We start from the raw sequence: 144,179 nt of genomic DNA on the forward strand, positions 1-144,179 counted from the left end.
CTATTACCCTAAAAGAGCACACATGTAATGCCTCCCAGAAAAAAGTTCCATGAAAAAATGGAAACTCCCGATTTTCACCCATTTTGCATCACATGCCACTCACTGCAAATGTCATCCCTCAGATGGAATTTGCCCGTGCTTACCCTAGAGTCTAGCACAGCCTTTCTCAACTTTTTGTCCCTGGAGGAACCCTTGAAATGTTTTTCAGTTCTCAGGGAACCCCTGCACAGTCAGGCTCAAATATAGGCCAGAAGGTACAAAATTACTATATTCGTTTCATGTGTAGGCCTGTAGATACACATTAACAGTGTTCTTAAACTAAAAATAAAGAATGAAACTTGCTTCTTTAATGTGAAGCCTGAATTTCAAATAAGTTTTTAAATAAATTGTGATCTCCCAGGGAATCCCCAGTGACCTCTTGTGGAACCCTAGGGTGCCATGGAACCTTGTTAAGAAACCCTGGTCTAGCATTTCTGAAAACTCCAAACCTCTCAAAACTGATCTCTGGTTTTGGAGTTTTAAGCCTAAAGCATCTGCAAGACTGAAGGAAGCCATTTTGTTCCTCGAAACGCCTCAACCCCCCCCACCCCCAATTAAAAGATCCAAACGTTCCAGGGAGTTGGCATGTCACCAGCTACACCATCTGTGGCCCTTAAATGGAGAAAAAAAAAAAGATCTGATGAATCCAAACCAAATGACCTTGACCAGCCTGGCTCTAGGTAGTGAAGCTTCCAAGGTTCAGAATGACTCCAGAGAATTATTTAAAGGATAACCCTTACCAGCCAGGACCTTCAGACTTTAGAGCTCAAGTAGTGAGGCCCTTCCCACAAGTGAGAATCATCTGCACCCCAAAACTGTATTGAAAATAAAAATAAAACAGTATGCTCTGTTACTGGAGATTTTTTTTAATCAGAAGATTATCCTGCCTTTCCTTTAGGAAAAAAAAGAATATAAAATGTGAGGTTTAATCTATTACCAGTTTTGTGCTCTGAGCACCTTATTTCAAATGTCAATCCTATCCACCCTTCAAACAGGATAGAATTTACCTGTGCGTGTGTGTACAGGTGTGTGGGGGGTGAGCATTCTACTTATTTCTAATCTATATTTTTCACCCTTTAAGGGCTTGGGGAGAGAATAATGGTAATACCACTGCAGTGGACAGAACTAGAAAATGTTATCTTTTTTGTAGTTGGGTGGTACAGTTAAGAAAGGTGTGTTACTCCTACAGGAGATTTAATAATTATTTTACTGCTTATTTTGGTAAAGGGAGTGAAAAAATCATTTGCCCTAATATAGTGCTGCTGAATTTAATGAGTGCAGTCTTGGGGGACACTGGGACTGCAGAAACAAAGGTCATCCCTGTACACATCTAATGCGTCACAAATTGACTACTCTTGTTTTAAATGGTTTGGATTCCATCCTTCCTTTCTGTCAATCCATTTCTAATTTTGATCATATTCTTACATTACTGTATTTGTAACTTACCCTGAGAAGCTGTACTTAGAAGGCTGAACAGGAAAAAACTGAAAACTCCTTGCATCATTAGGATTAACTTTCAACTTAATCTCTCCACTCTGAACATTACAGAGTAGAAGTTGATATGACAAAATTCAGTAAAATCCAATGAAATGTAGTATGCATGGGAAAAGTGGAAAAAAAATAAAAGCAGAAGTACAAAATTGGATTCTAGTTGGGCAGCAGAGTCTCAAAGAACTAACAGGACTGGTGGTGTTGGTCTTCTTCCCCAACCACCAACAAACTGATACACAACAGATTAAACTCAATGAAGTTTTTCCATTGTTGTGGATAAAATGAAAAGTATAAACTCTGATTGGTACTGCAAATTACCCACATTTCCTTAGCCACCACTGAGCTTAGAAGGATTTACTCCCAAGTAAACATGGGAAGGATTAAACAGCTAATCCAAAGGGTCATGGGTTCTCATGCGATTTGCATCTCTTATCGCAAAACATACATAAGATTTTAATTATAGTAATAAACACTAATACAAACTAAACTCAGAGAAAAAAAGTAAAAAGAGAGAATAAAAAGTGCACAGAAAGAAAAAGTAAAAGAGCAAAAAGGAAAGAGTGAAATAAAGAAAAAGAAAAATATATAAAGTGGCTTCCAATCTTCATTACAACAAGTATAAACAAGTTTGGTAGCTCTTCACCCGCATAAGGTTACAAACAGATCTCTCTTCTTCCCATTTCCTTGTTTTCTGTGGGAGGTGAATCACAAGAATAACACTTGGTTTGGGAAGTGAAGCTTTTCTCAGTCTTGGGATAATAATTTGGAGACAAACTTACTCAAATTTACAGCATAGTCATTGAAATAAATGGGATAAATTAGTTACGGGATTAATTTATATCCCATTGATTTGAATGGGGATATTCTAAGTCCGAATCCAAGTTTAAAGGTTAAGCTGCAGTGGCCCGCCCCAAAGCACAAAGCTCCACTTCTGTGTCAAACAGTGTGACGCTGCACTACAGGAATGAGGTATGGTAAGTACACTGTGCAATGTTGAGGAACCTAAGTGCATCCACCATGCAATAATCAAAACACCCCTTCCTCCAAATAGCAAGATCTGTTCCTTGTTCCCAGATGCTGCAATCAGGCACTGAAACCAATGTTTATCAAGCTGGCATGCTGGTGTTTATGCCCAGGCAAAGCCTTTCTAGTCACCCTTTCTTTTTACATGCTTTCCCACCAAACGCAAACAGGGCTTGGATATTACACATTCCTTCTGTCTGTTTGCAGAGGCTGTTCCTAGCCATGAGAGGAGATTATCACATTCCTGTCTTCTGTGCTGAAATTTTCCAGTAAAAAGGGGATGGGGGTGCAGGACAGGGCATAGAGGAGAAATAACTCTCCCTTCCGTAGAAGATAATATTTGATTTATTTGTTGCTCTATCTGTAACTTAGGAAGGGATCCCCAAGATGATGAGCAGAAACATTCTGCATTCTTAGACCACCGGTTCCCTTTCAGTGTGATGTAAAAAGATTTGCTTCTGAAATTTCATTAAAAGGAGAAAAGAATTCTAGTAAAATTCTCATGAGTCAACTGTGAAGTTGCTGTACTCTACAATCATATCCCCTGGTCTGTACAACATCTCTGTCTTCCCACACTTTCAGTGAGTTTTAGGGAAGATTCACAAGGGAATTCAGTTGGTTTTTCCAGATTGGGGTGTGTGTGCTGCAAGAGGCTTTGGAATGTTGAAAAAACATTTAACAGAAAGTAACACCAGCAGTAATGTCTAATACACCCCTACGAGAAATCAGAAATCAGTTCTCAAGCAACCTGGGATTAAGGTAGAAAAACAAAGAGAAAAACGTGGGGAGAAAAATAACTTCTGAGAAATGGCAAGGCAGCATCATCAAGAACTTCATTTCTGTTTGAGATACTTTGCAAGCTCAAAGAATGGACATAAATAAATAAAGTAAATCATGGAAGATAGGGCCACGGATGGCCAGAATATATATATTTAGATGCAGTTCACCAATTACAGTAATACAGAGGCTGGATAGGACTTTAACCTGGGTTGGAAACAAAATGCAAGATGAAACCTATGATGAAGATGGTGAGCAGCAAACTGCTTCTGTTCATTATTATCTTACTATGCCCCTTTGCTATGCTTTATGAGCTACAGACTAGGGTAATCAGGGTATACAGACCCTAACTGTTATACATACACACACAGAGAGACGTACATAAAAACTAGATATAACTTGCCAGCTGCACAAAGATTTGATTAAAGGCAAATACTTCACAGGCTGATAAATGATTCACAAAAGGACAGAAGAGGAGGGAACTCTATTAAGCTTTACTTTTGGTTCAGAGTTGGAAATCCTTGTTATATCAACAGCTCTAATAACAGACTTTGACCCACCTCATGCCTGCTGCTGACATAGTGCATAAAAGGCATGTTAAAGAATATTTCATTCATTCATTCATTCATTTATCTAATTTGTCCCCGCCCATCTCCTCCCATCGGGGGACTCTGGGCGGTTTACAACAATCGATTAAAAACAGCCTTCTCTTCCTCCTGCTCAATTTATTAATTTTCACCCAATTAGTATTTCTCGCTCTTAACAAAGAACAGTGAGAAAACTGGCTTTTGCCTTTGTTTTTTATTCCCAATACTTGTTAGTAAATAGAATTGTTCCAGGCTTGCCTCATTTTTAAAAATTATACCTGGAAGTAAAAGTGGCCAGGATTCCGGGCACATCAGTATTCTAAAGTCAAAATTAAATCTAAAAAATTTAAATCAGAGGTAAATCCTTGTTTTCCAGATGTTACTAGATGAAAGTTTCTTTTGTTCTTCATCACTGATTTGCTGGCTGAGGCTGATGAGACTTGGACTCCAGCAACATTGGAAGGACCAGGATTATACCCCCCATTCCAATCAATGGCATTAACAATTAAATTTCATCCCTAGGAAGTCTAGGAACTCTTGATTTGTGCTGCAATTACTCGTTCTTAGCATTTAGCTAATAGCATTTTGCACCTAATGTTCCCATCATCCTCATGGCAGATCAGCATGAATGAGTAACAGGGGCTCTTGTTACTTTACAGCAAGAAAATCCATCCTCTCTGCAATAATTTCTGAAAGGCAAGAAAAGGAGGGTAAATATGCTTTAAATAAATTAAGCACAGGGCTGCAACTACCTGCCATTTTTATTTTCAGGGGCTTTTAAGGTTCTGAAACATTCTTTGAAATCAGGCAAGGCCTGGAACAATAGAACAAGTCAAGATGCTGGAGGATTAAGCCTTATGTACCTAAGAGAGGTTGGTTCATGTCTGCTAAGTATGGCAGAACAGCTGGGACCAATCGAAGCAAATACTTGTAGCTCAGGGTTGGACTGTGGAGTCCTTGGTGCTCAGAGCCTTGTTTTCTTGCAGATGTTTCCTAGTCTGGCAATGAAACATCTGCAAGAAAACAACAAGGCTCAGAGAGCACCAAGGACTCCACAGAACAGCTGGGGTTGCAGTAAGATTTAACTGCAACCTGGTCGGATTCTGTACAGAAAGTGAGATGAGATACCATAAGCCATGTTTATATGCTATGTCTGAATGAGACATCCCTCAATTTAAAAAAAATCAGAGGTGGTGTGATTACGGTTGGCACTATTGCAGAGGAAGAAGGGAAACACATCTATTTCCCCACCTCCTGTGTTTGCCTCTATACCTCTAGGAGTTGCTAGAGAGACCCTGGGTGTTTATCTCTGTCCACAAGGCAAAATCTTCTCCAATTAATTGTTCAGACAACATGGCTAACTAGGCGGAGTACCTCTAGCTGGGTTTGTACATACACAGTGGTTGATAAACCACCCAGGATGGATGCACATAGCATGAGGGGGAGATGGGCGGTGAATAAATTTATAAATAAATAAATAAAAATAAAATGCTGCACTAAAATACCTAGTTTGTCGGTTCCTATGTTGTGCAATTCCAGTTACTGTGTAGAAAGTTATTCTTGACATAGTAGTTCAAGAATCTCTCCAAAATGCTCATAAAAACTCCATGACATATAGTTTTTGTTTTCAGAAAATGTTGGATATAAAGGATTGGTGCCTCTTTGTTATTCTGGTGAGGGAGGAGAGCATAAGGAAATGTTATTTCATATTTCATATATTTCATTTCCCTTACTCAGGAAGAATCTCTAAGAAATAACATTCAATGCTGCATGTCAAGCCTGATGATCTCACATTCATTAGCAAACTAAACACACATGCAATTAGTGTGTGATTTGCTGATGGAAGTGCTTCCCAGGCAGAAAATATCATGCAAAAAGCAACCCAAGGATTGATTCTGACATGGACTCCTAAGCTACAGGGCATAATTCAGTTTGAGATATTGGCCGCGTCATGCCTCCCCCCGCCCCCCAATAATTGCTCAGATTTTTAAAGTAAACCAATGTTAGCACATATCTCAGATCTACCAGTGATGCTACCAGGGCTCCCACTGTCCTAGTTTCCAAAAAGGGGTGGAATTGCAACTCCAACATATCTGGAGGATGCCAAGTATGGAAAAGTTGATATAGCATGTATCAAAACTGAAATAAATCTATGGAGTTGCAGCTGGTGTTTCATTTCAAGCCAAGCTTTCTGTCATTACCAGTTCATTTTCTAATTTTCACCTGAACATTTAACATTTTGTAGCTGCTAAATATTCTTAGACCTTAGGTTGTTTTTATTATTGGATTTTCTGCGCTCCATAGGACTCTTCCAAGCATGTGGAATCCTCGGTTGTGTTTCTCAGTGGCTCTGCTTTGGTTTCAAAATCAGTGGTGCTCTGGATCTCAGCTTGCTGTTGGAGTGATTTACATTACTCTCCATCCATTGAATGCTCATCTTCCATTTCACCCTGCTCTAGTTATACACATAGGCATCCAGTGGAAGTCACAATGATGTCATGTACACCATGACATCATCATGACAGGAATTGTGTGTGCTGTGTGCATTTGTGTGATGATGGGCCTGACGCCCTCGCCCCCAACAGGTACTTGTAGGCACCACATTTTCTCTTTCTGACTCTGAGTTGGCTTTGCCTAGTTGGCTTTGACTTGAGTATAACTGCAAGTAGCATGTATTGTCTTTGCAGTCCAAAACTTTGTGGTCACAAGCTTACAGTATTTGTTGGGTCTTAGTTCAATTTTCAGCACAGTGTTTTAAGACAGATGGCTTTCTACCAGCACTACTGAGCAGAAGCAGTTTTATACCTCTTGCATTCAGTTAACATACAGGGTAGATTTGCACAACACATTAAACCTGGGTTAATAAACTTTATGTGTCCACATAATCCACTATGCCCAAACAAATATATTATGGCTTAATATGATGGCCTGGTTCATGCAACATGCTAAGACAATAGTTTTCTCCCATCATGCTGAAGCACAAGTGATCCAACTCTGCTTTAATCTAGACTAGCCCATTGTGTGATTCAGCCACAGCATTGCTGCAACAGCCTATCAAGAATTCAAGATATTAAGCAAGCTGATAGTCAGGCTAAGAATTTAGTTATTCCTTCAGTCTCAATTACCCCTTGTAATCTCACAGATAGCCATTTGCAACTAAGAGAATGCCCTGTTAAGTAACTAAGAGATTGATTTTCCCCAAAACAATAATGCCACTTGTGGCATACCATAGGAAGGATTCTGTTTTGTTGCCTATCTGGAATGCACAAAAAAGACCAAAGACGACCTTGGGGATGGCAAGGCAAACAGCCTCAGGACTTGTGGCAAATATCTGTCTGTCTGTCTGTCTGTCTATCATCTACCTACTGTTGGTTTGGCTATTTGTGAAAGGTAAAAGGTCCCCTGTGCAAGCACAGAGTCATGTCTTACTCTTTGGGGGGATGCTGCTTTCGCAACGTTGTCTTGGCAGACTATAGCGGGGTGGTTTGCCTTTGCCTTCCCCAGTGGTCACCTTCCCCAGCAAGCTGGGTACTCATTTTACCGACCTCGGAAGGATGGAAGGCTGAGTTGACCTGAGCTGGCTACCCAAGAATCCAGCTTCTGCTGGGATCAAACTCTGGTCATGGGGAGAGTTTTCAGTTGCAATACTGACCCTTCCAAGGTCAGTAAAATGAGGACCCAGCTTGCTGGGGAAGGTGACGGCAAACCACCCTGCTCTATATCTGCCGAGAAAACGTTGTGAAAGCGGCGTCCCCCCAAAGGGTCAGACATGACTCAGTGCTTGCACAGGGGACCTTTCACCTTTTGGCTATCTAAAGAGGTCTAAAAAAGCTACTGCTTTACGGCATTTGACTTATACAGTAAGTAGCTAGGCATGTTGATTAAATAATTATGCCTTTCTACATTGACTACTAATCTAAACTGATTTAAAACTCATTTATCAAGGATCACCCATCCTAGATCAGAATGGTTGATTTTGCAAAGTGTGCTGTGAATTCATGCTAGAGATGTTAAGTCAGAAACAACAGTTCTTGCAGTTATCTAGTTAGGAGGGAAGAAAGTTCCACCAAATTCCAGATTCCTTTTCAGCAAGCATGCAAAGTTTTAGCTTCAGGAATTCTTGAATATATGAGAGAGACACACCCATTCATCCATTTAACATTGCAGTCCCAGTGCATATTTGAGAATAAGGCCAGTTGAACTCAAAAGGAGTCATGTATGAGGAAGCCTGCATCAATAAAGTTACATGTCTGTTACAGTATATCTTCACGTCCCTGTTGTGGTTCCATCAAACATCTTGGAGGGTTTCTTAATGATCAGCCAGATTACATATCAAGGGCTTTTCCAGATAATGGTTGTGTTTGCATAGGCTATCTCAAAAAGGTCCAGTTAACGAGCACACATTTTGCAAACCCCCTGCCACTGCAAGGCTTTTATTAAAACTTGTTTGAATGCAGGGTGGTCATTATCTTGGATTTACAAAAACTAGGGGTCTGAAAGGAAAGCTTGACATAGTTTCAATTGCCAGTTTCTATAAGCTCCAGATGGTGATGGTTTGGGTTTGAATTATACAGGAAATCTAAGATTCTAGTTAAAGAGCCATGTTTAGTATGGCCAGAGACTGGCTTAGCATGTCACATGAATGCAATATTCTTTTATTATTTTTTAATAGCAGAAAGTGATCCAAATGGAGTGTCTTCGGATTCCCAGTTTGCTCTGGTAATTAAACCGATTATGTATTTATTGCCCTTTATTTCTTGAATTTCCGACCTGCCTTTGAAAATCTGGAATGCAAAGCAACCTTAAAATTAAGATCCACATTCTAAAGCACAGGTTTTTAAAAATTACATTTATCTTTATGCAAATACTGTAATTTAAACATCTACAGTCCAAAGAGCAGTTAAAAACAGACACGACCATATTAAAAGCTCACGTTAAAACGTCCCCCAAGGTTAACGGGAAACAGTGTATTTTGCTGCCCGGTGAGAACGGAGGCTGAAGCCCGCCCTTCCGCTTGGAAGCCACCAGGAACGGGCCCTCTCCAGACCTGGCAAGCGGTCTTTCTCCCACAGCCAGGCCCTAAATCCCGGGGGAGTTTAAAGATTAAACCCAACACTTTAAACAGTCTGGCAAACGAAGTGTGGCTACCGACGCAGACTCGCGTAATCACCATAGCGCGCCCCGGTTGAAGCACCTGAGTCGCTGAATCGGGGCCGTCCAATCCAGTTGGCGCATTTGCCCTTTTCTCCCCTCACCTCACCCCTAGTTCTCCTCCCTTCCATTATTAAGGTTCACCAGTTCTGGGCTGTAAAAAACCCCGCTGGCCACGAGGAAGCGGCAAAACGGTAACGCTTTCCCGCCATCTCGTGGCCGTCCGGTTTTTTCGACCCAGACTCAGCAGTTCTACCCCTACGGGTCCCAGCCGCGGGAGCCTCATCCCCGCGTCTTAAAGAGCCCCGCTTGGCCACCTCTGTCGAGCCGGCGTCCTCGCCCGTTCTTCACTTTTATGAGCTATTTTGAGGGCGCTCCTCGCCTCACGCTCGGCTGGTTCAAAACGCATGAACGCACCCGCTCGCTTGGTTTGCGCGCCAGCTCAAATGCCTCCAACTCTCCCGCGGGGCGGGGGGGTTCAGTTGTCCTGGGAGAGGACAGGGAAGGTCCGGATCAGAGCAAGTTTGGGCAACTGCTGCCCTCTTTGGGTTTGTTTACTTCAAGAAAACTCAAGAAAAAAACCCGGAGTGAAGAGGCGGCGGAGGGAGGCAGGTAGATTTCCTGAGGGGGTGTCCCTGGTTCATGGCCCTTTCCAGCTAAGGAAGAGTTAAGAAGGCGCAGCTTCCCTTTCTGGCAAAGCAGGTATCTGAGCCCCACAGCTCCGCCCCGTTGTTGCTGCAAACCACTCAGGTGCTTCCGTCCTCTAATCACCCGCGCCCTTTCCCACCCCCAAGGCGCTGCATATAAGTCCGCGCCCAACTTCCTCCGCTGTTGGCGTTCTGCTGATTTCCAGCTGCCCGGTTCTTCCAGCTGCCTCCCGAGCTCCCCGCGACGATGATGAAACCCGTCCGGAACACGTCCACCGTCCGCAGCTTTAGCAGCCGGTCCTACACGCCCGGCCCTGTCAGTAGCTCTCGAATCAGCACGTCTTACGCGTCCTCCAGCTTCGGGGGCAGTAGGTATGGCGGAGGCGGCAGCTTCCGCGGGACCTCCGCGGGCAGCCTGGGTGGTATTACGGCTGTCAGCGTGAACAAGAGCCTGCTGGCCCCGCTCAACTTGGAGATCGACCCCGCCATCCAGCAAGTGAGGACCAAGGAGAAGGAGGAGATCAAGCTCCTCAACAACAAGTTTGCCAACTTGATTGATAAGGTGCGTTTCCCGGTTCGCAGCTTGGCGGTCAGGCTCCGCAGAGTCGGTTCTGAAAAGAGGCTAAGGGGGATGGTTTCTGCCGCAACAGACGGTTTTGCCCAGATGGGCCTTAGAAGCTTGTAAGTTAAGCTTTGGGAAAAGAGGGAGGGAAGAGTGGGACATGAAGTGCAGGTGCCTGCATGCAGAGAGGTAGCCGAGGAAATAGAGTATTGTTCAGTGAAGAGATGGCATCTGTGAGCAAGGGATGTGCACCAGGTCCAGGTAGTCAAAGAAAATAGTGAGAGGCTGCTCTCTGCACCTGGGAGGCTGGCGATGGGGTTAGAAACTGGAGGCCAGAGGTAATTCTTGTCCTCATAACTTCCTCTGCAGAGAGAATCAAACCTGTTAAGTCAGTGTGGGCACAGTGAGCAGAAAGCTCCTCCTATGGGTGTGAAGGTTAAAGAACATAAAGAAGATTTTCCCATTCCATGTTTGAAAAGAGGAGAGAAGGTGGTATTCTACTCCCACTTTTGTATCTTTGGGCAACCACATGGAATTCCCATCTCCGCTCCCTTTTTGCAGAAACTATGCACAAAGTTTACGATTGACTTGGCTTATGAGACAGAGTTCGTACATTGCATTAAACTTCAAGTTTGTTTTGTTCTGGCTTAGTGTGTTGTGCCAACCTAGTGATTGTGATTTACCCAGCAAACTGTAGATTGATAAAAGTATGGCTTAGAGAATACCAATCCCAAATGTGTTTGAGTCTGAGGCCTGATGTAGTACTTTGTACTTCTAAGCTTACTTAAAGTAGTAGAGAGGGAGATTGCTAGACTGAGCATGGATCCAGTCCAAACCCTCATGTTTTTGGTGAGGAAAGCTATTCTCTGGATGTTTGCATTATTGGGGGGATACACTTTTCTAGCATTCTTATCCTATAATGAGTAAAGAATAGGACAGTGGTTAACCTGTTTCTACCCGTTGTCTTTCTAAAGATGCTATGCTTATAGTTATTGAGGACAAGATGAATTGTGAAGAGGAACTGTGTGTGTATACCCATGCAGAGGTGATGTACACTTTCAGAGGTAGCTAACCCTATGCATCCCTTCCTCCACAAGGTTATGGTCTCTGGCCTGCAAAAATCTGGATGGTCACTAGGCAGTGCTGAAGATTAGCTTTCTGTATGTCTTTGCTGCCATCTAATAGTCATTTAGAACTTTGCAGCCTGGGTAGGATAGCCCTAGTTAGGTAAGTGAAGCTGGAGTGCCACTGTACCTATGCTTGCTAAAGGTCACTGAACTAATGTGTGCAAGACTAGCCTTTTTGTGACGTGGATGCTGGTGGGAAGGACCCCCTGAAGTCCAGAGAGAAATGATTTGAACAGGCTTTCTATTTAGTACGTACTTCAGCTAACATCAGGGTGGTCTTAACAGTTAAGCCATAGTCAAGGCCATTGGAGGAGAATGAGGGGAGGAACATTGCACCTGCCCGGGAAGAATGGCTGCAGGAAGGTGGGTCAGGATCCTGCAGTGCGTTCCCAGTTTCTTAATAATAACTGGAAAATGGGAGCTGAATGTGTGCAATGTATGCCTGTTAAAGAAGGATGGGAAATCAGAGTACCCCAATTTGAAAGGAATGTGCAGTACAAGTTCTAGAGATCGGTACAAATTGGAAAGTTCTCAGGTGGGTGGCTTTCTGCAGAGTTCCCCACATGTTGCCTACCCACTGCTTTCATGGGTGGGTTCTTTCCAAAGCTTGCACTGCCTACTTTGAACACATATTCCTTAAGAATACCCAAAGAATTCCAGATATACCCTTGATTGGAAGCCCCAATGAACTTTCTCAAACTTGGAAACTGGATGCATTAAGAGATCAGTTGACTATATGTGTGAAACCAGCAATTCATCTTATTTTGGCTGGCAATAAATCACACAGACATGGTGCTGCAGCTTCAGGTGCTTCCTGAACAACCTCTTATCCCTTAGGCAGCATGTAATGAGGTGATAGCTACCACAACCCCTGCTCTTGGGTTATTGCCAGAATGCTCCCTCACCAGAGATCTGGAATCTTCTGGAGATAAAATCTTCTCTCTGCACTTTCCTGAGTGACTGCAGCATTGTCACCATGCCGCTGTAAAGGAATGGGACTGAGCTGGTTGCTTCTAAGAAGTGCACTTTGTAATACACAAATTCCTGGTGTTCAAATCATCTTGCGTTTCTGAAAGCAGCTTTGTACCCTTCTCTCCAGCCAGAATTCCTCCTAAAACTTTCTGGTAGTTAAGAGACCATCTGAAAAAAAGAGACCAGAAATGTGATTGAGGGGAAGGAAAAGCATGGTGGTGGCATTTGGCTGACCACCTCAATGAGTAGAAAGTGTGGTTTTCTGAGAACTGGTCTAGCTCCCACTGTTCTCAGCCTGTTCCTCCTCACATTCTCTCACTGTTTCCCCGTTCCTGAGATTGCCACTGTTCCCCTTCCCTAAGGCAAAATGGTTCCTCCAAACCTGTTTATGCTCTATAATATATGTCCCAGTCTTTCATTAGATTGTGAGCTCCTCACAAGACTGTTGAGTTGCAGTTACTCCATAACTAAAGCATCTTCCTCTTCAGTAATCTTCAAAATTGCTAAGTATGTTCTGCCATTAAAAACAGGTTTTGAGTTTAAGTCTTGGCTAGCCATGCTTCAAATGAAATGCTGCCTCTCCACCATCAGTGCTGCTTCTGCCTTTGTGATGGTCCAGATAAGAGATGATGATTCAAGGAAGGGTGAAAGACTTTTTAAGGTTCACCCCCAGAGCCTACCTCTGCCTCAAGGAGGTTTGTTGGGATGTCTGCTTCAGCAGCCCCACCATCACAGAAACTGTTTTTGACCTTTGAGTGACATGCTGGGGCTGTATTCCCAAAAGTTAATTAAGTATTGTTCCGGTGATAGTGGTTCTCAGGTATGTAATCACTTAAATATATTTCTAGACCGGAGGTGCACTGCCAAGACCTTGGGTGTGGCCCCCAGGGTGCCTTTGAATTGTAATTTGTAATGAGCAGAGGGGGAAAATGTTACTGAAGGCCCGAGAGAAGTAGTCAAATTCAAATTAAATTAGATGTAGTGCAGCACCTGGCTGTGGGCCACTGAAAGATGGAGTGTAACCTTGACCCAGAAAAGAGCCATACACGCTTCCCCTTACATTTCTGGAAAAAATCTTTGTTTGCTGTCCTTTTACTCAGCAGGCTTAATCCACAGGGAACCTGGGAACTCTAAGTCTGCAGGAGCAGCACAATAAAACTCTAAACTGAGATAATAAAGTTTGCTCATGCAAGTAGCTATGTAGGAGGGAGCATTTTCAAAATCAGTTTTGCTGATTTCCCCAACCTGGGACTCTCTAGAATGATTGGACTATGATTTTCATCTTCCTCAGCTAATGGGAATGACACAATGGAGGAGTATCACACTGAGAAAGTATTATTATTATCATCATCATCAGGATAAGCAGGGGAGTATATGATGTAAAATGTTTTTCCTGAGTCTTTTGCCATGTTTGATTTTAAAATGAAATTACTGAGTTATTTTTGTTATATCTATGACTTCATTATCCAACCTGAGCAAGAGCTGCTAAAGAAATCAACTTTTTTGTTGTTGTTGTTGTTGTTTTCTTTTTACTTTAATACCTGGCTTTCCAGTTGTTTAAAATAAATCAGATCTTTTGGGGCCATGGGCCATACTTGACTTCTATGTTGACGCAGTGGATCACATTCCAGAAAGTAGGAGGGACAGGGATAGAACTAAATTTAATTAAGTTAAATTAAAATCAGATAAATTAAATAGTATGATTACTGCTTGTGTATTTAATGTTCTGTTTATGTTAAACTTTACAATCTAGTGGAAACTTTCAGAACTATCCTGGGGGGCGGAGGGCAGTCACACTAAAGGCTACCCATAACTGTAGGGTTTCAGATTGTATCCTTTTGGTTTAAAATAAAAACAGCATAAACCTAAGTGCAGAAAGTGACTTGTAGCAGATCTGTTCTCTCAACCACCACAGATTCCATCTGGGGATCCAGGAAGTATCACAAAGAAATAAATCATGCAGAGAGCCAACAGGCATACTCCTTAGTATGCATATCTTTTGTTCTCAGATGTTTCTAGTAATTGAATAGTACTTAAAATGCACTAAGAGTGGCCTTGTGACATCCTAGAAGGCCCCAGGGCAGAGTTAGGGAAGACCTGCTGAATCCATTTCTTTATAGCAGAAACTACAGCTTTGCAAGGATGATGGCCTATCTTAATGCTAGTAGAATGCCAGTTTGGCTTCTAATGAAAAGGATAAATGGGATTGCAGAACAGATGCAGAGCTCCATGGGTGCTGCTTAAGCACCAGGAATCATTCCTATTCTGTTCTCCCTCCCCTCTCAGGTTCGCTTCCTGGAGCAGCAGAACAAGATGCTGGACACCAAATGGAGCCTCTTGCAGAATCAAAAGACAACACGGAGCAACATGGACAGTATGTTTGAGACCTACATCAGCAGCTTGCGCCGGCAGCTGGATGGCTTGGGTCAGGAGAGGGCGAGGCTGGATGCTGAATTGGCAAACATGCAAGGCCTTGTGGAAGACTTCAAGAACAAGTGAGTGGGGAAGGGGAACTGGAGTGGCGTGGTCTTCCTGGTGCATTGCTCAGGGTGTGCTAGGGCTAGACGAAGCTGCCTTACTGCCCATCCTATGGTCAGACCTATGGAAATTCTACATTGACCCTGCAGTCTGCTGTGATAGCTTAGTTTACCAAAACTCTTTTTAAATCCCTGCCGCACCTTTAAATTGCTAAAGGCTGCTGGTGGCTTGGGGTTTTGTTTTGTGTTTTGCTTTGTTTGCTATCCTTGTGTTTCATCAAACAATCGTAGCTCCAGTCTCAGTCATGATTGGTGCCAACCAGGTATCCTGTACCCATTTACTTGGAGTAATATAATAATATAGAGCTCTGTGGACAGACTTGGGAAGATAATGGTGTTTAGTGTTTATCAGACCACATGTAAACAAAGGAATTGTACCAGATGGCTGGGCAAGGGTTATTTCCAGAAAAGGGAAGTGATAAGCCAAAACACAAATAGGATCTCTAGCATCTTTGAAGTCCTCAAGGAAGTTGATGGGAGGAGGGCACGCTAGTAGAATTGCTCAGTATGTGGCAGCACACCCTCATCACACATCTGGGTGTCTGTTTTGTACCAAGCAAGATCTGCTGTTACGACAGAGCAATACTGGGAGAATGACCTAACTTGCCTTGCAAGTGTCTACTTTTAATTGAGGCTGGGACATGAGGGCAGCCTGCATTGGCAGCTTCTCATTCTTCCCAGCTGCCTCTTGAACAACTTTACAAGGTGCTTCCCTGGTGGGGTGGAGCTGCAGCTCCAGGGACAGATGTTGGCTAGAATGCCAGGTTGGAGGAGACTGTTTGACAATGCAGGGAATGGGATATTGTCTTAAGGATTTCCAGCTTTCCAACTACTTCAGACATCAGGAGCCTGACAGGAAAGTGGTGCCTGGAAACTCAAGGGAGTCTCCTTCTGAACAAAGAGGAAGAGTGTGGCAGTAACCTGTGATCTTTATCTTTCCAGAGTCACTGTGCCTGAGGTTTTTTTAGAGATTTTTTTTATCCCTTTATTATTTCTATAAATAACTCAAGGCAGGGAGCGTACCTAGTACTCCTTCCTCCTCCTATTTTCCCCACAACAACCACCCTGGAACACCTCCCACTCAGTTGGGCTGAGTGGGAGTGACTGGCCCAAAGTCACCCAGCTGGCTTTCATGCAGAATTATTACAGCTCTCCTTAAGGCGTTTTCAAAATACCGTAAATGTTACACCTGTATTCTCTTGGTTGTATCCCTTGTAGACAGTGGGAAAGCCGGCAGGAAGTCAGAAGTCGTGATCACGTGCTGTCCTTGCTTAATGACCCACATGGTCCTTGAAGTCCTTGCTTAATGACCCCACACAAATTGCCGTTGCTAAGCGGTGTGGTCACATGGTGCCGTGCTTCATGACTGTGTCGCTTAGCAATGGAGTTCCCAGCCCCAATTGCCGTCGTAACCCAAGGACTACCTATTAATGCACACCCACTTCAGTTGTTGGTCATGTTCAGTAATAGGAACCATGGGGTCTCAAAAAGCGGCCTTTGATGGGAAAATAAGGATGTAATCTTATGTGCTCTTACTTAGTTTATCCTGCCTTTCTACTAAAACATTCAAAGTGGCTACCAAAAATAATTAAAAACAAAGTTAATGAGAAAATAACCATTTAAAACTAGGATCATCTTTTAATTTAGGGGCCTTCCACTTCAACTCCCAATGTATATATTTTGTCAGTGACTAGTCAGAGGATGCAGTGCTTTGCACATGCTCAAATGCATTGTTACCTTCATGTATTTCTACTGGCGATCCTAGCACAAGGTCCTTAGCTTTGGTTCAAATTGCATGTAATAATAACCAGTTCACTTCCTTTGTCCTACAGGTACGAAGATGAAATCAACCATCGTACTGAGAAGGAGAATGAGTTTGTCCTTTTGAAGAAGGTAAATGGCAGGTTTAATCACATTTCTTAGTTAATTATCACAATTTTGGGAATTTGTCTATGAGTCTTTACCTATAATGGTGCATTCTCCCCTCAGGACGTGGATGAGGCTTATATGAACAAGGTTGAACTGGAATCGCGCCTGGAATGTCTGACTGACGAGATCGAGTTCCTGAGGCATCTTTATGATGAGGTAGATAGTGGGTTTAACTGGGTGAAGAGCAGTTTTCTGAAATGTACCCTTTTTGAAGACATGGACATGCCAAGAAACTTTGTGTCTGACAACAGGGCATCCATCTTCCCTTTCCACATACTGAAACAGCCCAGACTGGCCATTGCAGCTGATTTCAATGAAGGCAATGAGTCTTTGGGTTAGTGTGGGGGGTCGGCAGGCTAATAAAAGGCTGCACCAAGAGAACCCTAGTGTTGTGTCAAAGCCTTTTTAAAAGTCCAGTACAAGGCTGTATTCTTACTTATTCAACTATAGCCTGCCTTTCTATGCTATGACATTCTTACCTAGTTTCCATTTCCACGTGAAATCTGAGAACCATGTGGTAAGTTGCTTGCTATTTTATTAGGAAGGAGAACTTTTGGTGGTTGGGGACCCCAGTTAACATTTTCTGTGGGGCAAGGGCTGCAGTGAGAGGGGTGATGATACAAAGAAGATAGAGCCAGGATATAATGGGGTTGGTGGGAAAGACAGAATTTTTCTTCCTTTTATACATTACGTTTAGCTTATTTTATGGCTATATTAAATGTGTGTTTTTTTCCATGCAAACTGGACAGAAAAGGTGCCCTCAAGTTGTGGCAACTATGGTTAGGCATGGCTCTGAGCCTGCAAGGATTATTTGGGGACTACGTTCAGCTCTGATGAGGATGTCCCCCACAATGCCCTCTACTCCCCCCAGATGCTCCCTGCTCTCTTCCAACTAACCTTGCCCATCCCCAAGACTTTCTCTGGGTATCCAAGCACCCCCACAGAGCCCATTACCAAAATATTAGAACACTATTAGTAACACAGGATTTGTTTTTATAGGTGTCTTATATATGTAGATCTAGCCATACCAAATGGCCACAAAACAGAATTCCTGGGAGAGATCTATGAAGGCCAAAGTTATCTAAAACTAATATATGTTTATAGAGTGGATATGTTTGGATAACTCCAGTGGTCCTCCCTACTTGTCCCTTTGTGCAAATGAAGTCAGGAGAAAATAAATTAATAAAATAAGTAATAGCTGGGTTTGATAAGTCACAGTCCTAACAGTATGCAAAACCCAAAATTATTGTGAAGCTGCTTATTTTTGGTTTAATGGACTGTGACATTTGTGTTCCATGGACTAATTTCTCACCAAAGTGCCGTTTGGTTTGCCTGGAAACAAACTCATTTTTGACCGCAAGGTTTCCCCAGTGACTTAGGTTTAGCAGGGTTCCTTTTCCTGCCCTGCAGAAGTGCAGATCCTGTTTGGCAAAGTGATTTTGCTTTGATTTAGGGAACTTATGTAAGAAGTTCACTCTTTTAACTATCTATGTCTTGAACCAGGCATCTTTAATGCAGGTGATTAAAAAGAACAAAAGTCAGATCTTAAAATGGAAGAGAGCCTTAGTTCTGAGGCTTCACCTGTTGAATGAAGAGGAACTTCCTTGCCAGTAGAGGAATGAGCAGGAAGGATCTGAATCCTCAAATCGTGGTTCCCTGAGGGTTGCCTACTCTTTCATTTGGGATAATTACCAGTGTTACCTTTTGGTACAGGAGTTGCGTGTTCTGCAGTCTCAAATCGGTGACACCTCTGTGGTCCTGTCCATGGACAACAACCGCAGCCTGGATTTGGATGGCATCATTGCTGAAGTCAGGGCACAGTATGAAGAAATTGCCAACAAGAGCCGCGTTGAAGCAGAGAAGATGTACCAGATCAAGGTGAGCTCCATGCTGGCTCTGGCTCTCCTGGACTGTCACTATTCCCGATGAAAAATTAATTCCCAGTGAACTGCTACAATCCCTTCACTCAAGTTGAGTTGGGGGTAACACATTTCACAGAGGAAGGAATCAACGCTTCATGCAATGGGGAAGGATCAGCATTATCCACTCTGTCTTTCAGAGCCTTTTTCAGCTTGGTCACCTCCATCCCCTTTCTGTACATAGTGTCTTATATTAATGGAATCCTTTTTCCACCAGTTGAAGATACTAGTCCTTTTACAGGAACGTTTGGAGAAACCCAATAGTGCAATCCCTCTTATTTTATTGATGGGCTGATTTGTCAAATGTCTAAAGCTGCCTGACTCCATAATAACTCTGGATAGTGTACAGCAATAAAAACAATTGAAAACATAACCAGCAAAAAGGATAGCTATTTAGAGACAGTCAACAGTAAAAACATAACCCTCAACCCTACACTCTTGGGACTCTCTTTTAGCAAATCAGCTTAATTGGTCTGAACGGAAAGTATCATCCATCTGATCACGTCACATACTGACCCAGAGTTTAGTTGTGGCCTCCGTTTTCCCCCCAGTGGCCTTGGTATCATTTTAGGGCATGCTGGCCAGTGTTGAGTTTCAGTATCTGAGTTGGGGCTGGAAGGAAAACTGCTGTTGGCATCCACCATTATAACTTGAGCAGCTTGCTTTTTTTTTTTTAAGGATTCAAAGTGCATAATAGCCCTATTATCCCAATGATGGAAGCCCTTGATTATTATTTTCACGTTGCAGACCGAGAAGGGGATTGAGACTAGGAGATAATTACTTGCCTGAGGTTATCTAAGGAGTATTTGTGGTTCGTGTGAGGTTTATGATGCATTTCTCAGCTCATTGCTCAGACATGCATGGCAATGTCAGTATTCCAGCTGTTTGGAAGGAGATGGGAGGCAGATAACTGGATGCTTCAAGGATTCTAGTTTACATTTACTCTCTTGGCCCAGATTGGGTTGGAGAATGGATTGCTAAGTTCACATGTCACCCAAAGCTATATTGTGGTTTGTTTGATTCTGATATGTGAACCTAGCTGTTGTGGCTTTTAAAGCATGGATTATGCCTCAGTGAGGTATGCAAAGCAGGCCTTTGGTTTGTACAGCAAACAATGCTTAAAATAAACCAGCATTTAGAGCATGTGTGATCCCAGGCAGTGAGTTCTCCAATCTCCTCTCCCCCACCAAGTAATCTAGACAGGTTGAAATTTAGGTCTGCACTATAAATCCAATACTATCCTATGGACCACTTTGCTGAAGAGATGGTTGTGAGTTCTGCATGCGTGCATATATAAAGAAGTGTAGTCTTTGCAGCCAGTTCCCTGCTCCTGTGGTCTTCCTACCATCACAGCCCTTGTCCCCTCTATCTCCTCCCTTTAGTATGAAGAGCTCCAGACTGTGGCAGGAAAGCATGGAGATGACCTCCGCAACACCAAGAACGTAATCAATGAGCTGAACCGAATGATAACCCGGATACACTCAGAAATCGATGGTTTGAAAGGCCAGGTCAGAAATCTGCCATCTGCAAGCCTCCTTATGTTGGTCATGCTAGCTCCCTGCTTTGCCCTCAAGGAACTTAACAGACTATATTGATCTTCCCCAACCTGCTGCCAGCCTCTAGAGGTGTTGGACAACACTAGAGTGTTAGTGTTACGGTCACCAATAACATGGATAGGGGCGATATGGTTCAGTATGTCTAAGGGTGCTAGGTTGGGAATGCCTGTTTTAAGAAGCCCAGCCTTTCCTGGGGCAGAAAGTAGAGATGAGCCAAAACATGATGGTAATAAAAGGTCCTTGGTTCAGTCCCTCCTCCAGCTAGAATGGAGAACCAGTGGCCTCCTGTATGCTGTTACTGGCCTACAGCTCTTCTAACTCTGAGGGCTTGGGCTGCAGGAGGGCTGCAGATTCATGACTCAGGAGTAAATGCCTGGGAGAGACTGACTTCTTTTGACCCCATGAAGGCCATTCAGCTGATCTCTTTGTGACCACGTGAAGTGGGTGGCTAATGTCTGGGTTCTACCATTTGATCTAGCAGAGTAGGGGTGGGGTTTGCTGGCACGATTGAAGGCCTGGGAAAGAAACGTGGGTGGGTGCTGTTGGAGGTGAAAGGCAGCACGTTAAGCAGAGAGGATGGATTTTGAGACTTCCTTGCTTTCGGAGGGTAGTGTGTGTGTCGGGGTGGTCTGTGGTCCTTTCTGCTCTCTCCATTTTATTCCTGCAAATTCCTTTTAGGTGGAAATAACAGGAAATTATTTGGTTACTCTGTGATTCTGCATAGCTTCTCATCTTAATCTATAGTAAGCTTTTTTACAGGAATAAAAGGGAGGGAGTGGGTAGAGAGCCTTGCTTGTGGCCTTCAGCTTCTTGGAGGATTAGATGAGATATAAAAGTACAGGAGTCCAATGAAATACCGTTTTGTGCTTTGATCAGCTGTAGTTGTTTCAGTGACATCCTCATCTGGGAAGAGACGGCATAGAGTTCTCTTTCCTTCACTTTAGGCTGTTTTTCTAGGGACAAACCTGTCCATTGAATCTCATTTCCTGTGTCATGGAAGGGTGGGAATACTGTAAAATGCTGTGTCCTCCCCGCCCGTGCATCTTTCCTGGTTTTTGAGATTTGAGCTGCCTCTTGAACTCTTTCTTCCTTGCCCCCGTGCAGCGTGCAAGCTTGGAAGCATCCATCACTGAAGCGGAGGAGCGTGGGGAGCTGGCTGTGAAGGATGCCACCAACAAGCTTGCTGAGCTGGAGGGTGCCCTGCAGCGAGCCAAGCAAGACATGGCCCGCCAGCTGCGGGAGTATCAGGAGCTGATGAATGTCAAGCTGGCCCTGGATATAGAGATCGCCACCTACAGGAAGCTGCTGGAAGGGGAGGAGAGCAGGTAAGGATCTGCCCAACCAGTGTAATATATATACCATTGATCTGCGCTCAAGCATCATGCAGCAATTCAGGTTACTGGTGCATCAAGAAAACGTTCCGAGTTCAACTTGGCTGCAGTCCTTGTTCTGAGGGTTTAGATTTTGTCCTTCTTAAGCTGTTTCTTGACTGATTTATTTTTTGGCGGGGGGTGTCTCTTCCCCAATCCCCTCCTTCTTTTATAGATTGGAGTCTGGGATGCAGAATCTCAGCATTCAAACCAAGACAACTGGTTATTCAGGTAAGCAAGTGTTGGAGGCGAGTGGAAGGGTGATTGAGATATCAATGCAAATGTTAGAAATTAACCATGGCAGGGAATACTTTATTTATTTAGAAGATTTAGACAGCCATCCAACTCACATTGCAATTCTGGGTGGCATACATCATATAAAAATATTTGATCGCCAAGTGAAATCTCAGCACGTTTCAACAATGTTAAGTGATGCTTGTTTCCTTGCTTTCATTTGTGGACCTGTTTAATTTGATACCTACCCTGACCTCAAAGAAGAATGGCTTGTCTTCTGGCGAATATTTTTTTTTCCCGCAGAGCAAGTGAAATAAAATAATTTCACTTCCTGTTTTACAAACTGATGTAATCAATCAGTATTCTAACAATATTTTAGAATATTAATTTGGATTCCTGCCCTGAGTGAGGGTTGGATTTTATGGCCTACATGATCCCACCCAAGCTCTGTTTTATTACATTGTCTTTTTCCAGTTTTCCTATTTCCCATGGCAGTTGAAAATAACTGCAGATCAGTTGGCAGAGGAACACATGCCAGCATGAAGACGAACGACCATTTCAGAGGACAAACCATCATAGCTGAAGCATGTTTGGGGAATTGGCTGGGCAGTAAATGGTTTCTTCTTTAGCTTTTGGCATCTGTTCCCTGCAGCTTTCCCCATCCGTGAGCCTTGTTCCAGTAGATCTGGAGGGCACCAGGTTGGAGAAGACTGGTTTCCTGCATGGAAAAGCCCTTTTTTTTTACATTGCAGAAATAGTGATAAAAAATAGGCACTGTGAACTTGTTTTTCACCAAAGATACTTTAAAGATCAAAGATGAAAACTGGCTTTAGCATAAGGTTGGTTGCAAAGATATACCAATGATAGATTATGTTGCAAGGAATTGCTGGGACAGAATTTTTGAGACTTTATGGGCACAGAGATTGGCTTTTTGCTTTTCAAAAATTAAAGTTGGTGTGTTAAGTCTATTACTTTCATTTTCAATTTTCCAAATGGAATGAAATTTCTAGTGTAAATTGGGGAGCTGGGCCATGACTGGCAGAAAAAGAGGCTTGGGGGCTGGGATTGTCCATTCCTTGCACAAAGTATGCAGCCTGCAAACAGATGCAAGGTCTATTGGTTTATTGTGAGGTCTATTCTATTGTTTAGAACAGCTTTCATCAACCTGGTGTCTTCCAAGTGTGTTGAACTAAATTTCCATTATGCCTGGCTGGATGGGAAACTGATAAAAGTTACAGTCCAATATATTTGGAGAGCATCAGGTTCATGAAGAATGAGATAATATTGGGGGACAACTTTTGGGGAGGTGTGCAAAATATTGTCCCCCCCTCCATTTGCAATTCTGAAGCCTTACTGTCTGTGTTTCTAAGTCGTTGATTTCCAAAACTTCTGTGCAGCTGTATTGTTCCACAAGAGAGAAGTGTGTGTGGGTGTAGACAGAAGAAAGAGAAAGAAAAGACAAACTGTGGGGCTGTATCCACTCCCCTAAGCTTGATGGAATGGCCTGCTACTTATCCTTTCCTCTTTTCTATGTGACCAGCTGGGAAAATGAGCATAAGGTTGGCACAGTCTGTAAGATGAGAGGAGTAGGGGAAATGTGAGTCTGATCATCCTTGTCCTGAAAGCATTGTTTCCCTCACGGCCTAGTCCTCACCTTAGGGAATTGGCATGGCAGGAGATGCCACTATAACTGGACAAGGTACCAGGACGGTGTCTCACCTCCATCTGGGAAGAGAATGAGGAAACCATGCATATGACTGCTGCTTGCTTTAGGTGTGATGCCTCATCCCATTTCTAGTTTTAGAGGTTAAAAACTAAAACAAGGTGCTGGATGTTGGGAACTGCTCTTCTGTTCCTGATCAGTGTTCTCTGTCTTGTCCAGGTGGCCTAAGCAGCAGCTTCAGTAGTTACGGGGGTGGCTACAGCTCTTCCTACTCAAGTGGTGGATACTCCATAAATACCTTGCCACTGGAGAGCTCGGCCGTCAGCAAGACCAAAGCTATTGTCATCAAGAAGATTGAAACCCGGGATGGAAAGCTGGTCTCTGAATCCTCAGATGTGGTGTCCAACTAGGTTGGCAGGGTCTTGAGCATGGAACTCCTAATGGTTTTAAAGTGCCTAAATCCAGTGAGCCTTTCCTAATTTAGCTAAGATGATGAGCCACAGGGCAGGAGAGAGGGAAAAGGTACCTTTGTTCTCTCACTGAACTTTTTTCTAGAAGGATTTATGTCTGTCAGATAACTCATGGACTACAGCTCCCACCAGCCCTTTTTGGCCATGCTGGATGAGGCTGGTGGAACCTGGAGTCCAGCTGCAACTGGAAGTCCACAGCTGCTTTAGAACATCACAAAATGTTGCCACAGAGTCCCATGAGATGCAATCAGGGAGAAAAAGCAAGGAACAGTCATACTACATTCCCTTTTTCTCTGAAACTTGAGGGAAAAGGAACTAGTTCACACAGGGGATCACATGGTCTTGATGGTACCCATCAGTAGGAGCAGCTGTTGAAAAGAGGCAACAGTTCAGTTCTATGGAAAGCAGCTTTCCCAAGCCTGGGTGGGTGAGAAGTCCAGCTCTTTTAGACAACTGGATGTAGAAATTACCTACTCACATTTGCTGTTTGTAATCTTCACATTGTTTAAAAGCTGCCCTGTTGTATTATTCACCCCTCTTGCTATTTGCATATAATTAGGTAAAATTTTCGATTAAAACTAAGGCTGGAAACATTTTATACTGAAGGACGAGGGAATGGGTGGGAGGGAGGAATTACACGTGGGTGTGTTACAGGAGACAGCAATTCCTATCAGTGCTCATACTGTGCTAGTTAAAGATGATGGGAATTGCAGTCCACCCTGTCTGGGATAGAGGGAAGAGGCAACGTGGGAGCAGAGTTGGACGGGAGCACGAAGCAAGTCAGTCTGTGAATATTTTAAAAACTCCACATAGTTTCCATTTTATTTGAAATAAAAAGATTTTCTTCCAATCTTTGATAGTAAATGGCTTCACTTATGTGTCTGTGTCTGTGTGTTTTTCTTATGGGTGGGCCAAAGATAAAGGTGAATGGAAAAGCAGGAGAAATCCACTCTTCCATGCCTGCTAAAAAAAGCATTTGGTGCTCTGAAAGTACTTACAGCCTGTTTGTGACCGGGCTCATTTTGGAAATAGGCAGGTAAGGCCAGACAACCAGCACCCAAAAAGGTCTCTTGGCATTAAGTCTCACTGGCCACTGAGGTTGCTTCCTGTGCAAGTGCTCAGTAAATTGCAGTTAAGATTTGTTCCTGATGTTAGTTAATGCAAATTAATCCCTGCTGACACAGAGTTTAAAAAGGTGCAGCCGGATGGGTCATATCCCCTTAGGGATGTCCTGTGGCTTGTGTGTTTTTAAAGCTTCATTTAATGTGGATGGTGGAACTGGCATCTTACTCAGTGGTAACAGGGCAAAGCTACTCTCTGGGACACCATACTCAAGAATGATGCAGTGGTGCCCAGTAAACAGTAATTGTCTTGGCATGTTCTCCCAGTCATCTGGTTGGTGCTTTACTGGGAGCCCTTCCGTGCAGGGCACCAACAGGGTAACATGGTGTTGGAAGAGGGTTGAGTTGGGTTAAAAAAATGAGAAGGGCTAAAAACTGCCCCCCCAATACTGGCAGAGGAAAATCAACTTTTTAATGGGTCCTTTCCTGACAGTGGCTGCTCAGAAGGCCAATCTTCGCCTATCTTGACATTCCATGCACAGCCTAGAGTTGGCAAAACAGAATAAAACCTGCCCTAGTTGTGCATGTACATCTAGCCACAATTTACCCCAGAAGTTCTCCCTGAGCAAGGCCTATCAAGCTGAAATTGTTGGAGTGGCAAGCTATAGGATAGCATATCCCCCAGAATAACTTTTGGCTGTCCAAAGCACCACAGTGCTGTTAAAGTCTTAATTTGGGGGTAAGGCTTACATAGCACTTAAGACACATTTCATTATGGTTTTTGAACAAACCCCGTTGAGTTGGGTTCAAACAATCTGCTACGCCAAAACCAAACTAGGGTCATCAAGGCTTAATACTACACGTGAACCAAGTCAATGATTCTAGAGTTTCCGCTTTGCCACATGGATGCTTGTGATTGGTACATTGGGCTGACATCAGTAACCAGGATTAATGCACATTCATCCCCAAGGCTATGTAAGGAGTAAAGTTTAGAGCAGACATTCCAAGTGACACGTAACCATTCAAGCTACTCAGGCACATCCTGAAGTGGCCAATTTAAAGCTCTGCAGGAAACGACCAAATCGTTTATTGGAAGGGGTTCACGCATCACATTATGCAAGGTGGATTGTTCAGTTCTGATGCAATTGAATGAATGAACCCAGCTATGTACCCTGTGATTCGGTCACTCAGCCTTCTAGATTTTATTGGATCTTCCCTTCCCTGTAGTTTTGTTGTTTTGCTATTGGTTGAGGCCTAAAATGTCTAGTCAACACAGAATGCTATGTTTTCAGGCCTAAAAACAGCAACTTAGATGGATTTGCGTGGCTATCATTAGCCATTCTCACTCTCAGAGGTCAACCCCTGAAGCTCTGACCAAGAATATTCCAAACCTGTTCTCTATATTCTCTTTCAGAAAAACCAAGGTCAGTGTTTTAATCACTTTCACAGCTCACATTGCTTTCTCTCTCTGCTCTAGTCCTGTTTATTGCCCAGCTCTGCATTATTACACCTTGTTTTCCTGTTGAGTTTGTGATTCCATCTATCTGCAAGCCTAAGTAATTTTCCTATTCTGTATCAAAGACACTGTAAAAACAAACAAGCAGTAAGCCTAGATTTGATGTTTAATTGCTTATGCCTTTAATACTAGGGCAGTGAAGAGTTAAGGAGCAAACCAAGTGCCTTAACTCTTGCAGGGATTTAAATCACTCATTCCATCCCTTGAAACCATTCCACTCCCTTCAAAATCAGGCTGATTTATCCCATTTTTTGCTGCTTTTTTAAATACTTAAAGCAGTGTTTCTCAGCCTTGTCATAGCTGGCTGGGGAAATTCTGGGAGCTTACGTCCACACATCTTCAAGCTGACAAGGTTGAGCAACACTGACTTAAAGACACCCATTTCAGTCTTTAAAGTCCCCCCCCCCCAAAAAACAACAACTCAGGCTGAAAATTTAACCCCATACATTCCTTCAACACCAAGAGCCAGGACAGGGCACACACAGAAGAAGGCTGAAAAAGGTTGCCCATATACCTGCCTGAACAGAAATGTTAAGAGACACAGCTGCAAGACCTAAATAAATAAAGACTTGTGCAGCTACTGTGCTTTCACTTCCACATTAGGTTATACAGTATATTGACTGGGGACGTATAACAAGAATCCCAAGGGGCAGGAAGGTCCTCAGGGCATCCTAACATGGTTTCTGCGTTCTGCTTTGTGAGACTTTCCTTCACTCTTGACAACCATCCCAAATAATCACTTCTAACAAAGCTCTCTTGCTTAGCTGTTTCTTTTACGTGATTCCTACTACTGTTTATTTACACCATCAAAATGCCAACCCCCTTGGACAGAAACAAGCAGTTCTGGAGGGTATTGCCCATACCCCACCACATGCTGCTAACATTTACTAAGTAAATAGACAAAGTAGAAAATAGGGAAGCATTTATTGCACATTGGACATTTTAAATTAAAACAGCGACCCCTGTCTCTGCTACTAAGAGGTGGCAGTAGCTTCCTCATTCCTTCCTCTTTTAATTAAAGTGGCATCTGAAAAATAAACATCTCTTGCGGTTTCCGGAGATCAGTGCGAAGACTGTCGGCGAGTCCGGGCCGACACCGGGTGATGGCTTGGCTTCCTAATGTGGCAAATCTTTGGCATTGTGGGAGCATCCAGCTTTCCCAGCTAAAGTCTCTGCCCCACGTCATCCCCCACAGGAAGCAAACCGGGGAAGACAGGAAAGAAGAGAGCCCAGGATCCTCCATTCTGGCCCACAGAGGAGAAAGAGCTGGACTCAGGAGGTGATTGTGCTTTTTTTTTTTTTCCTTTTCTTTTTTTCAGCCAAGCTGTGTCAATTCAAAGAAGACCAGCAGCTTGAAAACTGTCCACAACAACAATTCCTTCCCCACAGATGGACGGAACAGACAGCTTGACTTAAGGGGCCTGAGATCAGGCCAGCACCGGCCGCTCCAGCGGCTTCAAGTATTCCCTTGGGCTGGAAGCAAACGCCTGCTGCAAACCTCAGTTCAGGACACGCGTTGTTTGTAGGATCCAAGCCCCAGGGGACGGGGTGGGTGGGAAAGGAGGGCACCTGGTGTCAAGGTGGGAGCCTCTTTCACGGAGGGAAAGCAGAGGTGCTTGGGGCACTGGTCCCTGCAGCTGTCCTGGGGGCCCAGCGTTTGTGGCCCTGCCTTTCTACACCTTGCTAGTGTTGGCTGGAATCCCCCCTCCTCCCCAGTGCTCTTGATGGGCGATCCCAGTGCCTCTTTGCAGGGCGGCGGCAGCAGGAACACACATACATAGAGGGCAATGCTGAGCCTGCTAGGCCTCCGAAGTTGCTTGTGGTTTCAGCTGAGCTTTCTCCATGGCTGTGCCATAAGGAAGGGAGCGTTTGAAAAAGCCCAGCTAAAAAGAAAGAAAAAGAAAAGGACAGGTCAGCATCCATACAAGTCATCACCCACCTGATTCTTTTTTAGGGCAAATTCTATTGTGATAGAGTGGGTCTTGTGGAAGCACATTCATGATTCCTGCTTAACTCCACTGTAATCAAATTAGTGCACAAATACTTCCAAATTTTACCTAAGAAGAAGAGACAGTTTCCTCTTTCCATCCATCCATCCATCCATCCATCTTATTTCTATTTTATTTATTTATCCAATTTGTCCCCGCCCATCTCCTCCCTAGAGGGACTCTGGGTGGTTTACAGTAATCAATTAAAACAACAATCATAAAATCCACAATATAAAATTACAATAATAAATAATATAAATAAGAGTAAAAAATAAAATCTTGAGTATTTCATGACATTAACCCACTGTTGTTGTTGCTTTTTAGTGCCTTTGAGTCATTCCTGATTCCTAAAGGCTACCTGGACAAGTCCCAGCAGTTTTCTTGGCAACATTGTTGAAAGTGGCTCATCATTGCCTCCTTCCTGGGGCTGAGAGAGGGTGACTGGCCCAAGGTCATCCAGCTGGCTTTGTGCCTAAGGCAGGACTAGAATTCACAGTCGCCTGGTTTCTAGCCGGATGCCTTAACCACCACACCAAACCGGCTCTCATCCCGCTGGTTAATGCTATCTAATCAAGTTCATAATCCAGTGAAAACCGGAGCCATAAAAATTAAAAACTCTTGGCTCAGTCACATATTCACATGTATCATGCCCCAATTCCTGAGTTTCAGCTGAATATTGGAAACTGTCTCTTAAAAACACTAGACGTCAATTCAAGCTGTTTTCATGACTGTGTAAAGGCTGTTTCATTCAGGGACTGAAGGCTAAAAATGTAGTTAGATGTGCTTTGGGGTGCAACTCTGTTGCAGGCCAAGCTATACACCTGTTCAAAAAGGGAAAGGACTCAAAGTGAGTATGCTAGGGCAAGGCTAGAAAATCACAGGTGTTGCAGAAGGGTCAGGTGCTGTCCAGGGTGCTGAAGCCACCCCCCCACCGACACCTCTTAAAATCTCTACAGGTTTCAACTGGCTTCTGAGACTTCATTTCCCTATTTTCTCATACTTTTCTTACATCTGCAGCCCTTGCAGTCAAGTTACATCTGGTACTTCAGAGCTTTAACATCTTCTCCCCAACCCTGAATTCCCCCCTTACTAGATGGTTCCACGAGCTTACCTTGTACAACACATAGATGAGCAGTGCCAGCAGCAGCAGTCCAATCAGAATGGCTAAGATGATGATCCACAGAGGAACCCCTTGGCTAGTCTCTGCCTTGGCCCAGTGGAGTGATGTTGACACCTGCCACCAGCAAGGAAGCAAGAATAAGAGAAGAGTCATCCCAAAGCTGTAACTGAAGGGGTTACATTGGTAGCATTTAACCCCTGCTGGATTAGCACATATACTATACAATCATTCTTCAAAAGTTAGAGGAGCTGTACATAAAACAGGTCATTTTACCATATGTAGTATGAGCAAATGAGTAAGAAACTGGGAGAGCATGACTTCTTGGTATGGGGAAGATAGGAGGAGGGAACACTATGTACACTGCCTTGAGCTGTACAAAAGCAAAGGTGGGATATAAATCTAATAAATAAGAATAAGGCATCCTCAATCAACCATGGTGCCAAGTATGGCATTCTCATAAATTTCAAAATAAGCCACTGGAAAGAGGATGTCCTTCTTTAGTTTTCCTAGGTTCCCCATCATTCAGCCTCATTAGGCAATCTAGTGCCCGAGTTCCAAAATTATGAGACGGAGAACAACTTATCCCACTCCACTTTTTGCACTCTTACCGTAACTTCCCTTTTATGCACTTTTCAAGAATATATCCAAGCTGGACTGACCCCACCCCATTCAGAGCAAGCAGCTACCTGCTTCTCTGTGGAGAGCTGATCCCAATCACTCTCTCTGTTTTGGCAAAATGTCTTGTAATTCTACTAATATAATTGAAATTATCATAGAAGGACTGGTATCCTTAAGGGCAGTATGTTACTACTTTGACTAATAATACTGACCTTCAGATTAGTGGTGGGATGCTCTAGAGGCTGGATTTTGTAGGGCACCTTTTGCATATGGTAGACAGCTTCACACTTGATAGCATGGGGATTATTCTCTTTCTGCAAGTGGGGAAAGAATAGTGAGAAATGGCTCCACTTGAATGTTGGGTTGAAAAGATGCACCAGAAGTGAAAGAACCTTAATATGGAGGAATCAAACACCCTACCCACACTCCCAAAGACTTAACTCTATGAAAGTTAACACTCAGACTAAATGAATGGGAGGTAGCAGGCCATTGTTTTCTTGCTGGGACTATCTGTCACATTTTTTTCTGCAAGTACTTACATAGATCAGAGGTGGGTAATTGTGAACTTTTAGCCTTATTTATGCTATTCCCTCAACTGTTATTCCTTTCTGTGCCAGCTACTGCTACAACCGAGACCAGCAGAGTAAGGAAGATGGAAAAAAAAGTGGTTGGGTGCAGACACAGACAGACACACACTTGTTCCAAACAAACGAACAACCGAGGCTTGGTGAACACCAAAAATGTAACAGTTTTACCTGTTGAAAGCTTTTGGACCAGACGCGAAAATAGAGACGCAAGCTGATGCTTTCCTGTCGTTGCAATGCTCCCATGCGGCAGTGCAGTTGGAAACATTCATCCTCATTACATTTCTGCGGTACAAAATAGTTGACTGATCAGATGAGAGATCAGATGAAAATATCCCACCAACCCTGAGTTACCTCCAAGACAGAATTTGGACCAAGCATCTTTGTGAACCTGAATGTGTGGCCTTACTTGATCTACTGTCCTCTTGCTGGGTTGGATTATAACTTGGAGAATTCCCAGACAACACAACAAATGAGAATCACAGTCTAACATCTGGAGGACATCAGAATGGGGGAGGCTGTTCTAGTGATTAAAACCAAGTGAATGGGAATCAGGAGATTAGGCCTAGCTTCCTATGTGCTGTAGATGCATCTTTATCTCTAAGAGCTACAGCAAAAAAGGAAAATTATAATTTGATTTGGAAATAAGCTACAGAACTGCATTTAGTATGTAGTACTGTTTCTTGAAAACCATCTTCCACATGTATGTATTTATTTGTTTATTTAAATTTATTGGCCACCCAGCTTCCATGGACTCTGGGCAGTCAACAGTAGTAACAAGAACAATGTGAAATTAGGATATGAGCAAAAGCTGTGGTGTAAGGAAATCATTAGTGCAACTCTCCCCATCCTGTATCTTCCAGTTGCTTTGGAATTATCATCCTCAGCCACACGATGATGGGTCATGATGCTGGGGATAATGGGAGGTTGGTCCTAAGACATCCTAAGGAGCACAGCTTTGTGCTTTTAAGGAGTTCCTTCAACACGCAGAAGGTTGGTGCAGGGCTTACCAGAGGGAAAGTGCTCCCAATGTTGCCAGTGTTCCATCCTCCATCTTGCTTCTGTACATGGTGCAGCTCCTGCCCAGGAAAAGGTGTTGGAGGCTGCTCCAGCTAAACATCCAGAGAGAGAGGGAGGGAGGGAGGGAGGGAGGAAGTGTGAATTTGGGCATCTTCATAAATTAATTCTCTACAGCCACCAGTCTGGTTGACTAGGCTAGTAGAGTTCTTTGTGACCTATAAAAAAAGTACTTTCCTTGTGATCTGATCACTTTAGCCCAAGGTATGAAAGGGCATATTAAGGCACCTGACAGTCAGAAAAGGGCCTTCTTTTGAAAGCCATTGTTGCTCTGGCTGACCCCAAGGAACAGGGTTCTTGTGTGACGCATGCAGCCCGATGGCAGAAAGTCCTTCCTCGGTTTTACAACTCAGTGGCGGACCCTGTCCATGCTCCAGATATAGCAAAGACAAATGTCTTATGGAAGCGTTTATGAAATCTGCAAGCAAACAACCCAACCAGCTTACCAAAGGGGGAAAGTTTGGGACAGGGCAATGCACAAAATTCCCACTGCTGAGAAGAGAATGGCAAGCTTTGAAAGCAACTAAACAACTTGTAGCCAAAACTGGGAAATTTGCTGTCTTCCTCAATGTATTACTTTTTTTCCCCCTTCATTGTTTATTTTGGGTCTCTAAACAATCTCAGCTGCAGCCTTTAAGTTTCAGTGGCTGAGCTCCCATCTCAACACTTGGAGGCCAGGCTGAGACACTCCAGTCCCATCCTTTGTACGCCCCACCCCACCCCCCAGAAGTCAGCTTTTACCTGCAGCCATGATGGATTGATGGAGCTGCTGGAGGTACAATTTGCTGGCACCATGTAGCGTGTGACGTACAGTACATCTCGCCCTTGCACTCGGAGAGGACAGCTGACGTCTAAAACTCCTTCACTGATGGCACTGGGCCCCTCATTGACAAACTGCATAAGAGAAAATAAAGAAATAGAGGAAATTATCCAAGGAATCAAGAAACTGCTTCCTCCTAGTTAAGACTGCTTGTTTACTTTGACTTTCAGGGTTGAGATGCAGAGAAGCCTATCACCTGCTAAGTGACCTTGCTAGCCAGAGATGCCAACTTGGGACTTTCCATATGCAAAACAGGTCCCACTGAGCTACAAGATATCCCATCAGGCAAGTTGTAGCCATATAATGATCAGCAACCAAAGAAAGCACAGTGCCAAAAGAATAGTCAGTAAATCAGTAATGTTTCCATTGCTAGCCAAACATTGCTTCTGGAAACACCCCAAGTAGGATATGAAAAATTCACTTCCCCCTTATACAGATGTTTTCCCAACATATGCAGGTATATCGTTGAGGTTGTATTTGGCTTTTGTTGCTCTAGGCCTGTCTTCCTATCCTTCGTGTCTTTAGGATGTATAGGACTGAAACTCCCAAAATGCCTAGCCAGCACAACTTACCGCCATGTTCCTTAAGAATTTTGGGAGCTGAGGCTAAACTCATTTGGAAGAAACCATGCTGGAAAAGGCTGGTATAGAAGGACCTTCCAGGAGCTGAATTTGATCCCCAGAAAAGATATGCTCCCCAAAGGACGTCTGGCTCATCAACCAGTTCCAGCTGTTCTATCAGCTTCTTCTGCTAAGCAGGAAACACCCACCTCATAGACATGGCAGACCCCGGGGCCCACATCTTGTTCACGCTGCACCGATCTACTTGGGTTCCAGCCAGACCCGGGAAGAGATACAGTGTCTGGTATGGAGGCTCTATGGAAGAGGTAGAAAAAAGCTTTTTAGACATGCGCAAACAGTTGACTAGGGACTAGAGCAATTAAAAAGACCAAAACAAACCATTTCTCAATGATCTGAGGCAAAATTCAAGCAAATTCAAAGTGATAGTATCAAGTCAAAATGTCACATGAAGATCGTTCTGATGCCTGCTAGTGTAGCAGTGACCTTTACTGTGATGTCTAAGTATGGAAATCAGAACATGTGTGTGTTCTTCTGGCCAAATTTCAGAATTGAACAAAATTCTCCTGTGTATTTTTTCTCACTGAGAATCAAATTGATGTTTGGCACCAGTATGATTTGATGATTTGATGATTTTTATCCCATTTTTCTATAAAATGCCCAAGGCAGTGGACTTAATGCAAGATTAAGCAATACAATGATAATGATGATTATTTTTATGTGTGTTTTATTTATGTAGCACAACAGAACAAAGAGATTAAGAATAAAACAATAACAAAAAATGCAACAAGAATAATGCTTCATTAAAATATATGTTTTTGCTATATCCTAAGGTTATTATTGTCTGGGAAAAAGTAATTACATATATTAAACTGGCTTTGAAATCAAGTTTCATATTTTTAGATGCCCATATTCTTTTGGACAGCATACTTATTACATGGTAACTGACAGCAAATGGGTTTCCATTTCCTTCTTACTGCTAAGAGACTAGTTTTTTAACACTGAAAAGACAAATTTATGGCCCCAATTGCTGAGCGAATTGAAGACCTGATGTTACTTGCAACTTATGAGCAAGTTGCTTATAAGCGCAATATAGCTATGAACTGTTATATAAAACATCATACACACACGCACACACACTTATATATATAATTTTTGTTGTTTTATTCTCCTCTTTGTTCTGTTTTATTAAATAAAATGCAACATATTAAAAAGATGATACAATGAGCAAACAACCAGCTGTTTCAGTCTTGTAGGCAACTTTATTTTCGTTACTAAAGTAACACTGCATTCAGGGTTGAAACATTATGGAATAAAATACTTATTAAAAATAAATAATAAAAATATTTTGGTTCTCCCCCAATAAAAATATTAAAAGTGGCCCTGGCTCTGCCCCTTTTAGAGTATGGTGGCCAGAGTGCTGTTCAAAGCCCACTGCAGCCCCTGAGCCAACAGAAGTTTTGCCCCTTGTTTTAATACATCTTGTTTTGATACATTTGTAAATAAAAGTATAGTCAGTCTTCCCTATCCAGTCTGCTACTGTCATGTTCACTGATTCAATGTAGTTTATACATCGTAATGTTTCACATGCCATGGTGCTGACGCGCGTTTCTGTTTGGGAGGGAGCTGCTGTGAGACCTTGTACGGAGCTCTGTATGTGAAATCAGTACAATGGAACGTGTTTGGGTTATGTTCTCTGTTCCAAGGCCTTTTCCCGCAGACCATCAGAAACCGTTAGGAGCACCTGGGATTGTGAACTTGGGAAGATTCTACAGGGGGAGGGATTTCATTTGCACCGAGGGTTTTTAGTTTGAATTTGGTGCGCTTTCATCATTCTCAGCTTTCTTTGTGATCCTGCTTACTGTTCTTTAATAAATCAGTTATCCTTGAATCTCGCCTGTGAGTCTGATACTGTTTTAGAATAGGCAATTGTTACATAAAGCTGAGAATCCCAAAATTGTACCGTTAGCTCCTACCAAGATCAGTCTCTTGTGAGGGAAAATAGTTAACAATGGCTGAGTCGCAATCCATGACCGGGGGACTCGAGGAGATGGCTAGCGTAATGCCCGAGTCGAAGGTCAGGAGCAGGGAACTGAATCTCACCCCAGAGCCTTCAGAATCCCGAGACCTGTCAAGGGATGAATCGAGTTCCAGTTCTGACGCGGAGGAATCTACTGATGGAGAAGAGCCAGAGAAACCGGCACCCAGCGAAGTGGTCGCAGTTAATCACCTTGGATGAGGTGGGGGAACCCCAACCAGGGACGTCAGGGATGTCTTGGAAGTATCGGTTCCCGCTAACCCCAGACAGGGTGTCAACTGAGAGGAAACCAGGCTCACGAAGGAGAGGGGACTCTCGAACCCCTGAGAGACTAAGAGTGATGGAAGCCAAATCAGAATCGATGGAGTACATGTTGAAAAACCTGTCTTTGTCACTGGAGGGGCAGGGGGGACGCGGAGGAGATCCCAGCTTCCCACAACCATTCCCCCATCCTCCCTTCCAGACTGCCGGTGGAGTGGGGCCAGAGACGGCTCCGGGATGAATCTCCACCCCACAGAGCCCGGTCGTCAGTATCCCCACCCCATAAGGGGAAAGCTACTGTAACCTGGGGCCAAACCACACAAGCGCCTGATGGTCACACTCCAATCAGAGGCGGAGTGAGAGACTTTTCTGTCAAATTTGATGGGGATCCGACAAAGTTATCTTTTTTCTTAACTAATGCTAAGAGTTATATGAGGCAGTTTGGGGCATGCTTCCCTTCCGAAGACGCTAAGATAACTGCCATCACCACCAAGTTGAAGGGTCGAGCAGCTGACTGGTATGTTCAATTAACTGATGCTGACTCCCCTGCATTGGATTATTTCGATGATTTCATGTGGGCGTTAAAGTTACATTTTGAAGATCCCCTGGCCAGGGCAAGAGCTAAGAAGGCACTGAAGGATCTTACCCAGGGCGAAATGTCAGTAGCTGATTATGCCCTAGAGTTTAAAGCTCTAGCTGGGAAAATCATTGACTGGTCTGAGTCCACTCTAATAGAACGTTTTAAAGAGGGACTCAACCGGGACGTCCTACGTTGGGCGTTGTGTAGAGACGACCCCAAGTCATTGTACGACTGGATCTGTCTGGCAGGAAAGGCTGAGCACGCTCAGCATACCTTCATGCAAACCAGAAGACCTGAAAAACCACCAGCCACCATGAGGGGACCCCGAAGTGCTGCGACTGCTGCCCAGCCAGGCTATAGAGCCTAGGATGAGGAGAGAGATCAGCACTACGCGAGGGGTCAGTGCCTCAGATGTGGAAAGGATGGCCATTGAGCAGCTGATTGCCCAAAAGCCAAGGCTGGAGATTGAGTGGGGAAGCCACCAGCCAAATCACCCCCCCTCGTGGCGAATGACAGCAGCCAAAGGGACAGACGATGCAGAGGAAGTAATATACTTCTTAGGAGAGGCTGAAGACGACTCCAAGGAGCCGGCGGGAAACACCAGCCACCTGCCATGAAGGGCGCCAGCAGGCAGGTGGAAGAGGATGGGCGCGAAGATGCTATGGTGAGTGCTGACTGTCCCACTTTAGCAGTAAAAGTGAAATTGGGTTCCCGCACAAAAACTACAGAGGTCTGGGCTTTAGTTGACTCTGGGTGTTCCAGGTGTTTAATTCACCCTGACCTGGTTGCTGCTTTGGACCTGCCTAGTTTCCCCCTCCAGCATCCTTTGATCTTCACACAGTTGGATGGTTCGACAGCGGGGGGGGGGGGTGACCCATTTCACTGGAGCTGTGGCAATGCAAATGGGCAGTCACTGTGAGACTTTGAAATTTGTTGTGGCACCTGTTGGCAATCCCTTGGTAATCCTGGGGATCCCATGGTTGACCTATCGAAGCCCCTATGTAAACTGGGAGCACAGAACTGTGACTTTCGCTGATGGATTTTACCAAGCTCCCACAACAGAGATAATTGCCCAAGCGGGGGTTGGAAGGGCAGCGATCGCCACGCCGCACCCTACCTTGCCACATTTAGAAGGCTTGCCTGCTCAATACCAAGAATTTGCAGACATATTTGGGGAAGTGGAAGCAGATCAGTTACCCCCTCACCGGAAAACCGACTATGCAATAGAGTTGGTCCCCAATGCTCAATTACCCAAGCCAAAAATTTATCCGATGACTCAGAGGGAGCTTGAGGCATTACGGGACTTCATTGACAAAAATCTGTCCAGAGGGTTTATTGAACCTGCTAATTCCCCAGTTGGGGCCCCTGTGTTATTCCGGGAAAAGAAAGATGGCCCGCTTCGACTCTGTATGGACTATCGAGGGTTAAATTCCATCTCTATTGTCAACAAGTACCTTCTCCCTCTTATGAAGGACATGTTAGCTCATTTGTCAAAGGGAAAGATTTTCTCCAAGCTCGATCTTCGCGAAGCCTATTTCCGCATTTGCATAAAAGCTGGGGATGAGTGGAAAACTGCTTTTAATTGCCTGCTAGGATCATTTCAGTACAAAGTCCTCCCTTTTGGGTTAGCAGGGGCACCCGGAGTCTTCATGCAGTTGATTAATGAAGTTTTACATGATCATTTGTTTAAAGGGGTTCTGGTCTATCTAGATGATGTTCTCATTTACACTGAAACCAAGGAGGAACACGAACGCCTCCTCAAACAGGTGTTACGCAAGCTTAGAGATGCCAAACTCTATGCCAAACTTTCCAGATGTGAGTTTCACAAAACCCAACTTGACTATCTGGGCTATCGAGTGTCTGACCGGGATATAGAAATGGACCCTGCTAAAATTCAGGCCATTCTCAATTGGGAATGCCCCCGCACCTGGAGGCAATTACAAAGTTTCCTGGGGTTCAGTAATTTCTATCGGCAATTCATCCAGGGGTTCACTGAGATTGCTCTCCCCCTTACTGATTTGCTCCGTACCAAGGGTTTGGGGGAAACCCGCAAAGTAAAAAACCCTGGGGCAGTGCTGAATTGGACACCTGAATGTCAAGCAGCCTTTGAGAAACTAAAAGCCCTTTTCACTGCTGAACCCATTCTACAGCACCCTGATCCTGAGCACCCTTTTGTGGTCCAAGTTGATGCTTCTGACTCCTCCATTGGGGCTATTTTACTACAAAGGGATTCAGAAAATCGCTTAAAACCCTGTGCTTATCTATCCAGAAAATTTTCTGAGACAGAGCACCATTGGCATGTTTGGGAAAAGGAGGCATTTACTGTAAAAGCAGCTTTGGAAACCTGGCGCCATCTCCTTGAAAGCGCTAAATGCCCTTTTGAGGTTTGGACTGATCACAGGAATTTAGAAGCCCTCCGCACCCCAAGACGTCTCAGCCCTAAACAGATTCGCTGGGCTCAGTTTTTCAGCCATTTCAACTTAAATTAAAATCTAATAATAATAATAATAAATTAAAATTTATTCCAGGAAAGAAAAACTTTTTAGCCGATGCCTTGTCACATTTACCTCAGGACCTTGACCAGGTGGCAGATGTGGTTGGAACTGTTCTCACTGAACCACAATTGAGCTTGGTTGCTGTCACTTGGAGCCAGACCCATGCGCAAGCAACTCTGCCCCCAGCCCAGCCTGGGAAGCGGAAAATGCAAGTTCCTTGTCAGTTACAGAAGGACTTTCTCCAGGCACTGAAATCTGACACTTGGTTGCTAGCTAATAGAGACAATATTTCTTTTGAAAACGGTCTGGCGTGGGTGGAACACCACCTTTATGTGCCTGAAACGTTAAGAGTCGATGTTTTGCAGTGTTCCCATGATGATAAACTTGCTGGACACTTTGGTTTTGTCAAAACCTTGCATTTGGTTCGCCATCAATTTTGGTGGCCAACCTTAAGACGTGATGTAAAAGACTATGTTGCTTCCTGTCCTGTTTGTGCCATGTCAAAACGTAAAGGGGGGAAACCACAGGGGCTTTTGCAGCCAGTGGCCAGTCCATCCCGCCCCCTGGGATGAGATTTCTATGGATTTCATTGTAGACTTGCCTCCCAGTCAGAACAAAACTGTCATTTGGGTGGTAAAAGATTTTTTCTCTAAACAAGCTCATTTCATTCCATGTGCATCCATTCTGTCAGCCCCACAATTGGCGCGCCTGTTTCTCCACATCTACCGCCTCCACGGTAGCCCCTCCCATTTGGTCAGTGACCGCGGCACACAGTTTACTTCCCAATTTTCGAAATCATTTTTAAAATTGATTGGCACCAAACAAGCCCTGTCCACATCATCCCATCTGGAAACTGACGGTTCTACTGAGATTTTAAATGCCACTCTGGAACAGTTTCTTAGAGCATACATTAACTACCATCAGGACGATTCGGTGGACTTATTACCTTTTGCTGAGGTTGCTTATAACAATGCTGTCCATCAGAGTACCGGGCAAACCCCTTTTCGTGTGGTCTCTGGTCACGACTTTGTTCCCATCCCTGAACTGCCACAGCCCCATTCCCAAACGTGTTCTGCATCTGACTGGGCTGTTAAACTGTCTGATTCCTGGCCAGTAATTCAACAAGCTTTGGCTGATGCCCAGGCTGCTTACAAGTCTCAAACTGATAAGCATTGCTCTTTACAACATGACTTCAAAGTTGGGGATCAGGTGTATCTATCTACTAAATTTATCAAATCGCCTCAACCCTCTAAAAAACTTGCTCCCAAATTCATTGGTCCTTTTCCTATTGTGGGTCTTGTCAATCCAGTCACTGTTAAATTGGAACTGCCTCACAATTTAAAACACTTGCACCCTGTTTTCCATTGCAGCTTGCTTAAGCCTGTGCACCACTCACCATGGTGGCACCCTCAACCTCCTCCTCCCGCTCCAATTATGATTGATGGCCAACAACACTTTGAAGTCAAGGACATCATTGATTCTCTCAAGCTTCGAGGCACCCTTCAATATCTGGTCCGATGGAAACACTTTCCTCATCCTGAATGGGTCTCTGCCCACCATGTTAATGCTCCTGATTTAGTTAACCATTTCCACCTTGCTTACCCTTTGAAGCCTGCTGCTTAATGTATTCTTTATTTTGGGGGGGCAGTATGTCATGTTCACTGTTTCAATGTAGTTTATACATCGTAACGTTTCACATGCCATGGCACTGACGCACGTTTCTGTTTGGGAGGGAGCTGCTGTGAGACCTTGTACGGAGCTCTGTATCTGAATTCCTTACAATGGAATGTGTTTGGGTTATGTTATCTGTTCAAGGTCTTTTCCTGCAGACCATCAGAAACCGTTAGGAGCACCTGGGCTTGTGAACTTGAGAAGATTCTACGGGGGGAGGGATTTCATTTGCACCGAGGGTTTTTAGTTTGAATTTGGTGCGCTTTCATCATTCTCAGCTTTCTTTGTGATCCTGCTTACTGTTCTTTAATAAAACAGATATCCTTGAATCTTGCCTGTGAGTCTGATACTGTTTTAGAATAGGCGATCATTACAGCTACCCTGGGGTTTTTTGGTGGTCTCCCATCCAAGTACCCACTAGAGCAGGGTTTCTCAACCTTATTAACTTTAGGATGTGTGAACTTCAACTCCCAGAATTCCCTAGCCACCTGTGCTGGCTGGGGAATTCTGGGAGTTGAAGCCCACACATCTGAAAGTTGAGGAGGTTGAGAATCACTGCATTAGAAGCAGTCCTGCTGAGATGTTTTTGAGCTTAGCCAAGGCTGACTGAGTGTTACCAACTGTGCATTTATGATCTGCCTTTAGCCTACGATGAAACTCAAGATGGTGTCAATATGAGATTACTTAATGTCTCCTATTCTGGAATTGACCAGGCCCACACCTGGCCTTGAACGTAATTGCTCAATTATAGGTCTTAAGACCGTGGCCTGCAAATGGGCTGCTCTACTCAATATTTTGATCTCTTCCACCTTGTCTGATGAATCAACCCATCCTTCAATCAAGAGTTTGATGAGAAAAGTTTCCTTACATCCAGACTACCTCAGATTATAACCCACTGAGATAGTTTTTTCATTAATGTACTACCACTGGGCAAATTAGAAGGCATTGACCCAAACCGGTTGTATAAATTAAACAGGAAATGTCTAGGAAGCCTAGATACAGAGGGAAGGCAAGTGGTTAGTTGTGGAGATAATGTAAGTTCTGCATGAAGAACCTCTGGGATTTAATCCTTGGCATTTTAAGTACCAAATGTTGGGGAAGTGGTTTACCAGCAGATCTTGGAGATCTACTGAAGCCTGTGAAAAACTCTGGATTTCTTGGAAAAAGGAGCAGAGGACACATGAAACAGTCTGGCTCTTAGAGGCAGGGTTTAAAAAGGAGGAGACAGGATCTTCCTAAAATCCCAAGCATGAGAAATAGACAGGCCTCAGGGTTTTAGACTAGAGCTTCCCCATTCCTGGATTATAAATCCCTTGAAATTCCATCACACATGTGTCTTCTATGATTAAGACAGCATTCGTTGAAATGCTTCAATTAGATGAGAGATTATTCTAATCTACTCCTGCAAAAGCTACTAGCATGCCTAGAGGTGATACAACTGCTCATTAAGCAACAGGCAACTCTTAGGAAACCACTGGATGTAGAAGTTGCTATTAATAGGATTCATGAGGACTACTGGAGAAAGAAAGCTTCTCCAGGCTTCTGACCAATAGCTTCAAGTTTTGACTAGCGACTTAAATAACAGACTGTACAGTTTTTGTTCAAGAGAATGCTAACTAATCAAGGACACATGCTAATCACTGTAATCAAATGGACTGTTTTCTCAAAGTACTTGAATTAAAAGCTGATTCATACATTCCAAAATGGGATGTAAAATGACATGGAAAATCAAATTGTCTCTCTGGGTGTATATTCCTTGAATATAAAGCTAACCAAGCTTTAGGTAAAACTTCTAAATGAATGAGCTGTTTGTTTTTCCTGAAGGAGATAATCCTGGCTCATTACATGAAAGATTTCCAAAGAAAAACAGCTCCCCTGGGGTAAATACCAACTGCTACCACATGGGAGGGCATTTCCAGAAATACTTAGGTTTCCATAAGAAAACGTCAAGGCAACTAGTGTTCCACTGTTGTCAAATAAGAAGGTGGGAGTGAGTTCCAGACTGAACTCATGCAATCAGCACAATGAAAATTGACGTGTGGGCCACGCATCCTCGGCCAAGAGGATTGTCGGGTTGGCTGGTTTTATATAAATATTGCACAAAGATCTTTGTGTTTCCTTCTGATTTAAATTTTTTCCAGTCAACTAAACTTAGTGTCCCGTGTTGGATGTTAACACTGTTTCCAACATTACCTCTCCAGTAGAGATGTGGAAGACCTGGTTGCATGAGGCAGGTTCAAATGTGCATATTTCCCAAGCAATAAGCACAGCAGAAGTGGTGATTAGAGAGTTCTCTTCTAAAAGCAGACCAAGCCTTCATTTAAGGGAGAACGGAGAATGATCTTTGACAAAGATGATGAAGATCCGAAAGATACCATTTCTTAGTCATTTCACCCACCTTAAAACTGATTTCAGCTGTACTTGGGTTGTTCGGATAAAATTGGGCAGTGTTGAGCTTCAGGGTTTAAGTGACCATGGTCTAGACAGCAGATTTCCTGACGTTTTGCCAGAGTGGCAGACCACCTTGCCTCTGAAGATGCCAGCCATAGTTGCTGGGAAAATGTCAGGAAATCTGCTGTCTAGACCACGGTCACTAAACCCTGAAGCTCAACATTGCCCAACAGATACCAGCCGTGAAAGCCTACATCAGGTGAAATTCTTTCAGGGGCAAAAAAAACTGGAGACATTTTGTTTTACTCAAAAAGTCCTAATCTTACCTGTTTGCTGATATGAGGGAAATCAGAAAAAAAGTCTACCTCATTTGCCACTCACTATTATAGTGGTCATCAGTTGAAAAACCTACAATAGGCAAATTGTTCCTTTAGCAGCTCAATTTATCTAAGAGGTCCAGTGTTGTACAGGGCAATGACTGAAGCAGGTTTGTTTATGTTTGTATAAACACATAGCATGTGCATCTGCCTACTCTGTGTGCTGTGCATGTAAAACCACAACAAACCATTCTCTGCAAGCATTTCCTACCTTGAAACATGGAATACAAAGATTAAAGAGATCTTCTTTTTTATTTAAATCATATAATCCCATAAAAACTCAGATTATTTATTCACAATGTCAGAAATGTTTAAATAGCACATCAAGCAAACTTTTCAGGAAAAGAGTGTACCTTGTCTAATGCTGTACATATCAAATCAGACATAAGCAATATTGCCCTTACTGAAGCTGATGAACTGAAAACCTAACTGCAAACTGGTTGGGGGAAAATTAGTCCTAACTTCACTAAACTGTTTTTTAAATTATTGAGTCAATAATCCCAACATTTTGATAAGGGTCTCTCTTTCTCTACAGTTCTACTTTGGCCAGGTTTTTTCTTCATTTTTCCCACTGATCAGCCCGCATCAACCGGGGTGGCAAAAAAGGGCAGTAAATAAACAGCAACATTCTTGCTGGGAGAGAAGTGGGAAGATTTTTATTGAAAATTGTTGGGAGGGAGGAGATCCACTTATGAGGAGATGAAACGGCGGCTGGGATCCTGGCCTGGCAACTGGTATAGCCTTCAGAGCTAAAAAGATTGCCCCCACACAGCACCTTTTCTTTGCTGTTGAGTAGGGAGTGATTTGCCCTCACCCATTTGGGATTAACCTGGATCATTTGCACAGCTTGCGGGCAATGATGGGCCTTTGACATTCTTTTAATAATTGAAAAAAAAAAATTACTCCTGGCATGATACTTACCCATGGGATGAAATGCGAAAGGCAGCCTCGACCCGCTGGACGAAATATTCCACTTCACTATGAGAATTGTTTGTGTTCTTGCTGTGAAAAATAGATATGGCTATGTGGGACTAGTGAAGTGTGCAGGCTAAAACACTGTGCAGAAAAAAAAAGAGCACAGGGCATCAAGGGCATCAAGGTGAAGGGAGTGGGGGGTACTGGAGATTCTCTAGGGCAATTTTACCTGTGAATCTGGAAGTCAAACTGGATGGATGGCTTAGCATCAGTGACACGAGGCACAGTAAAGCGCAGGCCACCCCAGAGCTAGAAAGGATAAAGAAAAAAAGGGGCGTTAGAATCAAGTTCTTTATCTAGTTATCTTCCACCAGTGGTTGCAGATGTCGGGTTCTTGGTGCTCTCTGGACTTGGTTATTTTCTTGTAGACGTTTCATTACCCAGCTATGTGACATCATCAGTGCAAGGGAGAATGAGCTGTTTTGGTTGTAATAGTTGCATGTTGATTGACCCCAAAAACCACCTTAGTATATAGCACTGACACTCACACTGACACCTGCTTTCATTGGATTGCCAAGGTCACAGATAACCATATTTGTGTCATTCACGGTGTCATAGCGGCAGCTCTGGCTGGAAATGTTCTAAAGGAAAGACAAAGAAAAAGGGCATGTAGACAAATCCATGGAGGATCACGCTATCAATAGCCACTAGTCATATGCTATCATCAGAATTAAAGGTAATAAGCTTTGGATGCCGATGGCTAAAGAGCAAAGGTGGATGAGGGCTACCACTCTCTTGTCCTACTTGTGAGAATTCCCACAATGCTCAGTTAGGACAGAAACCTTAAAAAAAATTGTCCTATGAGCTTTAACCCATTTGATCTGCTACCAGTTTGTACATGAGTAGAAACTGTTTTGATGAAATAGTTATTTATAATGATGTATACATAACACAAATAGGCCCCAGCTTAGTAAAAGCATTCCCTTCTGTTATGTGAAAAAAGAAAGGTTTTTATTTATTCACTGTTGGGTTTGCACGTTTATACACAATTTCACCCCCAAAAGGAATTTGTGTCCCAGGGCTTCTATCTTTGAAGGACAGTCTCTATACTATACTCATGCTCTATTTTTACAACCAATGGGAAGTGACATCATTGGGTTTGAGGGAGAAGGTTTATTATTGAGCACCTACCCCATAGTTGCGTTGAACTCCTGTGTAATCTGCCTCAGGTGGGATTGTAACATGGAGTTCAGCTTCATAGGCACCACCTTCCCCACGATTCACCGCATGGAATGAAAGGCTCAGTGCATTCTTGTCTCCCAGATAGACAACATTATGGTCCCTGCAAAGGGTGGAATCCAAAATGAATGAGAGCACAGATCAGAACAAAGGGCTCCAAAGCTAACATTCAGGCACCCCATTCAGAGAGCTCAGGGAAGGTAGAGCTTTCCTCTCTCTTTCAGATGACCCTAGTGATCTAAATTTTCAGGCATACAATTTAGCCCAATCTGAGCTGCACACCACTCTCCACCACCTTGATAGGAAGTTGTTCCATAACCTAAGAGCCAACAAGCTCTGGAGAGTTAAGTATTTTTTTTCCTGTAACATGTGAAAATGTTTATTCTTCTTAAGCACCTAAAACTTTGTCTGAGTCCTAAGTTTTATGCACATTAATCAAACTACTGTGCTTGGTGTGCATGTCAGATAAAAATCCTGCAGCCCAGAAAAAGGATTGGTGTTTTGTTCTGTATTAAGAGTTATGATGAGGGATAAACTTGATGGAAAAAGATCACAACAAACATTAAAAGTTTCCATTTTTATCACAAGCATATTGCAGACAGAGCCACACCAGGCATTTGGAATGTGCTCAGTTGTGTTTCCCTCAGCTATCAAAGTGCAGATGACTCCCTACATGAGCATTCCCAATCTGGCCCCTTCCATGTGTGGTTGGACTATAAGTCCCCTGTTCCTAGCTGGCATTTTGAAAACACATCTGGAAGGTATCAGATTAGAGAAGGCTTCCTCACACCATGAAACAGGAGTTTCTTTAATATTATCAAAGAGGATCAGGAGGAAAAGGCTGGCTTCTGAGGAATCTTTAGAACTTAGGAAGATGCCTTTGACCAAGTCAGATGGTTGATCCATTTAATTCTGAGTGCTGCAACTTCTTCCAGGCCGAGTGGTATTGTGCACCCTGCCTTTCAGATGGTAATCAAGAAAGGCAGGGCAATTTCCTTTCATTTCCAACAACATTAAAATTAAATACAATTAATACGTTGACTGTAATACTAAAAATTATAATACAGTAACTGTTTTTGGAGATCTCTGGGATCTGCACTCAAGAAGGGGTCAGATAGTACAGCTCTGATCTAGCTCATTCTTGTCCACACTGATCAGCAAAGGATTTCTGGCATTTCTTTCTTAGCCAAGCATTAAAATGGGATTTTTTGGCATGCAAAGCATGTATTCTACAACTGCATGTTTCCTCTTTTGACTGGTGTAGAGATTCAGATAGATAGTGTCTGCTAGGCATGCATTCTTCTCTGGACAAAGACTTAGTATCTTGCTTTTTCATATAATGGATTCACAGAGCACATTCATTTACATTATTCCATTATATAGCTTACTCATTCATATTTATTTGTATTGGTAACAGTATGCTACTGTAAAAAATGATATGATTCCCTCCTTCAATGTGTGTGAATGTTGGTGTGTGTGTCTGTTTGTCTGTCTTACAAGCAACAAAAGATGTGAAACATTTAAAAGAGCCCAGGGAGGGATCAGATGACAAGGAAGGAGCAAAAATGATGCTGGACAGAGAGAATTCCAAGGGTACATCCCACAGTTGGAAATCCCGCATGCTTGCATTTCCATCTCAGGACAGGAAGGGGTACCAAAGTGCCAACAGTTAAGAAAGGGATAATACTGATCCACAGGTCCCCAGTACTAAGAGCACACTAGGTTGTGCATGCAGTATGCATTTCAAACTTAGGATGGGCTGTTCTGGGTGTACCAGAAGTGATCTCCAATACTGTTCTGATCATTCCAGAAGCCATTTCAAATGCAAGATATTAAGCACACCACTACTAAAAAGGTAGAGTTGATTTGCAAATGAGCAGCTATTGAAGAACAGCATGACTGAATGGGACACAGACCATTTCTGCTGCTTGATTCCCCCAGAATCTTGAAAGCTTGTCCAAAACCTTTCGGGCCCCTTCTGAAGGCAGTCGTGTGAAGACAGGGCTGTTCTTTCTACTTTCCAGGGTTGAGCAACCATTTCCCCCCTCCCTCCTCCTTCTCAAGGCCAGAGCTACATTCTTCTACACACAAGTAGTACACGGTTGTCCACTTTCATCCTTGTTTGTGACACAGCAGGAGATGACATGGCAGAGACTTACCCAAAGACATCAAGTTGCAGGTCAGGGACACAGACATTGTCCTCTCCACAGTCAAGCTGAATCTGGGCCTGGGAAAAGAATCCAAGCTATGAGTCAGATGAAACTCTACATGTTCACCTAAGTTAGGAGAATTATACTGAATTATGTCTGTCTTTCATGAACTATCCTAAGAAACCCATGGAAAAGGTATATAGGGATTAAAAACTGGCTAGTTTGTCTCTAATCCACCTAGCAGCTGCTCTGTCCTCCAAAGCCATGTCTAGAATACACCAAAGCACTTGCCCAGAAAAGGTTGTTCTCAGATTAGAGATAGGACTCCCCCCCACCCCCACCCCACTGGAGCTCTTTTGGGATTGAAAAGTGTCCAATCATAAGTTAAGATGGGTTGGGGAAAAAGGAATCATGGACTTCATTCATGTATCTATTGACCCCACATAGCCTTGCTTCCCCTGCCAGATGGCTAACGTTGTATTTTGGTCAATCCCACCAGGAACAACAGACGTTCCTTCTGAGTCACTGGCATCCAATTCATTTGCAAGCAACACTCATACCTTCTGTTCAATATGGTTGCGCGTGTGGTAGTTAAGGATGGGCTGTAGACCGTATGCATCAGACGGCGCCTCTGGATCCAGTGAAAAGTTCAGTGACAGGTGAATGGGGGAGAGCTTGTCACGGAATTCTGACTCATTCTGGAGAGATGGAAAAAGCCATTGGGCATAGTGGGGAATAAGCCACCAAATGCCATGGAGAAATACATGCTGTGATATGGGCTGGCTTGCTCTCTTTGGGCTCCTCTGCAACCAAAGCTTCATTACCAACCACATCCCAGCTGCATTATAGTGACAAGATTCCTACACTCCTATCTTTCAATCATTGTTCTGCAGTTGAAAATTACAAGCTCTGGAGGCAGAGATCTCTTCTTGCTGCCTCTCTTTACAACGTCCATAAATGATGTCAGTATGTCTATGGTTGTATCTTTATTCCACTGTTTCTCAAAAGATGGTCATGGTGGTTGTACGTGACTCTCCTTCTGCGGCCTCCAATTTTATCCTAATGACCCTGTGAGGTAGTTTGGATGCGGGGGGATTGAGTGGCTGGGAACAGAGATGGAACCTGAGCCTCCCCAGGCTTAATCTGATGTTCTACCCTATATACTATTCTGTTTTGAGTCTTTTAAATACATGTCCCTCTTGGCAGACCTTTAATGACTTAGGTGCACAGTTCTACAAGTCAGGGTGTTTTTCTAGTAGCTCCATTAGTGGGCAAGGCTCCAGGACACAGATTTGCTGAAGACCTCCACTTGGAGCAAACCCACTGTCCCAATGGGGCACAAAGCAAGGGTCATTTTCTAAGTACTTCCTAACCACCGCAACACATAGTTCTTCTATTTGGGGCAGCGTGGCAAAAGTGAGCATCATCAGAGGGTCACAGGATGCTTCTCATTCTGGAGAAGACAGTTTACAACAAGAGGGAAAGGCAGGATTCATGGAGATAGACACAACTCACCCTGAGGTAGATCTTCATCTCACGGCACTCTGAACTGGCTCCATTGCGGACTTGGAGAGTCTGAATGAGGTGGGATTGCTGGGAGCGCAGGAAGAGGGCCCGCTTTACTGCTCCTTTGTGTTTGAGATGGTCGAGATGCAGCTCCACAGTGAATCCTACCCAAGTAAGACAGAAAGAAGAGCCAATACAGAATTGTCTACCATGCTTGACTCTAGCTGATGAATCTCAAGAATCTATTGGGAAAAAAAGCAGGTCCCATAAGCCTGATGTCTGCTCACCCTTGCTACATGAGGGCCTGGTTGCACAGTAGACCAAAAGGGATTACAGAAGGGTTTGTTTCTGCAGGTCCCTCTGGATTGTAAGCCATCTCAAGATGATATGAGACCAAACGTCATTTAAAAAATACAGCTCTCCCATGTATCAGTTGAGCCGTTTAGCAAGCAAACACCCAAGGTGGTTCACAGCATTTAACTGTAGAACCTTCATCTTGAAAAGAAAACATCAAAACAATGTTACTGCACACTATTAAAATACTAATCTAAAACCCAGCAGTTATGGATTCTTGTAAAAACTGAGATATAAAAATCCTTATTATTAGCCTCATTCTCACATTATCATTTGGATGAAGGGAAGGAGGGAAATAAAGGAAACTGCCTCTTCCCATGGCAGTTTTAAAAATCCTTCACGAACATACAAGACTCAAAGCCCCGCCAGATATCTGTGAGCATTCTTCTAGTAAAAGCCTTCAGATGTGTTTGGGGATGCAGCATAGAATTATTCTTCATCTGGTAGCTCCTGTTCTGCACTTCCACACCCTGGTTTGGCAGAGACCCATTCATTCATTTTCATTCTTTTTCTAGTGATAGCTACGGATCAGTGGGAGAGTTCTGCTGATGGGAATGTTCTGGAGTGGGGTCCCCCCAGTACACACACCAGTTGACTTGAAAACAGCTGCAAATGTTTCCAGGTCACCCTCGGAGGCTGGGAAATTTTGGCCTTCTCTATAATGATGAATTAAACGTCCCAACTTTCCGCATCAGCAAAGGCAAAACACTTGCTTCTTCCTTGATCATTCTAGCTTTATCAAGGCCTGTGTGCCATCTGGTCACTTTCTGACTACAGTACAGCTGTCTTTCTATTCTCCAAAGCCACTCCATGGTCTCGCTGCCAGCTTCTGAATGTAGAGCCCTCCTAAGACAGAACTGTTAAAGTGACTTCAGCTTGATCTCCACTGAGCTTGGACCACCTCCTAGAACGTAGCCATTCTGATGGATTCTGAAACAGCTGCCTTCTTCCAGCATTGACAATGACATGGACATGCAAGGACAAGGAGATTGGCCCAACAGCTGCAAGACCCTTTTCCCTTTTTGCTCTGCGGTTACTCACCAATGGGATCAGGCACATGTTTCCCAGATGCATTCAGACAGAAGCTCAAGTTGATGCTGTTGACATGTGAGAAAAAAGGAGCCATAAGCCAATGTAAGAAATCTGTGAGAGACTGTGCACTCTGATGAGAAGAGAGTTAGGCATGAATGGGAATGCGCAGGCTGAAAAAGCTCCTAGCAATAGAATGGGGCTTAATATGGGCCTATTTCAAAAGAATGGTTGGAGCTACATCCATTACTGAAAAGTATTTTGTCACCACAAAAAATAAACTTAATATTACCCCTGACTGGGGTAAACAGGAGTGGGCGGGACCTGTCTGGCTGATTCAGCCTCTCCTCCCAGCCATGTTGTCCCAGCTGGGTCATGAGCTGGACAATCACCCAGTTCAAGGACAGGTCTGACAAGCAGCCAGGACAGCCCATGGAGCTGAGCATTTTTAAAAACCCATCTATAAATAAATTCCCCCGCTATCCTTGCCACAGACGGAGAACCAGCACGGCTTAACTTGAACAAATCTGCAAGACACGTGGCTGGTCATGTTATTTTTAGTACACAGAGACAAGTTGAAAATGTCCTGTGATAACTTATTCCATGACTGCCATAAAATATCATACCAGACACTACTTTCTTACTCTAAAAGAGGAGTCATGGAATCATGGAAGGGGACATTAAGGCCATCATCCCCCTGCTCTGTGCAAGAATCCAAATTAACACATCCCGAGCACATAGCTATCTAGCCTCGCCTTGAATAAATCCCACCATCATCTTTAGATGATTCATTCCAAATGGCTCCTGCCTTTAGGTGGCTTTGAATAGAATGATTGACTGGAGACAGGCAGGGTAAGTAAGTCAGTGTTTCTAACTGCGTATTCCTGAGATGTGTCACGACCCTCAGAATTCTTAGCCAGCATGTGAGGCTCTGGATTCTGTAAGTTGTCTTCCCTAACATCTGCAGGGGGTCAGGATGGGAAGACTGAACTACAGAATCAGTTCCTGCAGGAGTGCCTAGATAAGCCTTACATAGTCAGGAGTCTACAGGTGAGAACAGCAGCTCTTGGCAATGACAGCTACCACAAACACTTGTACCTACTTCTGCTCTGTTTTATCTACTAACGTACAGATCAGCCTACTGTGTAGTTAGAACAGGCAGATAGCCTTTTTTTTTTAGATATGTTCAAATATCCCAAACTATTTTTCTTATAGATATCCAATGTGGTATAAAAATGAACGTGGACACCAGGATACAAACGCAAGCCCTCAATTATCTATTTGAGAACCGGGGAGGAAATGCTCCAGAACTGATCTAACTCAGCTGATCTAAGTAGCTGTAACTCTAGACAGCTCTGAAGGGACAAGGTGACAAGGTAGCTTCCACGATCACTCACCATGCCACAGGGGTGCCAGTTCCCTCCAGTGTGCATGCACGTTCCTCAGGATTAAACATAGTGGGGAAGATGCTGAGAGTGGCGCTGGCATGAACAATCGGGCGGCCTCTGTGGAAGGAAGCATAAGAGAAGTGAGAAAGTGGAAGCAATTTTCTATTTGGAATGAGAAACATAAGACTTAGGAAGCTGATGGCTTACTTAGTGACTGTCAAGCTTGGCAAGACAGTCACATTGGCTGAGGAAAGTCAGCTCAAATCTCTGTCTACAAACTCCTTGGAGGCAGCCCCATGGTTAGGGTAGGCGTTCAGGAGCAGATTTGTCTGATTATACATTGACAAGCAGGACCTTGTCAGTGATTTATGAGTCACCCTGATTCATGACTTGTCTTGGCAGTTCCAGAAGATGGGGAGTTACAAAGAGAGTCAAGTAATATGATATGTCTGAGTGTTCAAACAAACAGTAAGCATCCGAGAGAGATATAACCCTGCAATGGAGTCAAAATCTCATCACTTACTCTAGAGGAAATTTGCTTAATTGTTTCCTTCAATCTACTATGCCTTAGATGTGTTGTATTTCCACTCCCATACGCTCCAGGCAGCACAGGGCTGAGGAAGGCTGATCTTCATTATCTCCAGACACTTCACCTACCTGTAAACCATGGCTCTGTCCACTCCAAAGGCCCCCACAATTAGATCTGCAGGACAGAGAAGGAGACAGTCTGCTGAGCACTTGACAGGTAGCCAAAAATGGTGATTGCAAATCATGATACAATTTCAGGAAGCCATTTTTAAAGCAAAAGGGGAAAACACACCTTGCTTGCCTAGATAGCATACTGTCAAAGCCAGTAATTCCTCATTGGTTATGAGAAAAAAATCACAGTACATACTGAAAGCTGTCTTGGTGGCCTTTCACATCAAAATGTCATTGCTGGGAGGGCTAGGTGATTCCTTTTGAGATAAGGCTGAAACAACTGCATGCTTAGCACAGAGGATGACCTTTGTGTTATGGTCATACAAAGAATGTGAATCCATCTCTGGGAGCATCAAGGCACTTGCAGCTTTTGAAAGCTTGCTGCAGCTACTTCAGGGCCCTTCCCCAGTCAGTGGAGCATGAGTGCATCAGTCCTGAGGGAAGTATCTTCTGTGCACATAGACACACTCAAAATTTGGGGAAAGGACCTCAAAGTAATTACAACTAACCTTCAAGAGACAGGGCTGCCTCAATACTCCAACTGTTTGATTTGGAGAAGTCCTCTCTGAGTGTTTTGTATAGCTAATAGGTGTACGAATCTAAGATGGGTAGATCTCAAATGACCACTTCTTGACAGCCTAAGACATTCTGGTTATTGCCAACTTCAAGTACTTTTGGAAAACTGCTGGCAAAAGCTCTTTGAATGAAACTATCTGGGAATGAGTTAGGTGCAGTGGATTTTACAATACCATTTAAGATGTCCTTCTTCCTCTGTGTGGCTTCTGAAAGGACACAGAGAAGTCGCCTCACTCCTACTAAACAATTAAGCTGTGGAAAACTGAACCAGCCATCCATTTAAGAGCTATCAAGAATATAATTATCTATTTTCAATGTTCCAGCATGACTGCCAAAATGGCACTTCCCATACAAAAGGAGGAGGCATCAGTAGGCGAGGGGGCATTTGAAAACATTAAAAAGTATAAGAAATCATCAAGAAAAAATCCCCAAATTAACACAAAGGAACTAAACATGATCAGTGACCCCAAAATGTTCAACAACTGGAGGAGGGAAATCCAGGTGAGAAGGGAAATGGAATTATGTTAGAGAAAGACATGGTTACTGAACAGTGAATGGGAGTATTTCTTAATGCAGCATTTTTGTTACAAGTTGCAATGGAAGTATGGAGTTTCATTAAAACAGCCATGTTACCCCACGTAGACAATTCCTTTGGAATTGAACGCTGCATCATATCTGCAGCCTCAAGACCTGCCGAACATGCAGTCTCTCGAGTTCAGATGTGCTTCTGTTACTGCTTCACAGGTCATCCTCACCTGGGTAACCGTTTCCATCCAGGTCTTTGGCCCCACGCAGGGAAAATCCATAGAAGTCTGGGACTTGACCAGGAGACCAGTGGCCTTGCAATACCTGAGAAGGCTTGGAGTGCAGCCCATTCTGCTGGCCATTGTACACGTAGACTACTCCTTGCTTTGCCATGTCACCAAATGGCACTCCGATGGCCACATCTGTGGGAACGAACACCTAGGTCAGCAGCGTTGTTTGTAGGGTTATCGCAGGAAACAGAAGCCAAGATAAGCAATACATTGGGTAAAAGGAAATGGAAGGATAGGCTAGCCATCATACACACACACACACAAATAAAAACCCTGTTCTGGAAACATGGGGTGAGACTCCCACATGATCTCTTGAAAGACCATTTAGAAGCTACACTATGGCTTGGGTTGCCAGGTAGACGGTAGGCAAATCACTTTGGAGCTGCTCATCTGCTTACACTCCAGTCAGAGCAGAACTGAACGTCATTGGCTTATTTACACTTTTAAGGGGCCAAAACGGTACAACGGAGCATTACCAGATACAGGAGTTTACTCCATCCTAGGTTTGGACCCGTCTTCCTTAGATGTGTTGGGCTGTAGCCTGAAGGATCAGATCTCAGGGAGGTCAGGTCCTCACTAGTCTTCCAAACGAGAACACTTTCTCAGCTCCCCCCACCCTCCCTGATTAGGTCCTCTGCCAGAGAGTCTTGTCAGAGTAGACTGATTGTTTCACCAGACTTGCATGTGAGATCTGCATGTTTAATCGGTAGAGGCCCAACAAGGTCTGCTGCCTGAGGCAGCTGAAGGAAACAATGCTCCCTCTGCAATTTTCTTCTCTTATGTGCCTTGCAGGGGAAGCCATGCCACCCCTCAGCCTACTTTGAGAGAATCCCCAGAGCAACACATTGCAAATTGGCCCTGGTGGCTCCCTGCACAGGTGTCTATATAGGCTGATGCCACAGCCACCTCACCAAAGCAGCCCTCCAAGGACTCTCTCTCTCAGAACAATGCATAGGAGCAGGCAGGGCAGCCAGCCAGATTGGCACACCAATGGAGAGACCTGCATGCCTTTGGGCAGTAGACTGGGGTGGCAGCCAGCAGCATCCACTGGGGGAGCAATGGGGGGGGGCAGAACAAAAAAAGTAGCACCACACTTCTCCTTTTGTATGAATGCTGTGCTGCTTTCATCCTTTTGACAGAAGCAGGGAGCTTCTGGGGACACCTCGTCCCCATTTGGCCACCTGTTGTGTTCCACCTTCCAAAGCGCCTAAGCAGACTGTGCACTTTTTTTTGCTTAACTGTTTAGAAAAAGAAATCTGGTGCAAGCTGTATTAGAAATATCTGACAGCAGGTGGCAGCAAAGGAACGCACACAACTCCTCCTTCTGTCACAGACAGGCTGAGGATTTCATCAGAAAGGGTTGCCCCAAAGGCACACTTATGTGGATCAGGATTCCAGCTTTGCCCATCAACATGACAGAGAGCAAAAAGCCACCTTGTTATGCTCCTGCAGCCACTGTGAAAAGCATGGATGTTAAAGGGCAATCCATCCACGTTATCTTGGGTATGCACACTATGGACAGGGTGGGGAGCCTTCAGCCCCCTCTTCCTATTTAGCTGACTCCTGCCTGTGCTTCTTTTGCACCACTTTAAATTCACCCCACCCTGACTGTGTCCAGTCAAAGCTTCAGTTTTTGGCCATCGCATTGCTGCAACTGGCTTTCTCTGCAGAGAGGCTGCAGCAAGAGGAGCAATAAGGCAACTGAGGAAGACTGAACTTTACTAAGCAGAGCGCCAGCTTTTAACACCTAGAGCTCCGCCACCGTTAACAGGGGAACTAAGGACAGAGGATTTCCGGAAGTACAATTTGCAGCTTGGCAAGATGCTGGCTTAAAAAGTGGACCCTGCTAAATGTTCTCACCAGCCCAGCAGCCAAACGTATCCATTCCTCCACTGAAAGCTGGCCATATCCCTGGAATCCTTCCTTTTGCTGGTGCAATAGAATCTATAGAGTGCATCAGTGTGATGAGTGAAAGGAATTAAAGCTTCCTAGAAATCCAATGAAAAGCCTAGTTTTTTCTCAACAACTTCTGGCTGGTGCTGAGACTGCAGCACTCAGAGTTTGGAGGGGGAAAAGATAGCAGGGTCAGCTTGGGACCTTTCACCTGCAAACCACACGTTCTTATTGCTGTGTTATCCCCGCCCCCCAATAAAACATATAAGATGGTTTTATCCAAGTCAAACCATTGCTTCCTCTAGCCCAACAATGGCTCTTTCAACTGGCAGAGGTTCAGGGGGATATCCTGCTATTACAGATTCTTTTAGGCAGGAAAGAGAAAGAATAGAATCCAGGAACTTTTGCCTGCAAGACATGGGCTACGGTCCCTCTTTAACACATCCACAGAGGAAGTTTCTTCCCATCTCTCTGTGCAGTTAAGCCTGCCTTTCTCCAGATGTCTCTGCCAGAGATTAGATAATTTTGTTGTGTCTCTGCATTGAATGCGATGGATTTAGTCACCCTCCATGCAAATAAACCAAAGTGACCAGATAGATTAGCTCTGCAGTGACTCTCAACTGTCTCCTTACAGTGAGAAGGCATGTCCAGATCAGCAAAAACATGCAGATACATTTTTGGCTGGAGGGGTATATGACTGAAATGTGCTTCCATTTTTAAGGAGTGGAGAATCTGTAACCTTCTGGATAATGTTGGGTCTCCAACATGCATTAGCCACTGGAAGTAGGACCAATGGTCAGGAATGATGGAATCACCCTAGGTTCCCAACTCCTATCATATACCAGAGTAACATGCTTCAGTCTCAACTATGAGTAGTTTGGAAAGTATCCCTTTAATTAGATCTAGCATCAGTTTCTTGTTTGATTGTGAAATAAGATAAGGCGAGAACTAATGAGCTGTTCCGCGAACCCTGAGGAAGGGCAAGCACGTAGTAACAAATCAAAACTGTAGTAGTGGAAATCTCCAGTTTGCAAAGAAACTGCTGGATATGCCTTTCTCCTTCCTCTGTGTGTAAACATACATCGACACTTATCAGTGTACACTCTTAGTCAAGGAGACAACTCAGACTTGGAAACATGCTGTTCCTTTCTCCAGTGCCATGCACCTTCTCTCCAACTCTCATACCATTGTAGCCATCCTGGTTGAGGTCTCCCAATGAGGCTATAGCACTGCCAAAGCGGCCAAACTCTTGGTGACCAGTCAGTACAGCTGATGCACTGGGCTCCATGCCATACGTCTTTTGCAGGTAGATATAGACCCTGCCCACCTCCTGAACACGGCCGTCTTCCGTTTTTTCCATAAACAAGGGGGCACCAATCAGCAAGTCATCCAGTCTACATGGCAGGAGAGGAGAGAGAAAGGGAAGAAATGAAATCACCAACTCCAAGCTCTAAGAGGTAAAGCACACAAGGCTGGGATCCAGAGATCACTGTAGAGTTGCCTGAAAGAGGGAGAGAAACAGGATCTAGATTAGCTATTCTCAGTATGGCTGCCCTCTCAGAATTCTCAGCCAACATGGGATACATAAGAACCCCTTCTCCATCGTGTCCTGACTGCTTCCATGGGGTCCAGGCTGTCCTTCTCTCTACAATTCAGTCTCCCCTGCAGATAGACACTGCACTTTCCAGACAACTTCTGTTTGGTGTGCAAAAGCCTCACCCAAACTTAAACCTATTATCACACATCCCCCCAATTTCCTCAGGAGTTGAGAAGAGTTGCTTCCACCACACTCCAAATTTACTGTTGACCAGGCAGTCCCTCCCCACTACTCACCCATCACAGTTGATATCCATGGCAGCCACAGCATAGCCAAAATAGGCAGCCATCTGTTGAGACAAGTGACAGGGATCAAGAAAGTCAGCACAGTGCAGACATTTTGGGATCACAGAAGACTGGGGCTGTCCAGTTCCCTGACACCACTCCTACATCCCCCTCACCTGTCCTCACTGCAGTATTTGCTCACTTGCATAATGGTTTTAGGAAACAGGAAAGAATATTCCCCAAGAGGCTGGTTGTTAGCATTCTTGAGGCTTTACAGCAAGGATGAAGGACCTATGGTCTCACAAGTGATGTTGAATTGCAGTTCCCAACAGCTCCAGCCAATGTGGCCAGTAGCGAGCAATGATGGGAGTGGTGAGGGCCACAATGTCCTCATTTCTGCTCAGCTCCCACTACTCAAACTCGCCAACTGCCTTAAAGGACTACATTCAAGTTCGTTTTAGCTGCAAGTGCCTTCCCCTCTTATACAAGCAGGCCCCTGAGGTTTTACAGTGCACTACTGCCAAGAGATGTCAGTAACCAGTGGTACAGTAAATCTGAGAAATAACTAACAGGAATATAAACAAAGAAATAAATGAAGGCAGGAAAAAAGGTTAAAATCTTACATAAAGCACTTCAAAATCGGTATAGGGAACCAATTTCAGTGTAAAAGCCCATTTCTCATGATCTTACAGTAGATGCTATAGAAGCTGGGGTTATGGAGGAGTTCTCAAATTATTGTGAAAGTTGCTCAGCCCTACCTCTAGTTCCTGATATATCAACAGGTCCTGTGTTTTGAGCATGTCTTCATAGCCATAAGGCCTAGAAACTTGTGACAATGATGGAAGAACAATGAAATTCCCACAGTGGAGGAATGGATTATGAAAAAAAATGTCAGAATTTGCTGAAATGGCAAAGCTGACCTGTTTGGTCAGAGAAGAAACAACAAAAACTTTTCTGAAAGATTGGAAACCTTATATGGACTTTTTACTGAAAGAAGAAAAAAATGGTATGATGATTTATGGGTTTGAGGATTAAAAAAGATGTGGACTAAGTGACGAGCTGAAGGGATTTGTATAACATCTAAGAGGGAGGGAAGATTACAAGATTGTAATTGCTGAAGAGAAGGTCGGAAGCCATTAGATTTCACAAGTTTAGTTTCTACTTTTTTTCTTGTGCCTTTTTCTTTTTTTCTTTCTTTTTCTTTAGATTTGCCTTTTACTTCATGTAAAATCCTTAATAAGTACACAAAAATAAATAAGCAAATAAGTAAATAAATAAGAAACTTGTGACATTGAAGTGGAAGCTCAGAGTTTCAGAAAACAGAATTCATCACCCAAACACACTTCTTTGAAGTTTTGCTGTGAGCCTCAACAGTGGAGAGGGTAAGGAGGGATATGGTGCTCCACAAGGAACATTTACTTCATTTGTCTATCTTTCTCTCCTAACCGAAAGAAGGCTTCATTATGCTTGCTAGGGGCAGACCACGTAGCCCTGTATGGGACAGCAAATTATTCTAGTGTAAGGGGCTTTTTCAATAGTCGGAACAGTTCTTGCATCTACTTTCTCTTCCTACGTTAAGTGTAACAAATGAAGCTCTTCACCTGTTCTCCAGAGAAGTTGTATAATGGTCGAATGTCACTTCCATTTAGAATTGTCACCTGGTGGGGAAAAGAAGAGTAAAAATAGATGTGATATCAAACAACATCTCTCCACAGAGAATCTTCAAATGCTTTTAGCTTTGTGAAGAGGATGCTAAATGGTTCCTCCTGACACAAATGCTGAACATTTTTTTCCTCCCTGCTGCTTCTAGCTTCTTTTTTTTCCTACCAAAAATGGATAAGGAAGGGAAAGAGTCACAAGATTTTGCATTTGGGTTGGTACAGCTGACAGTAATCTTATCGAGAAGCACCCCCAGCCACCAAGCTACAATTGTAGCTTTTAAAAAGATATATATTTTGTTCAAATGACCATAATGTATCCTTCTTCTCATACTAACATTTGTATTCACTCATCTACTTTGCTCTTTTCCCAACTATTAGTAGAGCAGATTGGGAGAGGATAATCTTGGGGTAAGCATTATTTGAATGCAGAGATTTATTCTGGCTTTTTTTTAAACAATAAATGTCACTTCTAGGTCATAAAGCCACCCACACAAACTGAGTTAGCACATCTGGGTTGTGAAAACCTTGAGAGGAAGTGGCTGCTAATATAGGGTCATCAAGGATTTGGTAGCTGTGGTTCCCTTCAACTGCCCCATCTGAACCAACTGCAGTGAAGTTATATGGGAGAAAGGAGCATCGAGAGAGAAGGATGGGAGGCCAGGTCACAAGTTGCAGGCAGTGAAAGAAAGAATCCAACACAACTTCCACATCATGGGTCTGTGTTCATCCATAATCAAAGTGCCTTAGGGAAATCAGATTTCTTCAGTTGGTAGCCTCTACATTCCCCTCCTTTTTAGAAACACATCAGTTGCTATAGCAGCCATGGGAATCAACAACAAACAAGCAGTTCCATGAAATGAGGATGGGACGGAGGACGCAACCCCACATACCCACAAGGGGTATGTCTTGTTTAGCATACAGAAAACGGATGACCAGGTTAACCCATTTCTCTCATATCACAACCGGACATAGCAACAATGGATGACTGGGGTCATGGAGAGGGCTGATGTTTCTAAGAGAATCTGCCCCTGCTGCTGCTTTTACCATGCAAGTCCATCATGCATACCAGAAGGAGAAATATGGACCTCCTTTCCGTAACACACCAACTGGTGCTATGGCACCAAAAGCACAACCCGAGAGCGCTGTGCAGTTGCATGCTGGCTAACCGGATGCTGTCAGGCCCAATGCCTATATGGGACTTGCACCTTGCAATGTGCATCGCTCCTCCCTCCAAGCGTTACAACCTCTGTTAAAGTAACACTACTCAGGTATCAAGGAAGCGAACAGCTTGCCTTATTTTTTAGCAACGCTACTAAATCCTGAAAGATCAGGAGGTTATACTTTTGAAGAAGATAGCATTATACAGAAAGCTCCAAAACAAGGGTGTACTAAGGTTTCAATGAGGAGCTTATGACTTTAAAAACTCTGCTTCCAAGCAGCATGGAGGTATTGTACTTCTTGAGAGAAAGGGACACTGCTTCCATTTGGCCTTGGGCAAATTTTTGTGAAGGAGGGGTTTCCCAGTTTATGGATCAGGCATTCAAAAGACCTTATTATACTCCCTTGCCAGATAAATCGGGAAGCAGGGGAAGTTAAATGAATGCTTTCAGTTAAAAGAACTGAAGATAGGAAGTGCTTTTCAAGACTTAAGACACGTAGTGATTTGGGAGGGGGGTGGCATTAAATTACACCTGGAGAAAACTGTAAGCTTGCATGCATTCTCAGCAATATGTGAGTGGCCAAAATTCTGTACCAGCCCGTGGCCCACTACAAGCAATTTTCTATGGAATGATATGACCAAAACTAGCAGCTCTACGGGGGTGGGCGGGAGCTGATGTCAGAGGCTGTTTGAGAAGAGTGGAAAAAAAGAATAGAAAGAAAAGACACAGGTTTGGCTCTTACATATCCATAGGTGAGATTTCCTTTGGGAACACCAGCCACAAAATCTGTAAGAAGCAAAGTGACACTAGATATATAATGCGGCATTACAGCACGGATCCTTGTAGTGCAAAGCAAGCTTCTGATCCTCATGGAGGAAGAGGAAATCCATGTTCCTCATCATAATGAGACTGGCCCTTGTACGGATATGCAGCCTCAGCTTGTTGGTGACCAAAACAAGGCAGCCGATAAACAAAAAAACTGCAGAGTTGCTCTCTGAGTGAGATGGACAGGGAATATATTTGATATATAAATAAATAATAAAAAATTATAGACGATTTGAAAATATTTTATTTGAGAAAAGATTTACCTGGCAAATGTAATGTGGGCAGTTCATTCCGAATGCTTTTCATTCCGAATGCGGTGTAATTGTGTATTATGGGTGCAGAATCACATACAATCTCAGCTTCTTACTCCCCAAAGAGCATACATGTACTATCTACCACAGCAATGAATGTGCCAGCCCTCCCTTAAGCTCCTTAGTACCTTCAGTGGCATCTCCGCTGAATTCACCTACAGCCACAGAATAGCCTAGGAATAAAACACAAGGAATAACACAATGGACGACAAACAATTTGTCTCTTACATCTACCGATACCACCCGAGAGTTCTTTTGTCATTTCCCAGCATGTTTTGTGGAACAACAGAATGTGATAGATCACAAAATAATGCTTATGGTTCAGCCAGGAATACAACCTATACTCAATATCACCTAAGGAGTACAACCTCATCCCAGCTGGGTTCAGAATAGTCAGTCCTTGTGGTTTCCCTAAAGATCAGCATGAGCCATCATTTGTAGAGAAACTACAAATCACCACAAGGTGAAAAATGCTTGCATCTGGCACCAAAGAAAGATCAACTCACAGAAGGAGCTCATTTGCATTCCAGTGTGAATTGTCATTGGTTTGTTACCCTGAAAAGACAGCCAATCAGAAAGAAAGAAAGTCTACAGTATTTGCAATATTCTAGGGCACTGTTTCTCAACCTTGGCAATTTTAGGATGTGTGGACTTCAACTCCTGGAAGTCCCCAGCCAGCAAGACTGGTTGGGGAATTTTGGGAGTTGAAGTCCACACATCTTAAGGTTGCCAAGGTTGAGAAACGCTGTTCTAGGGCAAATTTGCTGACTATGATGAGTCATTTATGGACCTTACTATTAGGGAATGACACACATCAGAGATATCACTTCCACCTAGAAATGAAGAACCACCGGTCAGACAGAGCATATTGTCTCTTTGCAGTTCACAGTGACCTCTGGTTCACCTTACAAGTGCATGGGCTTGATTTGCAACTCATTAACAGGCCTTACTCTGAACTGAGAGTGTGTAAAGTGGCTGACCTCTGTGCTAATCAGACAGACCAAGAACTCTTTCACCCTCTCCCCCAGTGCGAACAGTAGTCAACGCTTTCATGCAGCCTGGCCTTTGTGTAAGGAGCACCTCAGGGGCTCAGCATTGGTTCCATTTATGCCCTTAGTTTGCCTACAGGAATGAATAACCAAAAGATCCGTTGAGGGAAGCGCTGCAGTTCAGAAGGGATTAATGAGCCTACTGGGGAGGGAGCTGGAATTTTCAACTCGGGGGAAGATAGTTGAACTGCATGTGTATGTTAAGCTCTTTGGAATCAGGGGCAAGGCAGGATGCTTTAGGGATCTGACTTTCAGGAGCCCAGCAGCTTATTCCTGGTGTAAACAGATCTGGGGATGAAGTCAACCAAGGAGTCAACAGCTGAGAAAAATCAATCCTGTGGAACAGGCTCTATAAACTAGGATTCCCATCCATGCCACACAAAATGAACAGACGCGGACAGCCACTAGGAAAAGAAATCCTTCAGAGTCAACAGCTGCTTCTCCATCAACTGTCTTCTCTACAGAACTCACCTAGGTAACTGTCATCGGCTTTGATGTGAGCTTGACGTGTCTCGAGCTGCCCTCTGACCACCACGATTAAATATTCAGGGTTATAGGATTCTTCAATGGCATCTTGAGTTGCTGAGAGCACCTGGCCTAAAGAACAAGCAGGGTGCGATGGTTAGGGCATTGGGCTAGGATCAGAGTCCCAGGTTCAAATCCCTACTTAGGCTGGAAGCGCCTTGGGTAAGGGAAACTATTAATCTCTTGCAACCCAAGTTACCTCACAGGATTGCTATGAAGATATAAATGAGAGAGGGGATGTTGTATGCTTCTTGAGGGAAACAAAAGGCAAGAAATAAAATAACACATTGAAAATGTAATGTTGCATTTGAGAGATGTCAGAGAAAGACTGTAGGAGATAATATTCAGATATTTGAGGCAGCTGGTGCATATGGTTATCAACAGTCACACAGAACTTGCAAAGAAAATATATTCAAGTAATGCTGTTTGTGAATATTACCTGTCATTTTCCTGTTCTAACTAGAGAAGGAAATTCCAACTCCCATGGATGAGAAGTTATGCTCAAAAATAGGGCAAATAATAATAGGATTTATCTGATCAGGCAAATAAATATTGTCAGATAATACATAAAAGACAATTTATTTCAAGTAACAAAAACACAGGGAAATATGCTTTGGAAAGATTTCAGTCCCTCCCTAGCCCTCTGAAGGGGATTATACTGGATCCCATGGAGGCCTCCTTTTCTCTACATCAAATTGATACTGAGTCAGAGTTCTGACTCAGTCATTAGTTTTCTCTGAGGGCCCTTTATGTCAGCCAATACATGTTCTCAGACACTACATGGAGGTGGGTGAGGAGGGAAGAAAAGGAGGCGTGGAAGCAAAAGAGAGGTATATTTCCATGAGATCAGCTTTGCAAGCTTTGCTAAAACAGACCCTGCTATGGCATGGGCAGCCACTTCAACAATATGGCAACATCTGCCGCTCTCCAGTCAGAAAGCCCCATACATACAAAAATCATTGTAGCAGTTATCCTGAATTCCTAGTAATTTTTGTTTAAACAAAAATACAAATTTCCCTAGTGTCTTTCACAGGGCACATGTACCCTGCTGCCTTTTCTCTTCCCTTCCTTAATGCCAAACTAAAATTCCTCACAGCACAGTTTCCCACCATAACCTGGGCTGAAGGTGAAAGAGATGAAACCAAGCTATCCTTGGAAGGCTTGGCTGACTTATGTCCTTCACAGGTTGGATTAGTCCTAGTGCATGGGAGTGCCAACTCACCTTGCCAGAAATAGCTTCCAGGGCCACCAAGAAGAACTCGTCCTGTCTGCAGAGAGAAAGACAATTTTAGAACCCACAGAACTCTTTTTTTTCCTTCTTATTTAACCCATCTTAACTCAATTCATTCATCACTACCCTACCAAGTGCTAGATCGTGGCATATTTCTTGACTGCTGGTTCCTTTGCTGTTAATGTCTATTATAATATAAGCAGAAGCTATCCACCACTCCAATATCTTCACTGTCAATTCTAAGCTTGGTTGCTGTACTTGATGTCCTTAGCTTTGGTCTTCTTTAAGCTACCTTATTCTCAGTCAGACCCATCCTGGTGTTGCCCATGTTGTCCAGCAGCAGCCCTCTAGAGTTTCAGGCAGGAGTTTTTCCAGCCATTCCTGGATATTTCAGGGATCTTCTACATAAGAAGTGCTCCACTATGAAGGGATGCCCCTTCCCACAAGTCACAGCAATTGCAGACTAATAACCTTGTCAAGGCATTCTCTTTCTCTCCTGTGTGTTAATGCTGAAGCTTAGCACCATCTGCCCCACACTCAAGAAGGATGCAAACTGACCTTTGTGAATTCAGCACTGAAACCACTTTGACAATAGCCTTGTCCAGCACGTGAGTTCAGGTCTGGCAGGAGAGAGAAAGGGAAGAAGAGAGATGGGAAATTTAGAGAAGGTGAACAAGACATGAGTGGCAGCAAATCATGGTACAACAGCTTATGTGGATAATATAAGCAACCATGGATATTGCACTTTGAATTTTTTGACGAGATGTCTTTCAGTTGTGTTTTCTGCACACGGATGCACAAAATATATTGGGGGAAGGTCAGGACAAAACTCCTTCTTAAAGGCATCAAGAAGTAAGAATCCAAAATTATCTCTTCTACACCCCTTGCTTCTATATCCCTCAGATTAAATCCATCTTTTAATCTGAGCTAAACTGAGCAAAGCTTCATAATCATAATGAATGAGCATCAGGCATGGGGAACATGTGGTGTTCATTAACAATCAGGAGGGCCACAGGTTTTCCATCCTGCATATAGAGCTAAAAAAAGCCTTACTGTATACAAATTGCTTATTCTAATAACACAGTGGAATGTATTTCTTTAAACACTTCATTAATACTTCCTGAATGATAAAAGTGGAAAGGTGGGTTAAGAGTAGGGGTGTGCAAAGTTCACCTATTTGGGAACGGAACATTCTGCTTCTCCTCTGGACTAGGCCAATCTCCTTTGGACCATCCATTTCAGGGCTGGTCTGGTGGTTTTCAGAAGTAAATCCTCTAAACTGGAAGCAGCTTGAGGCATCCTGGGTGTGGTCTGGGCATGAAACAGGCCTGTTTCGTCCAGAATGCCATGTCTGGGATACCTTGAACTGTTTCCAGTTCAGAGAATTTACTTTCAGAAACAACCATACTGCCCCCAGAATGGCATGGTCCAGAGGGGAATAGAATGTTCTTTGGTTCAAAGAAATGTTTTATTCCCAAAGTAGTTTTCCACATACCTAGTTATGACAGGAGTTAGAAAGAGATTTCTGCCAGGAAGCAGTTAAAACAATATTTTAATTCAATGGCATCTGGAAAGAGGTACTAGCTGTGCCTTCCAGAAGGCACAGACACGGAGCAACACACCCTAGTCTCATGTTCCACAAGTGTTTTGGGATTACAGCTTAGAATTCACATTTCGAAAGCATCAAGTTGAGAAGACTACAATATGCCATAAAGGCCTGTAACATAGACACCTCACTTGGTATTTACTTGTCCCTATCCCAACTGACTTCTTTCATTTTTAAAGCATCCTTTCAGTTCTGGACCACCTGTTCAGAAGAAAGTCATAAGCAACCAGGGATAATAGTGATTGTGAAGAGAGGCTAGAGGAGGGAGAGATGTGGCCCACAGCTGCCATTCTGTACATGGGCAAGTTCTCCTACTGCAGCCGTTTTGTAAGAGGGCCCATAGCATGTTCTCAATAATCCAAATTGTTCAATAATTCTCAAAGGTTGGAGACCCCAGCCAGATGCACTGAGCCTCCCCTCCCCCATTGACTATTCATTATTTTAGAGCTTGAAGTTATTCAATAGTTTCACCAACAATTCTCCCCACACGGACTGTGTGTTACCTGAGCGGCAAGGAGCATACTCCACAAACTTAGTAAAGTTGTTGATTGACAGGTAGCATGTGCCCACAACTTCACGTTGAGGTTCCTCCTTAGTTGTTCGCCAGCTGTACAAGGGGGCGCAGGCCTAGTGGGAAAAAAATCAGCCTGGTAAGCAACGGCAGATAGCCCAAGGGTCAATGAGTGACATCTGACCCCCAGTCAACCTTTCCATTGTTGTCATTAGATCAGCCAGGCCAGGCACTACCAGAGGAAAACTCCACCTTCACTCATCCACAGCTTCTCCCACAACCAACTTCCTTTCCAGCACCTTCATTCACAAGCCAATGAGGTTTTACACTGTCCTGAACCCCAATTCCCATGAAGAATCAGTCTTCCTCTAAGGCAGCCAACTCAGGCAGCAGATGTTAGGAGGTAGCAGCCAGAGGTTGGAGGCCATGCGGCCTGCACACACAGAGCCTCAATATCTCTGCGTCTTAAGTTGCAATGGAAAATCGTGTTCTGCTGCTGATGTTGACAAAAGCACTCCCATGGAATAAGAAGGTGGTTGGTTGATAACCTCTCCTTCAGCTGAAGCATCAAAATGCCTTGATTCAATCTTGACTGCATGTCTAGAAAAATAAAGCCATACCCTCTCCTTTAGCCTCATCACTGGCAGCAATTTGTTTAAGGCATGATGGGTTTGACAGTGCTTTTAAAACCTTGTTAAGGTGTCTTCTGATTTGTTAATCAACTTGAGTTCCTGTGTTGGATATAAGTTTTTTTTAAATATATAAATACTGCTTGGAGACTTCCCAACGCAGCCTCTGCTAAAGCTGAGAAGAACAAAAGTTGTTAAAAGCCTCACCATTGCCTAAACCCCTTACCTGCTTCTCCCTGGGACTAGTTCTGTTTTTTGGCTGTTACTTCTTTCTTACAGGAGCTATCTGTATTTTAGGCTTTGAGAGTTTGGTTTTGTAAAGCACCCTGAAATCAAATTTGAGGAACAACAATCTATCTACCTATCTTTCTACCTACATCCTTACATTTTAAGCAAACAAATAACAAAGTAAAGTACGTCTCCAATATAATTTGGGGGGGGGGATCCAATGACACCAGAATAGAAAGGAATTCCTTCCCTGCACATTGGCCCCAAACCCCAAACCCACATACCTAAAGAGCTGGAGGATATATTTCCCCCCTAGAATTGCCATTTCAGCTACAGCCCTCTTTCTCTTGAAAGAGAAAGTTGAAGAGTTGAAGCAGCGATATGCAGTACAGCAAGGTGATGACTGAAGTAGGAAAAAAACAACAGCACCCCTAGCAATAGCATTCTTGACCTGTGAGACCCTGCAGTCAGGGTCAAGTAAACTAAAGGCAAATGTTGATAATTAAAACCTTTCCTAAGGTTTTTCTAGACATATAGTGATCAAGAACATATTGAATGAAAAACTCTTTAAGAAAACGTGGTGCTGCTATCAGCCCTAGGATAATCTCCTAAGTATCATAGACATCCCTTTGCTTTTCTGTGTCCCTGTGTTTCCAGAGTGGAGAAGGGATCCCCCCAGAAAGAGGAAAGCTCTTCTGAACTTCCCCTTGAAGTGGCCAGAAAAACATTCTTCATTTCAAATATATGGCAGAGGCTTCCTGGAAGAAGCAATGGATTGGCATGATCTACCATCCTCAGACCAGCACTATATTCACACCAACCCTAAAGATGACGTTGATCAATTTTCTCCTGTTAAACCTTAGGAACAAATTTGTTTTTTTTTAAAAACCAGAAAGTGATGCTGGGTTGATGAAAACCTCAAAGGCCCCTCCTTTATTTTTTCTTCCCTTTTGGCACAAGGCTGGCAGGGGTTTGGATCAGCCAGCTTCCCTGCTCACTTCTAGTGGCGACAGGATTACTCTGCAACGTTTCTAGCCTTCCTGGGTAGGAAGATTATGTTGAAAATGTTGGGATCAATCGATTTAGAAGACAAATGTGTGTGGAGGGGGGTGACAGGGGGAGGGAATCTGAGCAGGATTCTCCGCAGTCCAAAATGTCAGGGTTTGGATTTCATTGCCCTGTATAGACCTGCCCCTCCCACTGAATGCACAAGCAGAACAATGAATGAAATGTATACACTTTGCAACCTGTCTTTAAAAAACAAAAACAAAACAAGCAGAAAGAATAAACAACTGGCATTATAAAGCCATTTTATACATCAGGAGTTTACAACAACTCCGATCCCTCTGTATATTGTTGATTTGAAGGCTGCCGGCATAAAACATGGGGCAGCCTCTTTTTGCTGAAAAGCCCCGCCATAAAGGAGACAGCCTGTGAGCAATGACACAAGCTGGCCTTGATAGCTATCTTTAAATACTTAGCTACTTCAAAGAGGACATAAGACAACTCTCTTCCACTATCACAAACAACTGGACAAGAAGCCAATTCCTTAAATGGCAGGAAGGCTGACTCAAGGATAGCATTAAGGATGGAAGAACAAATATTTCCAAATTAAAAAATGGAAAGGGGCAATCAGTAAGTTGCCTAGGCCATCTTGGATAGTGACTTGACCTTATAGAGCAGCTTTTCCTAATGTTGGTGATCTCCAGATGTGTGGACTTCAAGTCCCAGAATTCCCCAGCCAGTATGGCCATGGCTGAGAATTCTGGGCATTTGGGGGCATTCCAATCTGGAAGTCAATGCAATTTTGGGGGAGCAGAGAGTCACATTTGGCTTTGAGAGCAAGCTGCAAACACAGCTGCAATTTCAGTTATTTGTATGCAGCTTTCAGATTCAGACTGCACACTCTCTTGCAGGAGTACCTGCCTGTTGGTACTCCTGCAATAAGGGAGAGGGAATAAAACAAAGAGACTGGGGCATCATCAGTTGCCTGATTTGATTTTTTGCTCATTTGATATTCTCCCACCTTTCTTCCAGGAGCTCAAGGTGGCATACAGAGCACTCCCTCTTCAATTCCCCCCCCCCAAAACAACCCTTTGAGGCGAGAAAGAGCGACTGTCCCAAAGTCACCAACAAGGAGCTTCCGTGGCCGAGAGAGGGCATAAACCTGCATCTCCCTAGTCCTACTCCAACACCTTTAACCAGGACACCACACTGGCTCCTGTCTTAAGGTTCTCCTTATTTAGAGCTCAGAAGCAAAGAACTGACCCTCGCTTAACAGCTGCGGCTGATGGGAAGCTAGTTCAGGCAAAAAAGCAGGACAAATCTCTCCCTGCTGTTCAGCGTGGCACATTCCTATTGCTCCCTAAGCTTGCAGGCCAGGATCCAGTTCCTGCAGTGCTCAGAGAAATCCCATGGGACATTTTAAAAGGGAGGGCAAGCAGTAAGGGGTAATCTGTTTCTGCCCTAAAATCACAAGGCAAGAGGCACGCTAATGGCAGGGCTGGGTGTTGCACCATGTATTTTTCCTATCTTTGCAGTCTAAACTGTCAGGGATAACTCAGCCTGTACAGGCTCCTCTCACCAGTGCCTGTGGTTAAAAGAGAGCAGCATAGACTGGACAGCCGCACAGTAAGATTCCCAGCGAAGGTAGCCAAAACTCTGCATCCAGATAAGATCAAGTTTACAAATCTGCCAGATCAAAGGGACCTGCAAACGCATGCTTAATTGGCATAATTTAGTTGGCTCAGTTGTTAAGACAGGGATGTAGCTCTGAAAGCCTGCCCTTGGCTATATGTACATTTACATATTTTTAAAAGACAGCAAACAAATTCTGAAGACATCCAATCCTGAATTCCTTGTTTCCAAAGGAGTTACCTAAAAGTTTGGCAACCCTAAAACAAAGTTTGAAGAAGAACATGGGGCAATCTTAACAACTGGAAAATAAGTAGCGAGCTTATCAATAGAAAGGCTAACCTAGAGTTTCAATTTTCCTTTACTGATCATGCCTTTTAAAGGTTGTTTGCAAGCCCAGCATAAGAATAATCTCTATTGACTTCCCAAACCTGGTGCCTATTCAGATATGTTCAACAACAGCTCCCATCACTCAGCCAAAACAGCAGTCCTGGCTGGGGTTATGGGAGTTGATCTTCTGGCACAACAAACAGAACACCAGATTGGGGAAGGCTGCTCTACAGTCATCCTTAAAACGGTACCTCACAAATTTTCTTAATATGATGTGACCACAGATGTAGTGTTGCAACTGTAGCCTAAACAAGAATTTCTGACAGTGAGACGCCTGGCCTTCTAACGTGCACATGAATTAAAAGTAAGGTGGTCAGAAGGGAAGGAGAGACAGTGAAGTTAGCAGTGTCTTGTGCTTGTTGACTATGAAGTTAAGTCAAGCTTTGGTCAAAGAACCTTACTCCAAGATAAGGGTATGTGTAAACTGCAAAGCTATAAACTTGCTATGAGTCTGTGGATGAAAGGCCAACTATTTCCACACAGTGGGTCAGAAGGGCAAGTTTCTCCGGAATCAATACAGCGGCACTGTGGTTTTTGTTTCTCAAGACATAGGAAGAAATACATTATTTTTGGAGTCCAATTTCATCATTCTCAGAATTCAGCTGATTGCACAACAGCCAACATTGTGGTTATGACAACTTCAACCATCCTGGAGCATCTTTCTTGAGATCAGAGCTCCTTTGGCCCCCACTCCCACATCTACCATCCAGAGGATCCTCATCACAGAAGGAAGCAAGCAAAGTGTCTGTGACTGAGTCTAGTCATTTGCACAGCATCTCCTGCTCAATTATCCATTATGGCACCCAACACTTACCAAGATGGAGTTGGCGTGTGATCGCACTGTGGCTCCAAACCATTGAAAGGATTTAAATTCCATTTGTTCTAGCATCCCATTGAATTCATCCAAATGGGATCCTGTAACACAAAGGACAAATGTGGCCTAAATATTCATTTTTAAATATTTCAGTATTTGGGGTGCAGTTTTTGTCCTTGGTGAAAAGACAGGTTTTAGTCTCAAGACAAGAAAAAATTGTTAGGGTTTAAATACTGTACTAAGCTTTCCTTAGCCAAGGTTTAAAGAATAGACCAAATTAGCTGAGTTCACACAACATAGAGTTGATAAACATTTCAGCTATAGTTTCTGCTGGGACTTTTGTTTAATACCTGAAATCTCAGTCCTGAGATTCTGCAAACATTGTAGTCTAGCACCTTCCCTCCCAAGAAAATTGCTGGCTTGAAAAGGAACCAATAAAATAATCCAAACCAAAGCAACCAGCCTCTACCCTAGATTTGTCTCCTACAAAAGGCTTCTGCATGAGTTACTGCTCTGGCTTTGCTCCCTGAGCTTTCGAGAAATTCTGCCACATCAGGATATACTAAACTGTTCTATCCTGAACAGTGCAGAAATACCTGGAAGAGGTTTTCTGTTGTCTCCCTGCATGATTCAGTGCTTCTTCCAAAGATTAAATATAGTATGTCCTGATCAGCGACTCAAACAGAAGCTCTATTATTAAGCACTTTCTAAAAGTACATTTTTCCTTAAGGCACTTGTCCAATTTTAATTTAGAATGGGGGTGGAAGAGGTACCTCAGCTGTCACAAATTCCAAAAACCCTGGCCTAGAGATTTTAAGCAATGACCTTGATTTTCCTGGTAATTGCTGCTGTTGGTTTCAATCCAGACCTGAAAAGGCAACCCACTGGCTCTGAACCAGAGAAGTTCATTAATATTCTCACTGCTCAATACCAAGGCAACAATCCAGAAGAATATAGCAATGCATCCTGGGGTCTTGGAATAAGACACCATGTTGTCTTTTTCCTCTCCCCAAAATCCCATTAGAGGTGAACTCAGTGAATTGCTGCAGACCAGGTGCAAGCAATCCAATGGGTTACCAGTTATTTCTGGTCTGGAAAGGCCTTTCCATTTCTCTTCCTCCACTGCCAAAAATTCTGTTTGATTCTATACAAATCTCTCCGCTTCCACCCTTCTGCTTTATTCAATTGACACGGGTGCCTGAAAAGTTTTTAAAAAAACAAGCAAAACTCTTTCGTTGTTTATGACTTCAAAAATCCCACAATGCTGCTCTGAACAGGACTCCAGAAATTCCTTCACTGTTTATTCAGAGAGAAAAATATGTCATAATGCAACGTTGTTTTCCATTCCCCCCACCCAAATTTCCCATTGTTTCCCTTTGGCGGGGAGGGGAGGAATCAAAATAGGGCAAAGAATGGCAGAGGAAGTTCTTGCTAATCAAAAATGCAGATGACCCCCTTGACCTTCACCCTGAAGCCCACCACCACAATCTTCCTAATTGTCTTACATCTATGATTGCCATAATTCTCCAAATTGTGATCCAAGATACCACCCCAAGGCCCTTTGGAACCCTTTCAAGAGACCTGCATCAAAAGACCAGTTCTTTCCCTACACAGTGCAGGAGAGGGGAGGGTGGGCTATGATCTAATCTAGTATCCACATCCCGCATCTCTGGGCAGCTGCCAGGACTCCGGTAGGGCCCCCCTGACACCTGCCCAGTGCCTCCCTTTTTAAAAAACCAGCGGCTGCCATTTTAATTTTCCACAATGTTCCCAAGTGTTATTAAATTGGGAGCACTGTGAAGCTCTAGCATCCAGCTGCTTGGGGTTATTGATGGGTAAAAAGGAAGAGTCCCACCAGCACAGAATGGAACCTACTGAAGCTACTTTGCTTTGGACCTTCGTAAGCCTACACCTCAGCCTGGCCAGGATCCATTTATGAGAGGCAACGATTAGCCAGTAAGGCCAATGCCCTATGGGATTTAAGGTGCTGTCTTACCACAGAGGTGGTTAATCTGTGTCTTGCAAGCACGTGTGGTCTCCCTAGCAAACCTATTCATACTCTCTAGAGCAGTGTTTCTCAACCTTGGAGACTGGAAGATGTGTGGACTACAACTTCCAGAATTCCCCAGCCAGCCTGGCATCTTCCAGTTGCCAAGGCTGAGAAACACTGCTCTGGAGCATCCCCCAGCAAATAGGGATAAGATTTGTGGCCCTTTTTGAAAGCTTGAGAGAGAATTACACTTTGCAGAGAGCTCAGACTTTAATCCTCCTCCCCAAGCTACGTTTTTTATAGTTTTAAGGGACAAAACAACTCCCTTAAGTTTCTGCATAAGGCAATCATTTCACCATTTAAACCATGTCCCAAATAGATCAAACTATCCCTGCTGGACATGTCCCCTGTGACCCCCAGAGATCACAAAAGCAACAATAAAATTAAAGTTGTGTGGCCCAGAAAATGTGCCCACCCACATCCTAGAATGTATATCGTGACATACATATATAAGGCTTATTCAGCAGTCAGGCTCACATAGGGTCGCCATTTCTGGCCTGCAAAAATCTGGGTGACCATTAGATGACAGCAAAGAGATACCAAAGACTAACCCCCTGCTGATCTCTAGCAGTCGGTTGGAGTTTTACAGCCCACACATGCCAAACTTGTGCACGTTCAACAGGGAAATAAATTCCCTGAAAGTCAAAAATCTCTGCTTTCTCCTATGAAAACATGAAGAATCCACAAAAGGGAGAGAGCAAGGTGTGACTGGAAAAGAGTGCTGGAAAAGGATTCAAATCTCTGCTTTCTCAGGATGCATACTGGGCCAGTCTGCTGCAGCTTATTTGTTTATTTGGTATTTATGTACAGTCCCCTTCAGGATCTCTCTGTCTAAGCCAGTCCCCAGGACTATTGTAAAAGAGAGATGGCAGGACAGAAGATTAGCTTGTATCCTATTAAACTTTTCAGAAGAATGGAGGAGAAAAATGCAAAAATCGTCATCGTGAAAAATGAGATCAAAAACCCCTACGCTAAGAGCACTTACGTTAGACCATTATTCCATGGCCTTATTGGACTGTTGGGAATTTTTGTACAATTTGTCAGCCCAGGCTCAGTTGACATCACACATTTGCTCTCTGGGGACACCAAAAAACCCCCCAGGGAATATGAAAGAAAAAATTGATTAGGCCTTTTCCCCTTCACCTAAGAAGTGTTCTGGGTATCCAGTTTAACACATGCAGCTGATTTGGTTTATATTACCAGGTAAGGTTTTCTACCGTTAATCAAGTGTGGTAGGTTCAATTGATAGAGGAGATTTAAAATACCCATCCACTCCCTGGATTTTATTTATTTAAGCAATTTATATGGCCACCCATCTGGTCCTCATGCCTCTGGGTGGCTAACAACAATTAAAGCCAAGAAAGAAACCAACAAATGTACAATATACAGTGTGCCAGAGCCACTAAAAAGAAGGTTTGATTCAAGCTACACAGGTCAGGCTCATCTAACATCCTGCGCACAGCATTTGGGGGAAGAGCCAGGTTTTTAAGGCTTTTTGAAAGGTTAAAAGGGTTGGGCTCCTCCAAATTTCAAGGGAAAGCTCTTCCAGAGGGCCAGCACTATGCCTGGAAATTTCTTAAACTTTTGTTTTTTACACCAGCCTTTTTGTACTGCTATTTACACATTCCAGAATCTAGTTGTTCAATTCCTTCTGTTTTTTCCCCCTTGCTTTGAGTGATTCTGCCACAAAATTACATCAGTCTACATAAATAAAAAGCCAGCTTCCAAGACTGTGAACAGTAGTTGACATAATAAAAGTGGAGGGCTGCTTCCAGCGTAGAGGTGCCTAGATATTACCAGCTACCCAGTTCCCCAAGATCAGATTACATTGCCTCCCTAGGCAGGGATCTGTTCTACTCTCTGGCTGAAATCTGATCTCTGTATTTCTGGCCCATCTCCATCAGGGACTGTCCAAGTTAAGGCTACAGTGCCAAGGCAGGGAAACCCAGTGCCAGTTCAGGCAGCCAAAGGTCCAGGCTTTTCAAGTGTGCACATGTGTGCGTGTGTGTGTGCGTGTGTAATCATGTGTGCGTGCGTGAGTGAGTGCTTGGGGAATCTGGAATTCTTCTGCTACAAAGAATACATCAGGGCCTACAATATGCAAGTCTCAGTGTGTGTAAATTAAAAACAGGCCACTGACAGAGCATTATCTCAGCACTTTTTTTTCCCTAGCGCTATGCAGCATTTTGGATTCAAAAAGAAAATGGTTGTTTGCAGTGTGCAGAGGAGCTCATGCAGCATCTGTCGGCAACTCCTTAAAGCAGCTGCATCCTTTCCAGGGATCACCCGGCTGCTTTCCACAGCTGCAGTGGGATTTGGTGAAGATGCCGTTATCTTCACCAGCAGGCCTACCTATGTGCCAAATATTTTGCCTTCAAATCCAAAGCACTGCACAGCCCTATAACTTAGGTATTTTCTCCATTTATCCTCAGCTCCAAGTGGCACACATGATTCTTCCCTTTCCCTTTTCATCCTTACAACACCCCTTTAAAGTGGGCCTGAGAGAAAGAGATGAGCCTAATTATCCCAGCTATGGCTAAGGGGTTGTGGCTCTCTGCAGGGCAACTCTCTGAACTCCCAGTTCAATCTTTGGCTTCTCCAGACACAGCTATAACATCCTGAAGTCTCTGCCAATCAACACTGACAACAATGAGTAAAATGGGATTTGACACAAATAAAGCAGCTTCTCCTGATGGGGGACAAGAAGAACTTTCATGAATATCAGCCTTTCCAGGCTCAATAGGACAGCTTTACCACTGCACCAATCTGCCTTTCCAGAGATTGCATGTTTGTTCTATCCTCAGTCCTAAAACTGACCTTACATACATTAGATAAGGCTTTCTCAATCTCAGCATGTGTGGACTTAAGATGTGTGGACTTCAACTCCCAGAATTCCCCAGCCAGCAGGCTGGCTGGGGAATTCTGGGAGTTGAAGTCCATACTTCTTAAAATTGCTGGGGTTGAGAAACAGTGCATTAGAGAGCCAATATGGTGTAGAAGTCAAGGTGCTGGACTGGCACTAGGGAGACCCAGGTTCAAGTCTACCCTGAGCCACAGAAGCTTCCTAGGGGACTTTGGACCAGTCATTCTTTCAGCCCAACCTAACAGAGTTGTGGTGAGGAAAATGGGTGGAAGAAATGCTAATGTATGCCACCTTGAGCTCCTGAAGGAAAGGCAGAATATAATATTTATAGATTTCAGACTGTAAATCTATAAATTTATAGATTAAAGTCTATAAACCAGTCTATACATCTAAACCAGTCTATATGTCTATAATGTATAGATTTCCATCTATAAACTAGTCTATACATCTGTAAGTTTATAGATTACACATGTATAAATGTATACATTTCAGTCTATAAACCAGTCTATACATCTACAGGTAGTTCTTGTTGAGTGACTGCCTCATTTAGCCACTGTTCACAATTACTACAGTGATGAGAAAGTAACTTTGTGATCAATCCTCACATGTCTGACCTTCAAAGGTTTGTAAAGCAAAGGAAAGCTGAAGTAATATAATAAGCATAGTCGTGGTTTCACTCAGTGACTGCTTCACTTAATGACCAAGCTGCCAGTCCCAAGTATGGTTGCTAAACAAGGACTACCTGTATAAATGTACAGATTTCAGTCTATAAACCAGTCTATACATCTATAATTTTAAGACTATAAATCAGATTTAAGTCAGTCCCTTATGACAGAAATACTCAAATTTCAGATCCCTAAAATCATTTCCTCCCACCCCACAGAAATCTTTGAGGAATGGCAGCATCCTGGCCTAAAAGTGGGGTAATACCCTCTTATGATTTTAGTATCAGCACAAACAAGGAGAGTATCATCAGGGACCATTTTTTCTCCTCATTATGATGGGAGAAGCAGAATATACTAAAAGTTCTCCCCTCTTACTACTCACTTTTGAACAGTGAGGGGGAGCCCTATGTAAAAATATAAATCTGATCTCCCTCCTTGACAGTTTTGCCTCATTTATTTCCTGCTTAGGGCTGTAAAATTAGTGGCCCCAGGCAGATGGCAAAAATCAGGATCCCAACATTCAGCCATTCTCCATTCCCTTCTGAGGTAGCTATTGTTGTTTTGTCACACTAAGCTACCTAGGGCGGAAAAGGGCGGCCCTTTGCTGCTAAGCAACCGCAGATAGGCAAGAGGAGTTGTAGCACTCTGAACTTCCTGTTTGCAACTGATAGCTCCATCAACCGCTGAGACAAAAAAAGGATTGCGAGCAGCCACTGCCAGCTTGTTGCCCTCCAAATGTATTGCACCAGAACTGCAGTCATTCCTATTCGCCCTGCGAGCTGGGGATGCTGGGAGTTGTATTCCAATACATCAGGAGGGGCATCAGGATGGGAAGGGCTGACTGAGAGTAACACATTTGTGGATTTTCATTTAATGCTTATTTAGCAAATCTGGCATTAGACTTCGAAGTGGCAATCAGTTACGGCTGAACACCCACAATTTCAGTGAGGTCTTGCCACAGACCAAACTCCTTGCATGCTTTCTCCCAGCCAGAAATACCTAAGAAAGAAATCCAATGCCAATGTAGTACAATTAGGTATCGCAATATCAAACCAAAGACATGCTTCACTCAGATAGTCCGAGGTAGAGAAAAAGGACCTGCATCTTATAAACAGTTGAGTGCCGCATGAGCTTAATAGGCTTGGCAGTCAACATCGGTACCTGGTTATATTTTAAGTCTATGTTGCTGGCAGACCTGCATGGGGCTTCATTCCAGATTACAGATGGTAGCAGCAAAGGCTGGCTAAAGATTACCGATTTCCAAATATTTGTTTGGTTTTCCCAACAAACCTAGAGTATATTGCCTGCTTTGCCAAGCTATTCCCCTAGAACACACAAAAGGGCTCCGAAGGCAGGACAGGAGGTTGCTAAACTACAGTTCCCGGCATCCCTCACTATTGGCTATGTTGGCTCAGGATGCCTGGATTTGTAGTTCAGCAAAATCTGCTGATGCAGGAAAACCTGTTTAAAAAGATCTAAATCAGTAAAAGGAAGAAAATGGGTCTAGGTGGAATGTGGGTTACATCAGGGTCTAGGACATCCAACTACGAACTTGGGAGGAAGAACAGGCAGATAGCTAGCCTTCCACTTGAGATCTACCCAGCTTACCTTTGCCACCATCAAATTCAATGGGTGTGCAGCTGTTGTTGCCAAGATGCCAGGGACAATAGAAAACAGCACCCCCGTGCGTAACTTCCGGCTGGTCTGTTTTAGCCTTGGGTGCCCCAACCAGGATACTGACACTGAAAGAAAAAGAGAGACAGGAATATGAAGGAGGAGCTAACCCAGAAATATACTAAAGCAAAGCAAAACTCTTCTCTACCTGTTTTTTCTTACAAGCTCGTTACCAATATACCCATCTGCTACTGACAACAGAAGTCTTCTATGTATGCCAAGGCAGAGTCCCAGGGACCACAGACGAGCGGTGCCAATTATGGCCAGCCCAACCATTAGACAGAACTGAGCCGGTAGTTGTAGACTGCAGATGCTGAGCAACGTGGAGAGAATAGTAGGGCACAGACCTCTCTTGGAGAGTAAAACAGTGTTTTCAGACAACCCATCTATACCCCTTTAAATCCCTTCCTCTTTAAAGTAAATGATGAGAGGCTAAATATTTCATACCTCCTTGTTTCTCAATACCTCTCTTCTGGCTTCATTTCTACTGGCCTTCACCAACTGAGATCATTATTAGAGAAAGGGTGACAATAACTGAAATAAGTGATTGCAAATAAATGTGCATCTTTGAGAGTGATATTTTAAAAACTGCAGGATTTGGTTGGCCACAATAGAAACTAACAAAAGCAATTTGGTCTGTGACCAGGACCCTTGTTCTTCAGAGAACTGTTCCTCACCACTAAATGTATAATATGCTTTTGTTTAGAGAATCACAGTTTTCATTTAAATAGACAGAAGAGGTTTTCTAATCCACATGACGACAAACCTGGGCTTAAAGGTAGAAAAGTAATGCCTGCTTTAGTACTCTGGTTAACGCATAATCATTTCCCAAGCTTTGCAAAAATCAGAATCAGCTATGAACAACAACGGGTCAACCTGATAAGTTCATTTTGAACCAAGAATGTAGTTTTGAACTGGAATGCACATTTTTTACTGGGAGGTTGAGCTTTGGAGCAGGAAATTGGATTAGGACAGGGTGCCTTCTACAGTACAGCACCTTGTTCGGGATCTGTCCTGAGCATCTACCGAACAAAGCAGAGGAATGAAGCCAAACGGCACTGCAATCCCCATCCCTTGGCAATTTGGTATCCAGGCCCCATTGTGTGATCTCAACACACCCTGATCAATGTCTGACACTCAATGATCTCTCCCTCTCAATTTTCCCACAAGGAATAACAAGTCTGAGGACATAACAGAAAGGAAGATAGCTCTTGGTGGGTAATCCCTGAAAAAGGTGGGAATTCTGGGCATTGTAGTCCATCCAATGAGGCAACAACCTGGGAAATGGTGGCTGTTCTTCAAGGGGCAATTAGGACACCCCAGACTGAGTCCTTTCTCTCAATAACTTTATTGACCCCTACCCAATCCCTTCCAAATAGGGACAGTGGCAATAACAGGGCAGATTATGCGCCAAAGTGGCTCACCTTCCAGTTTAATTATAACCCTGACTGGAGCCACATCTCTAACATGCACCTAAACTGAACTGAAGCCACTCTAAGCACCAGGTCTTCCGCCAAGGAATTGTTTTTGTGTGATGCTGCTCAGTACGCTGGTTTGGTTTGCTAACAAGGGGCTTTGGGAGGACATTCAAACGTTAAAATCATGCAGTGCTTTCAGCATAGCACCCCACAGGGAGACATCTTGCCCTCCCTCTTACATCCTGCAATGCACCTCCCCTAGGAGAGAACTGATAGATAGGTCCCTTTCTTTTAGAATATCCACAGACTGGTAAGTATCTTTGGCGGGTATGTGAGGAACAGGTTGTGTAAAGTGGAAGCACATTCACTCCAATCTCCTCCTCTGCTCCCCAACTCCTGGCTACCTCCCTATTTCCCTTCCAACTACCCTCTCCACCCCCCGCTCACCATCCCCCCTCCACAGAATTCCCTGGTGCAGGACAAAGGATCCTTGTGCAGGCAGTCAGGTGTACAGTTCAGCAGCTGCAAGCAGGCAGTGAATCCACCCCTCTTGGGGCCCACAGGCCTGGGAAATTGCTTAAAATACTCCATAGTGGCAGAGAAAGTCCCGTAGTAGGAAAGCAGAGAGGACAGGCAGGACAGCCAGGAGAATCCCTGCCTCTGCAGCCTCCTTCCTGCAAACCTGCCAGATGCATTTGATGCTAAAGTCATCTGTGGGAACTCAAACCATCTCCCGTTTCAGTCTCTGCGGGGAGCTGGCGGCCAAATACTAGCCAAGGCATAAGTTACTGGGAGAAATGTGCAAGGATTCCCAGCCTGTCTTCAAACTTTGACAGAAAAACTCATACCTCTGAGAACCTTAAGAACTATAAATCTGGGATCAAGAGAAACAAGAATAGAATAAAAAGTGGAAACCGAAGATGAAGGGCAAAGTCCCCCTGCAAAATTAGTTTCTCATCCTAGAGCAAAATGTATCAATGGTATCAAGCATCGCTTTACCCACAGGGCAAGTCAAATTTCCATGTAGTATATACTCTGTCCAGCTCAAAATCAATGTAGCGAGGTACAAGAGAGTGAACAAAGGAACTTGGTGCAAATGTTCTGCAGGATTCCTAAATGGAGTTTGATTTCTTCTGTAGTTGTGGCCTCGCTTGCCAACATTAATACCTGGAGAAGTCCTACAGAGTCTGACTCTTGTGCAGAACCAACAGAATGAACCAGATCTCAGAAGCCAAGACCTTCCACCACTGAATGGTAGTCAGTATCTGTGATCATGGAAATATTCCCAACCTGGACCTAACCTGGGTGGAACATCTCTCGCTCATCGTAATGCAGAGTGTAGCAGGAGTGCCCTCTCCCAAAGTTTCCTCTCCCAACAATGCTAAAGACAAGACAACAAAAAAGAAATTATTTTCCATAGAATGCAGAATTACTTTTTATTAAGTATTCATTAATAATTATCACGCTGCAAAAGGCTCTGCACTAACATAAACTGCTTTTAAGAAATCTTTCTTAAGTAAAGGATTACAGAAATATGGAAAATCATGTTTGGACTTGTAATCTATATTAATAATTGGAGTACAAGATCCAGGGGAAGTGAGATAATGGAGCATGCTCTTCTAGATAGGATATCACAAGTCTGAGCTCTTGCAGGCTTCCCAGTAGGAATTAAGATTCAAGTTCAGTGCTCACTCCTAGTTCAGCACTGTACCAGTCTGACCATGATTCAGAGCACACATCTTATTGAGAATGGGATCCATGGTAGACTTGATTTTTCCCTTCCCCAATGCTTTGACCAGTCTATCAACCTTCCTATAAGTAGGTCGATGAAGATTCTCAGTCATCCAGATGGAAGTATCTGTAGGTCGAGTCATGGCAACTGGATTTCTTTCTTTTTGGTTGAAACGTTTTGCTGCTTGTGACTGAAGAAGCTGCTTGGACAAGCAGTGAAATGTTTCAACCAAAAAGAAAGGAATCCAGTTGCCATGACTCAACCTACAGATACTTCCTACAAGTAAGCAGTGCAAGCTGTCATGTCTGAGGGCTTTATATAATCTCTGTTTGCTGAGCCTGATTTCTGCTCCAGCTAATCTTCTTGGCACCGAGACAGGCAGTGGAGACATCAGAATTCATCCACTCTCCCTCTTTGGTTCTTCCAGGGGGGCAAGCAGGTGCACACTACACCGAACAATTGAGGGTCAAGAGGAATCACCAGCATTGGGGAACAAAGGGCCTCCTTCATATCAACTACTCTGATATGACGGAAAGTAAACATCCATCACAGACTAGAGCAGAAATGCTGTGTGCAGTCAACAGAAGGTCAACCATGCATCTCAGTAAGCTTGATGCAGGGGAACACGTTACGGATGTTATCACATGGGAACATATACAGAAAGCTCCTGCAGCAGCTGGATTCCTTAGGAGATCCACTCTTCTGGATTGTAACATTCACGCTGGCCTTCCCTAGCAGGATGGCCCTTAGGATGGAGCAGCAATATTCTGAATTCCCAACTAGCAGTGCGACATTCCAAGAGTTATAATCCTCACTCATTTGGAGGGCAGCAAGTTGGAGATGGTTGTTACCGTTCATATCATCTTTAGTGGAGTGGAGAGATCAAACTTACTGCTCTTCCCATTTGGGGATTAGGCTTCCAGGGTCAAGCCCGTTGGTTTCTTGCTGACCTGTAGCATTTAATGCTCACTTCATTTTGTGAACAGCTTGTTGCAAAAGGATTGCTAGAAATCATACCTCTCAGTTCCTGTTTCTGGGTTAAGGTTAATAATAGCTGAAAAGAGCAGCCCCTGAAGGCATCCCGCAAGCATCCAGTTATTCACTGTGGGAAAGCAGGACACCCAACTGAATGATAGGCTTCTGCTATAATCTATAATAATTATAATCTTATAATCTTAAAGAGAGCTGTTAAGCGTCAGGAAACATCTACCATTTTTCTCAGTCTGGTCTCCAGATGTTGCACACACTGCAATTCCCACTGTCCCCATTACAGGACTCAAGTTTGGGGAAAGCCAGTACTTAAGTATGCAAGTACTTTAAAAAAAGGCAAAGTGGCTACTTGCAGGTATTTCAGCCTACAACTCTGTATATAGGAGAAACAGATTGGCAAATGAGCAGGAATTTCAGGAACTGCAATCCAAACATGGCTGCCTCTAGGGAAGGCGCCAGGTTGCCTATCCTGCTTTATCTGATCTAAGTGGGAAGTGTGTAGCTCCATGCTCCTGATAGATACTTCAGGGGGCAATACTGGCAGCTGAGACCTTTGCCACTTAACGGCAGGGCACGAACCATCTTCCATGCAAGAACAGCTTCCAACGTAGAGATCAGGGAGCAGTCTGGGAGGGGACGTCTACTAGAGCTGTGCAGCACTTTGAATTCCAAGACCCAAAGGTGCTATAGGGCACCCAAGGGGGCTTGCGTAGCCCCTACCTGCAACCAGCTCCATCCTTTCCCAGGATTGCACAGCTGCCCTCCAGAGCACAATCCCGGGAAAAGACTGATTTGGTAGAAGGAGGGGTAGACAAATACTACTTGAGTGGTCCATATGCTGAGCATCTTTTTGTTTGGAGCCCGAAGTACTGCACAGCCCTAACCAGGACTCCCTTTTACCTCCAAGTGAAGGAGGGCAAAGCAGCAACATTTTTATTCCCTTGGTCAGCAAGAATGCAATGATACTGGATTACTTTGCTAGGAGGAAAAAGGAAACTTTATGCAGTGATGTCCATAAGATCCACAGGTTTCATCAAAATGCTGAAAGCAGTGCCATGACACAAACACCACCCCTTTCATGCACGTGTGGTCACGGTGCATGCAAAAGGCAGAGAAGCTTGCATCACCTTGGTGTGATGCTCCTTTCATCCTCTTGACCCCCCCTGCAGATGCCTCTGGTCTAGATTCCTGCAGCTTGCCCATCAAATGATCAGTGGGTTGTGGGGCAGGTGGTACAGCTTGCCTACTGCTGCTGCGTAGTAACATGTAAGTTAATGGAGCTAAACACATGACAGCCTCTGCGTGGGCTCTCTAGTTGTTTTCCAGACACCATGCAAGTTTTTTTTTTTTAAAGAAACAGAAGGTTTCTGAAGGCTCATTGCAAAAAGGCCACTGTTTCCTTTACACCTCGTCAACAGCAAAGTTGCCTCCCTGATCATCACAGGAATATATACAAGCTGTACAGCTTTACATCCCAGGTAAAACATGGGAGTACAAAACCATGACTATTATATAGAATATAATCTCAGGTATATAAGAGCAGAGAATGTTATCACAAATATGAGGCATGTTGCTTATAAGTTTGTTTTGTGTTGGGGTCCCATACCTTGCCCCCCCCCCTCCCAAATCATATGGAGAGGCATTCTTTGGCTAAGTTCCTTCACTGAGGAGTTAGAATTCCCTTCTACTGCAGACATGCAAAAATACCAATGTATTCTAGAAATAACAGAAGACATTAGGCTAGGATGGGTTTCAAAGGGAAGGATTAGATTGGTATGCCAATGAACATCTATGGAATTTATATTTTATCATAAAACAGATAATATTTGGTTTATATATGCATTTTAATACTTTGGGGCACTTACATTTTTTCAGACATTTGGACTCCCTTTGAGCTTTTGGAGTCCGAACAGAGAAAAACTTAATCCAGGCCACTGCCCACACAAGACAATCCCCTGACCTGCCCACTGGGAGAGATGTACTCTAGAAGAAAGTCTTTTGTGATCAGAAAAACTATCAGATGACCTGGGGAAACGTTCAAAGCATGAAATAAAATTAACTCTGTGGAGACAGTCATCAGAATCTTGAATACAGAAGCCAAACTTTGCTTTGTTTAAGAAAAAGCCAACAGCAGCATTTTTAGCTAATGTGCATAGTTTGAACTGTATCACCTTTTTACGAGTATACATATTCAGAAGACTGTCACACTCAGCTTCAGTACAAACGTTCATGCCAGTGTGGGGTAGTGGTTAGAGAGCCCCACCTGAAACCCTGGTCCAGTTTCCCACTTAGCCAGGAAACTGCCCAGGTTATCTTCTACCAGTCACCATCTCTGAGCTCAGTTAACCCTTTTTTAAAAAAACGTTTTATTATATTGTTATAAGACATACATAATACATTACATTATTTGGATACACTGGCATTTATACAGTGTTGACTAGAGGTTATTAGTGCTCTATTTAGATAACTCAGTCCATTAAAGCTTTAAAGAGGTATTATATTAGTATTAACTATAATTTAAAATGTTGATGTTAATAAGCATAGGATTATGTCACTTTTACAGCCAGAGCTGAATATAACGTTAAGAAGCAGCTGCAAATTACATCAAAATATTTGTTGCACAATAAAGGCTTCTGTCTTAAGATGATTTCTTAATCCTAAAGTCTCCACTGTATTGTTACTTATTATTGTTCGTGCATATTGAGAAAAAAAAGAATACAGACAAAGCAAAACAGGCAACAACTAACCTTATAGAGTTATTGCAAGGACAAAAAAGAGTGGAGGAGAATCCTACCCATCCCCTCGTATTCTTCAGCACCAAGGTACAACAGAAATGTCGCAAATAAATATGCGTCACTTTAAGTGACTCTGGGAAGCATGAGCTCTGCTCTCTCTAGAGCTTACCAAAATCCTATTGAACACGATTGCTGAAAATCACAGTGGCAAAGAACTAATAGTGCAGTTTCCATTTGAGGGAAGAAAGGCATAGCAATCGTCTTGGGGAGCCCAAAATGACACTGGAGAAGTAAAGGCTCCTTAAGTGAAACTTGACTCCTTGGGATTTCACAAAATGCACCCACGTAGTTCTCTTGGCAACAATATGGAAGCGTTTGCCACTGTTTTTCCCATAGAACCATAGAAGCTTCTTTTTTTAATCCACTCTTTAGCTGAATAAAGGACAATTCCAGATTTGCTTAGATCAGGGTTTCTCAACCAGGGTTCCGTGAGAGGTCACTAGGGGTTCCATGGGAGATCACAATTTATTCAAAAGATTATCTCAAATTTGGGCAGCTTCACATTAAAGAGGTAAGTTTCATTCTTTATTTTTAGTTTAAGAACACTGTCAATGCATATCTACAGGCCTACACAGGAAACAAATATAACAACTTTGTAACTTCTGGCCTATCTTTGAGCCTGAATGTGCAGGGGCTCCCCGAGCCTGAAAAATATTTCAAGGGTTCCTCCAGGGTCAAAAGGTTGAGAAAAGCTGGCCTAGACGCTGACACACCCCCTTGTACTCTCCATCATCCCTTCGTCCACCACACTTCTCAGTCTTTCCAAAGGAGTTAATTGTGGTTGCTAGCCACCCAGAAGTAACCATGCTTGTTGTAATCTTCCACCTTTCTTGGGGGCCTGTGCAACCCAAACCCACGCTCATGTACATGCCCAGCCTTCTCCAAACTGGCATCTCCTTGAAATGTTGGGCTATAATTCCTGGTGTTCTTTTGGCCAGGTTGGCTGAGAATCCTGGGGTTGATGCTTCCTGAAGAAGCCACTCAATCCAGTTCCAGCTCAGTAAAAGGAACCATACTTAGGAGGAAATGAGGATGTTACAAAACAATGGCAGTGTCCTGGTCTGAGATGAAAACACGTGAGTGGTTCAAAGTGATTGGGAGGCCAAAGAGATAGGTGGTGAAACCAGACTCCAACATTTGCAGAGCCACAGTGTTCTGGGTGAACAAGCCATCATCTCATGATCTAACTCACTGTGAAAAACTGCTGCAAGAAACCACCATGTGGTCAATTTACATGCTGTAGCCTATCCTGACTTTTGAAAAATGTGGTAAAGCAATTAATTTATTTTCAGGGATGGGGGTGCCAAATCAAACCCAAGCTTTGGGGATTCAGGTTTCTACACCCAAGGACTTCTTTCCACATCCACAAGCCCATTTCCACATTATGCTGGTCCCATAAAAACAAAAGATACACACCATTACATGTTCACTGTATATGGTGAGAGTACATAGCTTCACTCTAAATCCTGTTATATTCATTTCTCTTGATTACTTGTATCATCCAAACACTGGGCACTGAGACTCCTTCCTACTCCCAACCAAGAATACACATGATTTGTGATTAGGTTAGCTTATGTTTAATAAACTAGTTCAATCGATCATCCTGAATTCCATTCTTGTTAAGACATGGATGGAAACTAACTGGCCAGAATGGGTGGAAAACAGTGGATGGAAACCATATTCAGGAGAGAAGTCAGTATGTGCCCATGGGGCACCAGCACAGAACAACTGCTGCTTAATTATTGTATGATTTGTGACATGCAAACATAAAGTGGTTGCTATTGAACTTTCAGCAAAGTGCGCCTTTATTTTGCAAAGGATTCTGGGAAATGCTCTCAATGATTCATCCAGGCTTTGCCGGGGTGGCGGCGGCAGGGAGGTGTCTTCATTCTCACTCCTTATATCCAACATCCCCTGGGGATACTGGGGGCACTTTTGACCTGCCACTGATTTCACTATGAAATTCATTCTCACTTAGGGCTCCACAGATGAGATTTAGGGGGGAAAAACTAATTCAGGGTACTTTCATGCATAGGGAAAATCTTTTGTTTCTTAAAGGTTTCTCAGTTAGGGTCATTACAATTGTTGTTAGGGCTGGGCAATGCTTTGGATTCATAGGATGCTTCAAAGGGGTGGAAGGGTGTGTGTACTCACTCCTTCAGTACACTCCATAAAGTAGCTATGTCTTTTCCTGGATTATCTTTGCAGCTGCAACACAATCCCAGGAAAAGATACATTTCATTTTCTGGAGCACCCAGGGTTAGTGCCCATGCATGCTCAGAAGCTCTCTTCTCCTTCAAAAGCAAGGCGTCACACAGCCCTGATTTAGATTTAAATTATTACATATTTTACCTTGTGTTCTCCTTTGATGGATTGTAACCTGCCACAAGATCCTTTGGCTAACAGGCAGACTACAAATATTTCAAATAAAAACTCCCATTTTCTCCCCGTGGTCACGACGGTGCTGTGATATACAGGAATTTAAAGTGTGCCACTGTGAATGTGCTGAGACAATTCCTTGGGTTATCCAAACCAACAAATACTTTAAACAAAAATGATCTTTGTTCTCACCTATCAGGAATGCAGCAGCAGCTGGTAACTCTGAAACAGCCGTCAGAGGATGGGGAAGCAAGGAAGGGAAATGATACCCACAGCCATCCAAAGACAAGGGGGAGTAAGTTCATTAAGTGTGGCATGCAAAACAATTGAGATGCACCACTGATCACAGGTGAGGCACACTGCATGAAGGGCTCCTGCCCAGGTGGACTCCCAGTCGGGAGCTGACAGCTCAAAGGACAGGTGCTGCCTAGTACAGGTGAGTTTGCTCAGCCCCAGATACTTCCTCACAACCCAGTTGTCAGGGAAAGTATCCCATTGACCTTCATTCTCCATCAGCAGCATCTCCACATACTTCAGGAGGCAAAACACTCCCTTAAATGCATTATTTATGACAAGCGACCATTTTAAAGGCAGTCTGGAGACAGAAGGCACTGGCAGGGTTATACAGGCAGATATTAGTGTTAAGAGTGGTCTGCCAAGCATGAAAAGAAACTGAAAAGCAGAGTGACTTCTGCTTAGGCAGCCAAAGGTTTCCTCCCCCACCACTGCATTGCATGCCACAACCACCCCCCACCTCCACCCCCATCACATGCCAGGAGGCCAAATAAATGTGACAGTGGGGTTGTGCCTGCCCTGGGGCCATGGCCATTCTCTGAAGAACACTGCTGTTCTCAGGTGGGTGAATCAATAGCCCAAGCTAAGCAGGACTGGTTAATTTGCAACCTGCTGGAAAGGCCACCGGTCCCCTGCAAGGCCTTTGATGATAATGATGGCATGTAAAGAGAGCTAAATGTTTTCCTGGGAAAGGGAATTCAGCTTATTTTCAGAGCTGTAAAAGAAGATGGAAGGCTGTAGCTTAGTGACAGAGTGATGTGTGGACTGTGTTGCTGGTTGGGGAATTCTGGGAGTTGCAGTCCACACATCTTAAAGAGGCCCAGGTTGAGAAACCCTGCTCTAGCACCTTCAGAGACAGCTAAGACTAATCCCCACCTGACAGCCACTGCTGGTCAGTGTTCACCAACCTTCCATTGTTTGGAGCTATCATTCCCAGAATCCCTGACCATTAGCCAAACTGGTGGGGGCTGATGGGAACTGTAGTGCTAAACTTCCAGAGGGCACCAAGTTGCTAAACCTCAGGTAGATTCCACAGACTGATCCACTATAAAGGAGATTCATTCTAGCTGCTGCTTTCTGAATCCATTTCATGAGTGAGAAGAAGCAAGTTGCCTCCCAAAGCTTGAGACACAATAAGCTTGTTGGGATAAATTATTAATATATAAATATGTATCATCAGATCACCGATTACACTCAGCCAAACAGGCAAATTATCTCCCCTAAATATGCACAGCATGGGCCCTTGTTTTAACATAATCTTTAGCACTCAGAGGCTGGGAATAACCCTGATAGGGAAAATATAACCCTAGCATTTGAATATCAAATACATTATCAGCTTCCTACCACAGCTAATTCTCTACAAACCAGGCCAGAGCCATTTAGATGCTATCAGTTTCCCTGATTTTCTCAGCCCTTTTTAAGCACACGCTGGAGGGAGAACAGCCTAAGAAGCTATTACAGCTTCCCCAGTCCTGTGTCTTCCAGATGTAGTGGAGACTTCAACCCCCATAATTCCCAGATCACATCCCATTCTAGATTGGTGACTTGGAAGTGCACACATGCACACACAGACATGTTCCTCCTGGAGCAGAAAAGGCTAGATCTCTTTTCACGCCAGCAGGGCAGAACGGTCCTCTGAAAATGGCAAACACACTAGGCATACAATCTTGGCAGTCAAAGCATTTTCTGCTGAGGTAAAGGGCAGGGCCCAATTCATGAGAACTGTAAGTACAGCTGAATAGGGAGTACTGAGAGGGGGAAAAAAATTGTCCCTGCATTTTTTTTCTGGGCATTTTTTTAATCTCCCAATATTTTGGATTATTCTGATTTTTAATCCTCCTTGATTTCCATGACAGAAAAAAAAGGCAGCATTGAAATGAACTAAAATTAAGAAATAAATGGCCAGATTCAATAAGCATCTGCTTCTCCCAGCCACTAAAAGAAATTCAGCTCCCTAGGCCTAAAAAAGGAATTGAAAAGACAAAGCAACCAGGCAACTTAGAAGCCAGACCGGAAGGCAGCACACATTACAGGAGACCCAGGGTTGCTGTGAACGTCCTGTTACCGGGTCAGTCCATCAGCTACACTTCCATAACGTGCAGCAGTGCTTGTCCCCAAACTATGACATCACTTTCTTGCCATTTTTTGGTCTTGCTTTCCTACAAATGTTACTAGGAATCATAGTTTGATACAGTGTGGAACTGTATCCATCATGTCCTGGATCTTCAAAAGGAACTAACAACTAAAAACCCGACTTAACTCTGTGGTTGGATGTCCTTAGAATGCAAGCTCCAGACATGGTATCCAGGTCTGTTCCTCACATTAGCAGAAGCAAACCATGGGCAGATCAAGGGGAACATTTTTGCTTCCTGTGCTCACCCAAACCCAACCTCAAAGAGCAGGTCTGGTGCTCATGACAGCTTATGTGAGGAGGCAAAGGGGAAGCTATCTTTTATGAGAGATTATGCTGAACGGAACACCTAAGGAACAATGACTGCTCTGCAAAACTTTGTAGACCACTGATGGGTGTGGCCCTATACTGATATTTTTGACTCAGAGATACATGGCTTTTTCAATGGCAGCTTCATGGTACTCCAAGTCCACACTTCCATACTTGGATGATGGACCTTTGGGAACCCAACCCAAGTTGTAGTGACATTGAGTGACTGAAGCTGAGCTTGCTAGGCAGAGCCTCTGATTTGGGCATGGAAGAAAGGCAAAGGGCAAAAGAAAGCAAGTAAGCCCACAGGGCACAACCATTTCCAAAAGAATCTGTTTGGGTTAGTGGGCACAGCTGCCTCCTGCAGATGAAGCCAGCCTATTCAGACATCTGACACGAAGAAGGCAAGAAAGGTGACAGAGGTCAGAGGCTGAAGTGAGGAGAGGTCAGTAGTAGAGCAGAGGTCAGGGAGAAGTCTTTTCCTGACCTCCTACATAGGCAGATCTCAGTCACAACTAAGGAGTCTCTTGGGAGATGTAAGAAGCCAATTCTCTCTGTGCCCATTGCTCAGGTTTTCACAGTATCCTTCCTTTTCAATTCACTTCCTTTAAGATGTGACCAACTACAACTCCCACCATCCCCAGCCAGAATTGCCATTGGCCTGTTGATCAGAGGAGTGGTGAAGGTTATCTTACAGTATAGGCTGGATAAAGGCCCAGAGTACTTCATTCCAGGAAAAGTACATGCCCAAATGTTGCCATTTCTCTAGTGGTATCCCTCATTATGAAGTTCTTCTGTGCTTTGAAGTGGCCACTTAATATGAAAGGAAAATGAGTCAAAGCACTCTCAAACGAGGTTGTCTTTCGCAAAAGTTAATGATTTTTTTTCAGTAGTGAATGCAGATGGAAAATGTTTAGGAACAATGAGGTACAGCTAACTTACCCTCCTAAGTTTATGAACCTCCTGGTCTTGTCCCTCCACAGCTAGGAATTCTATGCTCTTCAGACCCAACCCAGCCTGCCTTTGATAAAACCACACAGAAGGGGTGGGCGGGGGGCAGAGGGAAAGAGTGCACAAAGCCAACTCTGGCCTGATGCCATTTGGGGTCATGCCAGTGGAACAGAGGGAGGTGCACACCCCTGGCTGATGAGCAAAGACCAAACCAGCAGCAGACAGTCCCTATCCTCCTTCCAATTTTCCCCTAGAATCAATGGTAAGGACTTGCCCTACCACATCATTCATGTTTTCCGTGGTGGGGCTGGATGCTACCCTAAACCAGTGCAAGAGCTCTTTCCTTTTAATCCCTGGTTCAGTGAGCGCTCCCCTCTCACCCTGCCAACATCTCTAATTCCCTTGAACTTCCCTACTCACAGTCTGTAGCTGATTTCTACCTCCTACCCAGCCCCATGAGTAGGATGGGGATTGGTTTGAGGGAACTCAAGCAACAAACCACATACCCAAAGAGTCCCACTGGCCACAACTGGAAGCCAGAGTACTACCCAGCTAAGAACCAGGAACTGGTGTGCCTTTATGGACACATGTGTGCAATGGCCATGATACACATGTGGACTACTTCCTAATTCACAACGAATGTGGATGGCTTATATATTCAACTCTGAATACAAATACTGACTCCGTGGCCTGGTTCAGACCATCATATTACAACTTACTAAGACAACATTCAAATGACTCCTCCACTCTTCCCATTGGTGACCCAAGCAATCAACCTAGGACATTGCTATTTCACCATAGTTTCCCATTTCCCTCAAACCAGTCAACTAGTTATGAGCTTCAGAACAAATCAGAGTTTTAAATCTGATTTAAAACACTTAAGTCAAGAGTAACCCATGAGTTTGCAGTATAATGTGCAACATGCAGTCCATGCTATGGCAGGATGCTTGCCAATGCACATCACCGTGTGATATGGTGCTTTCTCTCTCCCAGCTATCATTTCTTCTGTACAATGAGCTAATTAACAACTCTTGATTCAATCTACTAGGTGGTTGAGAGTCCTATAATTTGTATCCATCCCATTCCCTCCCACCCCCAATACAAACCTAATCATTACCAGCATCCCATCTCAGAGCTAGCAATTATATGTAACCGGGGAGGGAGTAGAGGCATTTCACCTTTGCAAAGACAATCCACAGAAAAGCAAGAAACAGTTTCCACCAGGGAATAGAAAACAGCTGTATGCAAAAACTATAGTTCTCAATCCAATCCTAACCTACCACTATTATGCCATTACCCCACACATGCTACTCAAAAGGAGGCTTAACACACATGCAGAGTATCTCTGGAGTGCCTGAGCACCCGCTGATTATATCTTAAGAAGAACTCCACTGGATCAGATAGAAGTTCCAATTGGCCCATCATTCTGTTTTTGAAATACTGGCTAGCCAGATGTCTTTAGACTCTTACAAGCATGATTACCCTTGCTTGTCCCTACCATCTAGCACTCAGAGGTATATTGCTATTAAACAGGGAGGTTTTACTTAGCTGTCTCTCACAGCTACCCACCACAGTCTATCCACAGTGATCTGGGCTTTAAGGGCAAGATCTTCAGCAGCTTCACAGAAGATGTGAACCCCAAAGATTTCCATTCTAAACATTTACAATGCAGGATTTATTCGGATAGCAGTCCCGGTGCATCTAATGAGACTAATTCCAAGGTCAGCAATATGCTCCAGTGAGGATAAGCCTGGGCAACAGAAATGCACTTCCAGTAAACATGCACAGGATTCTTCAGTAAATGCTACACCATTGCCTTGCTAATCTTTTTTGTAAATTCTTCAGGACAGAGATATGTCACTTAACTGAAACAAGCATGAAGGAATAGCTGCTGTAGGAGCCAGTTTGGTGTGGTGGTTAAAGGCACTGGAGCAGGAATGGGGAAACCTGAGCTCTAGTCCTGCCTTAGACACAAAGCCAGCTGGGTGACCTTGGGCCAGTCCCTCTCTCTCAGCCCTAGGAAGGGATAGGGACCATGATCAAAGGACCAGAACAACATTAGTAGCTGTAGAATTAAATACAGGCTTGGACAGTTTAGAACAACTGCAGACTCTTTGCTGGGCAATAAAAGTATCTTTAGCAGATGCTTAATATATTCAGGCTGCAAAAATCAAGACAACCACTAGATGCCAGCAAAGAAACAGATAAACCAGTGGTCACTTGGGTTTCTACAACCCAGATATGGTAAGACTAGCCTGGGACTACCAGCTTGCCCTCTAACACCAAACAGGGACATGCCTATATTCTGGTATACATTGCTCAAGGCACTCCTCTTGCTATTCCTGGAAGGCCACTGGGTCATGCAGCTTCCCATTGTCCAGGGCAGGAGCGATCAGCTGGGCTGCTGAGAATAGATCACTGCTATTTCACTAATAATAACAGCAAAAACTTAGCAGTATTGAGCTGGGGATGGGGCAGCTGTCTCAAACTTGGACTGAGGGAGCCCTCTCTACCCTCCCAGTGATCCTGCTAAAAATGACTGGCTTTTTGCAGTTTGGTCTAGTGGTTAAGGTGCTGGGCTAGAAACCAGGAGCCTGTGAGTTCTAGTCCCATGTAAGGCATGAAAGCCGGCTGGGTGACCTTGGGCCAGTCACTCTCTCAGCCCAGCCCACCTCACAGGGAGGAGGGAGCAAAGGCAGCAATAATAATAAGGTATGCTTGCTGCCTTGAGTTATTCATAAAAATAATAATGGCGGGATAAAAATTAATTAATTGAATGAATCTTCAACCCAGGACACTGGCAGTGTGGGATAGGACAGTAGGTAAGTTCTCCCTTTTCCATAAGTGACTCAAGATGGTTGGCAAGGAGGGGGCCTAACTCCCCACCCTTCTTTCTCAGTGATTGTCCTTGAACTTGGAGGCTTACAGTGATTGTCTGAAACTCTCCAGGGTTCCCTTCACAAGCCTTGAACCCACAGCACTGGGGTTGCTAGCTCTATGCTAGCAGACCCCAGCACGGCTTCTATTTGGTTGTCTGCAGTCTGCCTGCTCTGATTTTGGAAGTCAATTTTTTTTCTGCCCCATACAAGTTCTCCCCCTTCCCTCCCCTCTAAGAAGCTTAATAGACCATTCCAATTTTACAATGAATCTGATTGTACTTAGTGCTAAAAGAACTACCACATTCAGTTACTGCTCAAACAGGCAAGATGGGAAAGAAAGGAAGCAATAAATTGGATCTGTGTCCACAGATGCATATTTACATGCTTGTCCATCAAGATGTGCAAGCACACGCACTCACGCACACACAAGGACTTCAGAATCAGAGAAAGAGGGAGTTTGGGGAATTGCAACTCAGGCATGTGGTTATTTTTAAAAAATGCATTTGCACTGCCTTCTCAAGAGGCAAAAGGAAGGCAGGGATTCACCAGGCATAGGAACCATAAAACGGACACTTGGTGCCTAAAGATCTAGCCTGAAGAGCCTGGCAGGAAGCTCCTGCCTGGACAGCCTACACCAAGCCCTCCTCCTGCCCCTTCCTGCAATAAAAAGGCAAATGCTGTTGCTTCCTGGCCCTGGAACAAGCTTTCCTCTGCAGCCTGTAAAAAAGTCACATTTGCAAGAGTTACTGCATTTTGCGCTTTCCAGTGATGGGCCTGCTTGGGGGAAGAGGACACGTTTGGCACATCTATATGCTTTGGCACAATAACGTACAAACCAATAGCACCGTCCCAGGCTCAGCCTTTTGAATCTTGCGTTGGGAGAAAAAGACCGCTGCTCTTGACCTTGATGAGTAATGGCCAATCAGAGAAGGCTGTACTGAGCAAGGGGGACAATCTGGGCTCCTGCACTCAGCAGGGGGGGTTGCATGCCAAGGCATCAGCAGACCCCTTCTGATTAACGAAGAGGGCAGCATCGGGCAACCAAAGTTGTGCCTGCTTGCCAACAAGTTTTGGAAGTCAGAGAGGGCAGAGATTCCAAAATCAGCCCCATAGCAAAGGCCAGGAAAGTCAAATGTGGCAGCAGCTGGCAGATGTGGCTTGGGTCTGGAAGCTAAGCAGGTTCAGACCCAGTTTGTATTTGAAGGAGGACTACAAGGAATCCCATGGCTACATTTGGAAGTTGAAAAACATTCCAGAAGAAGACAATGGCAAACCACGTCCTTAGTGCAATCCAGAAAATTACATGAAGGTGTCTGAGAGGTCAAAAGCTGTTAGGCTCGACACAAGAGAAAGTTGACCTAATATCAAATAGAGGACTTCAACAGGAGTTCGGGGGGCAAGCAGATAATTTATATTAAATTACAGAGGAGTTCATCTTATCCTCATGATCCTGATCAACAGTCAAACAACTGCTCTGCAGTTCTAGCAGAAAGGCAGATATCAGTTATACATCTCTGCATTCTTCTCGGTCTATATCAGTGTTTCTCAACCTTGGCAACTAGGCTGGGGAATTCTGGGAGTTGAAGTCCACACATCTTAAAGTCGTCAAAGTTGAGAAACACTGGTCTACATTATAACCTGGATGGGAATTCTTAGGAATTGTAGTTCAACACATCAGGAGAGCCCCAGCTTGGGAAAGGCTGCTCGGTTTCTCCATAGAAAAGATGCAACGTTTGCTGGGGCTTAAAATATATGTAGATGCATCCAGCAGTGGAGGAAAAATCAACACTCCACTCTCTTGCTTGGCAGTCTAATCAGAACAAATCAAGTATAAAACAACTGATAATAACCTGAGCTGAGCCGTGGAAACGCCAGTGCCCCAATTATTAAAGGCAGCTTCAAAGTAACAAAAACTCCTAGACAAACCCCTTGCAGGTAGAAAACAATCTGCTATCCACAGACTCATTGGAGTGCATTTCTCTACACAGATCTCTACACATGCTTGGGTGTGACTCTGCAGTGTGTGAGTGCACACACAAAGGCGCCAAACATTGGTGATGATCCATGTCCCGGTTTGTGTCCCGTGCAAATGTTTCCAGCTAGGAAGCTGCACTGCATCTGATCCAGCTCTGCTGGCAAAGCTCCCTTAGAAAATCTTCCCATCAGACCTCAGGGCATTGACCTCAGAATATCCTGCTACTGCTGTGGAAGTGCCTGCAACAGGCCAGAGTTACAGACAACTCGGAGCATCACATACTACAGCTGACTTCTTTCAGCCGGAGGACTGTAGCTAGAAGCTCTGAGGCACTGTACAACCTGGCCCAGCCTGGTAAAGGAAGGAAGGAAGGGGATCAAATGGCAGCTTGAGCTCTTGGAGAAAGGATAAGACCTGGAGGGTTGCAGCAAGGGCTGGCTCAGGGCCAGGGCATAACCCCAAGGAAGGACAGCCTGCCCAGAATGACCAAGTTCTTTCTGATCAGCAACGTAGAGAAGGGAGTGCAGCCAGCAGCCCCGTTGGCATCTTTGAAGCACATTGCAAACATGACTCAATGGGAACTTTTCCTGTGGCAAAAGTAGCATTGGGAGATCCACAAAAGGAATATTTCAGTTGAAGTTTGACATCTGTCCCTTAGCTACATATAGGAATCGGGCAGGGACGCATTGCTGTAATTTGTGGCATCAATGCCACAACTGGAGTTAGCCAAGGAAGTGAGGAGCATAGATCGATACTTTCCCTGATTAGACCTTAGTTTCTTCTTTCCCAAGACACATGAAGAAGGACACCAGCCACCCCCATCTCCCCAAACACTAGAAAGAGAGCAAGTCAGGAGGAGGAGACTGCATATGGCACCAATGTCAGCATCCCAACTTCCTTGCACATCTGCTCCTCTGCACTCCCTTGATTTTTCCTCTTGAGCAACACCCCTAGCCCAGCATCATCCAGAGCAGAGACAGTTGATCAGACCTATTCACCAATGGTGCTTGAAGCAATGCTACTATTGTAGCTAGGAATGTCTGCCCACTGACAACACGAGTTGTTTAGGACAGGAACTCCCTCAAGGCTGGAGAAACCCACTGCACTGAGCAAACCATAATGAACAGAAGGAATCAGTCTGGATCCCTCAACATCCCCTGGACCACAACTGCATCATTCCCAGACAACATCCCATTTTGTGTTCCATGTGGATATTGGTTTGAGGAGCACATTAAGGATGGCTGTCAAAGGGAAGTCTCTCTCCAGCCCCACCTATCCAGCCAAAGGGCTGATGTCTGGGTCTCTCCAGCTTCACAATCACCGGAATTCAGCTGAGAGAGTCCCTCCCCCCCCCCTTTTTCCCCCCTCACTTCATTCTGTAAAGTCTGAGGTGAGGATTTGTGACTGGACTTCCCAGCTCTTCCTATTCTCTCTCTGGTTGCCAAGTTGTGCTGGCTCATTTAAGCTTCAGGCATAATGGTCACATTAGTAGGGTGTGGCCTGAAGATCATCACTGCAGATTAGTTACGGCTTTAAAAACAATGCTCAAAACCCATTCTTTTCTTCACATTTTTTTTCCTTCACAAAACCCATTCTTTTCTTCACACCATCCTGGAATGTTTAAAGAGGAACTTGAGAGGGTTTTAAAAAAAATCTTTCAGCCCTCCTTTGCAAGATGTCTCTCTACTTGTCAGCAGAGGAGAGAAGCAACATGGCTAGTTGGTTGATTAACTTAAGTGCTTAGCCTGAACCTCCAGAAGTTTTCAGCCTTTTTATAAATGTGGGTTTAATAAGCCTTAATAAATTAAGAGACTTGTTTGCCAGCAACTATGCACAAGCCTTTTGGAGAGTAAGTCCAGAAGAAGATATTTGGTGCTAAATCTACTCTTGTAACATGGGGGGGGGGTCTTTGTGTGTGCACATTAGCACACTTATCAACTACCCGTCCCACTTGCCCAGCATCAGCTTTTCAATCTAGAAATGGGTGAGATCTGGGTGTAACGCACACAGTGTCCCTATGTTTCTCCCTTTGCTGCCAGATACCAGCTGACTTTCACAAGCCTTCCCAGTTAGTGTGTAAAAGCACGTGCAAATGCAGAACTAGCCACTTGGGATGCTGTAGTCGCCAGCAGCATCCTCTTTCTCGCAAGCCACCCCAGAAGGGAGAGGGGGAGTCCACAGCCAGCCCTCAAGATGCCACGAACATCCCAGCTCAAGAAGCAGGAGATCCAGCACGGGTTTCTGCCAGACCCCATCAGCTCTGCCAAGCCTTACACCGGAGAGACAGACAAGTTGGACGTTCAGCTCAGGATGAGGCTTCTTGTTCAGCACATCCCAAGGAGAGAGAGGAGATCTTGGAAAGAACCCCCCATCCCATTTCCAGCCAGTCCCCTTACCAGATTCCCCCTCCCTGGTGCTGTCTGTGATTCCCCCTCCCTGGTGCTGTCTGTTATTTTGCCAAATCCTTTGGCCAAACACACACCTGGTGGAGTTGAGGTCAGAGCCCCCCCCCTTCTTCCACCACTCCCTCCCAGGCCAAACAGCAAGTTTTTTAGACCTGCCCCCACAAAGGGCACGGGTCCTCTCCCCCACCCCAGCTCTCCCCGCCCAACCCGATCCCCCTTTCTCTTCCCCCCACCCCACCCCTGGAAACCAGAGCGGAGGGGCTGAGCTCCGATTACAGGAAATGCTTGGTTCCGAGCCTGTTGGGGGCGAGAACGAGTGGAGAGGGAAAGGGGGGACGCGCACGGAAAATCCTTCAGGCTCGCCTGCGGAAAAGTTGGACCGTCGCGCGTCGTCCCCCCCCCCCCCCCCGTGGAAAAAGCCGCCGCTACCGCCGAGGGGGAGCGTGCGGGGTGGAGACCCCACTACCGGGAGGGGGTTGGAGGAAGCGCGCAACAGGCAGGGACGGTGGGTCTGCAACCACTTAGTGGGGCTAGCAAGAGGGAGCGGGCGCCAGGCCAGGCCAAGTGGAGGGGGCGTGATTTGGAAGGGAGAACACGGCGCTCTCAGCCAATTCAAGCAAAGCCAACGCGCTTTCATTTCCCCGGGCTAAACGATCCAAGGGTTACCAAAGAGTCCAACACCTTTAACCGCGCCTGCGACCACATGTGCCCCCCCGTCCAATCACTAATCTTTCTTTCCACTCGGGATCCCCGAATTACTGGAGGGGGCGCGCGGTGGAGTTGAGATCACCCAGCTGGGCTCCCCCTTCTCGCAGAAGTGCGATGCCCCCCGGTGCGCTCTTGGTCGCGCCGCCTAAACCTGACCCACCTCTGCTCTTCCGGGAGGTAAAAGTCCACTGAGAAGCCAAAAAAGCTGCCTGGGGGGCCGAGCAGAACCGTCGGCGTCTTGGAGTCCAGGTTGAAACCCCAAGCGCAGAGCCCGCTGGAAAGGAACAGCAAAGCCCGGCAAAGCATGGCTGGGCTCGGGGGAAGGAACGGCGGTCTGGATGCACGGAAGGCCACGGAGCCCAAAACCATCCCAGCCGGGGCGCAAAGAGCGTTTGCTCCAATCTTTCTCCGAGCCGCCCGGAACGTGAGTGCAGCGGAGACTCCCCGCCCCTCTCGCTTCTTCCTCGGGAATGACTCACGAAAGGAGGAGTTTCTCGCCCTCCCCCTCGACGGGACGCGGGGCGGGCGGGTCAGGATGGATCTCATTAAGCTGCCAGCGCTGGGAATTTTGGAGAGGAGCCAGGAAGAACTCTGATGAATATTTCGATACAGCGGGGGTGGTGGGGGGTTGTTTGAAAGCAGAGCAACGAATTTTCCAAAAATGTTAACTGCTCTGTCTGAGACTTGGGTTGAACTTCTTGTTCTTCGACTGTACACCGCGGATGATGTCACGCTGGGGTTTTCCTTCCTGCAAGGGAACCGAGCGCGCTCGGTGCCAGAGTCGAAGTTTTGGTTGTGACTGGTTGCCCCGCGTTACCATAAAGATGAAATTACGCTCAGCTGAAGGGGGAAAGAAACAAATAATAATAATAACGTATCCAGTCAAGTGAGGGGCTTTTTTCTCTCCCCCCCTCACCGCAAACAGGACTATTTAAAGGATCCAAAAGCAGGGACCACAAATCCTAATTCGTTGTGTTCATGGGTGAAGTTCTGGAGGCACCAATGACTGGTTTGACCTTTTACCGCACAACCCTATGCAAGTCAACCTGGAAATAAATCCCATTAAATTGTCTGTAGGTTGAGTCATGGCAACTGAGAATCTTCATGACACTGAATTCAATGAATGAAGCTTGTTCCCAGGTATAAAATTCCTCCAAGCTTATGTGGAACGTACTGGCCAGTTTGGTCCAGTTGTTTAGGCTCCAGGCTAGAAACTGGGAGACTGAGAGTTCTAGTCCCATCTTAGGCATGAAAGCCGGCTGGGTGCCCTTGGGCCAGTCACTCGCTCTCAGCCCAACCCACCTCACAGGGTTGTTGTTGTAGGGAAAATAGGAGGAGGAAGGAGTATTTGGTATGTCCCCCGCCCTGAGTTATTTATAAAAATAATAAAGGTGGGAGAGAAAATAAATTAATAATACTAATAAAAAACCTGAGTTAATAGAGCCAGGAGATCTGTCACATCTGTGCACTTGCCAGGAAACTGAAGGCAGGCAGGGGACTGTGTTATCCCACCCCAGATGTGCCTGTTATCACTGCCTGAGCCACGGCTAGAGAAGTGTACATGTGACCCACCCTAACTGCAGGGTTCTGACCTCTAGCTAATTACCATGCTTCTAGAAAACACAGAACATGCCAATAACTATTATGGGATACCATGTTGTATTTTTTTTTAATTGTATGGCATAGCAGTTCGGTGTTCATGCTGCTTTTTCTTGCTGGGAAATCCTTGTGAGGTCCAGCAGCCAGATGTGTAGACTATTTAGCCATGACAAGTCACGTTGCCCGGGAGAGGCTAGTCTACATTGCACTGAGTTGGGCTGAGAGAGAGTGACTGGCCCACGGTCCCCCAGCCGGCTTTCATGCCTAAGGTGGGACTAGAACTCACAGACTCCTGGTTTCTAGCCCAGCACCTTAACCACTAGACCAAACTGGCGATAGGACTGCACAGGTGTTGTAATTAACCAGTAAGAAGCTTTTGTTCGCTGATAAACTGCTTTGAAAACTGCTGTCAAACTGTATAAGAATGCTGCTCCCGATGTGCTCAGTGCGACTCCCACCTTCTCGGGAGTGCCCTATTTCTTCCAGACGTCTTGAATAAATAGACTTTGATTCTCCTGCATCTTGCATAAATTAATTGGATGATTATTGCGCCAGGCGAAGAATCCACAAGCCACGATTTGCGAACAACACTTATAACCAAGATAGAGATATCTTTGGTCCCCTCCTTTTCACTAAAGCCTCGCCCCACCCTTAAGAGTCAATTGCCAAATTCACCACACTTGAATTGTCCATTCACTGAAGAACTGTTTGCACATCATCCAGGATACTGTGATTTTGGGCAGAGGAAAGTCATGTGCAGTTTTACTCCCAATCTTAAGCCTATTACTATAGCATAATAAAATCAAATGTGAGGGATCCCCCCCACCCCAAGAAACGTGCTGAGCATTCTGGCTGTGTTGCAGAAATTTAAACATGAGAAGCTTGCTTACAAAGAGTCAGCCTGTTTTGGTTCATCCACTGGTGCGCTGGCAGCCATTCAGGTTTTCCAAATGCTTCTAAGATGGAGATGTGACAGAATGAATGGGGCAGGGGTCTGTTTGCAAACAGGTAGATGTATGCATTGAGGCTGCAATCTTAGACACACCCACCTGTGAGAAAATGCCCTTGAGAACAGTGCATTTACATTTAGACAGACAGGTACAAAACTGCATCCTTTGTTCAAAACCCCACCATGGAAATGTTATTTATGTACTAAGATATGTCATGTTGTTCAGGTTTCAGAATTAAAGAAGCACAGTAGGTTGGTTTCCTGAAAAATCTCCTTAGGCATAAGCAAATGCGTGCCCTTCCAACCAACCATCACTCTGAACTACAGACCATGTTGACTGAGGCTTTGTTTGTTTGTTTGTTTATTAATTACCTTTATATGGTTCCCTTCTTCTGAAAGTTTAAAGCAGCATACTGGAAGGCCTTTTCTAATTTTTTACACAACAACCCTGTCATGTGGCTTAAGCAGGGAGAGTGACTGGCCCAAGATTATCCAGTGAGCTTCTGTAGTCAGCCTGGATCAACTAGATCTAACAAAACTTAAAGTATTGGAGGACACCAGTTTGTCTTCTTCTGGCTCAAATGAAATAGGCTAGCAACTTTTGCTGGTAAGATATAACGCCTGCATACTTGAGATATTGGAGTTTGACAATCCCAAGCAAGTCAAAGGGAGGAAACATCTTGCATATTCTCAGGATCACTCTAGCTTCCATTCTATGGTTTTGACCAATCAATAGGAAGCTGTTTGGTGAATGGAACAAAAGCTGCTACAGGTAGTCCTCACTTAATGACCACAATCGGGACCAGCATTTTGGATGCTAAGTGAAGTGGTCATTAAGCAAATCCAACCTGATTTTACAACTTTTTTGCAGCATCTGTTAAGCAAATCACATGGTTCCTCACTGATTTTGCTTGCCAGAAGCCGGGCAGGAAGGTTGAAAATGGCAGTCGTGTGACAGATCACACTGTAATGGTCATTAATGTGAACTGGTTGCCAAGCACCCGAATCATGATCACATGACCACAGGGATGCTATGATGGTTATAAGTGTGAGAACCGGTCATAAGTCATTTTTTCCAACACTTGTATGTCAGAGCCATCGCTAAACGAATGTTTGTTAAGTGAGGACTACCTGTACTCCTTAGGGTAACCTTCTGATGGCTGGAAGCTATACTTCACTTCTTTAGTGTGTGTGTGAAAACAAGGGCTACAGTGGGTGGGATAATGATGCAAAATGGGGGTGGGGTTGCATAGGGACAAAGCCATAGGATTTTCTCTATTTTCCTGGAGTTTGGGGAAAAAACTTTTTAAAAAAACATTAAGCCAATTTTAGCATTTGCACTAAATTTTTTGTGCACTCCAGTTGGGGTTGAAGAGTGCAGAAAAGTTGCTCAGTGAACTGCATGCATCCCTGTAGCCACAGGTTGCCCACCTCTGCTTTAACAATCCATGCTTATCCACCATATAAGAACCTCAGATCAATACAAAGTTTGAAAAGGTTGAACTAGTCACTGGTGTACAGCTTCCAGTTCCTTCTTGTTTTGCAGGAAAGCTCCAGATGTTGAGCTACAACTCCCAGCTGTAGACAACAAGGCCAAAGTGAAAGATGGTGGGAGCTGTAGTTCAGCAACATCTGGAAGGACATTGGCTGAGCACCTCAGTGTACTGAAAAAGGCATGTGGGTAGAGACAGGATTCTACTGCTATATTTGCCAAGAGGAGGCTGGATTTGTATTTCAATAAAAGGTGTCATGAGGAACAAAACAGATGGAGATGGAACAGCGCTTGAATTACAGAGGGACCTAACACTTGGTACCATACCCTTAGCTACTCACAACAGGATGCGTGCAACTTGATCTATCAGTCAAGGATGGTTGCCATAACCAAGGCTTATGGATTTCATTAAGCTTACCCCACCCCATCTAATTCCTTCTCTACTTCTAAGATGGTCATGAGACCTCATATCCATCATCATGGCTGCAATAGATCAGACGTCCCACTCCCCCCGCTTTTTTTTTCTTTAGACCCATCCTGTTTTGCAGCTACTGTTTTTTAGAAAGCTATGGATAAGAGAAGTGATTTGGCTATGAAGGGGGCAATGTAGGTTGTTAATTTCATAATCCTGGAATCATCCCTTCTTTCTATGTAGCACTGTGAGTTTCTGTGGGTCTGCTGTTTGTCTCCACCCCTTGTACTGTCCATTCTAGCCTCTCCAAAGATTATGATATTCTGGGAATTGTAGGCCCAGCCTATTTGGAAAAGCCAGGATGGGGAAGGCTGCTGCATTATTTACCAACATAAAAAAACAATCACACAATACTCTGTGAACCTCTCTCCCACTTGTCTATCGGATTCATTAAGCTGACAATACCTTTTATGTAACGGCGATTATTGCTGCAGATTTCAACATTTGGCTTCAGCCTAGGTTTTATGCAACTGTGAACATTTCCCATGTGTGTGGCTGTGTTTATAATAATTATTAGTTAAAGGGGGTGGGTGGATTCATATGGAAAGCAGCAGCACTGGGGAAATCTAGAGAGACCTACTTCATTGCTGTATAAACAAAAGCCTCTCTATTAATTCTGCAGCTGTTAATGGAAGAGAAGGTCAGATGTCCTAAGTGCTGTCACAGACCCCACAGTTTAACACTGATTTTCTCTCTCTCTTTCTGTATCTCTTTGCCAATTTTGGATAACATTCCATCTGATGAAGAGTGGGCACTGGCCCACGATGAAAGTTTATACCAAAATTTGGTTAGTGTTTAAGGTGTCGCGAGAATTTAGCCAAGTTTGCTGCAACAGATTCAGACAGAAAGCAGGCTGGGGCAACTAGAAATGACAAAGACTCTGTCTGGAAAACTCACTGTCTTCAGTAAATGGGATGACTGGGAGAAACCAGGAACTGGTAAGAGTTCAGTCTGGATGCAAGAGGATTTAGATGGCAAGAGATATGTGGATAACCAGGTGCATCCCCCCACCATGTTGCAAAGAGAGATGTAGAGAAATGGTGAATGGGAATCAAAGGGAGCTTTTTGTCGGGTTTCTAATGGCTCATTCATACCTGTAGAATTACTCCTCGGTTAATGCACATTCAGCCATCCTGGGTCAAATAAACCTGTCTTAGGAGCTTTGCTGTCCCTTCTGGCTGTTCCTGCTGCTCCCCATCATTAGTGTGGCGATGATCAAGCGGCAGGTGAGAAATGGGACCAGGCTCTAGAGCTCTACTCTTAATTACCGGCATCTTAAAGCTCCACCCCCCTGTCCACAGCAGGGAGATTTTCACACATGCAGCTCTCCATACAGAGGCAGCTGCATCGCTGAGATACCCCTTCATGCACATGAGTCAAAGATTTGCAAAGTGACAGCCAGGGAAGGCTAAGAACTAGGGGGAAGTTGCTATTTATTGTTGGTGCTTTTTTTTTTTGGTGCAGACCTTTTAAATAAAGTCAGGGAGTCTTGAGTTCAAATCCTGCCACAACCACCTTGCTTAGGTTTCTGAGCCTCACTTCCCCCAGCTATTAAATGGGAAGAAGCAGCTAAATCGTAGACTCCCTGTGGAGAAAATGAGCAATTAGGTGCAGCTCTTTATTTTATTTTTCTGTTAGCACCATAGCAACGTCGAGTGGTTTAATTTTTTCCAAACCGTTGCTAGTGCTGGCAGAAGGGAGGAGAGAGTGTTGAGAGCTGTCAGTCCCAGGTCAAGAACAGCTCTTTCTTAGGATGAAAAATCAGCTATCTGGTTGCAGTCAATAGCAGGCGGGGGGGATTTGGGGCGCAGCTTCCCCACAGGCAGCCATGGCTTTGTTTGCTTGCCCACCCTTTCTAATTGGGCCCCTGGGTGGGGTGCTTAGACCGAAGGCAGGCCAAGCTCCTTCTCTGACTCGACTGAGCTCATGGAAAGGAACGAGTTCAGCTGATGTTGCAAAACATTTGCTTAGGCAAAAGCCTTGGAAAACATGATGTGCTAATAATAAATAACCGATGGCCTGTGGAGGTGAGAATTAAACTGGGGATAGACCAGTTCCACAGCTTATGAATTCTTGGGCCCAAAGAAAGCCATCATGTCCCACCCTGGATCCAAGCCTGATGCAAATCCTCACAAGAAAAGTTGATTGTCTTTGGATGATCATCAGGAGTTCTTTCGAGCTGGGACACAACCCTGCAACCTACTTTGAATGCCTACAGGCAGCCATGGCTGGGGCCTATGAAAATAAGGAAGGAGGAGGAAGAGAAGTCCCCCTAGAATCTTTCAGCACTATAATATTGAAATAATTCCTTTCAAATATTCAGATTATATTGATTATCATAGAAAACTCTTGCATGGGATTCAAGAGTTCTTCTCTGTGGGTAGCAGGTTAGAAGGCTGAGGCAAGAGAAAACTGGTTTCTTCCCTCACTGATGTCACCATGCTGCTTAATAACTCTCCTGAAGGTAGGCCCCAGGTTTCAAGGTCTTATCCAGGCTTGTCAGATACCTGTCCCAGATGTTCCTCCTCCTGGTTCAAGTCTCAAGAATTGAGTTGCCAGCTATATTTTCTTTTTCCTATCAAGGTTGCTGTGCTTTAATGGCAGAATGGTAGGCAGAAATTCAAGTGGAGAGTTTTCCTTGTCATGGGGATGAATCTTCACCAGCTGAATTTTGGGCTGCTGGGTAACTGTTAAAAGAAATTATTTTGGTCTGTTCTCCTTCCACACGGAGACACGGATTAATCTGTCCTGTCCAGACAATAAAAATTAGAGCAAACAAGAGGGTAATCTTAGGCAAGGGAGCTGAACCTTGCAATTTTTTTAGGAAGATGCTCATCATGCTTCCTATTCCCTTTCCAGAAGTTTTGCTCCAAGCTTCTATCCCAGTGTTTCTCAGCCTTAGCAACTTTAAGACCCGTGAACTTCAACTCCCAGAATTCCCCAGTCAGCATGGAGTTGAAGTCCACAGGGCTTAAAGTTGCCAAGGTTGAGAAACACTAATCTCTCCCAACTCTGTCAGTTACTGGAATACTTCCTTCCCTTTATGTCTCCGAAAAACATTCTGGCAGCTCGTTTGAGGGAGCCAATGTGCTGTTGACATTTAGGAGAAATTATTTCTACTCTCTTATTATTACTTATTGATGTTGTGCCATCAATGTCCCTGGCACTTGGCAAAATGTGAGAATGTTTAATTGATAAGCAGGTTCCTGATCATCATGCTGCAGGGTATTGTTGTGCCAAAGAGATCTGTCCTGGACAGATTATATTCCAGGACTTGGGTTTTTATATGTTTGCAAAATCAGGATCAATCAGCATAATTTAGTTTGACCTGCCAAACTAAAAATAGTCCAGTCTATGTGGAATAGTCTTGTTGTTGTTCATTCGTTCAGTCACTTCCGACTCTTCGTGACTTCATGGACCAGCCCACGCCAGAGCTTCCTGTCGGTCGTCAACACCCCCAGCTCCCCCAGGGACGAGTCCGTCACCTCTAGAATATCATCCATCCACCTTGCCCTTGGTCGGCCCCTCTTCCTTTTGCCCTCCGCTCTCCCTAGCATCAGCATCTTCTCCAGGGTGTCCGGTCTTCTCATTATGTGGCCAAAGTATTTCAGTTTTGCCTTTAATATCGTTCCCTCAAGTGAGCAGTCTGGCCTTATTTCCTGGAGGATGGACTGGTTTGATCTTCCTGCAGTCCAAGGCGCTCTCAGAATTTTCCTCCAACACCACAGTTCAAAAGCATCTTTCTTCCTTCTCTCAGCCTTCCTTATGGTCCAGCTCTCGCAGCCATATGTCACTATGGGGAATCCATATCTGCTTTCAAAATTAGGCTTTCTTCTTTACTTTATAGCAAACTTCCCCATCTGGGGTTCTCCAGATATGTAAGACTACAAGCTCCATCATCCCCCCACAGCTTGCTAGTTGGGATGACGATCAGTAGTCTTGCCCAGCTAGGGGCTCCAGTCTGAGAAAGGGAGAGAGTTTAGGTAGGGACAGAAACGTCCTGCTGCTCTCTCAACCATGATAGTGGACAAGCCCTATTCTGGCTCCCCTTTGGGTGGTGGTGTTAACTTGGGTTTAGACTCATGTACTCCTGAAGTGTATTCAAGTACTTTGGGATTTGTCAGGCAGCCAGAAAAAATTAATCTCGCAACTGCTTTTGACTGCAAAAATATTTGTGCTATAATACTGGAAGGATGCACCCTCTCTCCTCTGCCAATTGACAGAGGAACTTATTCTCATTACCTTATTTGAATGTGCAGCTTATCAGAATTTTGGCAAGTGTTTCCCAGCATTCATTTGGCATTAGGGCTGTGGAGAAAGGACCCTGCCTCAGAACTTAAAGATCATCAAGATTGCCCCTGCCAGAATTCTGCCTGCTTATACAGCACAGATGAGGACCGTCTAGAGCAGTGTTTCTCAACCTTGGCAACTTTAAGATGCGTGGACTCCAACTCCCAGAATTCCCTAGCCAGCATGCTGGCTAGGGAATTCTGGGAGGGAGTCCACGCATCTTAAAGTTGCCAAGGTTGAGAAACATTGGTCTAGAGTTTGATGGACTACAACTCCCCTCATCTCTTACTTCTGGACACATTGGCTAGGGCAGATGGAACCATTTGAGTTTGGGTAGCACATTTTGCCATGTGGCTAAAGAAAACACATTCCCAGCTGTATTCAAGAGAGTGCAATTCCAACTCCAAAGCAACTTTTCTGACCTCAATCCAAGAGAAGCTAACTATGACTGAGAGACCCATTGAAATCAGTGAGATGGGTCTGATATGGCTAACTTCCCTAATTTCAGTGAATTATAAGGGCATGTACTTTACTTGGGCTGAGACCTTGTAGGGATTGGGGGATGGATGGATGGATGGACATATGTACAGTCCTAAACAGATGCAATGACTGATATACTGTATATTTGACATGGAATCAGTGTGACAAGGTTGTTATCTATATATCCCAAGTGACAAAGCATTGTTTGGCATGTACCCACCGAGCTACAAATTGGTGCAACTATTTGTTGCCATCTCGCTCTCTCCTTCTTTCTCCATGCCCCATGATGAAAAATTATGTTTCTTTCTAAAACGTGGGTGCTGTTCTAGAAAACAAAGCTGGCTTACTCTACCCAAAAAGCATTTACCGATGTTGTCTTTATATATAAATTTTAGAATGCTTCTGATACAAAAGCATCTCATCAGGTTTTGCACATTTAAAAATGCCATATTTACCTTCATGCACACCTACACACAGCACAGTTTCACATATGACAGCATGATTTTTTTGTGCAGACATAGGTGGCACACCATCTCCTCTGCAGCTACACCCACTGCTTAACTTTTCATACTATCCTTTGGTGGATCTTTTGTTAATATCCAGTCAACTCTGGATATGAATTTCCCTTTCTGTGGCCTTCATTCATTCCATTCTGCTTTCATCTGCGATTCATACTGTTCCCTCCTTTTCCTCCAATCTGTTTCATTCCTCGCTAGAAAGGTTTTTTTTTTTTAATCCATTCAGTCATGCTCAGTTCTTGGAGACTGCCTGGACAAGTCCCTGCAGTTTTCTTGCAAGGTTTTTCAGAAGTGGTTTGCCATTGCCTCCTTCCTAGGGCTGAGGGGGAGTGACTGGCCCAAGGTCACCCAGCTGGCTTTGTGCCCCAGGCGGGCCTAGAACTCACAGTCTCCCGGTTTCTAGCCGAGTGCCTTAACCACTACACCAGACTGGCTCTCACTGTAGGTATAAACGGATGCTATTCCATAGTTCACCACTTGGGTTCACATGGCACAAAGCTCCTGCAAAGTGATGCTTAGGCAGAACCCCACTCACTACTTGGGGCTCAGAGCTGTACTCAGCTCTAACTTAATTTTCACTGTTGTTTGGAGGCCTCCTACAAGCAAAAGTGTTAAATAGGCTGCACACAGCAACATTTCCAAACAGATAGATGCTTGAATCTGATTTTTTTTCCCCAGATTTTTTGATGTTCCAATCCTTGGAGAAATGTAGATGTACTCTTTTCTTACTAGAGGGGCCTCAAATATATTATTTTAGAGCCGTCAACTTTTTATAAATAATGTTCATGCACGTTTACACATTGCTTGGTTACTTTTTATCTGATGAGGTACAGATGAGCTGTCTGAACTGACGTCATTGAAATGCCTTGGGTTTGAGGCAAGAGAAATTTCAACATGTAGTGCTTGATTTGTGTTGGCTTATCCCCCACTCCCCGACCCTTCAAGTTATCATACGAGATGCCTGTGTGACCCAGCTAGGAGACTAAATATAATCAAGGGATGGGTGTATGTGTGTGGGGCAGGGAGAGCTGCCTAAGTTATTGTGTAGAATATCACTGTACCACTTGCTTTTTGCTGGACTGATGTCATGGGTGTGTGCTCAATGCAATGTATTCTTGACTTCCACAGAACAAATTTATTTCTTTGAAGCCAGGGCAACTGATCTGGAGGAACTGGAAGGGGCAAAGATTGTCTTTACACAAAATATTTACCCATGGTTAACTTAAGCATGCTTTACTTAATTAACCTATTTTTCAAGTTTTGTATGATTCCCTGAACCATATGGTAATCAGATTGACTGAAATTAGCATAATATATTAGATTAAAATGTAGTTGAGAATGGTGGATTGGTCTGTGGTGCAAACACACAGCCAGAGGAAGGTTGGTGGCAAGACTGTCGTTTAGAGTGGGATAGCCTTCTGTAATGGTATGCGGGAATCACCTTGGGAGAGGGGGGTGGGGCGAGGGAGAAGAGATGCTGCCTGGGGAACAGTCAAATAAGAGAGGGCATAGCCCACAGCTGCATAAGAGGCAGAGAAAGAGACTCAGAAAGGAACCTCCCTAACTTCTCAGGCTGTAAAAGAGATAGCTGATGAACCAGATGAGCTAATTGTACTTTATTGCAAGGCTCTATTAACAGAGACTAGTAGGGCAGCACTTCCTTATGATAGGTCTGTTAAAACATGCTTTTCAGAAGTCAGTGGCCCTAGTCTGCAGTGGCAGCAATATGTCGTTCTGGAAGAAAAATGCATGTTACTGGATAGGAAGCTGAAATCCAGGACTTAAAGGTATGGGTCTCTTCCTCGACTACAATTTAAACATCAGCAAGCAATGTGATGCAGCTGCTAAAAAGGCAAATACTATCTTGGGTGCATTAACAGAAGCACAGAGTCAAGATCATGGGAAGCAATTGCTCCCACTCCACATTACTGGGTTAGAATCCATCTGAAATATATGCCCAGGGGCAGGCAATACGATTCAGAAAGGATACTGATAAACTGTAGGAAGTTCAGAGATGGGCTACCAAAATAGTAGGTAAAGGTAAAGGTTTCCCTTGACATTAAGTCCAGTCGTGTCTGACTCTAGGGGGCGGTGCTCATCTCCGTTTCAAAGCCGAAGAGCCGGCATTTGTCCATAGACACTTCCATGGCCATGTGGCCAGCATGACTACACGGAACGCCGTTACCTGCCCGCCGAAGCGGTACCTATTAATCTACTCACATTTGCATGTTTTGAACTGCTAGGTTGGCAGGAGCTGGGACAAGCAACGGGAGCTCACCCCATCACGCAGATTTGAACCGCCGATCTTCCGATTGGCAAGCTCAGCAGCTCAGCAGTTTAACCCGCAGCGCCACCGCGTACCTGTACCAAAATAGTAAGGGGTCTGGAAATCAAGCCCTATAAGAACAGTTTAAGGATCTGAGACAACTGAGGGGAAATATCATAACAGTCTTCAAACACCATGTAGGAGATATAATGGAATTATTATCTATCACTCCAGAGAACAGGATCAACATTATTGGGTTAAAACTGCAAGGAAGTAGGTTCAGGCTAGACATCAGGAGGAACTTCCTGACTGTACAAGTTGTCAGCCAGTGGTATGAAGTAGTGAGCTCTCCTTTGGTGGAGGTCTCCAAACAGCAGCCGGATGTCATCTGTCAGAGAAGTTTTAGTAAATTCTACACTGAGCAGGGGGGTTGACTAGATCCCTTCCAACTCTCTAATTTTCATTTGGTCTGAAATGCTATCTCTCTAATGTACAGGACAGCAGCTAGACGTGCTAGAGCAGAGGTGTCAGAGGGTATGGACGAGACAACAGCATTAAGAATTTGGACTTGGTAGGGACAAACCAGACCTGTAGAAAAGAATCCAGTTCTCCTTGCAATGGAATGAAACCAAATAAAGCAGAGAGGTCATTTAGGGAAGGAATGCTGTAGTAATGGAGGACTTCACATATTGGAAAATGTAGAACAAAGAGAGAACGTCTCTAAGTATCTTAAAGAACTATGTCCCACACCTGTGTTCCAGTTGGGCAATGAATGAAGAGAGGGATAGTCTCTCAAAGCTTAATCATCAGTGAAGTCCCAGATCTTGTGGGACACATATGTCATTGACCTAACAAGAAACTTTCACCACAGTGATACAACATTCCATTTTTATGTAGGCGGACATATAAATGGAAATTAACATCAAAAGAGGAATTTTCTAAAAAAACAAGAAGCTTGGTAAGAAGAAACTCAAAAGTGAAAGCTGAGAAGGTCGTATCCCAGGGTTATTCAAAATCATGAGAAGAGAAGCTTAGCTTTAAAAAAAAAATTTTTTTTAGTTCAGGAAGAGCCCCACCAAAATTCACCAATGTAATTAATGAGTCAAGACTGTTTCACAAAATGGGAAGAATGGATTGATTGATTGACTTGGTTTAAATTTGTCCTTTCTGTTCAATTTAACTCTCAAGGCAGCCAACAATAATCAAAATACAAACACATAAAGCAAGGATTAAAAAGTAGTTATTAAAATTATTAAAATGTTATATAGCTAAGAAGAAGGAATATAAATTTCTGGTAAAAGAAATGCAAACAGAAAATAAGGGTGTGATAACTCTATCACTAAAATACTTAAACCAACAATAACAAACATTTAAACACAGCAATGGCAGCACATGGTATAGGAAGATGGCTAGACCACTAGACAGTAAAGCTGTGAAAGTTATTCTAAAATAGTATAAAGAGATTGCAGAGAGACCAAATGAAATACAGCAGTTAAGGGTTTGGATCTGGGTCAGTAAAGCCCAGATTCAAATTCCTATTCTCCTATGGAGCTCTCAGGGGGCCAGTTGTCTTCTCTCTAGCCCAACCCCACCTCACAGGGTCACTGAGGTGATAAAATGGAGGGACAGCCTCAAGTTATCTTGAGTTCATGGGAAAGACAGGCTGCCAGTGCAATAAGTATTTGCCTCCATCTTTATGCTGGAAGATGTAGGACAGATATATGTGCTCAAATAGACTGGAGATGAGTAATACTGTATATGGCAGATTCTTACAGCCCTGGTGTTTGTGATAATCAGGAGAACCTGTAGCTGGATGCCCAAAGGGCTCAAAGAATTCAGTGATCTTGCAATGAAGCCAGACATATGCAGGCCCCAAAATCTAAGCACCAAAGAGATTTCAGGCCTGGTGTTTGTTGAGAGGTTGTGACTTACTTATCACAAGTACACTCCCCCTTCCTTCAGGAAGCTGAGACTCAGCAGCTTCCATGGCAGTTGTGGCCAATCTTTTTGGGAAGGGTGCCACGAATTGAGTCCAAAGTATGAAGCAATCCCACTACAATACAGTATGCAGAATAGTCCATGTGCTTTCTTCAAACTGGGTGCTTTTTGCAATTGGTATCTCTAGTTAAGAGCCAGTAATATACTCTTTGAACCTGTCCAAGGTTCTGACAATCTCCTGTGGCTTAATGTATCCATATTATTGGGGTTCAAAGGCAATCTCCCACAACTGGAGTAGGACATGTATATATATGTATATATGTATAGATTTTATTGTAAACCGCCCAGAGTCCCCTTTTCAGGAGAGATGGGTGGTGATAGAAATTTGAAAAATAAATAAATAAATGCATAAGTGGTGGATAGCTTCTGCTTTTCAGGATCAACCATCAACAGGAAAAAATCCAGCAGTCATGAAATTCATGTATTTATTTTTATTTATTTATCACATTTCTTCACCACCCGTCTCAGTAAATGACTCCTGTAGTCATGTATTGCTGGGGTTACAACAGCTACTGGGACTTGAATTTCTGTCGCTAAGCGATGTGGTCATAAAGTGCAATGTCACATGACCATATTGCTTAGCAACAGCGATCCCAGCAGTCTCTGTTGCCATTGAAACCTCAGGACCATGTGGGTTGTTAAGTGGGAAGAGGCGGGAGTCCCAGGCAAGCAGGCCAGCAGGTGAAAGCTGCAGGTGAGAGCTACGGGCATTCATGGGGGTGCCATGGGCAGGCACCACAGAGCACAGGCAGGTGTGCAGGTGCTGTGGAGGTGGGGGATGCTGCAGGCAGGTAGCACAGGGCATGGGCAGGTGTGGGGGTGCTGTGGGGGGGGTGCCACGGGCAGGTGCTATGGAATGCAGGTGGGTACGCAGGTGCTGTGGGAGGGTGCCGGGGGTGGATGAAAAAGTGGCGGAAGTGGGAATGACTTCTGACTTCCTGCCAGCTTCCCCATTGCTTGTGGGAAGCCAGCAGGGAACATCGGAAATCACAATCACATGATTGTGGCTCGCTGTGACATCGTAATCACAAGCCAGGCACCGAAAGCCTGGATTGTGATCATATGACTGCAGGATTGTGATCACATGACCACAGGGATGCTGAAACAGCTCAACTTCACAAACCGGTCATAAGTCCCCCTCGTTCAGCACCGTTGTAACTTTGAACAGTCACTGAAAGAGTGGTCATAACCCAAGGACTACTGCAGACTACCACTTGGTAGGGTAGCAATGAAGCTCTTGGAAAGAATATTCAGATGCCAAGATGTGTCTATACCTACAAAGATTAGAATTGTTCAGAATATGGTTTTCCGTATCCATTAATTCAAAAGTTGGACTTGGAAGAAGCAGCATAGAATACTAACATTTTGAACGTTAGTGCTTGAGAAGACTCTTGAAGACACAATAGGTAGCCAGGAAACCCAGCAAATGGTTCATATAACAAATCAATCCAAAATTTTCACTTGAGACATAAATAACCAGGCTTAAATCATTACAGTCTGGACACATTATGTGAAGATGCAGCTCCTTTGAGAAATCCATACTGCTGGGAAAGGTAGAAGAGGACAACCAGCAGCAAGATGTTTAAAGAACAAAAGGCAATATTTGAATTAATGTATGGATGTGATAGAAATAAAGATGGTTCACAAGGCTGGAAAGGTATGGTCATATAGTGAGATACAGTGAATGTAAACTAGATTTAACCATATTTTCTATTTTCTTATATCTAATTTATGCAGAAGATCTATCTATGTAGATGCTAGGAGTCAAAAACAACTTGATGGCACATAATCAATATATCTAATTTATTTTGCTCACTATCTCTTACTCCTCTCCTGTGCTCGTTATAATGTTACTTATGGCAAAAAGGAATATGTACAGTATGTATGTACCAAGAAGTAGTAGATGTCAAGGAGACATCTCCTGTCTAGACCTATGAGGGATTAGAGGAAAAACCAACTATAAAAAATTAGGAACCTCCATTTCCTCACCTATGCTCTTTTTTCCTGCCTTCAAAATGTGCTATTCATTTCCAAAGGAAGACCTAGGGTAGAAAAAATGGATGGGGAAAAATATTTTTCTTACACTGTCCCCTTCCTCACTAAGCTTCTACATCTCTGCATCTATCCTGTAGAAATGTTATTCTTTGAACTTCTTTTCCCATGAAGTATGACAAGGCTGAAGCCACATCATACCTCTTTGGAAATGATGCTCAGAGAAGAAGTTCCAACTAAGGAGAGTCTCAACTTACCCTTGCTTAATAGTTTTGTAGGGAACCTTGGCTTTAAGTATGTGGGCATCAGGCTGAAAAGAGTAATTATGCTTAAGCTGAGCCTGGGAACATTCCTGATCCTTCAGCTGAGCTGACCCCTGATTTTCTCCTCTTATTTTTCCACCCTTGGAAAGTAAGAAGCAGTTGCCTGCAGAGAAAGACTTACTGGATATGAGCAGAATCGAGGCAGGGAAGAGCAGGATGCTTAAACTGGGCTGACTTCCCCTTGAGTTTGCACATAGCAACTTGAGCCAGAATGCTTGCAGACTCACATCAAATACTCACCCCTCCTTCCTGGGAGTTGATTCCAGGCCATTTCTCTCATTAATCAATTACAATCCCCATTATGTAACAAGAAAATGTGTTATTGAGCAATAACAAAGCAGGTGTTGACAAATAGTGTAAAAACCATTTCAATTTCTGCCTGGATCTGAATGTAATTCCTAACCTTGGCATATCCTGGCTTAAATTTAATCCTCATCATCCAGCTGTTCCAGATTTAAGAATACTGGATTCCAACCATCCAGGAAGTCACAAAACTTTGGCTGAGTCATAATAGCTTTGGCCTCAAAGAGTATGGAGCAGTCCCATGTCCATAATCACTGTGCATCTCCAGGCCCCCAAACTGCAAAAACTAAATCCCACCCAGCTCTTCTTTGCAATTTCCTCCTAAGGGAGCAAGAGATCTTCATGGTGGACTAATGCAAGAGCAGTTCTGAGATCATGAAGAAGAACCCAGCTGCATACGACTGAAGATCAATCTTCCTGTTTTCTGGGGTGCCTGAGCAGATGCCAGCTAAGCCTTTTCAAGTGTGGTTTATTGAGCTGGGTTCATCTGGTGATGATGATGTCATTTCAAGTATTTTATTTATTGTTGTTCATTCGTTCAGTTGCTTCTGACTCTTCATGACTTCATGGACCAGCCCACGCCAGAGCTTCCTGTCGGCCATCAACACCCCCAGCTCCCCCAGGGATGAGTCCATTACCTCTAGAATATCATCCATCCACCTTGCCCTTGGTCGGCCCCTCTTCCTTTTGCCTTCCATTCTCCCTAGCATCAGCATCTTCTCCAGGGTGTCCTGTCTTCTCATTATGTGGCCAAAGTATTTCAGTTTTGCCTTTAATATCATTCCCTCAAGTGAGCAGTCTGGCTTTATTTCCTGGAGGATGGACTGGTTTGATCTTCTTGCAGTCCAAGGCACTCTCAGAATTTTCCTCCAACACCACGGTTCCAAAGCATCGATCTTCCTTCTCTCAGCCTTCCCTATGGTCCAGCTCTCGCAGCCATATGTTACTACAGGGAATTTTATTTATACTCTTTTATTTATATTTGTCTGCTGACCACCTTGAGCACCTTAGAAATGAGATAACACTGTAGGATGAAAGAATATGCAAAAGAATTAAGAACTGTGAAGATAATCCTAATCATATCTCTATGTAGTATTATGAGAATGTCCTCTATGATTTCTGGAGCTCGGGCTGCTGTTACAAAGAACAGCAGCTCTTGCTGATCGATACAGAGGAGCTTCTCAGTGTTTAGCAGAAGTCTGATCACCAGAAATCAGCAGAGGACCCTAGGCCAGTCACAGAAGAAGGCAGGGTTCATGCACCTTCACAGTTATACAGACAAAGCACAAGATATATCTATGCATCAGAGAGATGTCGCACTGCGATTTGAAAATATATGCCATCAAGTCCAGTGAGATTCCCTCTTCTACACAGCTATAAAGAGTGCAGAGGTTCATCCAATCACTCCAGCTGGTGGCTGTGAGAGGGTTGGCAGTAGAATTGGCAAGGCTGCCTGGAGAGTTATGTTATGCTTGAGCTCTCACTTCATAAATTGTAGTTACGTTTAATTATGTTCCACTGAAGGCTGTGAGGAATTAAGTTCTCCTTGGAGTATTCTTCAGTAGAGTTGCTGTCCCTGGATTTCTTCCACCCCATCTGGTCAGTCTCTTTCCTTGGCTTCAGCCAGTCCTGCTGTGGATTGATGCCTGCTACGGATGCTCTGATTTTATCGGGTACATTGTATGGCTCTGTTGTATCAAAGGGTGGCAGCCCTTGCGTTCAGTGAGCAACAATGTGAGTTGATTACATGTGAGCTAAAGAATAACAAATGAGAGTCTGTTATAAACAGCAAAGGCCATGCACAAGTTCCAATTCCTTTTAAAGCTGTAACTAAAATCTTCATAATTGCTCTAAGGCTGAACCTCCATTGCATGTTGGCCTACTCTAGGTTTGATTTAAACAAGTTTTCCTCTAATGTGGCACCCACCAGGTGCGTCAGAACACAACTCCCAGGCTAACTAGGAATTATAGGAGGATACCAAGACCGATTCTGTCAGCCTTCTCTGGTGTTTGCTTATCCATCCAAGGTTATATCCAAGGCTCAGTGAAAGATTATAGGGAACCTACAGTTGTGAAAAAAATGTATTATGGTATGTCTGCTTTTCCCTTCCACAACGGCCATTTATCTGTTGAACCATGGAGGCACAATTCAAGTTCCACTCATCTGTTGGCTACTGAATTGGATAACTGTATTTGCATGGCATGTTTAAGCTGGTTACAAAATCAACTCCTTTCCTGGGTTGACAAAATACCTTGAATTATTTACTCACACAGCCTGGATTTCCACTTTGGACTGTACTTCTCCCAAACCTCATCAAATTAATTCAATTGTTCAAGTGGTACAGGGAAAGCCACTGGGTTTTTCACTGTCCTGGTCACTGTGTGTGAACATAGGCAAGTAGTAAAATAGTAAACCTTTCAATGGGGCAGGGTTTTTCCCTAGGGCAGAGAGGAGATCCAGGGAAATTTGGTAACTAGACTGACTTCAGGGAACACTATGAATATGCTGCCTAAGGTTTATGGTCATACAGATTAGGCTCATAGATGGTGCTAATAAAGGGTTTGGTCTGGTTTGGTTTTGGCTTAGCAAAATGTATGAATTCAAACTCTGTGGTCTGAAAACCATGCTACTTCTGGCAGCATCTACTCCATTGACATTCCATTCTCTGTCTTAGGAGTCTCACCACAAGTTCCACCTGGACAAGGTACAGTCATCACATTTTGGAATTTATTGGGGGTTTTATACTTTTTCCTCCACCCTAGTACTTTTCCATCTCTCTCTCTTTCACTGTCCTTCTCTCCCTCTTGACAGGTGTTACTGTGTTCTCAATCGCATGTTGCCCTTTAAATCCAAATTTCTACCCAAAGGTAAAGCTTGCCTTAAGGGTATAAGACTAATCTTATTGTCCAAGAGCCTTTTCCTACCTGCCCCTATGCACAGCACAAACATACCCTGGCAACATCTTTTTTCTGCAGGTTTCCTTTATCTCATTTGCACCCTGAGAATGAGACATCATCCTTAAGCCATGCTTAGCTGTACCAGTGTTAAGGTAGTGTTCTTCTAATACTGTCCAAGTCAGCTTGATACAATGGTCAGTTATGGGAGATTTAACAGCATCCCTTATAACAAATGCACTTGTATATGCGGAGCGCCTGAAATTGGGGATATAGCACATATATTATTCGATTGTAATTTGTACAAGAAGGTGAGAGATCTGCAGCTTGGCTCATACATTAAACAAATGACCCATTGGGAATCACATATTAGAACAACATATTTTTTGTGTGGCCAAGACCCAAAAACAACACATAACACAGCTCTGTACTTTAAATCAATAAGCTTGAGATCTACATATGGGGGGCTGATCGGGGTAAACTGTAGGGGTGACACAGAAATATGACTTGTATTTTCACTTATATGTATACTTATCTACTGTATTTTTACTTACTCTTTACTTAACTTGTCTTTTTATATTAATTTTATATAGAGTTTTATTAACATTTAGTGTTTAATCTTGTATTTTGATATGGCTTAAGGGCTAATCAATAAACTTTGATTGATTGATTGAATACCATCCAAGGTATGTCAGTTCTTAGGCTTAGGCTTTCTCAGCCATTACTTGGAAGGAAGTCAAGGACTGGTAGTGAGTGGGAACAGAGGCAGTAGAGGCAACATAAGGATTGGCAAGAGGGCCAGTCAACTGACCTCAGTAATTTTCTACCAACGCACGGATGGGCAGATAACACTTCAACTCAGCAGATTCTCCTCTCAGTTGGCATCCTTCAAATAGTTTGGACCAGAGTTCTCGTTACTCTACCATGAAGGGCAGAAGATGGGAGCTGTTGATATTGGTAGGCCACCAGCTTGGGGAGGGAGTTCAGGCATAGATCTAGAGGAATGTAGCTGGCCTTGAGAAGGAGGAAGAGAGGGAGAATCATTGCTCAGCTCTGGAAGGATAGAAAGAGACTCAGAACAGCCCTGCCTTCATCTTGTTGTCCTCCAAAAGGATCTCAAAAGGTTTTGGACAAGCTTTTAAGATTCTCTTAATAGACCCTACAATAAATAAAGCAGCTCTCCTTGAATCCCTCCTGTGTCTGTTTCTTGATCTGGCCTACCTCGAAGGGCTGACACTAGCATTCTGTTTCCCACAGCATCCAACTAAATAACCCACGCAAGCAGGAAAGGAGTTCAGCTGACTTCTTCCTGACTGTTTCCTCAAATTGGTATTCATGGCAGATACAGATTTCCTTTTAGACATCTTAGCAAAAGGCCAGCAGTAACACTTGTCCACCTGAATTTGTCCAATTCTCCTTTTAGTATTTTCTCCCTCCTCCTTTTTCTTCCTATTTCCTTTCTGCTCTTTGCCACAACCTTCCCTAATCTAGTGCCCTCCACATGTATTAGGATGACAATTTCCTAGCTGGGAATGATGGACATTGCCATCCTAATACCTCCAGAGGACACTAGATTAGGAAAGGTTGGTCAAGAGTTGTGTTAAACTATGGGAGCTGCCCTGCCATACCTTCCCTGCCTTTTCCCAATGCTGTTTTGGGCATAGTCAGTATCCATTCCTGGCAAAAAACACACAGTCCAGTTGTGGGGGTAGCCACAAGCAGCCATTGGCCTGGCAGGCAACAGATTATCTGTTTGCATACACATCACTCAGCAGCCAAACAATTCTGAGAAGGAGAGTATCAAAGTGACTGTCATGTGATTGTGTGTATGCGTGCATGTGTATGCTTTACTCAGCCAACTAGTATCTTCTCTGGACGTGCATCATCACTCTTACTACTATTAATGTAATTCGGCTGCCTCCCCAGAGAGCATCGTCAGCACCTTGGAATCTTGCCTTCTGGAATCATGAAATCTAGGAAGTGGCCTGAGCTTTGGAAACTGTTTGCAACCGGCTGGAATGGGGAAGGATAGAAGACATTGGGGGGAAATAATAAGGGAAGAGGAGAATATGGGTTCCCAACAGTTTGATGTTCCCATGCAATTATGAAACACTGAACCATGTGGAAGGATGGGTTTTTTTGAGCCTAGGTTTCAACCACTTCACTCTGCTCAGTCATTTCCTCCCTATCCATAGCAACTTTTCCCAGTCATCTTATCCCTCCCTCCAACTATCACTCTGGTCTGTTCCTGCAGCATATATTTTTCTCTCCTAGGAGCTGGCTGTTTTTATGTGGAGCTCTGCCTTTCAGGCATGGCGCATGGCCACACGGCCCAGTAATTGCCACCAACTTCCCTTCCTGAGGCCAAGCTGTTTGTAAGCACATGATAGATATTCAGGAGTGTAAGAAGCTGATCTGTTTTGTCTTGATCTATAGCAGTGTTTCTCAGCCTCAGCAACTTTAAGACATGTGGACCTCAATTCCCAGAATTCTCCAGCCAGCATGCTGGCTAGGGAATTCTGGGAGTTGAAGTCCACACATCTTAAAGTTGCTGAGGCTGAGAAACACTGGTCTATAGTGTGCTGCTACAGATGAAGGAGGGCTGTTTCAGAGCAGTGCAGTGTTGGCCACTCCAGAGCATTATTGATATTCTAAAATGGCAGCCTGCCTGGGATGACTGGTGGGTCCTTCGCCAAGACCCACCTAAAGCCTGGAACCAGCTTTGGTGATGAGTTACTTAATCAACTACCCTCTTAGCTGCTGAGTGCATATTCACTTGCAAAGTGGATAATAATAACCTGCATGGTCACTGTAGAATTTATGTTATTTTATTTTTTTCCCTGGAATATTTACATAGTCACTTCCCCTTTTCAACCAGTTATGTGACTGATTGTAAATGGCTGTGATCCCAGGTGAAATTCATCATCTCATATGACAGGATACGTCATTTAGGCAAATCCTGCACTGAAGTTGTAAAACAGAATTTTCAAAACCTAAGGTTTTCTGAAATGGAACGAATGCAAGAAGGGGATGGAAGATACTCTTCTTCTCATCAGTCATTTCCAAGTGCAGACCAATCATGAACTTCATTTGGTGAAGTTGAGTTGTTAAAACAGAGGTAGGCAGGCTGCCAAAACTCATAGCTCACCTGATCTCCTTTTGAGCACCCCTCAAGTATTCCCCAAGCCATGCCACATGCTGGCTGGGGATGAGGAGTATTCAGACCCAGCCGGCATGTGGCACTGGATGATGAGACCACTACTTTTGGAGGGCATGAGATTGGGGAAGGCTGATAGAAGACAGCAAGGAGAAAGCTTGACTAGCATTTCTCTTTCTCTAGAAAGATGACTTGTGGGTATTGATGTCTATCCTACCTTAATGGACTCAGCACCAAATGGCTGACTGTAACTGCTATTTAATTTTTCACAATTTGCATGATGCAGTGACCCTTGGACATTCTGGGTCATGCCATTCATGGCTGCTGAATGCCAGCTCTGCCAAGAATGAACTCCAAGCCTATCAGATTGAGACCCGGAGACTGTTCTGTCAATAGGGTGACAATAGGAGAGCCGCAACATCTTGTTGACTGCCACAAAAAGGGAGGGACCATGGCTCAGTCAGCACTACCAGACCTGAGTTGCAAAAATCTGGTAAGCCACTAGATGGTGGCAAAGAGATTTGTCTGTATCTCTTTACTCCCATCTAGGAGTCCTATGAATTTTTGCAGCTAAGGTCTGGTAGCTCCAATTCAGCAACAGGCCTCATTTTTTGGGTGTAGAAGGTCCCAGGTTTAAGTCCTGGCATCTCTAGTTAAAACAAAATTCAGTTAGGTGATGTGAAAGACTGCTGGTTAAAACCCTGGAGAAACCTTACTGACAATACTGGGCTAACTTGTTCAACTAACTGATTTGGTTTAAGGCTGTTTCCTATGCAAATGTATATGTTCCTGTACACCAAGCCATTATATCAGTCAGAAAGCCTGAAATTCCAGTTCAGGACTTTAAGAAAACATGTGGGTCTGTTTTAGAACGGATGATAACAACGGTATATCCTGACCCAAAGAAGAAATACACGCATTCCAACTTTTTGCAGGCATCCTTTGGGAATCCTTTGAAAGAAAGGAAGCCATGCTGGTTGATAGGAAAAATTCCAAACCATACAGTCAGCCAAATACAGTTATTAGAATGAAGGTGTAGAAAATATCAGGCCAGATTTCAAGATCTCCAAATATCTTAATCAGGCAAGATGTTATAAAAAAAAGCAAGGTGGGGAAGGGCAGGGGCGTAAGGGGGAGGAAGGCTGACGTTATATACATGGGTGGGTGTGTACATGAGGGAGAAAGAAGGAGAGAGAGAGAATGTCTGTTCCAACTTGATGTTGAAATAATGAAGTTTGCGCTTATAACATCCCTATCCCTATCTTTATGCCAAGGATCATAACACGAACCTTCTCCCAATCTTTTTGGACAGTGCTAAAAAGACTTCTCTGCATGCTATAAGAAGCAGTATTATCTTACTCAGCAAGAAGTACTTGGGCTTGGCGCTGGCTTCAGAAGCAGGCTAGCTTAGTAAGCTGACTGCGCTCTTAAGAAAAGCCCACACTCACTGTGTTCTGAGCAGTTTGCACACTTACAGCATTCAGGTACTTTACTGAGAACCATGTAAGCGTGTGCAGGGTGGCAGCCCTTTGGATGTAACTGCACGAGGGGATCATCTTCCCAGATGCAGGATCGTGGAAGGTCATGCGATGTGGCTTGGAGCCCTATTCATGGGGCGGCTTGCCTGCATTAATCTGTTAATGCAGAGCAGGAGGTTTAGCCGCCACTGAGAGTGGCATGGGGTGGTGGAGGATAGACTGAAGCCAGGGGAAATGGGGCCTTGAGAAGGCCTCCTAGTCTGATGGGATGGGGGGTGGGGTACAAGGTCAACAGCTCCTTCTCCTTGGCTAATTATGGTGATCTCCATCCCAGACCTATGTTTACAGAGAGTTTCCTTTGAGTCACTGCTCAGCAGCAGCCCCCCTGCACTACAGGAAGCCAGGCCTGACCCAGTGCAGAGCAGACCCTATATAGCCATGGGAGGTAGGCCGAAGGAAGCAGGGGCCCATCCTGCACGTGGGACGTGATTCTCAGCCTCTCCCCCTCAGCAGGATGTTCCTGGGCAGGCTGGAAGGCAGCGGGTGCCTGTGTGTCAGATCAAGGAGTGGGAGTCGGGGTGACCCCAGGATGCCTTCTGATATTGGCCAGACCCAGGAAGTCCCGCCAAGTCTGCTCCCCACCCATCAGGCTTCTGGATTAAGGCTGGAGTCCTAGGCACACTTACCTGGAGATAAACCACATCAGGATGGTGGACTTTACGCCTGAATAAATAGGCTGTGTGGCCACAAGTGAGTGGGCAATCCTAACATTGCAATTTTTTTAAAAAAAACAACAGATCACTGAAACAATTATTTATCTATCTGGAAAATATTTAAATTAATGAGAAAGCATTACTAGTTAATGAAGTGAGAGAAAGGTAGGAAAGATCTGGTCTTTTAAAGAGGAGTAGGTAATCTCTTCTTTACTCTGTTTATATTTTAATGCAATAAAAGTACAGATTCCCTCCAGTCCAGCTCAACTCCTGGTACAGTACAGTAGTACAGTAGTTTTCTTGGCAACAATAATGAAACAGCTTGCTCTTGTCTTCTTCTAGGATGTTGTTTTCAGCTTCCAAGCCCTGAGACTTCCTGGTGGTATCCTATCCAAATGTACAAGTAACTGCTTAGATTTATACTTTACCATGAACACTTCCCAAACTATACAGAGCTGAAGAAGTTATTCCCCCAGGTCCACACTCTTTTGAATTTTGACAAGGCAATGAGCAGATCAAATATAATTTATATTCAAAATATGTGTTTGTGGGCATATATGTTGAATGTGCGTGTATGAAGATGACAGATTTGCACCGAATTAGATTCTAATTAGAGAAATATTACATCAGATGTGGATATTGGGGGAAGCGTTAGGAAAAACAGTGCATGAGGATGCATACACATTTTGGGGTAGTCTGTAAAAAAAATGGTTACCTAATGCAGAAATGAAACAGATTTAAGATGAGAAAAATGAGAAACTGAATGCAATGGATTGATTTGTCTTTCCATATAAGTGTGCAGGGTTCAGTCTATACCACACTTCGCTAGAGTGCCTTCATCTGCCATACAATGCAGATTTCTTTCTAATCCAACCCACATACACACTTATCACGAAAAAGAAATTCTGAAATGATGCCTTCTACCTGCATTGCATTTGATCCTTGTAGGTGAAAAACACAAGGAAGAGAGCATCCTGATGCATTCAAAAAGGTAAGAATCTTCTCTTGAAAGAACAAAGCCCATAATATTTTGATTACCACTGTTCATTAAAGTAAGATCAGCTTTTTCTCTCTTTAGAGTTGCTATGGAGCCAACATTGTAATAGTCTGGGCCTGTTGTCAGAACGTTTTGATAAAAAAGACCAGCAGATCCTGTACTTCAATAGATGTATGTATGAATAATATTGCAGGAGATCTTTGTACAATAAAGCTTCACATAGGAATGATGGCAGTGTAGTGAACATGTACTTGCTGTGGACGTGGTGTTTTCTGGGCACACAGAATGCAAATATGTATGCAGCCTTCATGGACTTTCTTAGAAATATCCTGGAAGTGGTGATTTTTTTTTCCTGCAAGGTAAATTCTGAACATGTATTGTGATCTACAGGTCCTCAGGGGAATCAATGACTGTGCTTCCTCTATTGCAGTCATGTAATCCTACTTTCTCTTGAACTGGAGATCAGTTCTATTGTAGGTTAGTAGGCTGAGGGAGAGGGATTGTAGGTACCTGTAACAAGTATGTCAAAATGATAACCTGCCTGTCAGATGCCACTGCAGTTATGCCTTGCTCATAGTCATTTATGCCTTAGCCATCTCCTGACTGGATTACTACAATGCAGTCTACATGGGGTTGCCCTTGAAGACCATCTGGATACTGGAACTGCTCCAGAATGCAGCAGTATGTGCAGTTCTGGGTGCGCCACAGTTCTCTTTGAGTTACACCGCTGTAGGGTGAGCCGTGCTTGTTCACAGTTGCTTTCTGGGTGCAATTCAAGGTGCTGGTTATCACCTTTAAAGCCCTACATGGTACAGGACAAGGTTATTTGCAGGATTGCCTTTCCTTGAGAGTATCTTCATTTCAGATAGGGTGGGTGCACTCCAGGTCCCTACTCGTAAATCTGATGGGACCTTGGAGGAACACCTATTCTGTAGCTGCCCAGCCATTTGGAATTTTATTACCTTACCTTACCTTATCTATTTATTATTTTTATCTATCTATCTATCTATCTATCTATCTATCTATCTATCTATCATCTATCATCTATCCATCTATCCATCTATCCATCTATCCATCTATCCATCTATCCATCTATCCATCTATCCATCTATCAATCAAATTTATATGGCCGCCCATCTCACAAAAAAATGATTCTGGGTAGTGTACAAGAACGAAATAGTTGTTGAGATTCAAGGGGCCCCTACCCTTTTATCCTTCTGGAAGGCCATGAAAACCTGGCTCTTCCCCCAGGCATTGGGTTAGGATGGGGGATGAGTCAGGAGGCTAATAGTTTGGTTAGTCTTGTGCACCTGGTGGGGAGGGTTGTTCTGCTTTTATTCCTGTTTTTATTGGTTGTTGTGAGCTACCCAGGATCACTATGGGAGATAGGCGGCCATATCAGTTCTTTAATTGAATAAATAAATGATGTCTGATTCAAGCACATATGTCACACCTTTTTATGTGATGATAATATGATGCATTTGTAGTTGGTTGCCCCCACCCCCACCCATGCTACAGGTCATAGATTTCTCACTGCTGTCTAAAAGAATGAGTATTTTCTCAATCAGAGTCATATGGTTAAACTTTAGGCACATGAAATCTACATTCTTTTTAACTAGAATCCTAAAATCCTCCAACAAGAACATACAAAGGAATTCACATGGCATGATCAGATTGTTCCTTCATATGAAGATGTATTGATGTGAAATAGTGCTTTCTTTGAATTAACTCTAATTGTAATTTTAAATCTACAGAAATGGGGCATAATCGATGACAAAATGGGCCTTCATTGGCATCAGATACCTGTTTTAGCTTCTTATTCCATGTCTCTGCATACTCTTGAATTTCTAATTTAGTGTATTCAATTTTATAAACATGTTATAAATATCTACTATAGGCTCACTTTGTCTATAACGTATTAAAGATTCAAGTACTAAGGAGGATTCTAAAGGACACAAGGCAGCTGGCTCATATCTAGGCATCGAAATTGTTTTAAATGAAATTCCCTCTCTGCAGTTTTTGGCAAATGACACTTAACGTAGAGTAGAAGACTTAGAATATAAGTTTTCAACACTTTGGTAGGGGGGAGGAATTGACTTTTACATCCTACTGTGTTCTAGACATGTTGTTGCGTGTAACTCAACTTTTTCAGGAAAGCAAAAATGCAGATGCCCACTGGATGGCAGCGGAGAGTTCTTGGGACTTTTGCAGCCCTGATATGGTAACTCTAAACTGTGCAAATATGATGAGGAAGAGGCCAGTGTACTTAATTAACCTTTCAATGACTTCTTAAAATTTGATTTTAACATTTGTATTACAGTGCTTTTTCACATAAGTGCTATTGCATAAGCCTATACTTTTAATCTTCAGCAAAGGATCATTACCTTGTCGTGGTGCTGGAGCTTGAGCACCTCAATGATGCCATGAGCTAAACCGTGAAGGGACACCCAAGATGGGAAGGTCATGACAGAGAGGTCAGACTAAACGCGATCCCTGGGGAAGGTAATGGCAACCCACCCCAGTATTCTTGCCGTGAAAACTAAATGGATCAGTACAACCAGAGATATGTCGGTATACCATCGGAAGATGAGACCCCCAGGTCGGAAGATGGTCAAAATGCTACTGGGGAGGAACAGGATGAGTTCAACTAGCCCCAGACGTGATGACGCAGCTAGCTCAAAGCCGAAAGGACGGCTAGCGGCCGACGGTGCTGGTGGTGAACGGCGAATCCGATGTTCTAAGAATCAACACGCCATTGGAACCTGGAATGTAAGATCTATGAGCCAGGGCAAATTGGATGTGGTTATTGGTGAGATGTCAAGATTAAAGATAGACATTTTGGGCGTCAGTGAACTGAAATGGACTGGAATGGGCCACTTCACATCAAATGAGCACCAGATCGACTACTGTGGACAAGAGGACCACAGAAGAAATGGAGTAGCCTTCATAATTAATCGTAAAGTGGCTAAAGCAGTGCTCGGATACAATCCAAAAAACGATAGAATGATCTCAATTCGAATTCAGGGCAAGTCATCTATCATCACAGTGATCCAAATATACGCCCCAACGACAGATGCTGAAGAAGCTGAAGTAGAGCAGTTCTATGAGGATCTGCAGCACCTACTGGACAACACGCCTAAAAGAGATGTTATTTTCATCACGGGAGACTGGAATGCTAAGGTGGGCAGTCAAATGACACCTGGAATTACAGGTAAGTATGGCCTGGGAGAACAAAACGAAGCAGGACATAGGCTGATAGAATTTTGCCAAGACAACTCACTCTGCATAACAAGCACCCTCTTCCAGCAACCTAAGAGAAGGCTTTATACATGGACTTCACCAGATGGACAACACCGAAATCAGATTGACTACATCCTTTGCAGCCAAAGGTGGCGGACATCTATACAGTCGGTAAAAACAAGACCTGGAGCTGACTGTAGTTCCGATCACGAACTTCTTCTTGCACAATTTAGGATCAGACTAAAGAGATTAGGGAACACCCACAGATCAGCCAGATATGGGCTCACTAATATTCCTAAGGAATATGCAGTGGAGGTGAAGAATAGATTTAAGGGATTGGACTTAGTAGATAGGGTCCTGGAAGAACTATGGACAGAAGTCCGCAACATTGTTCAGGAGGCGGCAACAAAACACATCCCAAAGAAAGAGAAAACCAAGAAGGCAAAATGGCTGTCTGCCGAGACACTAGAAGTAGCCCAAGAAAGAAGGAAAGCAAAAGGCAACAGTGATAGGGGGAGATATGCCCAATTAAATGCAAAATTCCAGAGGTTAGCCAGAAGAGATAAGGAATTATTTTTAAACAAGCAATGCGTGGAAGTGGAAGAAGACAATAGAATAGGAAGGACAAGAGACCTCTTCCAGAAAATTAGAAACATCGGAGGTAAATTCCAGGCCAAAATGGGTATGATCAAAAACAAGGATGGCAAGGACCTAACAGAAGAAGAAGAGATCAAGAAAAGGTGGCAAGAATATACAGAAGACCTGTATAGGAAGGATAACAATATTGGGAATAGCTTTGACGGTGTGGTCAGTGAGCTAGAGCCAGACATCCTGAAGAGTGAGGTTGAATGGGCCTTAAGAAGCATTGCTAATAACAAGGCAGCAGGAGACGACGGCATCCCAGCTGAACTGTTCAAAATCTTGCGAGATGATGCTGTCAAGGTAATGCATGCTATATGCCAGCAAATTTGGAAAACACAAGAATGGCCATCAGATTGGAAAAAATCAACTTATATCCCCATACCAAAAAAGGGAAACACTAAAGAATGTTCAAACTATCAAACAGTGGCACTCATTTCACATGCCAGTAAGGTAATGCTCAAGATCCTGCAAGGTAGACTTCAGCAATTCATGGAGCGAGAATTGCCAGATGTATAAGCTGGGTTTAGAAAAGGCAGAGGAACTAGGGACCAAATTGCCAATATCCGATGGATAATGGAAAAAGCCAGGGAGTTTCAGAAAAACATCTATTTCTGTTTTATTGACTATTCTAAAGCCTTTGACTGTGTGGACCATAACAAATTGTGGCAAGTTCTTAGTGGTATGGGGATACCAAGTCATCTTGTCTGCCTCCTGAAGAATCTGTATAACGACCAAGCAGCAACAGTAAGAACAGACCCCAGAACAACGGACTGGTTTAAGATTGGGAAAGGAGTATGGCAGGGCTGTATACTCTCACCCTACCTATTTAACTTGTACGCAGAACACATCATGCGACATGCTGGGCTTGAGGAATCCAAGGCTGGAGTTAAAATCGCTGGAAGAAACATTAACAATCTCAGATATGCAGATGATACTACTTTGATGGCTGAAAGCGAAGAGGAACTGAGGAGCCTTATGATGAAGGTGAAAGAAGAAAGTGCAAAAGCTGGCTTGCAGCTAAACCTCAAAAAAACCAAGATTATGGCAACCAGCTTGATTGATAACTGGCAAATAGAGGGAGAAAATGTAGAAGCAGTGAAAGACTTTGTATTTCTAGGTGCAAAGATTACTGCAGGTGCTGACTGCAGTCAGGAAATCAGAAGACGCTTAATCCTTGGGAGAAGAGCAATGACAAATCTCGATAAAATAGTTAAGAGCAGAGACATCACACTGACAACAAAGGTCCGCATAGTTAAAGCAATGGTGTTCCTCGTAGTAACATATGGCTGCGAGAGCTGGACCATAAGGAAGGCTGAGTGAAGGAAGAGAGATGCTTTGGAACTGTGGTGTTGGAGGAAAATTCTGAGAGTGCCTTGGACTGCCAGAAGATCAAACCAGTCCATCCTCCAGGAAATAAAGCCAGACTGCTCACTTGAGGGAACGATATTAAAGGCAAAACTGAAATACTTTGGCCACATAATGAGAAGACAGGCCACCCTGGAGAAGATGCTGATGCTAGGGAGAGTGGAGGGCAAAAGGAAGGGGGGCCGACCAAGGGCAAGGTGGATGGATGATATTCTAGAGGTGACGGACTCGTCCCTGGGGGAGCTGGTGGTGTTGACGACCAACAGGAAGCTCTGGCGTGGGCTGGTCCATGAAGTCACGAAGAGTCGGAAGTGACTGAACAAATAAACAACAAATACTTTTAATGTTTTGAAATGAAAAAATAAATTAGAAAAACATGATGCCAAAGTAGCAGTAATCAGGAATTCAGCATCTAATATGTCTGTTCACCCTCTGAAAATGATTCACAAAAAGGGCTTGGGATCTCATGCAAGCACAGCACTTTTCTGTTATTCATTAAAGTCACCTTTTTCAGGTTTTCTTTTGAGTCTGGAAAAAAAGGATGCTGTTGCTTTAAAGCATTTACTCATTAAAGCAGCCACATTTTTTTTTCAGACTCATGTGGAAGTCTGAAAAAAGTTCAGGTGTTTTAATGAATAGCAGAGAGGTCCAAAGCACATCTTCCAAATCACTTTTGAAGGGTTCTCAATCCTAATAACAAACACTATCACTGAGTGGCATTACTGTATATGTGAAAATGAACCTCTTGTGGAAGATGGAGGTTTTACATTAAGGCGATCTGTATTGGGGTTACAGTCCCCCTCCTCCAATTTCATGAACTCCTAAAAGAAAAAGAAAAGGGAAAATGCAGGGATGATTATTGGATGAAGACCATGTGGACAGGCCACAGAAGAACAAAGAGCAGCCATTACAGAGAAAACAGTAGTGGGAAAGCATTACCGGTTGGAGTCGTGGCTATGAAGTTGTGCTCCTGCAGGAAAACTGGGTCCAACTTTGTTCCATGTCAGCAGGAACATCTAACCTTCCCCCTGAGGTTCTCTAGCTGTTGATGTCTCATGAGTCAGGATGTCTGGTGAGTTGGGGCCCAGGATGACTGATTGTAGTGAATCAGTGCTTTTCTGAGATCCTGGGAGTAGGATCTAATATTGTGCTTCACTGCTGTGCCTAAAAGAAGAGCTGGCTCTGATCCCAGGGGTGTTTAAGGCACCCAGAGAAATGTGGGTTCTCTTATGTCTGGGGAACATGCAGGTGCCTGCTTCTGTCTCCTGATCGTTGGCACAAACTCATCCCGGCGTGTCAGCCCAGGCTTTGCGAAGCAACCCAGCATGCTTTTGCCTGCACACAGTCTGTCAGGGGCCCTTGGCACTGATACATCTGTGCTTGCTCAGAAGCCCGGCACGTTGGCTCCCTCTTCATCCCTCCCAACCCTGGGGATCCAGCCTGCCTTTACCATACAAGTAAAGGAATGCAGATCTCCCCATCACTCCTTAGTCAGAGAGATGGGCAGAAAACGGGAACCCACAACAACCCCGTTTCCAAGAAGGAAATGTTTTTGCTCAGAACTTCATGGCTCTAACACTGGTTGCTTCTCTGAAAAGGGAAATGTGGACTGCATGTGGAAGGGAGGGAGTTACTGTGAAGACAGGGAGGAGAGCTAGGGGTGTTTCCTTGCTAAACAAGGCAAGAAGGAAAGCTAGCATTTCTCATCTGCCAAAGGCAGCGCCCTGTCTCTCTTGTGCTGCTCAGAGGCTTCAGAACTGAACCAAATGTGTGTGGTGGCACTCCAATAACTCTATTACAGTTCCTTTTTTAAAAAGAGAATACAGAAGCAGATCCTTCCCTGCAAATAGAATAACTGCATTCACGTTGCAACTGTGACGATCCCTTCCCCAATTTTGTCTACTCAAACAACTCTGCGGGGTAGGCTAAGCCAAAAGGTGATAACGCTGAATGAGCTAAAAAGCTGAGTGGGGATTCCAATCAGGGCCTCTTCAGTCCTAGTCAAATACAACGCCATGCTGGCCATTCATATGTCCTGTCTTGCAGCTCTTTATCCTTCAGCCCTAGTGAGAGATAATTGCCTCTTCTGGCAAGAGGAAAGCTTTTTACCTTGATTTCCACTCTGAAGAAAGAGAACAAAGGACTTGGGCTGTCTTTGTAATATTGACATCGTTTACTTTTAAAATGTTGTTGGCCACCATGGGAATATTAGTAAATATATGTACAAATTAATTCATTAAGCAAAACCTTGATTTACGTACCTACCTACAAACAACAGGGGAGGTACGGTACAGACAAACGTCTGAAAGAAAAATGAGCAGGTCAGGAGGAAGAAGAAGGTGGCTGAGAAAACTGTGGTTAGAATGACCTGAGAAGATACTCAAAAAGAGAGTAGTTTGAAGAGCAAAAGGTAGGGCATGAAGTGGTGTGTGAAGGGGGGCAGGGAGCAAGGATGCTTTGCCAGGACAAAACAAATAGAGAGATAGACGGATGTAGTGAGCCGTGTTACAGTGGTTACTGTGAACTAGACTTAATCAAATCTCTTTGTCTTTTCTCCTGTCACCTGCTTTTAATTTCCTTTGCTCACCACCTCTTCCTCTTTTTCTGCACTTTGCACGATTCTGCTCACTTGGCAGGGCGTAGCGCGATGGGTGCCCGAGGTGTGGTAAAAAGTGAATAACTCTTTCTTGAAATACTAGAACGTTGCATCCTCTGATGAAGTCAGATCATGGGAGATTCAAGATAGATAAAAGAAAACACTTTCCTTCAATGCACTCTTTGGAATGAGTTACCCCAAAATAGAGTGGTGGCCACTAACTTGGAAGGCTTGAATAGGGAATTAGGCAAACTCATGAAGGTTAAGGTTACCAAGGGCTATTAGTCATTTTGGGTACTATATTAAACTAGTTATCACCTAATGCCAATTGTTAGAGAGGGTGGCAGTGCCCTCAAAATTTGCTTGTGGGTTTCCAGAATACCTCCCTGCTCCTGATCTACATCCTATCTCTGTCCATCTTCTTCAGCCTCCTTCTGTGACAAAACAGCCTGCCCTACATCTACTCCTGTCCTCAGGACTCTCCTTTCAGGGAAACACTTGAAACATCAGCCTCTACCCATGAAATATCAAGGGATATGGCGGATGTGAATTCAGTGTCTCCCTCACAAAGGATGGTTGATCTGAGACTCAAGAGCTGGGGCTTGGGATGCTAGTTTAAGAGCAAAGCCTCCTGAGCCAACCTTGGCTCTGACTTCATGGGCATGCCACAGGGTTCAAAAGTTATTTGGAAGCTATGCTTCAGACCCTGCACTACCCCCATGCCTCTCTGCTGCTCATTAAAATAGATACCTTTTTTAGGCTTCCCAAGAACTAAGGGTGGGTGGGCTGGAGGCATGGCTGTTTTAAGGACTGTGTTCACTTTAATTTGAGGATTTCTTAAAGCCACAGTGTCTTTTTTTCCCAGACTCACAAGGCAGCCTGAAAAAAATGGGGCTACATTAATGAGTGTCAGGGAGATGCAGGATCTCCTATCCAAGGTCTAACCATGTGCAAGGACCAACCTGCTTAACTTTCTGAGATCAGTCAAGCCAAGCTAGAGCTGGATTAAATGAAGGCACAGAGGAGTCACAAAGGAATGGCAATCACTTTGCCTTTTGCAGCAACATTCCTCGGCTTATTGTGGCCTCATCCATATACAGCGACAGAAGTTGGAGAGATGAAATCTCACTGATGCCATCCCTAGGCCCCTCAGTTCAACGATAGCCACATCCAGAGCATAACAATGTCATCAGCTTCATCCTTGATGCATAAGACTAGATGCAGGCAAGCTGTGGTCCTCCAGATGACTGGGATTCCAATTCCGATCAGCCTCAGCCACCATGATCATTGATATGGAAATGGGCAGCTATAGTCACAAACATCTGGAGGCAGCTATTGGGAAGCCTGATGCTATGAGGCAAATACCAGGAGCAGCTCTCTGTGTTAGAGAAAATCTAGCTGGAGGAGGGAGGAAGATGATCCCTTTCTCTGAAAGAGAGAGGCTTTCAGCCAGGCACAAGGCCTCAGGGTGGATCCAGTGGGTAATGTCTTGGTAATGTATGTATGATTGTAATGTTAATTACGGCCAAAAGACCTGAATGCCTTGGTAATGAATGAAAACCCCTGGAAGGTGGCCATTTTGAAGCTGGATGTACACTGCAGTCAATTTAAATTTTATGTTTGAATTATAGATATCAGGCAAGCCAAAGACTGATCTAAGCCTCCCTTGAAAACAAACCTCAGGGTTTCTTGCAATATGCAATTTTTTATAAGGCCCGGCACTCAAGCCTGCCTGAAAATTGTACACTTTGACAAAGAACAAATCTCCCCCTTTTCCCCAAAAGGTGTGGGGGAATTAGGTGTGGCCACTCTCAGCAGTAAGATTAAAAGTATTCTGCATATTCTCTGAGGAATCCCTCTTACAGTTATTATGAATGCTATGTAGATGTATTTATCTTTCAGGATGACAGGGTCTTTAAAGCACTTGTATTACCACTTCATATTTTCCATGCACTTGTAACAAAATGTTCTACTGAAATCATACTTCCTAAAACAACAGCAACAACACCAAACTGTTGCTCATGATTTCTGCCGTTCAGTTATGCCCTTCTTTAGTATACTCCTGCTTCATCATGATCATCATCACTATCTGAATATGCTCACTTCTCATCTGGGTATGTATGTATGTATGTATGTATGTATGTATGTATTTAGATCTTTTTCCCATTTGGCATCTATTTTGTCTAGAGAACAAATTGCGGTCATGTCTAAATTTACTGTTTTACAAATAATGTTGTCCTTTGTAAGGAATGCTGCTCAGGAGGACAACAGCCATTAACTATTTTTCATCTGACTTCATTTAAATTTAAGCTCAATTTAGAGTACGCTGTTATTTCTAAACAGACTGAGTTAATGCAAACGTGCACACACACACACACATGCCCATGAAATATCCCCCAGACAAAGTGTAAGTTTTGGCCTACTGATCAAGCTACTTGACAGTGCATTTGAAGTCTAAACAAGGCAAAGCTTGGCCTTCCTTTTAGGGGTTTAAGAAATTCTGTGGGAACGCCTTAGAGCACACATAGACTTTAATTTTCATTGCTGTTCACCAGCAGCCCCCTATATATGGAGTGCAACATGGAGACAAGCTCCCAATTTCTGTACTGGATGAGGCCCAACTTTTATACTTTTAGAAGCTACTCCAACCACATTTTGTGTGTCCCTGTGAGTGTAGGTTTGCAAGCACATCTTTTTTTAACTGAATGCACAGCAGCAAGGCAGTTCCTCTCCTCAGCCCACCGGAAACTGCACATATTCTGAAGGTTTCCTCCTGAATTTTGAGAGGAGAAGCAGAGAGTTACAAAAGAGCCAGTATGACGTAGTGGTTAATGTGTTGCAATAGGAACAGAGAGCTTGGGCTTCACCTTCAGCGATGGAAGCTCCTTGGGTGATTTTGGGTGGGCTGTTCTTTCCTACCTCATAGGGTTGTTGTAGTGGGGCAAATTAGAAGGAGGGAGTGCTTCCTTGAGCTCCTGGAGGGAAGGTGGGATATACCTCTAAGAAATATAAATCAATCCATCAATAAAGGCCAAGATTTCAGCTGACCCCTTCTCCAAGCAGGACTGAGCAGAGGGCCAGGAAGGGGCAGCTTCAGTTTGTGGCTTTGAGCCTCGCTCCATGAAAACCGCCAGCCGAGAATCCTGATTTCTGTTACCAGACCCAGAACTGGAAAATCAGACTAGAAAAACCTTTGCCATGGCCTGCCTCCCCAAAGGAAGATGCCAACCCTGTGAGTCTCTTCGAGGAGCATGTAACACTGAGCTACGATGGGTGAGGGTTTGCCCTTTATACTACGCCAGAAATAAGCACAGAAGCCATCTTAGGGCTTGGGGTGGTGTGTGAACCCACAGTCTTTGATCAAAGCGCAATCCCATCTTACTCCATAAATTGGTTGATTAGATCATGAATCATTACTTCTTCAAGCTGCAAAATGCTGCAGGATGCAAGAGCACTGAACACTTAGGCTGGGATTGCACCATCTTATTTGTTTAGAGATAGAAAAGTAGAACCAAAGTGGAAGAAGCATTCTTCTGCCAACTGGCACAGCAGCTACTTCCTATCAAATCCCCAGAAACAAGCCCTTCGCATGCCAAGCTACAGGATGTTCATGAATGTCATTTTGAGGAGGTTGATAGAGGGAAAAGTTGATGGCCCTCGTTGCCATCCGCAGCTTCCACAGACATTTGGTTGGCTATCTGACAAACTTTAGATCGGCCTTTGGTCTGATCCAAAAAGCTTTGAGCCGGTTGCTAAATCTGCTTCTGTCTTTGTTGGGACGAACAGAGGTGGGCTGCAAAAGCCCAGGTGCCACTAGATAACAGCAAAGAGATACAGAAAACTCAAATGCTTTGCTGTCATCTAGGGGTCATCTGGACTGCAAAAGTTGCTGAACTTCCACTCCCAGCATCTCAGATCATTATCCAAACTGGCATAGGCTGCTGCATTGAAAATGCATGGACTGAATAATCAGGGCCTCAATTCTAGGCACACTTGCCAGTAGGTAAGCCCCAGGAAATGCCATGGGACTAACCTCTTGGTAACCATGCATAGGCTTGTACTATGGGCGGCCCAAAAGCAGCTATACCCCCTAAGGAGTTTTACTGTCCTGTCTCTGCATGCATCTGTGCTCCGGCTTTCTGGGGATGGTGAGTACAGCTGTCTGTATGCATTATGATCAACTCATTCAAATGTATGACAAGAGAAGCTGTCCTGCTGGTGCTTGCAGAGAATGGGAATACAGAAGTTCATCTATGGATGGATGGCTCAGATGTTGGCACCCTTAAATCTTTCTCAGATGGAAGGTGAAGCATGTTTCAGATTTAAAAAAAATATCTTTGCTTACCAGATCATTGGGAAATAAAGTAATCTATGCAACAATCATGTGAAACAGGCCAGTATTGCCAGTTCTTATGTTTAGACAAGAGAATGTGGTTAATAGAAAGTGGATAATTTCCAGCCATCATGTAGTGCCATGGTATACATAACTAATGAGAAGTAAATGCCATTAATTTCAAAGGGGTTTACTCCCAGGTATATTTTCCTAGGGCTATATGCTGAAACCAAGGGTTTCCCAGCTCACATTCTTGGCCATATATTCTATTCAGCAACTATCCTCTTCTATATTTTACAGTGGAAAATAAGAACACTTGTTTTGCATTAAGGAAACAGGGGATTCATAGCAATAATGGTGAGCCGGCCAAGTATGTGAGCAACTTCTGTGGAGTCTGTTGGTGTGCCCTGCCAAAGGACTTCCTTTTTTAACTCTTGGAAATATTGTTGACTTAAAATGGTCCGTGCTCCTCTGTTTTCCAACAGAGCAACATGTAGGCACATTTATGGTCTTTTGATGATGGTACATCTGCATCCTAAAATCTTACATGGAACAATGTGCAGCTTTAGCACAAGATTGTGAGATGTTCCCCTTGCATAAGTTCCCAACCAAACAACAGTATAGCTGCCAAAATATGTTTGAACAAGGGAAAGCTAACTGTGGTTAGCAGCCCCAGTTAACTCACTAACAAGGTACGTATATGCTGCTCTTTACATAAATATCCTAAAACTGTTTACATTTTTTAAAATGTAAGAGAGGTTATAGTAGGGAGGGAGCATCTTTCTGTCTTTGTCTCAAGATAAAATGGTCCATGACTGGTCCTATGGGGGCAGCTGCCTAGTATCTATGACCAAGGCAAGCAAATGACACCCCTGTCTCCCCCGTATTCAAAATTTCGAGCATAGTATCCCACAGTGCTCCTCCCCTTATGCAATAATAACTTAAAATATTTAACCATTTTCAGTACTTCCGTGATCAGACACTCAAGATGGTTCACTTTGCCTAATATTTGGGCTGGCCCTATCTAGAGCCTAGTCCATGCTATAATATATTTGTTGGTTTTGGGCATATTATTATTATCATGGTTATTGTTATGATTCCAAATGTTTGTATACCGCCCCAATCACGTGAGAGTTTTTAACATAAATAACCAACACCAAACAAAACTAAACCAAGCCTCAGAGCCACAGCCCAGACTAAATAAAATGGTTTTGATGGCTTTGCAGAAAGCCAATAAGGGGACCAAGCATATCTCTGAGGCAAGGTGCTACAAAGCATCAAGGCTGCCATGGAGGAAACCCGCCTCTGTATCTAAGCCCCCTCTACCTTAACAGCAGCACCACTCTTGATAACCTCACAGGATGGGAAGAATCATTTGGAAAGCGACAGTCCCTCAACTAACTTGGCACCATGTTGGACAAGGCTTTATAGATAATAGCTAGCACTGGGAATTGGACCCAGAAGTGTATAGGGAACAAGCAGAGCAATCAAAGAATTGCTGTTACATAGCCAAAGCAGCATTTGCCTGCCAGCAGCCTAACCACTGCCTTCCGTGCCAATTACAGCTTCCAAACCATCTTCAAAGGCAACTGCTGCAGAGCGTGTTGTAGAAGTCTGTGTGGAGATAAAGACATGAGTCACTATTGGCAAACCTCAGGGCCCAGGAAGGGCCAGCCTCGTCTGGGCAAAACCTGTTCTGGCCACTGCTCTACCTGCTGACCTAGCAGGAGCTGCATAGCTAGAATGGCCCACAAGTCATAGGTATGCTCTTTTGGAGAGCGCAACTCCACCCAGAGCTAGCACTGGAACCAAACGAATGCCAAGACATTTCTGAATGAACCATAATTCCCTTTTGCTAAGATTTAATTTCAGTTTGTTGTCCACATCCAGTCTCTCAAAGACTCTAGATGCTGTCTGAAGATCTCCACTGCATCTTCAGCTTGGCCTGTGGTGATGCGTCATCATGCAAATGCCACATAATTGTGCCAGACAGTGGGACACAAGTGTGTAATGGCGGCACTTGGGTTATGACATCATCATGCTCATGTCATCACTGCAATTTGATTGGCTGCCTGAGGGGGTTAGATTTAGCCAAAATCTTGCATAGGGTTAAATTAACTCCATCAGTCAGCTATGCTGGGGGAACATAAAAAAACCCAGCCAATTTCCAACATTCTGGATAGAAAGAGCAGCTGAAAAAGTCAGCCTCTCTGTTACAGATTTCATTGTCAAGTCCTGGCAGTGTATAACACTCTTCCCATACACTGAATTACTGCAGTGGCCAGGTCCCACCTACTGCTCCATGCCTGGCCAATGGGGAAGGGACTGTTGATGTCATGATTCTGCTGGTGCAATACCATTTGGGGAATACAGAATTCCTACTAAGTACAAAAGGGTAGGGATTCTGCATTCCCCAAAGGGTAATCTTTGACTTATGCCAATCCATGACCCAATTCTGGCAGTATGCAATCACAATAACCATTGGTAAGAAGGTCTGACAGCAATATCCGCATGAAATCTGTACTTTCACCAGAATGACAAAAGCAGCGTCACACTTTTTGCATGTGCACACAACATCATGACACACACAGAAAAGGAGTGGAGTGTATGTCCCAACCCTGTGATGCTGCTGACATTAGTTTCTGGTGAAATCTATGTTCATATGTTATGCTAAGTAAGCCATGAGATGCATATCTGTGTTTTATTACATAAACCACAATTGGTTATATACATAAACCATAGTTATAGAATTGCATAACCCACTAAGCTGTAATGAAGCAAAACATGTGTTGATTTAGAAGTCGCATCCTAGCATATTTATGTGTGTGCATATTAATCAAGAATAAAGTCTTGCTGTTTTCAATGAGGCTGCAGCTTGTCCAACCTGGTTCCTTCCCATACAAATTCTGTTATCTCCAGCATTCACTGGAGATTTCAAGAACTGGAATGGAGGATGCCATGCAGGAGAAGGTTGCCTGGTCTTTTAGGGCTGTTTGTTTAGAATTAGGTTGTGTGGGTTTGGGACATAATAATATGCATGTACCAGATACTTTTCTATTGGTGAAATGCTGGCTATATGGAGTGCCTTGATGAAGGCCCATTGCCGCTCACATTAGTTAGATAGACCAAGGATGGTTCCAGACGAGGCTTCTATGGTAGAACAGTCCTGCTTTGTTTGGGAAAGTTAATGAAGAGGCCCAGATGGCAATGTCATCCCCTAGTCATTCTCCTGTGTTTTCTTGCTACTTGTTTCATTTTTTTCTCTTTCTACAGAAAGCCCATCAAAGATGGAAAGATGGGATGTGAACACAATGCCTTTTGATCAGTAGCATTAGAAGCCCCCTTTTTTGAAAGTTCATCAGGATCAGATTTGCTGCAAGTCAAACATCCAGTTGATTCTTCTTTCAAACCATCTTCAATTTACACTTTGCATTCATTGACTAAAACACAACCATATTCATTGAACAATTTCACTGATTGAATAAACTACAGTTGGTTGCAGTTTATATTACAGTTTAGTGCAATGTGTGAACCAGATCAAAGTTTGTTTTCAGCCTGTATGTTCTGGCTCAGAACAAGGCCAGAGGCCACAGCTTGGTAATTAAATCCAAGTGAAAGATCTGAAGCTGAGTTCCTCAGCTCTCCAAGCTGGTGGGAAAAGACCCTGTTCATTAAGCTGGGTAGATGCTGCAACTCTGGATAATGCTAAGCTAGGTGGGCCAATGCTTTTATTTTATTTATTCATTTCTCACCTTTTCTCCAGGTGCTCAGATCAACAGAAGTTGCATTCCCTCCCCCATTATTTCTCCAGAACATGTACCCTGTAAGGGAGGTTGGGCAGAGATGTAATATCTGGCCCAATAGGAATCTAATTAGCTTCTCCGGCTGAGATAGATCTGACCCTGTATTTCCCCCTCCCAATCCAACTGCTTAACCACTACAACATACTGATCTGCTGTAGCATACATTCATTTCCTGTTGCACGCATAAGCCCATTTTAAAATAAGAGCTTGAGAAACCCTCATGCTACTTCTTGGAGGAGATGGCAGTAGTTGCAGTCACAACAAAGTCCCTAAGCGGGGTGGGGAGGAGGGGGGAGCAAACTGTACAGCTGGGAATGGGACTTTGGGGGTCTGCTGTTGCCACCAGCAGAAAGTTCCTATGTGTCATTTCCTCCTCCAGAGGCTACGTCCTCTTGACTTCCCAGAAGATGACTCTATTTAATCCTCTTTGTACCAGTGGGTGAAAATGTGTGCATAGTGGGAGGGGGCTGGGAGAGGGACCTTTGCCTGTAAAACCCAAACAGGATTCTATTAGGAAGCGGAGCAGACAGAGGTTACCACTGTTGATCCCAAAGGATAGGAGATTCAAAGCAGAGAGAATGAGTATTTATTTCTAAAATCACGTTTCTAGTGTGTGTGTGTGTCTGTGTGTACACACACAGACACACACACACACCTCTGTGTCTCTGTGTCTCCATGTATGTATGTGTATTCTATTACATACATATATTCATACACTCAGATACATATATTTTGGCATATGCCATAAGTGTTGTATCTTATATAGAAAAAAAAAGTATGGCTTGGTGGACAAAGTGCAAGCATTTGAACTTCTCCATACTGGGGTGAACCTCTACTGAAGCAGCTCAGAAGCACTGTCTGCCTTTCTGCTGGTGCCTCTATCAGCCACACAGCTGTATATTTTGTAGGCCCAGTGCTGATGCAGTGATGCTCTCTTGCCTGACTGTGGTTAGTCATCTTTCTCCCTTCTCCCTTTCTCTCCTATGAACATTTCTTTATTGAAATATCCTTAATGCACCAGTCTAAATGCTCACCAGTGTTTGCAAACCTACTTCGAATTATGGTTACAAATCATGTTTAGGCACTACTTGTGGTTTGCATCGGAGAGGCTGTACTCAAGCCTTTGGCTTCAAAAGTTGTATGATGAACCCACCCATTTTGGCTGAGCTGTATGAATTAGCACACTATGATCTGCTCAGTAAAACACGTTTTTAAATGCCTGGCATAGCACAATGTGCAAAACCAGCCAGACCATACCCATTTTAAGGCTAGCTATGATTTTGCTTCCTGACCCAAAGTAGAAAGGGATCTGTATGTGAGAAAGGAAGAAGTGGGAGAGGAAAAATTCACACAAACCCAGGGGCGCTCATCTTTAATGCCTATGTCTCAGCAAGGTTAGGTCTGTACTATTCCATTGGGCAACACCTTTCTGTAATCTACTAATCTATTATTTTTATATGCTAAAAGATTCTACGAAGCCACATGTCTGGATGTTGTAGCCTAACCTTCCTCTGTCTGATACCTTCCAGAAAGACTAGACTACAAATCCTAGGGATTACGGGAACTGTAATCCAGCTGACCAGGACAGCACTGGTTGGGGATGGCTGCAGCTAACTGTCCCTCTGAACCCAGTGGTTCCTTTGGGGCTGAGCTATTTGAATTGCACACACCTCTGGCTGCAATAGGTTGTACTCCTCTGCTTCCAGAGAAGGCAAGGCAGCCAAAAGAGGTTAGAAAAAGAAGGTGTAGCCCAAGGAAAACAAGAAAGATAGGAAAGGAAAAGGCGTCTGACACAGGAAGGGAAGCTAGAAAAGAGAACTTGTATTGGCTCCAGAAGTAAGAGAAGCTGATGTTGATGAATGGCTTGGCACTAACCAGGCAGATTCTGGGTTGTAGACTTCTGGCTTTCCTGTAACACAATTCCTTTTAACCCTATGGTCAGAAACACATCTGCAGGGCCTTCCTGCCATACAAAGAAAATGGAATCCATAGACGCTGCTCCTCAGGGAATACGATGCAGTGACATCAGCGCTCCTGCCCATCGCCTGCCCCCAAACGTCTGCTCTGTCCCCTAATCCCCTTGGCCCTCCTTTCCTGCAGTAGGCTATTTCCTTATCAGGAAGAGAGGCTTAGAGGCCTGTATGAGAGAACTGCCTGCCCGCCTGTGTTTAACTTCCAGCGACTTCAAAGAAGAGAATGAGCCATAAAAGCAAACAATGGAGCTTGCCTTATGTTTAGAACCTGGTTTCCGCCAGGCTCGGCCTAGATCCAAGGGAGTGAAAGAAGGGCCCGCTGCCGCTGTCTGGCTTGACTAAAAGAATACAAGTGCCATTTACTGACACCGGAGAAAACATCCGCTCAAAACAAGTCGTTTTGCAGTTATTCCCTCCTTCCTAGAAACAAGGAGTCGTTATGGTTCAGAGATTTTAACAGGGCAATACCCGGAGATTCTGCAGAAGGAGATGTGGCCACCATATTCTGTGCTGCAGCTTGGCCAAGGCAGTTTTGGGACGTAGGACTCTTTGCTCAGACTTGTACTAATCCCCTTTCGAATGTCTAACGCAAATTGCGGTTTAGGTGGTATCAGCTGTATCCGTAGTATGTGGTTCGTGTTGTTCCAATATAACTGGACGCAGGCAGTTCTGCACAACAGCACATATCCCAGTTCATCCACACGTTGCACTAAGCCCGGGGTTATTTAATCATGGTTTATGACTCATCCACAATTAGCTCACCTCATAAATAATGCTAAGCTACACACTGCACTTACAAACCACAGAGGGTTCACACCATGCACTAAGCCACACTAAACGAACTATCTTACTCCTTAGTGAGATACACCACTGCAACCAGATCACTTGCATATCCAATC

At 43.9% G+C, this 144,179-nt stretch overlaps 2 protein-coding genes across 2 annotated transcripts; one reads left to right on the forward strand and one right to left on the reverse strand.

The window, feature by feature from the left end:
- The first annotated feature begins 9,877 nt into the window (after positions 1 to 9,877).
- Positions 9,878 to 24,924, forward strand: KRT8 (keratin 8). The gene is made up of 9 exons (XM_063293945.1): positions 9,878 to 10,277; positions 14,663 to 14,871; positions 16,746 to 16,806; positions 16,903 to 16,998; positions 18,556 to 18,720; positions 20,144 to 20,269; positions 21,422 to 21,642; positions 21,863 to 21,918; positions 23,804 to 24,924. Exons 1-9 carry the CDS (start codon positions 9,963 to 9,965, stop codon positions 23,992 to 23,994), a joined length of 1,440 nt encoding a protein of 479 aa, XP_063150015.1. The 5' UTR covers positions 9,878 to 9,962; the 3' UTR covers positions 23,995 to 24,924.
- A 2,612-nt stretch (positions 24,925 to 27,536) lies between these two features.
- Positions 27,537 to 99,870, reverse strand: ITGA5 (integrin subunit alpha 5). Its single transcript, XM_063293955.1, has 30 exons — positions 99,567 to 99,870; positions 78,375 to 78,508; positions 71,189 to 71,289; positions 66,486 to 66,609; positions 64,935 to 64,996; positions 64,368 to 64,413; positions 63,092 to 63,217; positions 61,700 to 61,744; positions 61,178 to 61,221; positions 59,216 to 59,272; positions 57,627 to 57,679; positions 56,979 to 57,187; positions 53,841 to 54,032; positions 52,468 to 52,513; positions 51,820 to 51,927; positions 50,435 to 50,490; positions 49,049 to 49,203; positions 48,094 to 48,231; positions 47,543 to 47,610; positions 45,336 to 45,486; positions 44,693 to 44,785; positions 44,374 to 44,453; positions 44,151 to 44,231; positions 33,608 to 33,713; positions 32,760 to 32,912; positions 31,952 to 32,053; positions 31,113 to 31,226; positions 30,570 to 30,671; positions 29,731 to 29,853; positions 27,537 to 28,514 (listed from the first exon to the last, which is right to left on the reverse strand). The coding sequence occupies exons 1-30, from the start codon at positions 99,773 to 99,775 to the stop codon at positions 28,431 to 28,433; spliced, it is 3,162 nt and encodes a 1,053-aa protein (XP_063150025.1). The 5' UTR covers positions 99,776 to 99,870; the 3' UTR covers positions 27,537 to 28,430.
- Between the last annotated feature and the right edge of the window lie 44,309 nt (positions 99,871 to 144,179).

Source organism: Candoia aspera, chromosome 2 (assembly GCF_035149785.1).
Source record: "Candoia aspera isolate rCanAsp1 chromosome 2, rCanAsp1.hap2, whole genome shotgun sequence".
In the NCBI taxonomy this organism is placed as follows: Eukaryota; Metazoa; Chordata; class Lepidosauria; order Squamata; family Boidae; genus Candoia; species Candoia aspera.

Coding starts and splice junctions, on each gene's coding strand:
- KRT8 (XM_063293945.1), top strand. CDS start 9,963: ATGATGAAACCCGTCCGGAACACGTCCACCGTCCGCAGCTTTAGCAGC. Junction 14,872..16,745: donor GTGGAAGACTTCAAGAACAA/GTGAGTGGGGAA, acceptor TTTGTCCTACAG/GTACGAAGATGAAATCAACC. Junction 21,643..21,862: donor CTGGAAGGGGAGGAGAGCAG/GTAAGGATCTGC, acceptor CTTCTTTTATAG/ATTGGAGTCTGGGATGCAGA.
- ITGA5 (XM_063293955.1), bottom strand. CDS start 99,775: ATGGTTTTGGGCTCCGTGGCCTTCCGTGCATCCAGACCGCCGTTCCTT. Junction 49,204..50,434: donor ACATGTGCCTGATCCCATTG/GTGAGTAACCGC, acceptor TTACTTGGGTAG/GATTCACTGTGGAGCTGCAT. Junction 31,227..31,951: donor TTGGGAGCACTTTCCCTCTG/GTAAGCCCTGCA, acceptor TTTGTACCGCAG/AAATGTAATGAGGATGAATG.